Source organism: Cololabis saira, chromosome 18, assembly GCF_033807715.1.
Source record: "Cololabis saira isolate AMF1-May2022 chromosome 18, fColSai1.1, whole genome shotgun sequence".
Classification (NCBI taxonomy): domain Eukaryota; kingdom Metazoa; phylum Chordata; class Actinopteri; order Beloniformes; family Belonidae; genus Cololabis; species Cololabis saira.
The window spans coordinates 29,655,504-29,791,286 of record NC_084604.1 but is presented as its reverse complement, the minus strand read 5'-3'; the positions used below and the strand labels follow the sequence as shown (position 1 = coordinate 29,791,286).

At 40.9% G+C, this 135,783-nt stretch overlaps 1 protein-coding gene across 12 annotated transcripts; it reads right to left on the bottom strand.

Annotated features, from left to right (window-relative positions):
- Nucleotides 1-60,737: 60,737 nt before the first annotated feature.
- Nucleotides 60,738-120,692, bottom strand: epb41l2 (erythrocyte membrane protein band 4.1 like 2). 12 transcript variants are annotated; one of them, XM_061746377.1, is made up of 26 exons: nt 120,560-120,692; nt 100,424-100,653; nt 100,110-100,298; nt 97,402-97,650; nt 94,089-94,193; nt 91,943-91,985; nt 88,031-88,106; nt 85,623-85,719; nt 85,414-85,538; nt 85,120-85,207; nt 83,047-83,199; nt 82,828-82,925; nt 82,201-82,373; nt 80,809-80,894; nt 77,070-77,120; nt 76,884-76,922; nt 76,099-76,158; nt 73,482-73,661; nt 71,905-72,105; nt 70,256-70,324; nt 69,205-69,858; nt 67,919-68,047; nt 67,591-67,689; nt 66,409-66,489; nt 64,752-64,866; nt 60,738-64,478 (listed from the first exon to the last, which is right to left on the bottom strand). In XM_061746377.1, exons 2-25 carry the CDS (start codon nt 100,637-100,639, stop codon nt 64,762-64,764), a joined length of 3,366 nt encoding a protein of 1,121 aa, XP_061602361.1. In that variant the 5' UTR covers nt 100,640-100,653; nt 120,560-120,692; the 3' UTR covers nt 60,738-64,478; nt 64,752-64,761. The 12 variants fall into 12 exon arrangements, with proteins under 12 accessions (XP_061602361.1, XP_061602366.1, XP_061602363.1 ...); XM_061746382.1 differs by lacking the exon at nt 71,905-72,105; XM_061746379.1 differs by lacking the exon at nt 76,099-76,158.
- Between the last annotated feature and the right edge of the window lie 15,091 nt (nt 120,693-135,783).

Below are 135,783 nucleotides of genomic sequence, written 5' to 3'. Positions count from 1 at the left end.
AGCATCCTGGAGGGGGCGGACAGACGGACAGCAGAGGGCGTGACTCACCTGTCAAATCTGACAGGTGAGTCACGCCTCATTTTAACATCAGCTGATAAATGGCGGGTCACACACACCATCTTGTGACTCTGATGAAGGAGAAAGGAATCGCCGAAACATGTCAGGTATTTAAAAAACCTAAAAATTCTTGTCCGACAAAAATAATTAGCAAATTAAATTGTAAAACCATGGACAAAATGAACATTATTAAATCAATATATTAAACAGCAAATAAATACTGTAAAAGCACAAGTCCATGTGAATCAGTTAATGCTGGAACTATGTCTCACATTAAAGTAGGCTTAAGCAGTTAGCTCTCAAAGAGCACAAACTTTAGGAGGATTTGAAAACTTCTCAATTTACTTAAAACCAAATATTCTACAAAGTGTGAAAACTTGAAAAGTCAAGAGGAACTCACTGTACTTGAGTAAGAGTACAAATACTACTGGTGAAAATTTACTCCGTTACAAGTAAAAGTAGCTCAATCAAAATATTACTTGAGTAAGAGTAGAAAAGTACTTGCTTTTAAAGGTACTTAAGTCTCCAAAAGTAAATGCTTTTAAATTTACTTTAAGTAAAAGTAAGAGTAAGAGTAAGAGTACATTTCTTATTTTCCACATCAGTAAATTACTATATTTTTTAATTTTAATTTAATTTAATTTTTTAATTTTGTCTGTGGTTTGTCTGTGCCCACGTTTTTTACTCGGTCGAACTCAAACATTGAGTTAAGATACGGCCAAGGATTTTGTGAAAGTCCCTGCTCCGACTCCGGCTCATTATCAGACTCAGACGACTCAGCGTGTGGGAGCCAAAGTGTTATTTAGGTGCTTCTACTTGATTTTTGTTGGTTTATTAGTTAATGTTAAAGTAAATAAATAGCTAATTTCATTGAATAAATAGATCATTAAAATAGGTAAAATGTTATTAAAATGTTAATTTAAGAGAGGTTAAGAAAGCTTGTTTTTGTAACTGCTTTGAGAGTTACTTTCATGTTACTGTCACTTTAAGAGCAGAGCAGAAGGAGCAGAGGCAGTTGAGGTTTTGTTAGGATAGAGCCAAACAGTTTTCTTACCGTAGTGCTTTTTGTTTTGGAAAACTGTGGAATAGGATAACTCCTGTAACTAGATGCCGTGGAAATTAAGGAATAAATATACCTTTGATTTATCTTTTTACATCGGAGTCCTGTGGATGTTTTTTCCATGCTGTGAAAGCACACGAGTCAAGTCTACTCTGGTTCAAAGCTTCAACTCCCACATTGTAAGAAAACTGGCTCAACTTGGATGAATGGAAGGATAAAAAGGACTGGATGCCACAAGGAAAGAGGAATCACCTACAACACGATAAATGGTCGTGAGTAGAGCCAAAGGAAAGTCAAGAAAGGTGCTGAGTAACCTGCTAGTTAGCCAATTAGCTGCAACAACATTGCTAACGGAGCAGCATGCTACTTTGATAGCTTCAATCTTCAGACTGCAGATAATACACTAGCTGTTGTGTAGTTTGTGGACAAGCTATGGAGCACAAAGATAATGATTCAGACTCACTTGTGGATGTTAGAGCAAAGAAATTCTCTGTGAAGGCAATGGAGGAAAAGCTGCAACGTGCTGTTGGTACACGCAAGGCCAAGCTGGCTAAGCTAACAGGTAAAATGAACCAGATTCGTCATGCTATGGATGAAAAGGGTGACAGCAGCTTAGCAGTGGTTCAGACCAAAATGGTGGAGTTTAACAGACTGTTTGGAGAGTTTTGTGACTTGAATATCAGTGTTAAAGAGACATTACACCAACTTTCTGTGGAAGACATGAAAGAGGACCAAGCTAAATGGTTTGAACCTAAGGCTGACAGCTTTAGGGAATTTGCAGAGAAATCTGAGGCTTGGATAATGGAAGCTCAGCGACGTGTTGAAGAAGCTAAAAGATACAATGAAGCAGTTCAGCCATCTGACAGCATATCCAGTGCACCTTTATCAAGATTAAAGGCAAGTTCTGCGCATTCTTCACGCACATCATCATCAGCTTCATCTACTCGGCTAAAAGCAGAATTGGAGAGAGCTACATTGCTAGCACAGGCTTCCGCTTTGAAAAGGAAACAGAGTTTGGAGGAGCAGGAAGCCAAGCTAAAAATAGAAAAGGAGGAATTAAAGATTCAAACTGATTTAGCAGCATCTGATGCTAAAATCAAGATCTTGGATGAGTTTGAAGCTCTGCGTGTGACATCCAGAGCATCAAGTCGTGATGGAATGAACTCTTACCTTGGTTCAAAACACTCATCACACAAAGACAAACAAGGAGTGCAAGGTAACAAAATTCAACCTTATGTCCAACCACCAGTCGGTGCAGTCACTCAACCACAAGCACAGGTGCCAGAAACTTTGCATGGTTTTGCTGAAATGTTAACAAAGCAGCAGAGACTAGCTTCACTGCCCCCACAAAGTATTCCTGTGTTCAAAGGAGACCCCTTGGAATATCTGCTGTTTAAAAGAGCGTTTGAACATGGAGTCGAGAATAAGACAGAGAGCAGCAAAGACCGTCTCTATTACATGGAGCAGTATACCGCTGGACAACCGAGGGAGCTAGTAAGGAGCTGTTTCCATATGGAACCGGATCGTGGCTACTATGAAGCTAAGGGACTCTTGGAAGAACATTTTGGAAATGCTTACAAGATTTCAGTGGCATATATTAACAAGGCTCTGAACTGGCCACCCATAAAGTCTGATGATGGAGAAGCTCTTCAGTCATTCGGCCTCTATCTCACAGTATGTTGTAATGCGATGTCTGATGTGGAGTACATGGAAGAGCTCGATAATTCAGTAAACTTGCGTGCTATCATTGCCAAGCTCCCCTATAAATTGAGGGAGAGATGGAGAAGCATGGTCTGTAGAATTCAGGACTACGATTGTCGCAGAGCAAAGTTCAAAGACTTGGTGGAGTTCATTAACAAGCAAGCAAAAGAAGCATTGCATCCACTGTTTGGAGACATAAAAGACTCAAAGAGTTCAGCTAAAGGTCAAATGAGTGAGAGGTTGCATCGGCCAAGTGACAACAGGAGAGGTTTCGTCACAGCAGCAACTATCACAAGAAATGAAGCAAGGAGGCCCGTAGACCAGCCAAAGAGTAAAGCTAATGACAGCCAAGCGCACGCATTTGCCAAACCCTGTCTTTTCTGTAATGGCGCAGAACATTCAATGGAACAATGCAAGAAAATGAAAAAGTCTCTGCATAAGGACAAGATTGACTTTTTACGAGCCAAAGGTTTGTGCTTCAGCTGTCTTAAGAGGGGTCACATGAGTAGCTCATGTACTGGGAAAATGACTTGCCAAGTTTGCACGCAGTCACACCGTACAGTATTGCACATGAAGGCCAAAAATGGCATTTCAAACAAAGAAACAAGCACAGAACATGAGTCACGCAAAGACAAGGAAAGGCCGCTAGATTCAGTTGTAAGTGGGTTTGTGGGTACCAGCACTACAACTAACGGAGAAGCGAGTACTGGGAACGTGGAGAGTATACTAGCTATAGTTCCAGTTCAAGTAAAGACCAAAAAGGGCCAAAAGGTGACAACGACATATGCCTTTCTCGACCCTGGCAGTACTGCGTGTTTCTGCACTGAAAACCTATTAAAGGAGCTTAACCTCACAGGCAGAAAGACACACATCTTACTGAAGACCATGGGAGAAGAAAGGATTGTGAGCAGCAATGTAGTGTATGGCTTGGAAGTGAGCAGCTTGGACTGTAATGATTTTCTGGAGCTCCCTGAGGCATATTCTCAAAAAACCATTCCTGCAACAAAAGGTAATATCCCTTTACAAGAAGATGTCAACAAATGGCCACACCTACAGGAGGTGTCACTTCCAAAAATAGAAGCAGATATAGGGCTGCTTATTGGGACTAATGCACCAAAGGCTATTGAGCCCTGGCAAATTATTGCCAGTGTAGAGGACGGTCCATACGCTGTAAGAACACGCCTTGGTTGGACCATTAATGGACCACTGCGAGAGATCACTGGCCATAACACCACGTCCGGATTGATGCAGGTTCAAGCAAACCGAATAGCAGTTACCCGATTGGAGGAACTCTGGAATCAACAGTTTCAGTGTGACTTCCCTGAGTGCAACCAGAGTGAGAAGCTGGAGATGTCTAGGGAGGATCGTCAGTTTCTTAACATGGTCACACAGTCAGCCAAACTTGTGGATGGACATTATACAATTGCTCTGCCATTGAGAGACAAAGAACTAAAGATGCCAAACAACCGAAAGGTAGCTGAGCAACGTGCTCTGAACTTAAGGCGGAAGTTTGTGAAGAACCCAGCATTCCACTCAGAGTACTCAGCATTCATGGACAGCATTATCAAAAGGGGATATGCTGTGAAGGTACCCGACAAGGACATCAGCCGGGACGATGGTCGCGTATGGTACTTGCCACATCATGGGGTGTATCACCCGAGGAAAAAGACACTTAGAGTGGTTTTCGATTGCGGAGCGTCATACCAGGGCACTACTCTAAATGAACATCTGCTGCAGGGACCGAATCTCACCAGCACTCTCCTTGGTGTGATAACCAGATTTAGACAAGAGGAAGTCGCAGTCATGGCCGATGTGGAAGCGATGTTCCATCAAGTAAAGATGCCTGATGAGGACTCTGACCTTCTCCGGTTCCTCTGGTGGACATCAGGTGATATAACTCAGGAGCCAGTGGAGTACAAGATGGCGGTGCACTTGTTCGGTGCAGCTTCGTCTCCAAGTTGTGCCAACTTCGCCCTTCGAAAATGTGCTGAAGACAGCAGAACGCTATCAAATGCACAGGCAGTTGACACAGTGCTCCACAACTTCTACGTGGACGACTGTCTCAAATCAGTCCACTCTGAAGAGGAGGCAGTATCGTTGTATCACACCCTACGAGCTGTGTGTGAAAAAGGTGGATTCAGGCTCGTCAAGTGGATCAGCAATAGCAGGGCCGTGCTGTCTGCTATACCAGAAGAACATAGAGCAACTGAGGTTAAGGACCTTGACCTGGATCGGGATATGCTTCCTATTGAGAGAGCTCTAGGAGTTCATTGGTGTATCGAGTCTGACAGCTTCAGCTTCAAGATCATCTTGCCAGACAAAGCAGCCACCAGGAGAAATATTCTCTCCCTCATGAGCTCAGTTTATGATCCATTGGGTATCTTGGCGCCCGTTGTGCTCTCAGCAAAGATAATTCTACAAGAGCTCTGCAGATTAAAGATAGGCTGGGACGTCCTGATACCTGAAGAGCTAGCTCATGAGTGGTCCACTTGGAAGGCTGAAATACAACTGCTAGTGAACGTCACCATTCCTAGGTGTTTCAAGCCCGCAGGTTTTGGTGAAGCAGTGTTTAATCAGCTGCATCATTTTGCTGACGCCAGCGAAGAAGGTTACGGAACGGTGAGCTACTTGCTACAGAGGAATAGCAGCAACGAAGCACATTGTGCATTCGTCATCGGGAAAGCTAGAGTGGCTCCACTCAAGCCCATGACCATCCCTCGCATGGAGCTCACTGCAGCTACTATGGCTGCACGCATGGACCAAATGTTAAGATCGGAACTTCACCTCCAACTTGAAGAATCTATATTTTGGACAGATAGCACCACGGTACAGAAGTACATCAGGAACAGAACAAGCAGATTCCGCACATTCGTTGCTAATCGTGTGGAAACCATCTTGAGGATGTCTAGTCCTCATCAGTGGCGGTATGTCAACACCTCACTGAACCCTGCAGATTATGCATCGAGGGGTCAAAGGGCAGAGAAATTCATCCAAAGCCATGCTTGGTTACAGGGGCCGGAATTTCTCACCAAAGACACAGAAGATTGGCCCGAGAACCCAGACCTCCCTGTAAACTTAACTATGGAAGACCCTGAGGTGAGGAACACTGTGGTCTGTGCTACTGCAGCGGAGGAACAAAGAGATGCAATGCTGGAGTTAATGCAGTACTTCTCTTCATGGCATCATCTCAAGAAAGCAGTCGCTTGGATACTCAAGATTAAGGGCACTCTACTGAGCTTGAGTAGAAAAAGGAAGGAGTTGAACACAACTCTTACTCCAACTGAAGTTGACAAAGACATGAGTAACTTCAAGGCAAGTGTTTCCAGAGCAAGTGCTGCTAAGCTCACGGTGGAGAACCTTAATGAAGCAGAGCGTGAGATCATCCGCTACTGCCATGGAAAGACTTTCAAAGATGAAATCACGGCACTCTTAAAGGGTGAATGTGTAAAGAAAGGCAGTAGTCTTTTCAAGCTTGATCCAGTTCTGCAAGAAGGCCTTGTCAGAGTAGGAGGAAGACTCAGCAGAGCTGCTATGCCTGAGGAAGCAAGGCAACCAGTGATTTTGCATAAAGACCTTCACATCGCAAAGCTGATCCTCAGAGATATCCATGAGAACCTTGGACACAGCGGTCGCAATCATGTGCTCTCAAAGTTGAGATCTAAATATTGGATCCCTGGAGCAAACTCAGCTATAAGGAGAATCTTATCCAAGTGTCAGGTCTGTCGGCGCTCTCATGGAGCTACAGGTCAACAACAGATGGCTAACCTACCTCGAGACAGAGTCCTGCCAGATGAGCCACCGTTCACCAACACTGGAGTTGACTACTTTGGTCCATTCGAGGTAAAACGCGGAAGGAGTTTGGTGAAAAGATATGGTGTGATCTTTACATGCCTGACAACTCGTGCAATACACTTGGAGTTAGCATCTTCTCTGGATACAGATTCCTTCATAGCTGCTCTTCGTCGCTTCATCGCTAGAAGAGGCCAGGTGAAGATTCTCCGTTCAGACAACGAACAAATTTCGTTGGAGCCGAACGTGAGCTAAAGAGAGCCATCCAGGAGTGGAATAGCTCAAAGATTCAAAACACTCTACACCAGAGAGGCATCCAGTGGATATTCAATCCTCCCACTGGCTCCCATCACGGAGGGGTATGGGAGAGGATGATCAAGTCTGTAAGGAAGATCCTGAACGTCACCATGAGACTACAGAAACTTGATGAGGAGAGCCTGTATACCCTGCTATGTGAGGCAGAGGCCATCATCAATAGCCGGCCTATAACTAAGGCATCCGATGATCCTAACGATCTAGAGGAACTTACTCCTAATCATCTTTTGCTCCTCAAGACAAAGCCATCTCTCCCACCAGCCCTATGTGACAAGCAGGATCTCTATTCCCGAAGGAGATGGAAACAGGTCCAGTACATGGCAGACATGTTCTGGAAAAGGTGGACAAGAGAATATCTACCGCTGCTACAAGAACGTCACAAGTGGTCCCGCCCATCTCGCAACTTTGTCATAGGAGACATTGTGTTGGTCGTTGACGACACTGCACCACGCAACTCCTGGGTGATGGGGAAAGTGATCCAGGTCATCCCTGATAAGTATGGACTGATACGGCAGGTCCGTATAAGGACTAAGACCAGTACACTGGACAGGCCGATTACAAAGCTTTGTCTTCTCGAGGAGGCTGAGTGAAATCCTCCAGTTATGAAAGAAAGACTACTTAAGTTAAAAACACTTTAATTTATGGCTCCTCGTTTATATATTGTGGTAATTGTCTCCAGTTAAGAGTACAATTCGGGGCCGGTATGTGGGAGCCAAAGTGTTATTTAGGTGCTTCTACTTGATTTTTGTTGGTTTATTAGTTAATGTTAAAGTAAATAAATAGTTAATTTCATTGAATAAATAGATCATTAAAATAGGTAAAATGTTATTAAAATGTTAATTTAAGAGAGGTTAAGAAAGCTTGTTTTTGTAACTGCTTTGAGAGTTACTTTCATGTTACTGTCACTTTAAGAGCAGAGCAGAAGGAGCAGAGGCAGTTGAGGTTTTGTTAGGATAGAGCCAAACAGTTTTCTTACCGTAGTGCTTTTTGTTTTGGAAAACTGTGGAATAGGATAACTCCTGTAACTAGATGCCGTGGAAATTAAGGAATAAATATACCTTTGATTCATCTTTTTACATCGGAGTCCTGTGGATGTTTTTTCCATGCTGTGAAAGCACACGAGTCAAGTCTACTCTGGTTCAAAGCTTCAACTCCCACACAGCGGTCTTTCTTCTCCTGACGCAGGCGTAGCCATTGTTGCAGCTCTGTCTTGACTTGTTGCGGCTCTGTCTTGACAAACGCAGGCTACTTTGGCGGTATCGTTTTGAGGAGGCTTGACGTATTTCCGCTTTACGTACATCCCAGTGGAGAGCGTGCACTGTGATAGGTCTCCTCCTTTGACAAAAACAGCTTGTGTCCAATAGGATTTTAGGGAAGAAGAAAAAAGAGCAGACCTGAAAGTAACGAGTACTTTTCAGCCTTCCTAGAAATTTACTGGAGTAAAAGTAAAAATATTTGTCTTGGAAATGTATTCAAGTAAGAGTAATAAGTACCAAAGAAATCTAATACTCAAGTAAAGTACAAATCCTCTGGATATGTACTTAAGTACAGTACTCAAGTAAATTTACTCCGTTACTGTCCACCACTGGTGACAAACTACAAATCATGACTTTATCAGATACTTTATCACCATTCCTTTCTACTCTGTGATTGGCTTATCTGTTGTCACACGGTCTGAAGGCTCCTCAACAGATAGCCCACATTTCAAACTGGGTTCAAGGGCTGTTTGTCAGGAATGACAGGACCAAGGAAAGATGCCACCCACTTTCATTATGAGAAGTGAGGAATAATGATTACGGCTTCGGGCCTCTGTAGATGTCTTGGTCGTTGGTGCACGAGGCAGACTTTGGTTTAGCGTATTAGAAAAGTACAGTGGCAAACAGCTGGCGTACAATTAAATAAGTGCTGCTAAAGTTATTATTTATTGTGTAAGGTTTACTGAATCAATGCCGAATGGTAAATTAGGAATCATATTTAAGAAATAATATAGATGCTTGTGATAAATGAAAACTGGATAAAACAGAAGATTGTGTGCAGGATTCTAATGTGTCTTCTGAATTTATGCAGTTATTGAAATGAGCATCTGTGTAAAGCAGAGGAGCAGCTCCTACTTGGTATTTTGCTCAGTGTGTGTCGTCATAAATCTCCTGGACAGATTTATAAAAGGCTAGCAAGCTAAATCAAGTAAGCTGGTGTAAAAGGAGCCAAGCACATCCTGGACTGAAAAAAATCAAATCTCTACCAGCATGTGTGTCTTTTGCATTGAAATGATTCTACCATTAATGCTGCTGAAATGTCATACCGAGATTTGCATTTGTGAGATAAAACTGCGAATTGCAGTGTTTTAAAATGCTTTGATTATGTGTTGCATAAAACCCAATGGCTCTACGGTACCAGGACCTCCAGTGCCAGCAGCAGGTGAGTCACCACTAGTCCCTGCATCTGTTTTGCCTTACTTTCATAATTTAGTCTCCGTTTTTTTATCTCTCAACCCATCTGTTTCATTTCTGTCTTGAGATTTATTTCCTTCTTAATTACTTGCCACCTTCATCCCCTCTCTTCTTTTGGATTTCAATTGTTTCTTCTCTTCCTAATGATCCCTCTCTGGCACTGCTTCTCGCTTATCTGATCTAATCTTCTCCCAGTGGCATCCCTCTTTCTCTCTCTACTACGTCTTTCTCCTTTGTGGATGGCGGTGTTAATATTTCACAAGCTCTTCAGTCAGTGTTGCTAAGACATGGAGGAAAAAGCTGGCACTGAGAGAACCTCCTCAACTGAAAAGGTACAATCAAGAAAAACCGGACAAATCTACCAGAGAAGGACTGTCTCTTTATTTCTTGCTCTGTCTTTTGTATTTGTTGTCTTAAATTAGATTATCACAGCTATTTTAAGGGTTTAAAATATATTTTTTCAAGCAATTGTTTGCTTAGCTTTGACATATTCGAAGGGAGAGTCTACAAAATGTATGGGATAGGTATCGTTTTTATAATTATTATTATTTTAAATCAGATAATTTACTTTGAACCTCTGTCTTTAAGATGCGCTACAGACGACCAAAGCAGTGAATTAAAAAATCCAGTGTGAAATAAAACCAAACAAGATCAGGCAAAAAGAAATATCATGGGGGAAATGGAGAAAACAGTCTGGTGGAGCATAGACGGACTTACAAGGGGAGGGATTATACACAGGACTATAAACAGATGCACACATAGCGGTTGTGTGGATATTTCTGCTAACAAATGCACGGTGAGACATCCAGAATGCAATCACAACAACTGATTACTTTGTGCCCAAAGGAGAGAAACAAGGGTGAGAAACAGCTTTGTCTCTGCTACTCTGAAGCTTCACTATGGTTACACGAGCATGTGTGTGAGCAGAAACACAGGAACACCCTAGTCACAGAGGAACCTAAACCATCTGTAAGAAGTTGATAGACTAGTTCAGACTTAACTTATGAGAGGCATGTAGTAAATTTCCATTACAGTGTGGACAATCAAAACTAAACATACCAACAAAGCAAAGCCAGAACTTACAAACAAAGGAAATCTTAATGTAAAATAAAAACAACACAGCAAATACAGTAAAGAATAAAAAAACAACAACAACAGAGCACAACTAAACCTAGACCCAAGACTGATATTCCCAAGATAATGACATTATCAATGCTCAGTTGGGAGTCAGGCAGGGAACACAGGAAGAAACAGGAATATAACATGCAGCAAAGGTAATAATAATAATAATAATACATTTTATTTGAAGGCGCCTTTCTGAACACTCAAGGTCGCCGTACAATAGTTAAAAACAGTGTAACACAATAATAAAAGCTAGGGGGTAAACAAATACTCAGAATAAAAAAACCACAACAACGACACAACGACACAGTGCAAGTGGGGTCAGAGGGAGAAGGCAGTTCTGAACAGGTGGGTTTTCAGTTTGGATTTGAAGTGAGGGAGTGAGGTGGTGTTCCTGAGATCCGGTGGTAGGCTGTTCCAGAGACGGGGAGCAGAGCGGCTGAATGCTCTGCTCCCCATGGTGGCAAGACGGGCAGGTGGAACAGTCAGGTGTATGGAGGAGGAGGATCTGAGGGTGCGTGAGGGCGTGGCGACGTGGAGGAGGTCCGACAGGTAGGGAGGGGCAAGGTTGTGGATTGACTTGAACGTTAGGAGAAGGATTTTGAAGTCGATTCTGTGTTTTATTGGAAGCCAGTGGAGCTGTTGTAGGACAGGGGTGATGTGGTTGATGGATGGGGTCCTTGAGATGATGCGGGCAGCTGAATTCTGGACTAACTGGAGTTTGTGGAGGAATTTGTGAATGACACCGGAGAGGAGAGAGTTACAGTAATCAAGGCGAGAAGTGACGAGGCTATGCACAAAAATAGAAGTGGTGTGGGGGGTGAGGGAGGGGCGGAGGCGGTTGATGTTGCGCAGGTGGAAATAAGCGGACCGGGTAATGTTGTTGATATGAGAATGAAAAGATAGGGTACTGTCGAGGATGACACCCAGACTCTTGACCTGTGGGGAGGGGGAAACAGTGGAGTTGTCAATGAGTATAGGGAAACTGTCGGTTTTGGATAGTGTTGATTTAGAACCAATGAGGAGGACCTCGGTTTTGTCACTGTTTAGTTTGAGGAAGTTGGAAGAGAACCAGGATTTGATATCGGTTAGGCAGTCAGCGAGGGATGAAGGTGGGAGGGTGGAGGTGGGCTTACTGGAGAGGTAGAGCTGGGTGTCATCCGCGTAGCAGTGAAAGCTGATGTTGTACTTACGGAAGATGTTGCCGAGGGGGAGAAGATAGATGATGAAAAGGAGGGGCCCCAGGACAGAGCCCTGGGGCACACCTGAAGTGACAGGGGAAGGCTGGGATGTGAAAGATTTAAGTTGAATGAACTGAGTGCGGCCTGTGAGGTAGGAAGTGAACCAGTTTAGAGGAGTGTGGGTGATGCCGATGGCGCGAAGTCTATTGAGGAGGGTGGGGTGGCTGATGGTGTCGAAGGCCGCACTCAGGTCAAGGAGGATGAGGATAGTGAGTAAACCAGAATCAGCTGCCATGAGGAGGTCGTTGGTTATTTTTACAAGTGCAGTTTCGGTGCTATGGAGGGGGCGGAAGCCAGACTGGAATTGTTCATACAGGTTGTTAAGTGATAAATGGTGCTGGAGTTGTGCAGCGACTATTTTCTCGAGTATCTTGGAAATGAAGGGCAGGTTTGAGATAGGACGGAAATTATTGAAGTTGGTAGGGTCTGCACCAGGTTTTTTCAGGATTGGGGTTATTGCAGCAATTTTGAATGATGAAGGAACTGTTCCAGTGGTGAGAGAGGAGTGGATGATGGCAGAAATGAGGGGGACCAGAGAAGGGAGGCAGGATTTAACCAGGACTGTCGGGAGGGGGTCCAGTTGACATGTGGTGGGCTTGGACCTGTGTATGAGGTCAGAGATCTCTGAGAAGGTGGGGAGCTCAAAGGAGGAGAAGGGGTGGGTGGGCGGGTGGAGATCGGAAGTGACGCTGAGGGAGGTAGAACCAAGGTCCTGGTGGATTTGCAGGATTTTGGTGTTGAAGAAAGACAGTAGAGAGTTACAGAAGGCAGTTGAGTAGAGATGGGGTGGTATAGAGACTGGGGAACGGGTGATATTGTTGAATATTGAAAACAGTGACTTGGTGTTGCCTGCGTTTGAACAGATTATTAAGTTTGATTGAAAGAAACAGATCTGGTTTTTAGTGGAGCGAGAGAGTCGAGAATATCATGGAGTCCTGTATTGTAATATGAAACCAGCTGTTCAGGGGTGGTTAAATCTGCAAAGTCCAAGAAGTTGTCGACACTAGAGGAGAAAGAATCCAGATTTATGTCCTTAATATTTCGGAAGGAGATGAGACGTGGGGACTTAGTGGTGGACAGAGTGAGATCGATGTTGAATGAGAGGAGGAAGTGGTCGGTGATGGGGAGTTCAGCTGCAGCACAGTCAGAAGGGGTGACACCAGAGCAGCAAATTAAATCCAAAATGTGTCCTTTGGAGTGTGTGGAGAAGTGGGTGTGCTGCTGAAATCCAGAGCTCTCAAGACAGGATGTAAAGTCTCTTGTGAGAGGATGGTTTATATTGTCCATGTGTATGTTAAAATCTCCCAGCAATATTGTGTTTGGTGAGAGAGTGGAAAGGTGTGTGAGAAAAGCAGCAAAGTCATTTAAGAACTCGCCATTTGGTTTCGGGGGGCGGTAAACGGTTGCAATGGTTGTGGGAGTGGGTCCAGACAGTTGACATACTGTGGATTCGAAGGAGCTGAAGGCAGAGACAGACAGCGGCGAGACTTTCAAGGTCTCGCGGTAAATTATCGCGAGACCTCCTCCCCGGCCGGTACAGCGGGGTTGACAGATGTAAACAAACCCCGGAGGAGTTGCGTCATTGAGTTGGGAAAAGTCAATGGGCTGTTGCCATGTCTCAGTTAGACAAATTAAACCAAACTTACGGTCGCTGAGGAGATCCTGGATGAGATGCCCCTTGTTGGTGAGTGAGCGGATGTTTAGAAGACCGAAGTTGACAGCGGCGGTGCCGCGCTTGACAGCTGAATTAGCCGACCGGGCTAGGCTGGCTAGGACGCTGTGGTTGGCAGATCGGCCGGTGTAGAGTGGGGAGCGACGGGAGTTGGACCAAATGGACTTAATTGAGTTTGAGGAATCCTCTCGGAAGCACCGGCGGGACCCCCGGTGGATGTATCTCCGCTTGGGCAGGAAGGTGATGTCCGGGTGGAGGTGCAGTCCAGTCGGCGGAGGCTCGCGCAGATGGAAGCGCAGTCTCAGGAGCTCCACCGCTGAGTACTGGAGCAGTCCAGTCACGGGCTGGCGAGCGAGCAACAGGAGAATCCAGGCAAGCACGGACCAGATGTAGATCCCGTCAGACCACATTGTTGGTGGGGACTCGTCTCGGGCAACGCGAGGTGAGCAGGTCCTGATGGGGCTCGGTAGCCGCCGGAGCAGAGCAGGTGAGCAAGCGTTGCAAACAGCCACGTAGGAGTGACAATCGAGCCGTTTAGTCGTTACGAGTAAGTAGAGGACTTTTACCCGAGTGACCACAGATGCACAGTCAGATGTGGGTCGTGAGACAGCGAAAAGACAAATAAATTTAGAAGTGCAGGTGAGCAGCGGCAGCCAGTCGCGCCAGCGTTCACTCATCCGCCATGACACTTTCAAAATGTTTTCTTTCAGAAAGGTCTGAAAGGAAACTGACCTGTCACTGATCCATTTCAGGCCTATTTTTCAAAAGCATATAACATTAAAGAAATACTTGTACTTGCTTTTGATCCAAGATTGAGATGAAGATTGATACCAATGTATCACTGCAATTATAGTAAATATATAGACTCACCTGTCCTGCCTACCAGCATCTTTAATGTTCAACAACAAAAATGCTACATCTGGTAGCACAGATTATTTTTAGTTTGAGCTATGAAGACTGTTATCATTGATACTGCATGCATTTTTATTTTTGTTTTTACCTTTTATTTCTATTTGTATCTTTTAATTTTTTATCTTTATATGGGTGTTTGGCTTTTGGGGTGATTGATTTGTAAATGAGTGCTGTGTGTGTGTGTGTGTGTGTGTGTGTGTGTGTGTGTGTGTGTGTGTGTGTGTGTGTGTGTGTGTGTGTGTGTGTGTGTGTGTGTGTGTGTGAGATGGAGATGTCAATTTCCCCAAGGGAACCTCCCAAAGGGATTAATAAAGTCATCTGAATCTGAATCTGAATTTGAATCTGCATTTCCATTTTGTTCCACTATTTGTCATTTGTCCCAACTTTATATATCTGCAGGGATAATGTATTTGTTTGTTTGGTTGTTTTTTTTGTAGGTTTAAGCCACAGACACACAAGTAGAAATATCAAATGGATAAGGAGTTATAGAGCAATGTCTTTGACTGGATTAGATTTTTAATTGTGAGCAGTCGATGAAAGGTGGGGGACTACAGGAGCAGAAAGACGAAGAGAAAGTGTCTCATGGGAAATTAAGATCTTGTGGAGGTTTGTAGACGAGCCGTCCGTGGGTATGAAGTGAGTTCGCGTGGGCCGACTGACGGAGAGGTCACACAAGTGTTTGCTTTTGTGTGCGCGTATATGCATGTCCTTTTTACTTTAAGGGGGTGTTTGACGTATCCAAATGGGGCTCATTTGACAGTTAGGAGTCAGCAAACTAAAAGCTGACACACACAAATACTTTTGCGTCCGTATTGGTTTTCACTCACCATGTCAAGCACAGCACAGTCCAAGTAAGACACACTAAAAGACATTGTTAAAGGAGGATTTGGGGCTCTATTCTCATTAATAAACTACAGTACATGCATGAATAAGCTTATTTGTGATTGTGATTTGTGATTGTGAGCATTAAAAAGAACGTGTGAACTTGTGGCTATTTAAATGCATGTGTCTTGGGCTGTGTTTGTGTCCTCATGCATATTTGGACTAACTATATTGCTAAAAAAAAACATGCATGTCCACACATGTGGAAAGGGGTTTGTGTATGTGTGTGTCAGTCTGTGTATCAGGTTTCAACAGAACCAATATTCATTGCCTTTTCAGACATCATCTGTTTAACCAACCAATCAAGAGGAAGCAGCTTACAGCTCTCTTAATGAGACAATTAAATTAGCTTTACTGCGGAGAATCACTGCGGGGCATCATCATACTCCTTTCGGTTTTTCCTTCCAGCCTTTGTCCCTTTTTCAATGTCATTCATCCTCTCTCCAACATCTTCCCATCTTCAATCCATTGTGTGTGTTTCCTTACCCTTATCCCTTTGGCTTTCCATTTTCCTTTTTGTGTTTGCCACTCCTCCTTTTTCCTCTTCACTACTCCTAACTGTGCCCATGTGTGTCTTCTACAATGCATGTCCAGTGTATTTGTGCTCATCAGTCATGTATGTTGTTATAAAGCTGTAAGAACTTCAAACAGCCCTTTGTGGAGACCATACAGTCATGTTGTCATCAAAGGTACGGAGGACAGGGCATCCATATGGAAACTGCAGCACAGCTGAATGCAGAAAAACTATATCAAATTATCAAGATAAATAAAAAGATAAAACAGACACATGGGGTAAATTACATTAGTGACTATAATATTAAGCTAAGATAAGTAAGGGGGCTTTTATTCTCAGGAATGATTATTATTTACCCATTGGCTGGCCACAAAGATGAAGTGGCAGTAACTATCCATAATGGTCAATCAAAGTGACCATATGGTCGATATCTAATTTATGCTCTTGGAGTAGTCACTCGATCATGTTCCTGTTGGATTCTGGGATTCTGGGTCATCCACGCCCTTTACAAACAGAGAGAGAGTCTAGCCGCAGCCAAGAGGCGGAGAAGGTCAGGGGTCCGTTTCACAAAGCAGGTTTAGTGAAAACTCTGAGTCTGTTAACCCTGAAATGTTAGCAATAAGTTGAATTTACTACGAATGAAGTTTTCCAATATATTCAAATTTTCCGACCTCCACCTGTATATTATTACATAAATAAATAAGAGCATAATATGTGTCTGTATTGGTTCAATACGGAAGGCAACTTTTAATTTGCAATTACGGAACAATTCCGTATTTCAAGGGACGGGTGGCAAGCCTACATAAACCTGTCCAAGCCATCAAGGAGTTCCACAGGATTGCAGGTGAATGATGTAGAGATCTGTTCAATTAATTTTATATTATATTCTGTGCTGCGGTGTTACTCTTTTTTCGAAAAACATGTTCAAATTCGCCGTATGCGCGCATTAAAATCTCTAATTCCATTCGGGTGAAAAAGGACAAGGCGTGAAGTATGTGGATCTTCAGATGCAAACTAATGTTTCCTCAAAGGGATTTTGTAAATTGAAATATTAAATAAAGTTTAAAAAAAAAGAAAAAAGTATTTTGTTGTCGCCGGTTGCCATGGTGAATCGTTGTATCAGGGCTCTATAGATACTGGCTTTTGATAGTTGTGGTGCATGCGCTTAACACAGGTGAAACTACTTAGAGTTGAGTAAATTTTAGAGTTTATTGAACCTGCTTTGTGAAACGGACCCCTGGTTCGGTGGTGTCAGGATTTCATCTCTGCTTTTTGTTTGCATCATTGAGCAGGAATTTGTAGCTCTCACTGGAGTGGTTGACAGCCAAGTTTGGCTCAGTGGGAGGGAGAATCAGCACATCCAAATCTGAGACCAATGGTGGAATGGCCTCTCGGGGATGGGTGTGACATGCTGCCTCCAGCGGAGGAATTTTAATATCTCAGAGTCTTGTTCACAAGAGGGGAAGAATGGATCAGGAAAACTAACAGGTGGACTGGTGCAGCATGAGAATGCCAAGGTGTCCTTCTGGAGCAATGTTTTCCAATCCTGGTGCTCTGTGGTCACGCTGTGCTGCATGTTTTTAGATGTTGCCCATGCTCTAACACACTTGACTCAAATTAGTGGGCTTCAGTGGACACAGATTTGTGTAGACCTTGGTGACAAGCTGAGCTTATCACCATCACAGATGGAGCTAATGCAGATGTGTCTGGGTGTCAGGGCAGTGCACCCTGAGGAACAGGGTTGGTAAACATTGTTCTCGAGGAGCAGAAGGAGGTGGCTGGGGAAAGCGAGGTCTGGGCCCCTATCTCCACTGGTGTATTGGTACAGTGAATGGGGCGGGGTGAATGGTCCAGGCAGGTCAGCAGCTAAGGCTCGTTATTACTGTTAGCTACTCTGGTAGATGTACAGTAGTTGTTGTCTGTGTTGTGAATGTCACAAAAGACAATGACAAATTCTATTTGAGGCACCAGACTATTCACACTGAGATCGATTTGTGCAGATTTGATTAAAATCACATCCAAAACCACCTTTGCATGTGGTTTGATTCCGTTTTGCTGGGGTTTTTGTCTGTTCAGTCTTTCTATCTACAATCTGGATTTACTAAAAATTGGATTTGGGCTGGAAGTGTGACCATATCCTCACCTCAGGGTATATTATGTTTTTAAATTGCAAGCATATACACTCAGAACTGGTTTCTAAAGCATATTGCCTCCATCACCCTGCTGCTGAATATTTTCTTTTCAGTTTCAGCTGAGGTTGAAAAAAAAAAAGGAAATCATTCATTTAAGTGGATTTAAGTAAGAGTTGTGCAGCTTTTGGTTTACATCTGGATATCTTATATAATCCAAAAAATATTGAATAAAATAGGCAGAGGCGGTGTGACGCCTAAAGTTTTCCTATTTGGAGCTTGTGTCCAAGCCTTTGGAGAGCTCTTATCGGACACACAGACCAGTGTTTTGCAGACCAGCTCGCTCTCTCTCTCTGTTAGAGATTTAATCACCTTCCTCATCTGAACCAAGGTGGCAACATAAGCATCAGTGCATTTTCATGTTTAATCTTTGGCCTTACTGAGCTGTTATTCTTTTCTTTAAGGAGCTCTTCCAGCCTGACATTCTCCAATTAATCAGTGATGATTTTTACTCTCATGCTCTGATTTCTGGGTGAGAAAGGTCTGCTGAAGAGAGGGGACTTGCTCAGCTCCATTTTCTTCCAGGACAGGCGAACAGTGTTGGAGAGAGCTGACATTTTCCTCTCTGACTTTAATCTCCTTGTTTGCTCTAAGGTCAGCCTTTAACTCTCTGTTTTGCACCTCAGAGACAAACAGCTTTTCTTCAGGGCTGTGTTTTCCTCGAGAAACTGCAATATCTCCTTTGCAAACAATTCTTGACTTTATGAATGATCATTTTGGCATTGGTCCTCCTTTTTCCCTCCATCCTCATCTTTCACAACTCCACCAAAGCCTCTTTTATAATCATGTGCAAAATTATTTCACAGAAATACATTGATATGGTTGCAATATGTTAACCTTTAGCTGAAAGAAAAACTAATAACAAAAACAGTACTTACAGTATGAAGTATTCACATGTAAACAAAAACTTTAAAAATACTTATCATTGATTCCATTGCTCCCACTTAGGTGTTGGTTTTCTCTGGTAAGAACATATCTCTGTGGAGAAATATCCCACTACAAAGCAGTGAAAAAAGGAAGAGTCAAAAAGCAAACGGAAGTGGTGAAAGACTGGACTCCAGGGCCCTCATTTATCAACAGTGCGTAGAAAAGGTCCTAAATTCTGTCGTAGGAGTGAAATTTAGAATGTGTGTAAGTACAAAAAAATCCGGATTTATCAAACGTGCGGACGCTGGTCGTACGCACATCAGTGATGATAAATCCCACCTGTTCTAAACTGCCGTGCTCGTGCACGGTTACCGTCATTTGCATTCAGAAACGCCTCCAATTGGCCATATATGGAGCAACAACAGCTCCCGCTTGGAGGTTTTCAAACTTTATTGAACAAAATTCTGTAGAGTTTACAACAAAAGGCAAATGAAACAAAATAATCAATTATCTACAAATATTCAACATTTGGGGGGGTTGAGAGCAAAAAAAAAAAAAAAAAGATACATTTACTGACAAGCTATGGGAAGTGTATTAATAAAAATGAAGAAACAAAGACATCGTTTCAGATAAGCTTTTGGCAATATCGTTTTTTTTTTTTTTTTTTTTTTTTAAAGATTTTTTTGGGCTCTAGTGGCCCTTTATTGAGAATGCAGACTGGAAAGGGGTAGAGAGAGAGAACGGGGAAGACACGCAGCAAAGGTGCGCAGGCCGGGATTCGAACCTGCGACCGCTGCAGGACATATACTGTAGCCTCAGTATATGAGCCACCGCTTAACCCACTGCGCCACCGAGCGGCCCGGCAATATCGTTTTTTTCACAGTGTTTCTCAACCCTGGTCCTCGTGGGCCCCTGTCCTGCGTCATGTTTTAGATGTTTCCCTGCACCAACACACCTGATTCTAATTAAAGGTCCTAATTAGCTTGTCACCAAGGTCTGCACAGCTCTGTGGATGACACAGGTACTTTTATCACGGTGTGCTGAAGCAGGGTAGCATCTAAAACATGCAGGACAGGGTCCCACGAGGAGCAGGATTGAGAAACACTGGTTTAAGAGATGCTAAGTACAGTTTACATTCATTTTTCAGTTGTACAATGGAGGGTTTGCTGTTATTCCATTTGCATTTATGTATGTGATATTTGGCTTGTAAAATAATTATGTTGACCATGTTTGATATATTTCTTGGAAGATTATCCATATAAATTAAGATTTGGTTGGAGTCAAAAGCTCCTGCTTGGAGGTGCAAACACCAATAAAGCTGTTCTGCAGAATAAATGAGTGTTGCATTCCTGCAGGCCACCGGGCAACGACGGGCAACAGAGACATAGTTGCATCGCAGATTATTTGTGCATTGATTGAATTAAATCCATTCATGTCCACGTAACTAAATTCTTGTGGGATGGTGCTTTTATTGCGATTTGGGTGCAATATAGCTCCAATTATGTTTGGGAATCCGGCGATGGCGTGAAATCCTCGTTTAATTTGGGCTTGTTGGTGATGTGTGTATGGAAACTGGGTGTAAATTAGGGCCAGAGAAATTATTGCATACAACACTGCCGGCATGATTCTGCTGCGAAATGCCGCATGTCTCCAATCTCTCTCTGAAATGTTCCGGTGGACAAACATCCCAGGGTGGACAGGAGCTGGATGTGACTGGGATGGAGTTGTAAATCACAGCATAGATCCATCAGAATGTTTTTGGGGAAGCGGTACCTGCTGAGAAGCCGCTCCGTGCTCTCACTGAACAGAGCAGCGCGCTCTTTGAAAACGCGCTCTCTGCGGAGCGTGTTTTTGCGGAGCGCACGGTCTCTAAATCCTCCAACAGTGCAAGATAAGCCATGGTACTTGTATTTTCTTTTCAGGTCGTCCTGCCAAAGCTGTCTTTTATAGCTTGTCACACCAATTATTCAAAATGTCTGAATTACTTATGGAGAATTTTTATTAATTGGAGGAAACGGGGAACATGTGCACATGTTCCCCGTTCAGTCACAGTTCAGCGATCTCAAACTTCACATGTAAAGTTTGAGACTCTTTTAATGGGTTCTATTTGTAGTTTCACTGTTCTACCACTAGGTTTTGTGCGTACGCATGGTCGGAGTTGTGCGTATATTTACACGTGTTTCTGCGCACAAATACATGTTGATAAATACCATACTTTGCGTGGGAATGCTCGTACGCACGGTTTACGCACAGATCTGTGCGTACGCACGGTTGATAAATGAGGGCCCAGGTTCACTAGGACATTTATATGGAGAGACTTCACAGACATACAGTAATTTACAACTGAGGATGCAAGGGAATCCTTCTTTTCTGAAATCATCAGGAAAAAATCAATAATAGTCATGCCTTGTTTGCTACTGTGGACAGGTTAACAAACCCTGCTGTGTCAGTAGCATCTAAACTCCACTCCACAAGGGCCTTCAATCAATTTGCCAGCTTCTTGACTGGGAAAATCCAGAACATTAGAAAACAGTTGGTGCATCAATATCACATCCAGGAACAGTGCTGTGTCCAATCAAAACCAAATTTGGACGAAATGAAACAATTTTACCCAATCAACAACCACTGATAATGCCTGGCATCTGGGTATAGTCATGGACTCGGACCTGAACCTTCAGAGTCACATTAAAACAATTACAAAGTCTGCCTTCTATCACCGGTAGAACAGCTCCAGGATCAAAGGACTAAGGTCTCAGGAGGATCTTGAAAAACTCATGCCTGTGTTTATCTTCAGTTGACTTGATTACTGCAGCAGTGTCTTCACAGGTCTGTCTAAAAAGTCAATCAGACAGCTACAGCTAATCCAGAATGCTGCTGCCCAGGTTCTAACTAGAACAAAAAAAGTAGACCACATCACTCCGGTTCTGAGGTCCTTACATATGGCTCCCTGTATCTCAGAGAATAGACTTTGAGATACTTCTGTTAGTTTATAAATCACTGAATGGTTAAGGACCACAACACGTCAGAGACTTGTTGTTGCCTTATCAACCCTCTCTAGAGTCTAGACCTCTCAGGTCTTCTGTTGAAGTTCTACTTTGTATCAACAGAATCAGAAAGAGACATAGAGAAGCAACATTCAGCTTTTATGCTCCACAGATCTCGAACAAACTTCCAGAAAACTGCTGAAATGCTGAAACCCCTCAGTTCCCTGAAATCAAGGTTAAAAACTAATTTATTTTTACCAAATTATTTACACCATTCTGAATTTAAATTTAAACAATGTTAATTCCAATACTACACTGTAACTCTAGTTTAAGTCTAACTTTGAACTGTAACTCAATCTTTTTTCTTTACTTTTCATGTTTTCATTATGTAAAGTACCTTGAATTGCCTTGTTGCTGAAATGTGGTATACAAATAAACTTGCCTTTCCTTTTAACTGTAGCAAATTTAACTTAATCACAATCTCACATTTAAGAACCAACCTGATCTCACAAAAATCCGTGAAATGCCCACGACCTCTCACCACTATTTTCCGTGGCACCAGCACGGAAAGTGGTAAAATTCCGTGTGAGCACCACGGATATTGTACCTATGCGAAGTCAATTGGTATCCGTTGTCGTGATATACACAGATTATTACATTATTATTATGTATATATTAGTCTTAATTATAGTGGCTAAGTTATGAGTTTTTGATGCGCAAGTTACTGTTTGTTACTTTCAGTTTGTAAAAGCATGTTTTTAACGCTGTTTTAACAGTGTTTTAATGGCGTTTTGATGATGTTTTAAAAGTATTTTGACGGCAAGTATTTAACTGTGTTTTCTAGTATTTAACGTAAATTCGAGTATTTAACCATGTTGTTTGCTGTCGCCATGACAACGGAGGTGGCGTAACTGATGCAAAATTATTATTTTTAGCACAAACCACAAGCCTTTCCTACTTCTAACCAATCATAAGTGGTGCCTTAACCTAGCCAGACCTTAACCAGAGCGTCGTCAAAAACTCAAAATATCATTTTAACGGCTTTTGAACCAGGGAGTGGAGAAAGGCGATATTTAAATTCATTGTTTTAACCATTCTCCCATTTCGTCAACAACACAGGGAATTCCCTCTGGACGTCCCCTCTACGTCATAGAGTGACAAGCGGGGATCCTGATCACGTGACGAGTGCCCCGATCGGGTGCACCCGATTTGACTGCCCCATTGAATGAGGCGTTATCAGCACACTTAACTGTTAAATATGTTGTGCTTTTGAACGGTAAATATTAAAATAAACCGAATACAGGTACATTTACAACTTATATTGAATCACTGTGAATACATCAATGTCAGTTACATGACGTTAAATAAAGTATCCTAAATAAACAAACATATTTACAATTCCTTAACATACATCATCTCTATAAAATGTAGTTACTAATTCAGATGCACTACATCATATATATATTCAATTGATATATGTTTTTTTTAAACGTTTTTATACGTTAGGGTTAACCCAAACTAATGTGACTACAAATATGGCGCCGATTAGCATAAAGCTGTATAGCATGACTCTAGGGAAATGTAGTTCTTAGCAATTTTTTTTTTCTCACAGAAATGGAGGTTGTTAATACTAAAATAAGAGTGCACATATTAGTTTAAGGGCATGATACACACAGTGTATCATGTCGTAGAGTTGCAGAGTTGTGCAAAGGAATTTTATTCACATGAAAATATGTTTCAATTTTATTTAATGTACTAACTTTTACTAAATGCCTTCCTGCTATATTCATCTTCTGCTATTGGTAAAATCAGGACTGTTAGGACAACGGTCCATCAACATCAACATCAGTGAAACCAGCTCACAGTGATACATTAACTCGAGAGTAATTACAGAAGAAAGAAATGACAGAATAACAGAGCAGAAGACTAAACAAAAGTACATTTTAGACCATACTTTAAAAGCAACTTAAGCTTCACACCTACAGAGGGACACAAACAGCTGAAAACTACAAAGGTTCCCTTATGCAGCTTTAATTTTTCCTCAGAATATTTGTACACAATGCTGAATGCCTTCCAGTTCGAGTGTACACACCTGGTAGGATGATCTGTTGTTGCTGCTGTAGACAGTGTCTTGTTGTCTTTTGCAAACTTGATAATGGTTATGCTGTAACTGAAGAACAATGTCCCTATTATATAAAATCCGAAGAGGTGATTTTCTTTTTCTGAACTGAACATTTCAGAAGGATGCCAGCTCTGTAAGTGCACAGATTTGTTACTTTCTCAAAAGATTGGAAGAAAATTGTACAAAACTTGATTAGAGTGTGATGATAATAACTGTAGCTTGATTTTGAATGGCTCTCAAGTCAAAGCCAAGCTTGTTTATGCCCTGGCAGAATAAAGCAGGGAGAATTGGATGACGAGACTGCTTTGAATTTATCTCAATTAGCCAAACAGAGGGCAATGCAAACAATGTTTCCAACTGTCTGCCGTAATTAGCTCACTTTGGAAAATGAGTCTGTGACTCAATTGTCCACATTACTGTTGGCAGCGATGTCCCTCTGTTTAAAGTTTCCTGATCAGCCTCACCTACGCAGCCAGAGCACATATTGAATGTTTACAGCTGCTTGCTCATTAATCATTAGATAGCATGATTACAGCATTGTCAAAAGACAAAATATTACACACAGTCATTTCAATTTGTGGTGATTAAACTAACAACAATATCAGAGCTGCAAAAATCCAGAGGCACATGTGGAGACGCAAAACTCCAAAACATATTAGGGACCTGATTTAATCAAGTTCATTTTGTCCATGGCTTTACAATTTAATTTGCTAGTTATTTTTGTCGGACAAAAATGTTTAGGTTTTTTAAAAACCTGACATGTTTCAGAGATTCCTTTCACCTTCATCAGAGTCACAAGATAGTGTACGTGATCAGCCATTTATCAGCTGATGTTAAAAGGATGCGTGATGTCAGATTTGACAGCTGAGACCATCAACAGGGACGAGGGAGCCTACATGCTCCCTCCCACCTGGAGCAGCATCCTGGAGGGGGCGGACGGACGGACAGCAGAGGGCGTGACTCAGCTGTCAAATGTGACAGGTGAATCACACCTCCTTTTAACATGGGTTGATAAATGGCGGGTCACACACACCATCTTGTGACTGATCATAATCAGAATCAGGTTTATTGGCCAAGTCAGGTCAAACAAGACAGGGAATTTGACTGTGGTTATTTTCGCTCACTGTACAGTAAATAGACAAATGACAGCTCCTATTAACATACCGTATTTTCGCGACCATAAGGCGCACATAATTTATTTATTTATTTTTTTAAATGTGCCTGGCGCCTTATGAAACAGTGCGCCGTGTCTATTACCTGAATTACGGTAATGTAAGGCCGGCCACCATGAGAACGGTAAAAAGAGAAGGGGCCGGGTGAAGCCTTGAGTTGCGGACGTGAATGAGACCATCCACTGAGCTGATTAATGCGGAAACAGATGATGAAGACTTTTAAGGATTTGCTTGATGTGTAAAGTGAAATAAAATACAATCGAACTAAGTTTTGCTCCTGCTATATTTTTAAATAAGCACACTTGTTCTGCAGCGCGCGTGTGTTTTGCATGTCGGAACCGAAGATGCAGCTGCCGTGGGGTTGCGGGGTCCGATCGCCGCATCCCCGCGGCAGATCCGGCTGAAATGCCGGTGCTCTTTCCCCGGGAGCCCCTGCTACCAGTACAGGCGGGCTCCTCCGGTCCCGGCCGGTCGGAACCGGTCACTTTCCCCGGTTAAAGCCGCAGCGCTGCTCCAGCACGACTTCCTGGTTCCCCAAGCGAGGTCCGATCGACCTGGTTCCCGGCCGCTTTGCGAGCAGAGATTTCTGGGGTACGTCCCAGGTCAGATCAGCTTCACACTCCGAAATTTTCAGCCAAATCTGTCGGTTACAAACTCGGTACCGGATCTCCGACATCTGCGTGTGTGTGTTTGCGGCGCGAAACACACACATTCTCATTTATGTGGTGCTTGCCTGGCGCAGCTGAATTAGCGGAGCGGAGCTCCTGTCGGATACAACCCGGTACCAGCGGGGGGGGGACGCGGGACCCGGGACGCGGGACCAGCGCGGGGGGGGGCGGGACCCGGGACGCGGGACCCGGGACGCGGGACCCGGGACGCGGGACCCGGGACGCGGGACCAGCGCGGGGGGGCGGAGCAGGACCCGGGACCGCCGCGGTCGGGATCCGCAGCACAACGGGGTATGAAAAGTGTATTTACTCTTGTGCTTGCTGCCACGCTGATGGACAGAAACTGCTGGCTATGGTGATTTTTAAAAGAAAAGCGTTGCCTAAACAGACTTTTCCAGCCAGAGTGAAATGAAAAGGGCTGGATGGACGAGGAGATGATCGGGTGGCTGAGACAGGTTTATGTGCGGCGCCCCGGTGGTTTTTTTTTATTATTTAATGCGGAAACAGAATATGAACCTTTGAAGGGTTTGATTGATGTGAAAAGTGAAATAAAATATCAAACTAAGTTTTGCTTCCGCTCTATTTTTAGCGCGTGTGTGTTTTGCAGCGCCTGTGTGTGCAGCTCCGTCTCTGTAGACGGCGCCTTTTGGGTCGGTGCGCCGTATGTGTGTTTTAAAACCAAAAATGACACACAAAACTGAGGGTGCGCCTTTCCGCACAGTGCGCCGTATGGTCGTGAAAATACGGTATATACAATTTTTTTTAAAAGTGAAAGGTGCAGCAGTATGAGGTAGACATGGTTATTGAAAGGTGCATCGTTACAACATATGATTAAGGGTATTATTATTAGGGCCCGAGCACTGACAGTGCGAAGGCCCTATTGTATCTGTAGGAATTGTTCTCGTTCTCGTTTTTCTTCCGACGAAATGAGGGCCTTTTTGCCCCCCTAAACGTTCCCCAAAAGTCACCAAATTTTGCACGCAAGCCAGGCCTGGCGAAAAATTTGATATTTAATGGTTTGCATTAATGGCCATGGCCTAATGGCTCAACAGCGCCCCCTAGAAAACTTTGTGCCTCAAGCCCCACAATACGGTTTGATGTACATGCACGAAAATCGGTACACACTTGTATCATGTCGCAACTTAAAGAAAAGTCTCTTGGCAATGTGGGTGGTCCACTTCAGGTCCCGGGAGACTGTGGATCCCAGGAACCTGAAGGTGTCTGTGGTGGAGACAGTGCTGTTGAGGATGGTGAGGGCGGTGAGTGGCGGTGGGTTTTTCCTGAAGTCCACTGTCATCTCCATAGTCGATGAAGGCGAAAGGAATCGCCGAAACATGTCAGGTATTTAAAAAACCTCAAAATTCTTGTCTGACAAAAAGAATTGGCAAATTAAATATGGGGACCTGCAAAAACACGGGAAAAAAAGCGATCATGTCACAGTTGCATTGAGATATCCCCAAAGGACAACACCCAGCTTGTTAGTCAGTCGTGACCCCGGAAGTGGGGAAAACTGTGACTAAAAAGAGCTGGTTCCAAAAGTGAGTTAATCTCTAGTGACTCCCATGTTCAATGGTATTTCGGGTTTTTACCCTAGTTTTTGGTCTTAGTTGTTGTATTTATTGCACAGCCAAAACAGCCGTATATAACAAATGTATGTGTAATTAGAGGCATAGTTTTTACTGCATTGCTGGTAATGGCGGGCTGTCATTACTTTAGCTACCCAGCACTTTCAGTGAATTTGACTTCTGAGCTGTGAATAAAGACCTAACAGTATAATGGTTCATATTTTAAAGACAATATGGGTTGTTGTACTGTTAATTATACCAACAGACAACTGGAAGAAGCTTAGCTGACTAGCTGGTAGCAGCTACCTTCCCCTAGGGCTAAACGCTGCTACCTGAGCTACTGTAACCAGAGGACCGCTTCTTGCTTGTCGACAGCAATTTGAACAACAAGCTTCTCAAGCTGCTCCAGCTGCTCCACCCTCCATGTTGACCTGGACTCTTTACGATTGAATAACTGTTTCCAGACATCTGCTTGGACCAAGATCTGACAGAACCCCTTCCCAGGTTGCTCTCAGTTAGCTCAGTCAGATAGTTGATAAATTATTAATAATTCTGTGTAGAGGAATGCATTTGCCACACTTTGAAAATCCCTAGTACCTTAGCTTCTGGTGCATGGATCTCGATCAGAGCTGCGACTGGCCTCGATTTTAGCTTCGATAGCACTTGTTTTAACTGTGATCTCAGTGGCAACATCAAAAATGAGAAAAGATGGACAGATCGGGATGAATGTAGTATACCACTAGTTAGGATCATAGCTTAGCATGAGCAAAGCCAAGCCAAAATAGCTAGGTTGTGATGACTGTGCGAGGACTTGATCAAACCAGTTTCCAACCAGTGTTTAGATGATCTCAGGTTGGATTTCCCACCTATATTACATCATCCAGAGTTCCTTAAAAAAGGCTTAAACAAACTTTTCAGAAAAAATAGAGTGACATTATATGGAGCTTAGAGTCTGTGGAACAAACAACACATGTTTTGGTAATATTAACAGTTGTAGGCTTTTTAATGTTCAACATACAGTCTGTTCTTTTCTCTTGATTACCTCCTTCCTGTTTTGTGTAAAACAAATAGCTTCATTAAAGAAGCCATTTGTGTGCTCCATTATGTCAATTTGAAGCATTACTGAGTCTAATGCATACAAATGTCGTATGCGGTAGTTTATATCAAACATACCTGCACTTAAGTGATCTAACTTACTTCCAACTTCTGCTTCAGCTGCTGGAACAGCTGCTCCTACGTCTGCTTAAAACTGGTGTTGTCATGTTTTTAGTTGATAAATGATTAATAATTCTGTGTAGATATTTGCCACACTTTGACAATCCCTTTATACTAAGCTATTAAGGAATGCACCTTGACATGTGATCGAAGACAGATGAACACCCTAACACCCGTCTTGAGTCACATACCTAATAAAGCTCTTTCAAAACATAATACACTTATATAGAGGGAATATTTTCTCTCACAATGTTCATAAATTAATGAATCAATCCAGAGAAGCAGTCCATGAGTAACATCACCCTTTCCTTTCCAGTATGTAATGTCATTAAGCTCTTAAAAATTATTATTAAATGTTAACATTTGCACACATTAGCATGTTTACACTGCTTTTTCTGACCCCTTTTCCCACTCATATACTCTGTCTACATCACTTCCTTCATACCCACGAGCACATACACGACTCCATTTACAGTTATAAATTATACACACAGCTGCCTACACAGAATTTAAAAGCTACACAGTGCCCCGTTGGTGTGTGTGTGTACCGTATGTGTGTGTTTTGGGACGGGAGGACTTCAGACAAAAACTGACGTATTCGTACAGCCGGCTGAAGGCTTTGTTCCAGCAGCTGAAGGACGCGGTGTAATTTGCCATCAATATCCACAACATGAAAGCACAAAGTGCATGTGTTCACTTTCTAGTGTTGAAAGTGGTAGAAATTCAGAATTTATATTTAAAAAAAAGCATACTTTACCTGGCTTTTGGGCTAAATTTTCACTTCACAACAACAGATCTACACTAATGCAAAACAACAGCAGATCCTGCACTCGTCCATCAGTCAATCTCTTGCTCCTTTCTTTCAAATCTCAATTCTGATGCTCCTCTCTCAGCTGCAAACTGTTCTAGTTAGAGCTGTTGATCGCTGTTCAATGGCCGCGTTCAGACTGCCAGCCAATATCCGATTTTTAGCCCATCCAGATTGAAACTGGATGACTCTTTTGAAGTCTGAACAGTCCCAAACCGCATGAGATCCAATTTTTGCAAACCAGATCGAAACCCCCTCGGGGAGGTAGTTTCATATCGCATTTGGGCAGATGCGTCTCAGTCTGAACAGCTCCAAACACTCAGATCGGTTTTGACTGTCCGTGACGTCACTCTACACGACGCCAGACCAGACCCATGCGCCAAACCAACCGCCCATTTCGAGTTGTGGAGCTGTGTTAAAGGTATGGAGCAGTTGGAAGATGCCGAAAACAGCAGTCCTTGGACAGAGGAAGAAAGAAGAGTTTTTGTTGTCGCAATTAATTGACGTCACACAATACACGCGCTGGGTGACGCCTCCGCTCCGACGTCGTTGCTACGGCAACCCGTCAGATCAGTCAATGATGTGGCCCAGTCTGAACAGAGCCAGATGCGATTTGGACACTTGCTAAAAACAGTGTGGACAGTCAGCCCTGAAAATCGGATATGAGAAGGAATCAGATATGAATCAGATTTGCCTGCAGTCTGAACGCGGCCAATGACGCCAACTGGACCACATCACCCAGAAAAGGCAGAGGTCAGAAGCCATCTGAAATTCTGTTAATGAATCTGTTATGAACTTACAAACCAAACTCTCGCTCCAGTTGTACAGTAGAGGTAAGTATACCCCGAAGAACATGGCCGATTGCCTTGTCCATGTCCGCAAAGTACATGTGGATCAGTTGAATGAACTCCCAAGCTCCCTCCAGGACCCTAGTGAGGGTACAGATCTGGTCCAGGGTGACCAGCAAGCATCCCACATTGTTTCTTCTGAATCTGAGGTTCAGCTGTCACCTGGATTCTCTTCTCCAGCACTCCTGTACAGACTTACCAGGGAAGCTGAGGAGTTCAACAATAACTGAAACACATCCTCTCAGTCGCCCTTCTTCAAAAAGGGAAACCGCCATCCCAGTCTGCCAGACCAGAGGTACTACCATATTTGGAAAACCATAAAACATACTGGAAAATCAATAAAAACTGTTTTTAAAATCTTTGTCCTACAAGATGATAAATGTTGTGGTGCAGAGATAGTTTTCAAATAAGGCCACTTTGGCCATTATAAACCAATTTGTCCTTTAATTTAAAAAATAAATAAATAAAAAGAGAGACACAAATTCCTGTATAACCCTTCTATTAGCAGGCTGTAGTCTTTTTCTGTTTCTCCTTCTGCTGCCTCGTCAAAAAGGGCTATGAAGTGAAAATGAGCAGCCATGTAGGGGGGGTAATGATGGACAATTTGCATTTGACATTAAAGAGCCATTAGAAAAACTGCTTTTGGTAAGAACTGAGAGACTAGAGGAAGCACTTTGTCTCCAGTACACTGGTTTAATTAATCACTGTACTGATATGCAGAAACAGTAGCAAGATAAGACAAAGACTAAGGGCCAAGGCCACGGTTTAAAAAAATTACAGGAAAGGTATTTATATTTGGATTTCGCTTATCTGGTCTCCGGATCTTTGGGACTGCACAAAGACAAATCTTGTTATCTTTTCATTGCCAACAGCAGAGCATTTGGTGTTGTACTCATAGATGGTACGTTTCAGTGTTGAGAGTCAGCAGAAGGGGCTCTGGAGAGGTAATCACAATGGCAGACTGGGACGCAGCTGCTCATGCGAAATTTAAAAGGGCGAATGTGTGCTGCACAAGTAGATCTGTTTGACTGGAAGCCATTCAGAGACTCACATTCTGATCTATGGAAAAAGAAAGTTAACGGAATGGCCTTTTCTCACAAAGTGTGAGGGAAGTAGTGAATATGTTAAAAAAAATGAATTTATGACATTTCCATTGAGATAAAGAGTCTGAGGAAGTGCCTGAGGCTAAACATAAGCATGCATATCATTATACAGTTTTCACTGTCTTTGTTTATTGTAAAATCACATTTTTTAATTTACATTAAACTCTATTTATAGTTGAGTCTGATGGGAGTATTACATAACAAGCAACTATTGGAGATATTCTAATTTTGGCCACCGGTTCCATATATCAGAGAATTATGAAAGCAATTACAATCAACTTGGGAGGAAGGTAAATATGTTTACTAAAAATGGTTGTGGGTGAGAATTAAGAGGATCAAAAAAGTTGGTGGGATTCAATTTCTGGTAATCAGGTAGATTTTCTTCCAACACACCCAGACTGCCAGCCTCCAAGGGCATGCTGCAAACACACAACTACAAAATATTAAACAGTCACAACATTACTGATACAGTACAGACAAACAACCAGACACACTCACACTCACACCTACACCTACGGGCAATTTCGAAACATCAATTAACCTAGCATGCATGTTTTTGGACTGTGGGAGGAAGCCGGAGTACCCGGAGGGAACCCACGCAAGCACTGGGAGAACATGCAAACTCCACACAGAAAGACCCCTGCCGGGCCCGGGAGCCAAACTAGGAACTTAGTGTGAGTCAACACAGTGGTAACTACTAAGCCACCATACTACCCCTGTTCAAACACGTTATTCATTTTTTGGGTTTTTTTTTTTTTTTCAAACGTGCCAAATTGTTTTTCTCATACTATAATTTTCTGCTCTGACTATCTATATCCAACATATCTGTCTCAGTATATGTGTAGCAGACTTGAATTAGCTTTAGAATAGGATGAATAAATAAGAAATAAAAACACAAATTTGGACCAGTGTCTCAGAAGAAGGGGTTCTCTCGGGAGGAAAAGGAAATTAAGCAGAAATCTGGTTTACAAAACACAAACACGTTGTTTTGATTTAAAAAGGGTATTTACAGGATTTATTCTTCTTCTCAGTATGCTTCTTTCTTTTATCTTTTATCACAATATCAATACACAATAATAATAATCCCATAAAAAAATCTAATTAATAAATATAAAAAATAAATAAACCAACCTTTCAATTTAGAAGTCCACCTGTCAGGTGCTTGTCGCCGCGTACCCTACGCCGTAGGCTCTGCGTCGATTTAACGCAGAACCATAAATCAGCCTTAAACCACAAACACTCACACAGACCGGGTCGGATCAAAACACGGGTTTTATTCCCCACTTCGCCAGCTAAACGCAGTTGCTGGCCAGCTCTCTGCGGTGCAATTATCCCCAATCATCACATAAAACTAGTTTGTTGAGGAAAAAATATTAACTCTTATTTGTAGCTGCAGAGGAAAAAAGTAATCTCACGAGGAAAACAAAAATATTGCTCACGCCTCGGAGCCTCTTCAACATAATATAGCAGTCAAAAAAAAAGAAAAGAGAAGTAAGAGGGATACAAAACATGTACTGTATGTTGTACTATTATACAAATTTATTGAAACACATGGCGAGTCAAACATTTACCAAAGCAGCTGCCAAACACTCCTAAACAAGGTAGCCGGAGACGGTGGTTGTGCAGAACTGCGGCAGTAAATCCTTTCTAAAGAGTGCAGCTCCGACGAGGAGCTCCATTCTTCAGAAGGGATTTCATAATGATCCAGACCGTTAATAATCATTATTTTCTCCATATACCGCTCCCTGGCTTCCTTGTTTAAGGTATCCCGGTAAATTCCAGTTCCTTTCCAGCAGTTTAACATCTTTTTTTTTGCGTTCTGTCTGTTCACTTTGTGAAACAGAAAAGCGTCCCGTCTTCTCTCAAAACAAATGCACGCGACGGGGCAGGAGTTTTCCGGCAGTACGCGCTGGTGCTCATGGGAAACATAGTGTTCTTTCTGGTAAAGCACTACCGCTTTTGTCCAAAAGATGCCGCCAAACTCAGAAAAGCTGAAAGTTACGTTGTGCTGCTTTAAGCTTAAAAAAAATACACACATTACATACACACATGCACTGTCTCATATTAAAATATACACATCTGTTTTCATACTCAAAACGACGGCTAAAATGCCACAACAGCTGTAACTGTTGTTTTTTTTAACCGTTATTTAGCTGTTTACAGTCATAGCGGCTGCCAACAGTAGTGCATGCTAACTACTAACAATCTTTTTTTTTCTTCTCTTATCAAATTAAAACAAAGTTATCTATTATCACTCACCAAGGTTTCTTTGGTTTTGAAAACAGACAGGAGGGTGATCTGTTCCAGGTTTTCGTTTGTTTTTATTTTCTTGTTCAATATCTCCGGTGTATCAAAATCAATCAGCTGTTTGTCAACTGCTGCTCAGCTGGAGCTGCTGACGTCACACTCACAGAACTTCTTTTTTTGTGCTGCATGAACTGTCATGACATTTTCTGATTAATAAGTATATAAGTTTTTTTTTTAAAGCAATAATTTATTATTTCAATCATCTTCACATAACTGCCAATCACTCGAAGTGAAATAAATAAATGCGATTAAAAAGATTATTAAACTCTTTGGTAACCCTGGGTTACATATGCACTGAATTTTAAATGTTGTTTTCCATCCACTTTCCCCTACAAATTCACTGATCTTTCATTGCTCCTCTATATATCCCCTCTCAAATTAGAGGATTAGAGCTCAAGCTCTTCCGATTAATCTTAAATCTATTCTTCAGAGGTTATGTTCATTAAGGATATGCCTTCATATGTTTGTCTACATGTGCATTTGTTTGACGTGGCAGAATTCCCAGGAGCTCCTTTCACTGACAGCCTTCATCACAGGCCAGACACCATTGTCCTCTGCAAAGCTGCAAAAACCACATTCTGTACCAAAGGAATGATAATACTGAAAGAAAAAGGAATGCACATACGACTCGTGAGGTGATGGGTTGTCATAATCTTTTTCTCCAACCACAAATGCAGCCTAAGCAGGGCACAAGCTAGTAGCCTGGATAAATGCAGAAGGTTGTGTCAGGACAGGCATCCGATGTAAAACATACTGTACGCCACATAAACAAGATGCAAGTCAATCTGATTTCTGTTTCTGTATCAGTTGAGGCCCTGGTTAACAACGACCGCCACAAGTGCTGTTAACCTGCAGGGTGCTGATGGAAATTGGGCTAATGTGAGTTGAAGGAGGAGGAGAAGAGGAAGGCGTGTTCATAGGCAGAGAGAGAAGAAGAAGAGGTAAGTTGGACTGAGAGTAGGGACTATGACATGATTCAGAGGAGGAAAGTGGATATACTGTGTGTCCAGGAGACCAAATAAAGGTAGCAAGGCCAGGAGCCTAAGTGCAGGATTTAAGCTGTTCTATCGTGGTGTTGATGGGAAGAAGAATGGAGTAGGAGCTATCTTGAAAGAGGAGTTTGTTAGGAATGTTATGGAGGTGAAAAGAGTGTCGGATACAGTGATGAGTGGAAAGCTGGAAATGTAAGGTGTGGTGTTTAATGTTGTTAGTGGTTATGCCCCACAGGTAGGATGTGAGTTAGAAGGGTTCACTTCAGTTGGCATCCTGGGGGGCCCACCTCTGTAGCCACTAGGCTACCACTCCCCCACAAGTCATACATATGATGACTTGTATACAGGGTTGGACAGTAAGGAGGGAGAGCCTGACCTGTTGGTGAAGCAGGGGGAGAGAGATGGGAAGGATGGGAATGATGAGCAGCAGGGGGGGCAAGGCTCTTGAGTGGGGGGACAGCTGCCACCCCTTCCCCCCCTGTAGATCCGCCCCTGGATACAACTAAAAGGGCACTACAAACGCACAAAATGTAAACTTTTGTAAAAGAATGCTAGTTGTTACTCTAACCTTTTTATGTGAAATCTGTCTTAGTATTAGATAGAGATAGATAGGTACTTATATAGTTACTTTTTTATCCCACAAGGGAAATCATATGTTTTTGCAGCACATCAGCACAAAAACAAGGGGAAATTTAGAATAAAATGAAATTAAATGAAATTAAAATTAGAATAGTTTACATATATACACGTTAATACACAACTGAAAAAAGAAAAATATGGGAATAATTTAACAAAAGAATATAAACTGGCAATGCAAGAGGGGACACATTTACATGAACAGGTATGATAATAATAATAATAATAATAATAATAATAATAATAATAAGTAAGACATACTTATAAATCCAGTCTCTCTACTATTTCAGCTTATTCCCACTGCTAAGAGCCAACGGAACCACATCCACCGTATGTCAATCAAAGTTACCTTTGCTCCCAGCTCCTTCAACCGAAGCCCGCCTCTATCGGTCAGTCGATGAACTGCAACGAATCTCAGATGCGCATGAGCCTCAATGTGGCACAAAGATGGTTGGTGTCTGGGATCACTGCAAGTTCACACATCGATTTGGTGCAGGTTTGACCCTGGATGGCCTTCCTGATGCAAGCATGAGGAGACACACACACAACCATTCACCTATGGATAATGTAGAATGAGCAATCAACTTGCATACAGTTTTGGATTGTGGGAGGGAGCCAGACTACCCAGAGAAAACCCGCTTAAGCACAAGGAGAACATTAAAACCTCACACAGAAATAACCAGGCTGTCAAACCAGCAGTGCTAATTACTAAGCATTTGTGCTGCCCTAATGCTACAAAACCATTAAGGCATGTTAACTCTGAGGAGGTACTGTGGTAAAGCATTAGATTAGATTACATTTTCATTAATGCAATAGAATGGGAATCAATATTTAACTGTAAAAGAAAAAAGTGTGGTTTGACAGTAATGTTTTAAGTGTATTTTTCTTACAGTGGTTATGTAGGTATATTAATGACTGGTTGCCATGGTATTACGCCACATGTTAACTTAGCTGCACCTGAAGTCAGTACAATCAGATGAATTTTCTTCTTCTTCTTGTGTATGTATGCGTGCGTGCGTGCGTGCGTGCGTGCGTGCGTGCGTGCGTGCGTGCGTGCGTGCGTGCGTGCGTGCGTGCGTGCGTGCGTGCGTGCGTGCGTGCGTGCGTGCGTGCGTGCGTGCGTGCGTGCGTGCGTGCGAGTGCTTATAAACCTCCAGGGCACTTTACCATGGGAGAAAATTCAGCAAAACTATGCAGCTTTTTCAAAAAGCATTATGTGGAAACTATGTGTTTGTCATTTACAGTTATGGCATTATGCTTTCTATGTAGCTGTGCTAAATAACCTGAGGGAGTCCCGACTCCTGACTGACAACTTTCTTCTGTAATTTGATTTGAAGATTTTATTAAGGTGATAGTGGTTACTGCTTTACAAGTGTAGGGATTCTAGTAAATACATATAATGAATGAAAAATGAGTCCTACAAATGTTGATGTGACTTTGCATCTTTTGGCAGCATCAAAACAAAATTATCGATTGGCACAAAATCCTCTGCAGACATCCATGGTTCCAAGTACCTCCAAAGCCCATGTACTGACTGACACGCTGAGCTGAAAGTCTGTAAAGCAGATATTCAGTGTGCATATTCGGTGACCAGTCTGGGTATCATTGGCAGCTTTACATCTCTCAGCTGGTGCTAGTCCATTAGTGGTGCCATCATTTAAACATGCAAAAGCTAAACATTTATACATAATCACCACTCTGTATGCAAAAAGCATCTCAGATTTATACCCTGGCTGTAAATCTGATTTTTTGTTCTTAGTTTTAACCTGAAATTATAATTCCTCTATGGACTCATGAGGTGAAATGTCTGTCAGTGTCCCACAGCGAAGGAACAAAAGGGAGACAAAAAAAAAGGAAAGAAATAAAACATTCAAAGGCAGGTGGGAACTACTTTCCATTTTCAATCTTTTTTTGTCCACTCTCTTTATCTTTGCACAGCCAGCAAATGCCCCTCCCTTCTTCCATTTCCCAACTCCCACAGATCCTTGCTTTTGTTTGAGGTTAAATGACCCCACTCAGTACAAGAGCATCATCAGGGGATGAGATAACCTTTTAGTCGATCCGTTTAATCTCTTTCATATATACACACACCCCCTCTTCGTCTGTGTACTTATGTTTGTGTCTAGAAGTCTGTCTGCGGTTCACACCTCCTGGAGCGTCTGTATGCATAAATGTCCACCTGAAGAAGGTTCAATTAAAAACAGCTTTTTTTTTTAAGACCTCTTTGTTCATCTTCTTCTTTTTCTGCTCAAATTAGCTGTAATGAATGTTCAGATAATAGGAAGCTGCCACATGGTGAAATTCTGCACAACGTGCATTCTTGTGGCAGTGATCAAGGCTGCACCACAATATTATGTGTTAAAACAGTAATTTTTAAGTGAAAATATGTATTTTCTCCTTAATGCCCATACTTTTGATACAAAACTCTACAAGCTTAAATAACTTAACAAACAGGTCACCCTTCGTCACACACCAGAACGTTTAATTTCCCAGAGGACTGATACGAACTGGCAGCTTCACTCATCTTTGAGCCTCACCATGTAGTCCCCGAGCAGAAATGTACAAATCTAGCCCCAGGTTTGTGTTAATAAATCCATGTTTACCCCGGGCCTGTCAGGCTGAGATCTACGTTGTCAGATTTGGCTCAACGTTCATCCGTCAAAACTAGTTTTATAATTCGTAGCTGTATTTATACAGCTGTGCTTCGGGGCTAACGCCGGTTACGAATAACAAAGAGTACTTTCTTTGTGTTTTCATTTTATTTTATTTTTTAAATGCATAAACATCTGCTAAATATGAACACATTTGGCCTATAGGGTGCTAAAAGGTAACAAATGCTTCAAATTCTGTGATTTTTAGTTTACCTGAAAAATACCTGATGAAAGCTTCATCTTCTCTCGTTGTGTTAACTATAACTAAAAAACATTTCACTCCCAAAAAGTCAGATGATAGTGTGTTCCAACACCACCTATAACAGGCATCAACAGTAATTGAACTAGCTCACACACAGTAATGGTGGATTCACATTTAAAGCGTCAAAAATCGCCTGTGGTGGCTCCCCCCTATAAGCCTATAGGGGGGAGTTTCACAGCTTAAAAACAATTACAAAATGTTTCTTTGGGCTGCTTTAATTCAGAAACAGCCAAAATCCCCCCAAATAGTCTGTTTTAAAACTATAAAAACAGTTTTACAGGGTGAATTTTCACATAAAATCTTGAGCTGTTCTTTACGAGAGAGTCTGCGATGATCTATCGTGGCTGCCGGTTCCGTCAATCATATTTGCAGTGGACCTCCCGTTTCAAATATGATTTTAAAGCTCCATCCTCAGACCCTTGCAGGCCAGCCCACAGCCAATCACAGCGGTCTTTGAGTACAATCAACAGTAAAACATAAATGAATGACAATGCTCAGTTTGGTTTTTATTCAAAGCTCAGAAGTCAGGACAGTGTGAAGAGTGGAGTAGCTAAAGAGATGACAGCTAGCCATTGGCTAAACTGACCATCAATCAAAAAACATTGCCCATAATTATACATATATGTGTTGCATTATATAGTTTTAACATGATTTGGTCCAAAACAACTCATCCTATGTACAGATGTCATAGATGTGAAATCTATCCATGGAGACCAAAACTGTCTTTTGAACCAGGCTGTAAATACGATTCCAAGTGGGAACCTACAGGAATCTGCACTGAATCAGCTTGTGATGCAAGATGGCTTGTCTAACTGCAACAGGTATAACCGTACGATGGTGGTTCCTGAAACAACACTGGGTCCCAGCTAGGGTTGCCACCCGTCCCGTAAAATACGGAATTGTCCTTTATTTGAGAAAAAAATGTTGCGTCCCGTATTGAACTAATACGGGACGCGATTTGTCCCGTATTTTCATTAACGCCCCATACACACGTCTGTCACACACACGCATCAACACTAAATTGATCAATAATAACAAAATAAAACACAGGGAACATTAAGGCCAGCAAAATCTTTGTGGCGGGACAACAGGACCTGCTGCGTCTGTGCCCAGATCTTTCTATGTGCCAGACAGCGCTGCGGGGAGGACTCGGGCTTCACTTCCAGGTAGGAGTTGGGAATTGGGAATTAAGAGTTCCGTATTGAACCAATACGGACATATATTATGCCAGGCCCGGTTCTACGATGGTGCATAACCAAGCATTGCACCCTCAGTTTGTGTTTGCATGCTCAGTTGAAAAGACGAAAAGAAAAACTGACAATGCGCCTGCGTTAAGCCTGATTTATGGTTCCGCGTTAAATCGACGGCGTAGGTTACGCGTGCGACGCGCACCGTACGTTCGCGTCCCCACGTATCCTACCTCGTAAACTCTGCGTTGGTGGAACGCCGAACCATAAATCAGCCAGTGTCCGTCACTCATCTCCGTGCAGCAGTTTCCTGCACCAGCAAGACGCTGCTCTCTGATTATGGCTCGCAGTTTATGAAAACCCCAAATAAAAAATAAATTAGAGAATATTTTATGATATCAATAAACAATTCCATCATCAAAATTATAACAAATTAAGGTTCAACATATCATGCTTTGCATGTAATAAGACTAGGTAATATATTAGTTTCACCTTTTAAGTTGAATTATTGAAATAGATTAACTTTTACACCAAATTCTAGTTGAATTATTGAAATAAATTAACTTTTACACCATATTCTAGTTGAATTATTGAAATAAGTTAACTTTTACACCATATTCTTCACCTGTAGCAATATTCTACACCTTGGCTGATGTGGATATACATAGCATAGGAGGCTATTTCAGCTGCTATATGGTTGGCTGTCTGTACAGTCATGCAAGTTCAATGCTATTAAAGAACACGTTTTTTCATATACTGTAAAATAAACACATTTTTATGCAGTTTAGAAGTTTTGGGGCTTTTTTTTGGCTCGTGCGCTGCTGAAATTGGGGCGTCCTTTATTTCTATTTCTGAAAGGTGGCAACCCTACCTGGGTCCCAGCGCAGCTCTGACAGTCCTCGCTTCAGGTCTGACCGTACTGGTTTCAGATGTCATAGCGACATTTGACATGATGATGTTTGGACATGTTTGATGAAAGCGACTGAAAAGGAATATTAATTATCATAATAGGTTAGCATAACATAAGCCAGCTAACCTTTGCCCATTTGCAACACAGTGCCATGCAGTACAAGAAAAATAAAGGCTTAAAAAGAAAACACGCTTCAGAAAACCTATGGGTGACATGATGGGGGTTTTGTCCATTTCTTCTTAAACAGTCTATGGATTTGCCTCATCTGAAATGAGTATTACAGTTTTGCACCATCCACTAGTGAGGGACAGCAAATGCAGCTTGATAAGCGGTGAAGATGAGGAGGCTAGATGATTCTACTCTGGGTTTTATTTTTGGAACATGTCCCCGTTAAGACTCATATTTCATTTACATCTCTGCTGAGAACATTTTTAATATTTCATCTTTTTTAACTGACCTATTGTTATGATTTGTCTCCAGCATAGCTGTAATGAATCAAAGGCAACAGTAGCAGAGCTCTGTTTTGGTAATGGATCCGAACATGAAACAAGTGGAAGGACATGTCTTTTCTCTCCTCTGCGAGGTGTGCTGTGCGTTCAAATACCTCCACAGGCACCGGTCATGCACACAGAGAGCCGTGACAAGCTAATCCGGACTGTTCGGGCGGTCGTGTTTATGTGTGTAAATGTAATCACGGATGCTGCTGGCCACTCTTGTGTGAGCATCCTGATGCTAAACCGTCACTATAGCAACGAGAGTAAGTGGGTAAAATCTCTTTTATTTTCCATCTGGATTCGTCTGCGTTTCCGTTCTGCATTTTCACCGCATCTTTTTTGTTTTCAAAATGATGTTCACTGAAATTAAACACAAAAGTACACCTTTTCCTCTCTCTTCTTTCTTGACTTCCAAATGCCCTTTTCTCTCCTCCTCACCCATCCTCGCCCCAACCCTCATTCCCTGGGGTCTTTTTCATCCCATTTTCTCCCTCACACACCCACCCACATCTCGTTTACTCATCTTCTTTGTTCTCCCTCACTTTTTTTTCTCTTTTTTATTACCCCTCACCCTGTCCTCCTGCTCTTAATCATCTGTTCTTGGAGCACCGGGTGATCAACAAATCGACTGTTTCTAACACTTCAGTTCCCACCCGTCTCTCTGACATAGTAAGTAGTCGAATTAAAAGGAGATACAAGGATGATATTTTTTTTTCACCTTTTAGATATCTGCCTTCATTACATTTTCTTATTCCTTTGTTTCATACTTCCACCCACCATCCCATTTTTTTTTTGTCTTGCCTTTCGTCTCAGCAGCAGCTCTTATCTCTGAACACACCACTTCCTCGTTACCACCAGATCAGTTTTTTTTCTCTCCAAATGTAAGAAATGTCTCATTTTTCTTTCACCCTCCCAGACCTCACTTAGACCTCTCACCAGCTCTGGGGCTTATCACTATAAATGTAATGTCTTATTATTTTATAAACCTTATCTCAACGAATAAAAATGGGGATGGCTGAGAAAGAAAATACCAGGAAACCAGTCGTGAGCAGTCTGCATCTATTGCACTAGTTTGTTTTTATTTTTTTATTTTTTAAATCATTGTTGCTCATATTTTACCGACTGCTGACGCACCTCGCTATTTTTCTCCCTTTTTCACGTTCAAGGCCTTAAATTTGCTTCGCTCGCCTCTGCTTTTTTTTCCTGTGCTTATCAGAAAAGAGGCATCAGAAATAACCAGAGGCAAAAGCAAACTGTGCGTGCAGTATAGCGCAAGATTTCAGGGCAGACAGCCAAATGCACGTTCCCTGGTGACTTCATTGAGTACATGCATTCAGTCTAGCATCATACAGTTCGGCAGCTGTTTCACATCTTCTACTTTTACACAAATTCTAATGTTCAGCTTTTTGTTAGAACCCTCTGAGAAGTGTTATTCAATGCGTATCACTAAGAGTGATTTGCTACTTGCGATGCTGCACTCCTCCATTATATTGAACCTTTTGGTGTACTAAAGTCCATTAGATTTCACATTTTTAATTACTACCTCTCCGCCTGAATGGTTTATTTTTGAGTAAATCAAGTAGAAAATCAATTACATCAACTGAAGACTTAAAGATATACAGAAGTGGTACTGATATCTGCTCACATATTCCATGGTAATTTGTTTAAAAAGACACCTGCTTGTATCTCTGTTAGAAAATTAACAAGATGGGGTTGGAAGAATCTTTTGATCAATGCAGGAATATTTAAAAAAAAGAAGATCAAAGCTATATTAGACAACTTCAACTGAAATCCCTCAGTGTGCTTCCTAATTATGGTCTTTCAGAAGACATGTCTTGAATGGGAAATTTCACCTCGTTTAACTCATGCTATAACTATTGTTATGTATGATCACTATGTTGAAGTGGAAAATATGTGTCATACAAACTGCAGTTAAGTGCTTTATTTAAAGGTTTCCTTTCACCATTAATTTTAGATTAGTACCATTAAAACTTTTTGTGTTTAGGATGTACATTTCCATTTATCTCAAAAAGTCAGTGTCCTCAGTGATGGTGCAGTAAAATGGTTTGCAATTAAGTGGATCCAGCTAATGTCAGAAATAACTCATCAAAGTGCATTGATGTGACTATCGGAAAAAATTATCTTAAAAAACAAATGTATTTTCAATGTTTGAGAACATGTATTCAGCTGTTTAAAATGTGTAACAATCAATAATTGCGACTTCATATTGCTTGAACGAAAGAAAGTAGACAAATTCCTCTTAGCTGGGGTCCAGGGCTTAATGTGGGATGCTGGAATTGTAACAACGCTAACATCCTCTTCTGTCCTTTCAGCCATTGTGTCTCCAGTTAGGACTCCATGTCACTTGGTATAATTGCCCCCCCCCCCACCCAAAAAAAAACAAACAACAAAAACAACACACATATGCAACACTTACGTTACTGTAGTTAATGTAGTATGCTTTATATTACCATACACTTTGCACATATTAGTGACTCAGACACTTTAAGTATACCAGTTGTACCTAAGTGGCTGGTTAATTAGTACATTCAAATGAGAAGAAAAATACAGAGAAAAGACTTTTTCAACAAGACTTTTCTATGTGTAGTCGCCTCCGTTCATGATACAACCTTTATGATGCAGAAGCAATTTAAACCTCTTTTCACTGCCTCAAAACTTCAATCACAGATGTGGGGATTTACTGAGATAAGAGGAACATTACGAGAATATCTGATCTCGGATGGCAGAAGCCCCTTTGATAGTTTGGTTTAGAAAAATTGAAAGTCAAATGGAGAATGTTATAAATAAAAGAGTGTATTACACTTCAAAAACCTTCACTCCATCCCATGCCAAAATGAGCCTCTAACATACAAATCATGACAGTGGCTGACTGGAAAATGTATTTTGTTGAGTTTATTGAACGATGGAGAGAGTGTCAGTAATATTTACCCATTTCCTGGTAGATCAAAGGAGACTGTGAATAGATTACAACTATACAGCTCATTTACAGTCACACTAAACACTTTTCAAGCTTCATTCATTCATTGATAATCATAATAATACACGCTGCTCAGACTCATTTGTTGTTAACATCCAGACAGGAAGGACCAGGTGAACTGTCTTAGAGGTACCCAGCTGAAGAATCCAGTGATCCACAGCTGCCCAGAAATAAACCATAAATATGATTTCAATCCTTGAGGCAAATACTGACAGCAGCTAAACTGTTAATGTTTGGAGTTAGAGACGTTAGAGTTGTTCAAAACACCTTGAATATAGCATATATGGTGAAGGCATCATCGAGCAGCATGTCTGAGATTGTTGGTAAATGTCACACGTCTTGGCCAGAAGCTCTGAATCTCATTAAGAAAGCTCCAGTAACTATGGTAATAAGCATCATCAGCGACCCTCTTTGCAACTTATGCTAAAAAGGCCAAGAGGTTGCTATGACAACTGAAAGGCAAACGAGATGGAGAAAGTTGGAGATTTCTTGAAGCCTGCCTGCAGACGCACGCACGCATGCACGCACACGCACGCACACACACACGTTTAACATAACACCTCTAGGGAGAAAAACAAAATAGGAAGAACCTTGTTGTTGCCTGGGGCCAGTCTTTTCCTGAGCATGTGTGTGCAAAACAGAAGATAAAATAGGGAAAATACTAAGACCAGAAGATTTTGAGAATCATCTGATGGAGTTGGGGAAGTATCGGGTGGTAGAAAAAGCCGGATCGATGACACATCATTTCATGGCCCGATGAAACCGACTTCACCAGACGCTGCTGAATTTTAGCTGGTCAAAAACTAAGCAGCTCAAAGAAGAAGAAAAAAGAAGAAAAAGATGTAACGTATTCTCAGCAAGCATAAAAAGAAAATGCAGCCGAGGAGCCCATAAAACAACCACAGGCCAAAAACAAAAGGAGCGGCTTCAAAACAGATAATATTGATAAGCTGAAAGAAGCAAATGACTCATTGTAGATCAGTACATCTAGAAAAGGAAAGGTTGAGTCTTAATTAAATGATGTGCATCTGTAAAAAGAGTCTCTTGTCCCAAGTCACCCAACGACTCAAAGGACTGCTGACTTAAGTCGAGCATCTTTTCATCTATTACTGATTATGACGTCAAAGAAGATTTTGCTTCAAATTTGTCCTCATTTATTTTAATTTTTTGGAATAATTTAGCTTTCTACAAAGCTGGTTAGATAAACTAATGAGAACATACAAAAGTAAAGATTTGTGAAAATGTTTTAGTCTCTCATAGAAGCAGATTTCTTGTCCTGGTCTTGTTTATTTCACAGACAGCTCTTTGTACTCTTCTCCGTTCCCTTTTCAAGCCTCTTCTCAGTCAAAAGGCAGCACAAAGAAGCATTCAAAGCTGAAATACAGACGCTGTGCCAAATAATGAATTAAAGATGACATTTTAAGGGGAGTACCTGATGCGTTTCAAGACCCCTGGGATGGTAAACAACATTAGGCATCTCAGAAACAAAGATGCAGCTACTTATTAAATGCAAGATGATTTGGATGAGCACAATGATTTACTTTTCAAAAAGCTTTGAAAGTAATTGTAAACAGACAAAAGTCTGCCTAGTGTGCTTGTTTGCGCCAGTCTACACCCGCAGCAAACACATAGCTGTTTCTGTACTTGTCAGGCATGAGATGACTTCATTTCTGTCTCACTAATTCTGTAGCCCGCACTATGAGACAGACAAAGTTCACATGGTTTCATCTCGCTCTGCAGTCGATTAAACGCCATTCCCACAATGATTATGACATACACACACCCCCACACATCCCTCTTCACAGACTCACACACACAGACAGTAACACGGGAGTGGAGTGTGCGCTGTTATCATCCTTGAGACGAACTCCTCCAGCACAGCACCGTCTCAAAAGGCAGATTTCTCACTGTCGAGACGCTCCCCATGTTCCAGACTGCTGCTAATCTGCTCTCTAAATCTTTCAACCATAATGAGAGCTTTGTCCGCAACGGGCAACACAAGTAAAATGGGAGTGAATGAGGTAAGACAGACAGAGTGAGAGGTCTTTAAGTTTGATGGAAATGATCTAGATTTTTAGAAAGGTTTGGAAGATGAGCCGATATTATTTGGGGGCATCAGGGGAACAGTTTAGAGGAAACATTTAAGCAGAACAACAGCTGCTCAGAGGAGTGTTTTCCAGAGATTTGACACTACATCTACACTCCTCCTTCCACATGAACCTCCTAAACATCCCAGCACTCGTCTTGTAATAAATGATTCAAGTGTTTTTGTGTGCAGTTTCTTTGATTTGATTAAACATGACGTTTCTCAGCTATTAAATCCAGCTAAATAGAAGCTAAGAAACACATAACATCATGTTATTAAGCGTTTAACAAAAACTACATCAAAATGCAGATCAAGTGTGCCACAAATCAAGTACGCCTTTGCTGCTTCCATAGGAATTAAGACAGCAAGCAGGAGCAAGGTCCTGCTAATCAAGTACGGTTGATTAGAGCATCTCTGCGAAAGCAAGGAAGGAAAAAACTAATCAGCAATGGGTTGTTTAGAAAGGTTGTTAGGAGAAGAATATGGCAGTATCCTTTAGGTTTACAAAGCTGCCTCTGAAGAAACCACACATCCTTCCAAGCATGATCATTGTGAAGACTGACAAGATGTTTGACCATATCGTGGTCATAGCACCAAAATATGAAAATAAATGCAGTGCATCAGTTCAGACACTTCATGCCATCTGCCAAGCACTGAAATGTAATAATGAAATGGGACAATGATCCAGAGGACCCCAGCAAACCTGCAAGACAACATCCGGCGGAGAAAACATCAATGTATTGCTGCCAGACAAGGTTCGTCTTAATTTCTTTACTCACTATTTTAGCTTAGTTTTAATAAAATAAAATAGTTACATGATGTAATATATTATTTGTTGTTCTAAGGTATTGTTTGCCTTGTCTTATTTTAAAACCTATAAAAAGGTAAAGATGATTTTTTCATGTTTTTGGTCTCCAATAAAAAAACCTTACAATTAAAATAAGTTGTGCTTTCTGTTTCACATTACTCTGCTGGGATTCTATCAAAGAGCAAATGTGAAATATCAGACACCCTAACCCTAAATAATTAGTTCCTTCACAGTTGAAAAAAAACATCACAGAGGAAAAGGAAATTAGAAAAATATGTTTCATTTATTTCTCCTAGACAACAGTGATGAGATTATTTACTTATTTAAAACATAAGTGAACACATAAATGGGTGCATCAGTACATTGTCTTTATTTTAATTAATTTTATATAACTGATAAATTATAATGATAATAAATAAAATGCTGCATTTCTTATGTCTGCTCTGCACAAGACCGATTATTACTATTATTACTACTATTAATTACTAACCAAAAACAGTCAAATATTTTTCATGTGTGTATGAATATTAGTATATCTTGGGGTTAAGCTGCACTTAAATAATGACAATGGCATTTGCATGTTCTCCTCATCCTTGATTATTTTCATCTCCAAAGGAAAATTAAAGCTTTGATGAGCTTTTCAAGATATGTCACTTTGGTCTCAAGTGTGACTCCCTGCTTATTACTTCTGTCTCATCAATTACTCCTCATGAATTTTCAGGAGAAAGAGATAAGAAACCTTTCAGAAAAATTAAAAAGAACATTGAGGCTAAAATGAGGATTAAGATTTTATCCCCCGAGCTGTATAAAAGCAAATTATTGAGCAGTAAAAACTTCCTCTGGGATGTGCTGAGCAGCCTGAGTCCCTTTCCAAGAAATGTCTCCACAGTGGCCCAGCCAATCACCAAAAACAAAAAGGCAATCAGGCACTTAGATATCCATATACACTTCTCCAAAAATAGGGTTTTCTTTAATCCCCCCAAGCAAACAAATAAAAATCAAAGCTGATCAATTGTATCGATCCCTTTGATGGCTTCACTCAATTAGCCAGCAGGGCTCTCTGGGCAGAGCCGAACAACCCATGTGATCATAACACCCAAGCAGCATTTCTCTTCCAAGAGAAACGAGCACTGGTGCTGTCAAACGATCGGCCCGGCACCATGCTGGTGCTGAGGTGTGAAAATACTCAACGATTGTCCGACTGTCAGGACAAGAATACATCCTGCAAGGCCAAATAATAGCAAATACGCACGACTTCGGTAATAAAGACGTCACTAGTGGAGATGCTGAACAGTGAACTGGCAGAGCTAACGTGAAGTGCTTTTAGGCTGGTGTCAGCTTGTTAGGTTGTTAAAAAGCACTTGTTTTAAAAAAAAACTACAAAAAAACGACTGAGAAACGTGTGCCACTGTCTGACACTGAACTACATTTTGATAGTAAATTATGAAAAAAAAAATGGACACATTTCCAGGGGTTATAAAAGAAACATATGTGACAAAAGTATAAACTCTCTCTCCATTTTGACTATTTCTTCCCATTTTTTTTCCACGGCAGCTGTCTAAAAGGAGTCAGGCAGTTGTCAAAATCATGTCACCATTCCTCCATTTGACGTACACATTATCTCCAGACAGAAGTAAAGACTTTCAGCCTTAATTTCTGAGGTTGGAAAAAAGCATGAACCATTTAGTAATTATAACTAAGCAAAGGACTGACATCTTCAGAGGCTCAAAAGTATTTGGACAATTGACTAAAAAGAGGTTATTTGGTGCGATCCATCCCCTTGTAGTTTCAAGACAAAGGGAGGAGAAAAAAGGTTTGGAGTTGATGTTAGGGACCGAGCTCACATCTGGAGGCTGTTTGACCAACATGGAGGAGGGCATCATCAGGGTTGAAAAAACAAACAAGAGACACATCCGAAACCTAAGCTGTGGCCAAATTTACAGTTTGGTAAATTCTTTTTTAAAGGTTTTTGTGGCACTAGCGGCCTTTATTGAGAAAGTATGTAATGACGGGTAGAGGGTAGGGTGATTATGGAACCATTTTTCAAAATATGCCTATTTGTGGAAAAAATATGTAGTATTTGAGTTACATAAAAGCTTGTTATCTGTTTTCTTCCTAATTGTCCTTGTGGTCAAGAACCCCCAACACAAAAATGGTTTGGCCGCTGATCAAAATTTGAAGTTATCATTTAATCCAACCATTAGAATGGTCAAAATGTCCAGTCAGCACAAGTCCGGTGCTCAGAAAAGAAGAGAAAAGAGAAGAAGAGAAGAAGAAAATAGAGGCCTCAGAGATTCTCTACACAAATATTTTAAAAAGGGTGGTGACGGGGAAGCTGGAATTAATAAAGTCAGCGTAGAGCAAGGTAAGAAACAACGTAGCCAAAGTTTACCAACCTTGTAACTTAACCTAACTGGCTAGCTCTAATGTTAACGTCCATTAGCTTGTATAAAAACCTGAAGAGCAGAGGGAGAGGAGAGGAAGAGGGAGAAGGAGAGATCCGGGCGCAGGGGGGCCCATCCTAGATTATTTTGTCCGGGGCCCCGGCAAGACTGTCAGCTGGCCTGCATTGCAGTACAGAGCGACAAGCCGGGACTGGAATCTACGCTGCCCGCACGAGGACTATAGCCTCCACAAATGGGCCCGCTCAACCCACTGAGCTATCCAGGGCTCCAGTTTGGTAAATTATTAAAGCGAAAGAAAGGTGAGTGTAACTGCACACATGTCAGTTTAATGTTCTGATTTATTTATATATTTTTTTGTTCCTCCCTGCCCATTATTGTGCGGACGTATTGTTTGTATTTTTGTTTCTGGACGGTGCCACTTTTGGCGACACCAACTGGCAAAGCATGGTAACGGAGAAAACGGATGGTTGTTTCCACAAGTGACAAATTTAATGTTAGTAACAAATTAAATATTCACACAGAAGACAAAGAAAGAAGAAAGGACAAGATTCAGCCCCTTTTGGTAGTGTGCAGCCTACGAGGTGTGTTAATTGTGTGTCTGTGTAATTATGTTAAGCTACAAGTTTTTGCACGTGTATTTACAAGATTGCATTTTTATTTTCTTTAGTTCTCACGGGTCGGTCGGTGACTGGGAATAAACCCTGTTTTTTAAACGAGCTTGGGTCTCATACTTTCTACCGGGAGGAGCTACAGTGAGCATAACAACATAATCTCAAAAAAAACAAGAGGATGGTAAAACCCTTTCCTTGGTGAAGAAAACCCCTTCACAACATCAACAGAAGTCAAGAACGCTCTGGAGAAAGTAAGTGCATCATTGTCAAAATCTATAATAAAGAGAAGCCAACAAGATCAAACCACTGGTAACACGAAAGAACAGGAATTAGATTAAATGATTAGATCAAACGTTCTGGAGTCAGATTCTTCAGAGAGATGAAACCAAGATAAACTCGTGAGAAAGGAACTGGTCATCATCCCAAACAAACCACATCATGTCTCAAACATGGTGCAGGCCACGGCGTGGGCATGTGACGGCGGCTGCCAGTGGAAGAAACTGCTGTTAATTGATGATGTCACAGATGATGGAAGTAGTAAGATGAATTATGAGGTGCACAGGTCTGTGCTCTCTGCTCACGGACAAACGACTGCCACAGAGCAGATGGATTAGGACTCTAAACATACTGCAAAAGCAAGCCAATACTATTTGGAAATTTACTGAACTGAATAACCTTGACTTTGCACATTTTTAAACTCAGTTTTATTTACAGTAGCTCTTTTATTTCTTTTTATTTTCTTCCTCCCTGCTTTTTTATACTTCTTTTACCCTGCTTCGCTTCTTATTGTAAAGGACTTTCCGATTTTTATCTGTGATAAGTGCTATAGAAATAAAGTTGATTGATTGAAAGTTGAAAAGAAATGAAATATTTTTCGGCGGCCATGTCAATCAGTTGATCTCTACGACGGAGTATTAGGGCCAAACTAAGACCAAAAAAATGGAAATTACGAGAATAAAGTCATAATATAATGAGAATAAAGTCGTAAAATTACGAGAATAAAGTCGTAATGTTGCGAGAATAAAGTCATAATAGAATAAAGTCGTAATATTACGAGAATAAAGTCGTAAAATTACGAGAATAAAGTCGTAAAATTACGAGAATAAAGTCGTAATATTACGAGAATAAAGTCGTAATGTTGCGAGAATAAAGTCGTAATATTATGAGAATATAATTTATGAGAACTCTAACAGGAAGAGCTTCTTCTCCCTGTGTTAAAATGAGGAATATTGAGCATCTTGTGAAGTTATATTTATATATTTATAATATATTACGACTTTATTCTCGTAATATTATGACTTTATTCTCGTAATTTTACGAGTTTATTCTCGTAATATTATGACTTTATTCTCGTAATTTTACGACTTTATTCTCATAATATTATTACTTTATTCTCGTAATTTTACGATTTTATTCTCATTACATTATGACTTTATTCTCGTAATTTCCTTTTTTTGTTTTTTTGTTTGGCCCTAATACTCCGTCGTAGATCTCCACCCAACAGAGCAGGAGTTTCAGTCACTTATGACAAAAATAAGGAAATATTTCAAATTATAAATGATACATATAGCAACTTTAAAGTTAAAGTAGTCATTTTAGAAACCTAAATCTATTCAAACATAAAAGTCTTTTGTCCATAATGCATCTCCTTTAAAGTTAAGATTACTTATTATTTGGGTAACTGTTTATAGTAAAAGAAACAGAAGCTAAACTTTCAAATACATTAATATTCCCACATCTCTGCTGTTCATTCACAATTTGCAGTATTTTCACTTAAATCTGAGAAACTGGCTAGTAATCTGACAGCCAGACACGTTTCTTCATTGCTGATTGAACCATGGAGAAGCAGAACATCTGGGCTGCTGCAGAAAAACCAGAACCAGACAGATAAATGTTAATCCTAACAACGGTGTGTGTCTGCATCGCTGCGGGGACTGATGCTGATTGCCTCCACGCAGGTCAGTCACCTGTGTCTGCTGCTGGTTAATTGATAAATTCACCTTGAACATTGGCTTTCAGCCGGCAACACAAACCACTGCAGCCCTCGTGAGAAATAAAAAAAAATGTGACCTCTGACTGAGGAAGCAACTGGCTCTTCTGATTTCTGAGACTTGTGGCTAAATCTGTGAAAATGAAGACATTATATTGTTTGGTTGAGAGACATATTTTGCTATAGAAGAAAGTTATTTAGAAAGAAACCTGCATAAATTAGGTGATTTAATTCCATGTGTGTGCAGTAACGATGTCTTTGCCCAAATTACTCTCTTCATTTCTTAATGCCAGTGGTTATAGCGTAATTATCCAGGTGTGAGAGGCTGCTAAGTGACCGAATCTGCAGCAACTGAGGAGAGATTAGGAACTAAACCTGCAAACAGATTTTTTTTTTTGTTAAAAAAGAAATAAATTAAAATTTTATTTCATGCTTCAAAAAACTGCAGTCGCTGCTGGGGTGTAAATAGAACCATTTGCTGTGATAATATCCTCTTTAAAAGCAATATTACAGCAGTTTAGAGCTCATTTCCACAACCCTCAGGTCATCCAAGCATTTCTGCTCCAAGTTTATGTGGGAAGCTCACGATATCTGCATGCAGAAAAAAAAAGAAGAAGAGAGAAAATACTGTTGAACTACAAGCAGAACAGAATCACAATGACTTTATTAATCCCAGAGAGGAGATTCATTTTGTCATTGGTGCAGCAGCCAGAAAACAGCACACTTAAGATAACCGTCTTCCTGTGTCAGTCTGTGCCGCAATTAAGTTGCTACCCCTTAGCCGACCCCTTTTTTTCTCTACTCTACTCTTACAAGTACAATATATATCCCTAGGAAACGAACACCCCTCTGACTTTGTTTTATACCATTATATGTCACTGTGAGCAGAGTTGTCAAAAGTATTCACATTCATTACTCAGGTAGAAGTATAGATACTAGAGTTTAAAAATACTCCTGTATTAGTAGTAGTACTGGTTTCAAAACTACTCAAAGTATAAAAGTAAAAGTAATGTAAGGGGGGAAAAAGCCATTAAGGACAAAAGCCATTGAAAATGAATGCATCTTAGTATAATGCAAATATATTAAAGAACCATATATGTGTACTATTGAGCATTAACATGTGTTTCAGAGAGCAGGAGATATGATGACTAGTTGCCTATAAGTATTGTAATGGTGCAAAAAGTCAAACTTCAGAGGCATGTTATCATTTATCCTAACCTTTATTGGAATGTACATCCAAGTTTAGTTGCAGGAATCTGAGGGAACGGATGTAAGAACAAAACTGGACAAGAACATCTGAAACAACCACAACCAAATTCACTCTATCCGGATGGAGCAATTTAACTGGATAGTTTATTTTAAAGGCCGAAATGTTTTAAATGTAAGGAGTAAAAAGTACAGATAATTGCGTGAAAATGTAAGGAGTAAAAGTAAAAAGTCGTCTGAAAAATAATTACTCCAGTGAAGTATAGATAACCAAAATTTCTACTTAAGTAAGGTAACGGAGTATTTGTACTTTGTTACTTGACACCTCTGACTGTGAGCTACGGTGTGATGCCCAATGCAAGCGGCAGCAAATTTTTGTAAAATGACAAGATGCAGAAACTGATGTTTTCCATGTACCCCAAATCTCTTTTTGGAGGATTATGGAGCCTTTTCCAGCCCTCTTTGTGGGTAGGATTAAGGGAGAGTCCCTCTATGTGCTCCTGCACCTGAGCCTCACGTTCTCAGCTGATTTAATTTCTATGAAGACATATAGGTTCTCCACAATGTTCACACTGACCCCTTGAATGGAGATGGCTGCTGCATTAGGCCTTAAATCCACAGTGGTTGTGTTTGCACCATACGACAAAGTTACCCACCACTGTCCCGTACTCGTTTTCCTCAGCCGTGCTATCAGAGCCAACCCTGACAGTCGTTTGAGAACATCTGGAGGAGTCAGGGGGCAGATTGGATTAACTGACTGCTGCTTCTCGTCAATTTGTTGGTTAGATCAAAGTTGAATCCATCAGATTTGCTTTAAAGCAATCAATCCTATTTTTAGCGTTTGTTTGTGGAGATGAAGTTAGAGAGAGAGAGAGAGAGAGGGAGAGAGGGAGAGAGAGAGAGAGAGAGAGCAAATACAACAGAAAAGAGGCAGATAAAATAAATACGGCTCAGTGAGTACAAAGGTCCGAGGTTCAATGATCAAAACATTACCCGAGGCCACATGGAAACACATGCAACTAAGACAATGTTCGAACCTGGAAACCAATAAAGATGATTCTGATTCTGATGCACACAGCATAATATCAAATGTACAACTCTTTTTCCTCTCATTTTCATGTTTCTAAGGACTCCTTATTGTGCTGTAACTCCCCACACCGTCAGCCTATTAAACACTGAAATATTCACACTCTCACCTCTCTCTCACACACACACACACACACACACAGAGTAATCTTCTTACCAATCACAAGGTTGGACTGTTGAAACAGGACAAAGTTCATCGTCAACAGTCGGTGAAACATCAGAAACAGCAAAAGACACAAACTAGAGACAAAGAGAAGGCCGGTGAGGCAAAACTTGACTTCCTGTGGATTTTAAAACTAACCGGTTGCTTTATCCCACTGACGTCCGATGTGACGTACAGACGAGTTTGAATCTGTTTTGAAACCTCAATTAGCAAATTAGCATCTGTCTTCAAAGTTACTGCAGGACACAAACTGAGATCAGGAGGGACAAGATTCACACCTCCATGTAAGTAGATATTTTTATCATAGACATGCGATGACTGCTTTGCTGATTGTTAACCAAAGTTTGGTAGTTGCAGTCGGAAGAGAAATCAAAGTGTGAAAAACAACTTAATTTTCTGGCAGGTTGCTGCCTGTAACTTAAATTCGAGGCATAAGAGCACTTACAGGTCCACGGTGCAATTTTACAAGCAGAAAAGCAAAGCAGCCACGAAAAAAAAAAAAAAAAACCCCACCAGCACTCTGTGTCACTTGACTTTGCTTTAAGTGGACCTGTAGGTGGTTCATTGAAAGTCATTTCCCAAGACCTCTATATCAAGATTGGTGTCAGAGGACTTTATACATTCATGTAAGAAAAAAAATCGCCCCAAGTCTAGAGTGTTACATTAGGGTGGATTTTTTTGATCAAATATGCACATCTTCCGCTCATTTTTCACCACAGTTCTTATCCTGACTCAGATCAGGCAAAATAAGACTGCACCCATTTGTTAAAAGCGTGACGTCACAAATATTATTTTACTTATTTAGCGCTTCCTGTTATCACTCGAGGGGGGCGTATTTATTGGCTCTTTTTGTGTGTGATTGTGTGCAGTGCGTAGGCAGTGTGCCTTGGTGTGAAAATGAGTTATCTGAGAACTTTTAAGCTGTTTTATTGTAGAAAATCAGCACGGCCAATAATCAAAAGGTTTGGCTCCAGTTTTCAGTCACTTGGAGGCCTCATTGTAAATGATGAAATAAGCACATTTATAGGTTTTTCGTGAAACCAAAGTAACTTTTTTCTTCAGTTAGAAGTTGCTTTCATGCATGTAACAGCTGAAGAGGAGAAGGGAACGTGCATCATGTTTTCTTAATCCTAACTAAGTAGTTTCAACAGCCTAAACCTATCTATTAGGCATATAAACCTTAAAATCTTCTTCAATTAGGATGTGGGCCAAAGCTGTAACGCATGGATTGTGTGTGTAGTTACTGTTTCATACTGCTTCTGTTATGTGTCAGCCCCGTTATGACCCGGTGACAAAACTTTCCTGTGCGAGCACATGCAAATGGACTTGACGGTGAATGATGGATGTAGTCTAGAAGGAGATTATCAGGAAGAATTGAAATTGTGGGACGCATCATCAGTAGTGTTTCTCTGGGTCATGGAGTTTTTCGGCCCTTTACACCATACACCCTCCCCAGAGGCGGCCAGCTGTAGGATGATCAGACCTCAGCTTGCGTCCCGAGCCCAATTAGCTGTGAGAGTCACCTATTGTCTAGTGGTGGACATCTCAGGGGACTATGCGTGGCATGGGTGTCCTATTCCCTGAATCAAGCCTAGGCTGACCGCATACCTCCTGGCACATTACTTTGGGGACCAGCTGGGGTCCTTTCTCTTCAGCCAGAGCCACTGGCTGCTTCTTTCTGCCGCCTCTGATGCAGCTTTGACGGCTCTGCGCTGGTTCTGGCCCTTCACCCCCAAGTCCCTCAGCAGTTTTGTGGTGGATGTTCCCACAAACCCCCGGCGCCCAACCTCCACTGGCCGGACTTCCGCGTTCCAGCCACGGTGTTTTGCCTCTGCGGCTAAGTCGGCATACCGCAGATGCCTCCGCTCATATGCCTCCTCCATGGAATCTTCCCAGGGTACGGTGAGTTCAATGATGTATACCTTCTTTAGGGAGGGGGACCAGAGCACCAGGTCAGGGCTCAAGGTGATGGTGGCGATCTCTGAGGGGAAAACCAGCTGTTTGCCAATGTCTGCCAGCATCTTCCAATCAAGTGCTAGGCACAGCTGGCTTCTCTCCGATGCCGTGGAGTTGCTCCTGGTAGCTGTAGTCCCTTGACGGACAAAGGCCGTTGCCCATGGTGTTGTTGAGGTGGTAGTTGTTGGCAGAGATAGGGTGTTGATGCTGGATCGTTTTTTCCTCCAGTGTGGCAGCAAGGCTCTTCAAGACTTGGTTGTGGCGCCAAGTATATCGTCCTTGGGTGAGGCTGGTTTTACCCCCGGTGAGTATGTGATGGAGGGATGCTGGCCTGGAGCACAGGACGCACACTGGGTCTTCGCCAAACCACTGGTGGAGGTTGGTTGGTGTTGGGAGCACGTCGTAGGTGGCTCTGATGGCGAAGCTCAAACTCCTTGCCTCCATAGCCCATACATCCCTCCAGCTCAACTTCCTCTTTTCGACACCTGCCCAACGTGTCCACAGGCCCTGTTTGCTGAGGGAGACTGCTTTGGCGGATCTTGCCATCTCCTCCTGGCGCCGCACTTCCTCCACCACCATCCTCCTCCGTGCTGGAGCAGTGGCGTTTCTCCAGGCCGGTCGGCTGGTTGTTAGTCCAAGGCCTCCTCTTCCTTGCTGAACATTCCCCACGATGTCAGCATGTTTCAGAGCTGCTGTTGACTCCTCCACTGCTCTTGCTGGTCTCCACTTGCGCCCAGTAGCCAAGGTCGGTGCATTTTCTCTGACCACCGGATCTTTGGATTCGTTCAAGGTCATCTGCAGTCGTGTTTTGGCACACTTAAACTCCTCCGTAAGGCTGGTGAGGGGCAGCCTGAGGACACTGTCTCCGTACAGGCCTATGGTGTAATCCACGACAAAGCTTGGGGGTCGTGCAAAATTGCTTGAAAGGAAAAATCTAAACAAAAACCAAGCTGCAGGTCGATGGGAGCTGACCTCCACACCCTGGGAATTAAAGGAGTGTTTACAGAAATCACGTTGATTTATTTGTCTGTTATACTGCAGTTAACACTGGTTGTATCCAACTTTCACCTCCTAAAGAAACTGTCTGCTGTCATCATGTCACATCAGCCCTGACGCCGTCTCCTCTCTTGCAGAACGAGCATGGAGGTGCTGAGCAGCCCCTGGGCTGATCTGGCTCTGCTCCTGCGACAGACCGCCGCGCTGGCATACAGAGACACAGACGGCTTTCTTCCTCTCTGGCTGTTCGTCCTGCCGCTGTTCCTGTCCGTGTGTCTTCTGCTGCTGCAGCTGATCGTCTACCTCAGCTGGAAACTCAGACAGGGTGGGCCCACAATTCACTTTTTCATTCATGTTGCTTCTGCAGGACCACACGTGGTTTTATTCTATTATAAACTGCAGCTATTAATGCTTACATGTTTTAAGACTAATAACTGCCGGAAAAAAGTATTAGGGTTTAAAATGCATTAATGTAATGTATGTGTGGGAGTTTTCTCAATGCATTAAGTTTTTCGACCAAAACACTTATGTAGTCCATGTGCACCGAGAAATGTCTGTGGGTCCTGACTAAGCTATACCATTAAAAACACACACACACACACACACACACAGAGAAAACTTGAAGCTTGGCCAAGTGACATTTTTGGGATAAATTTAGATTTAACCGTGAAGATACTGATAACTAAGACAATTGGTCACACTGGCAGGGTTTGTGTGAGCGTGTGTGTGTTTACGCCTATGTAAACGTGTGAGGAGAGAGACGAGGACAGCTGCGAGCCGTGAGCAGGAAAAACCTGGAACCATTCGTTTTTCTTTTGTCTGCATGTGTCTGCTCTGGTCACAAGTGTTGCTGAACCTGAGCTCTCTGTTCTTCGTGACTGAAAATAGAAACACACGCACATTCGGCCATACGTGCACACCCTGACAAGGACCCCGAGTCCACTTTTACCATCTGCTCCTGCTTTTAGAGGATTTAAATGGAACATTACAACATCCTGTTGCTGAAAATAACAGTAAAAGTGCGCCAATATTAACCAAATCTAAAAAAAACAACACAGTGCTTGATTTTATTTATCTATTTTACTTGACTTGTTCTTTAAGTTATATAACCAGGGTATGAATAAACATGTGGTTCTCCAGCAGAGACTCATTCTAGTTAACTGAGATAATGGAGTCTGGATGATTAGATTAGTTTGATATAAGGTCTGGAAAGTGTCAAACGATTGTGAATGAAAGAGATGTGATGTTTTGGAACATTGGAGCAAATTCAGATGAAACCGTTCAAGCCTGAACGTTACCGGACCGGTGGAAAACAAGGATCTGGCATGGAGCAGCATGACAACTGCACAAATGATGAGATGATGGATAGCAGCTGTGTCAGATAGTCGCAAAGGAGACCACGCACGCACGCACGCACGCACGCACGCACGCACGCACGCACGCACGCACGCACGCACGCACGCACGCACGCACGCACGCACGCACGCACGCACGCACGCACGCACCAGAGGGAAAACACAGCACACCCTCACTCACTGATGTGGTGGTCCTTGCAGCATTTCCCCCCCACTGATTTCTGCAAAACATCCAACCTTTACAGCAGAAACCATATGATCTGGCGCTGCGCCAACCTCGCTCATACCTGCTTAATAATACATCTATAAAACGAGCTACTCAGCTCCGTTTTGTGAGGGAGATTTCAAGGGGAAACTGTTTCATTTTAATCCCCAACAAATAAAAGTGACTGTTAAAACTGTAAATTGCTCATTTTCAGTTAATGTTGCACCCAAAAGAGCAGAAGTGTATCAGTCATTTTACATGCTGAAACAAAACATTTTTGCTTGTTAAAGCAATTAGTTTCAACTAAAACGGCTGCGGCTCGGAAGGTGAAGCAGCCCTCAGCCAGCAGGCCTACTCGAGGCCCAGGTGCCCTTGTGCAACACATTTATCAGTGTGCACTGCTTGTTTTTATCTAAAAGACCTCAGAAACACCATATATGGCTGCTAGACATCAAAAATACTTCAACTACTAGATGAAAGTCTAACTATGAACGCATGGAGTGCTGCTGGGTGTATGAAAAGTATACTTCATATCAGATGCTCTTCGGCATGGGGATCCAAAAGATTGAAAAACAATTTAGAAAACCCGAGGCACTGAAGAAGTTAGAAAAATATAAAAAGCCTTTATTGAATCATGGCTTAGTAAAAGTTAAAAAAATGCCAACATGTTTCGGCCATGTAGGCGTTCTTCAAGGCAGATAACAAAGACCAGTACTAGATGAAAGTACAATGAAAGGTTTCAGTCTGAGCTGTAAAAGTAAACAATCCCAAATCAGAACAACCCGTCTTATATGGAACTGAAAAAGTGAAATGCAGTTTTAAATGAGAAAGGAATGGACTTCATGACCTCTGCTTCTATTTGTGTCATACACATCTATGTAGAGGTCTTTTTCTATAACACTTCCAGAGGTGGACAGAGTACTCGACCCCAGTACTTGAGTAAGAGTACAAATACTACTGGTCAAAATTTACTCCGTTACAAGTAAAAGTAGCTCAGTCAAAATATTACTCGAGTAAGAGTAGAAAAGTAAATGCTTTTAAAAGGTACTTAAGTATCCAAAAGTAAATGCTTTTAAAATGTACTTTAAGTAAAAGTAAGAGTAAGAGTAAATTTCTTATTTTCCACATCAGTAAATTACTATATTTTTTCTAAATTAATTGTTGCGGCTCTGTCTTGACAAACGCAGGCTACTTTGGCGGTATCGTTTTGAGGAGGCTTGACGTATTTCCGCTTTACGTACATCCCAGTGGAGAGCGTGCACTGTGATAGGTCTCCTCCTTTGACAAAAACAGCTTGTGTCCAATAGGATTTTAGGGAAGAAGAAAAAAGAGCAGACCTGAAAGTAACGAGTACTTTTCAGCCTTCCTAGAAATTTACTTGAGAAAAAGTAAAAATATTTGTCTTGGAAATGTATTCAAGTAAGAGTAATAAGTACCAAAGAAATCTAATACTCAAGTAAAGTACAAATCCTCTGGATATGTACTTAAGTACAGTACTCAAGTAAATTTACTCCGTTACTGTCCACCACTGCTTATATGGAACTGAAAAAGTGTAATGCAGTTTTAAATGAGAAAGGAATGGACTTCATGACCTCTGCTTCTATTTGTGTCATACATATCTATGTAGAGGTCTTTTTCTATAACACTTCCTTACTCTTTAGCTCTGTTCCAACTCCAAAATGTTCATTTTTAATTTTATATTCCCTCCTTCCCTCCTTCACAGCTGAGGCTGACCTGTCGGCGGCTCCGCGGGACAGAAGTGCCATCCACGGGCAGCTGCTCAGCAACGCTCACCAGAGGAGGAGAAGCGTTGGCTCTCGTTCATACACCTGACGGGGCTCGAAGACATTTCATCAAAGCCGGGTCAGAGTTCTGACTGCAGAACAGAACGTGCTGTTCTCTGAATGTTGGAGCCGGCGTGAGAAGAGAGCGCCAGAGTCTGGTCCCGGGCAACGGGCGTCACAGAAAGCAGACAGTTGATCTGCGACCGCTGCTGTGCGTTTGCATCTCGGGAAGTCCCCGGGGTTATCTGAAAACTGCAGAGCAGCTGGTTCAGACATTTACTGACAACTGATTGAACCATTTTCATCTCCCTCCCTTGAATTAAAAACCCTTTTTTGTACTTGTACTAATGAAATGAGAGCTAAATTAAATTAAATTAAATGAAAGAAGAGACATGAGAGTATAAGAATCCTTTATTTAAACAGTGTTACACAGGGGAGGGGGGGAGTGGCTGTGTGTGTGAAAGACAAGACAGGTAAGCTGCTAAACAAAGAAAACAAAAGAAAAAAAAAAAACTGCCAGAGATCAGAGAGGGAGAGAAGCGGCGGCTGGGCGGTTTTCCCAAAATGAGCTTCTTTATAAAGTGTTTTACTTGTACCGTACAAAATACAAAATTGTGCTGGTTTTCTCTGTAAAGTATGAAATAAGGCGTTAGATCGGAGATCTCTGCGTACAGGAAAAGAAAAAGGTTTTACTCAAATAACAATTGGCATTTTATAACATGGCCTCATCAGTGCTGTATTTTAAGCCATTTCACTGAGTGAATTTAATGCTGTAACGTTCGAGATCCCTGACATATTTAAAATCAGCTGGCATTGAATCATTGGTTGCCACGGTAACCCCGAAACCCCCACAGCTCAACTCTGTATGTGCTGCCTTCTTTTTTTTTTCTTAAATAAAAATTACAATCAGTATTGTTTTGTTTTTTTTGACTGCTATTGGATTAATCTCAGGTGATTAAAACGAGAAAGTGCAACATTGTCGGAAAACTCAACCCAAGCCGCTGCAGAGCTCCTGTGATTGGATGAGAGCGCAGGGAATCCCCAAACAAAAATGGAGAAACCTGCAGCTAAAGCAGAAAAGGTTGCAGCAGTGTTGATGTGTAGTGGTGTTTTATTAGCAAAAAAAAAAAAAAACACACTGGCAATAGTACAAAGATGAAAGAGGAAGTTACAGGAATTCACCACCTTTTAACAACCACGTCATTTTCAGAGGAAATGCCAGAAACTGTGAATATCTAGAGACATTGTCCCTGTGAGATAACAGACTCTTTTAAAAGGCAGGGTAAGGGATTTCTGGATGATGTCACATCTATTGATAAACATCAACCAAGCATGGAGATCTTGCCTCCTCCTCCTTCCAGCGCTCCCGAGAAAACATGCCCCAATATTAACTCTCCAAACCCCCCCCCGCCCAATCCAACTTCATACCGTAAGCAGAAACCCTCCCCCTGTCAGCAATTGGCCGGAGCCGTGTTTGTTGTGCCCCAGGGCTGTGTATGATGACCTTTTAGTTTCTTCTTTCTTAATTTTCTTTAAACAGCATACTCACAAAATGGGCATCTATTGGATTGTAGCTGGTTTAGAATCTCTTACCCTACCTTTAATGGATTTTTTTTTTTGTCTTTTTTAAAGTGAAAGTGTTCAAAGCTGCCTATAGTGTTGATTTAAATGTTTCTTCATTTTGCTTCTTTTCAAGAGGATGAGAAGTTAGAGCTTCCACCTCGTGGAATGTCATCTGTGTGGTAGAGGTCAGATTATGTCGCCGTCTTTGAATCTCAATCCACGCCACATCGTTTTTAGAGATGCATACAAACAAATCCCAGGTAACAAAAACAATGAGGTCAAATTCATTATCATTAAACTCTTAGAAAAGTACATTTTCCTGAAATAAAATTCATCATCTTTTTGAATATCATTTCAAATAACCATGCATATGAGGGTGTGGATGAATATGCCTTTAGCTTTCCCTTCTCACACTGAAATGCATTAGACCAAACCTCGTTTACTGCCTCCGCTAATTACACTAAGTCACATTCGTCGTGAAATTTTGCTGAACATTTGAGTAAAGGGATACAAAATAAATAAACCACCATGAGCATCCATGTGGGGGGGGTTCAAGGGCGCTTCAAACCCTCTGCCATGCTTCCCTTTAAGCTGCTTTTTACCGTTGTGTTGTAACTATTGTCTGTTTTTGCCTGTTTGTAGTGTTGTTCATCTCTGTAGTCAAATGACGAGGAATACGACTCAACGTGATGTCACGGGAACCGTTAAAAAGCACACATGAATAAGCGCAGCAGAATATTTGGTCACGGTAGAACAGTTACAACACAGCCAGTGTAGAGTCAGATCACATTAAGACGTACTGTACAGGCTCAAATTATTTGTTATCTACACACTTTGAAGCCAGTAGCTTACTATCTAAACCCGCTCAGGATGCTCTCGCAAGATAAAACCGTTTGCAACATGCTGAATTTCAATCCCATATATCATTATGTCAGACTGCGTTGGTATTATATCTAGTCAGGTATGAAAAAGGAGCTGGACATAAACAGTGCTCAACTATGACAACAAACACTTGGTGGACATGTACAAATTGCGTGAAGTCTGGAAAAGAACTGGTTTCAAGTTGATGTCATTTTGGTACCTCTGCTAAGTCGTAGCACAAAACTCATTTTAAATAATTTAAATGAAGTTGCAGTATCAAATTTGTATGAAGCATTAAAACGTCGCTCCACAAGATGCAACAAAACCTACCGCCTAAGGCCAACCTGCATCAATATTCAAAGTCTTTTTCACTCCCAAAGCTGCTAGCTGGCACTCTCCCAATTGTATTCCAGTTAACTGGTCCGCTCTCCCAATAAGAAGGTCAGTTTACGTCTCCCTCACGCCCCGAGGACCAACAGGAATGTCTAGTGTCGTACAACGGGAGGGACCAACGCAGGATGTCGAGCCAATGAAATGCTGCTGCCATTTAATAACCTTAATTTTTTGTCTGTACAGAGTTGTACACACCAGCTCTAGAGTCTGTTCATGTTCAAATTCATTTCAGTGCAGTAAAATAAAAATTTAAAAAAATTCTCAATCTTGATTAAAGTCAGAACTACGGTGCCAATCGTCATCGCCTCCACTTCGTCCTACCGTAAATGTGAGATGAGTAAAAAAAGTGAGCTGAACTGAAGATGAACCTACTCAACCGCTGGTCACGCCAGGAATGTTGATGAATAACAACTATACTTACAAGAAAAAAAAGAAAAAAAAAGGAGATAGAAACGTACAAAAAAAAAAATATTAAAAACCTGGATGATTTTTCTACTGCGATACTTAAGTTACAGCTCCCTGTTCTGTTTAATCGTTTCAAAGTTATGATGTGACACATTTTGTTTCAACTATTTACCACAACGTGATTGTCTTAAAATGTAAAAGTGTTGGAAAGAATACAATAAAACAAAACAAAACAGAACTGCATTGTCAGCTTTCCTGAAGTTAAAATTTAAGAGATAGTTGAGTTATATTACACTTTCATCCACAGAAGGGAGCTGCAATTTAAGATTTGTTTTCTTTAAAAAAGGACTGCACCAAGAACCATTTTTCCATCTCTGATCTAAGTACTGAATTCTAATTTAGACAACAATATTGTTGCTAAAAGGTTTTCAATGCACAAAAAAAGCACTTTTTTTTTTTTAAACTAAGAATGAAGATGGAATAATCATTCGTAACTGATTGGCTATTGGTGCATCCATAGTTTTGTTTTTCTAAAACGTGAAATGCTACTTTCTCTCTTTCAGTAAAACTGAAATGAAAAATCTCTATTAAAAAAAATTGATGATGATAATTTAAAAAAAGCTACAAATGTTAAGCTATCAAAGTGGTTCTTTTTTTTTTCCCAGAAAGAGAAATAATGTTTCCTTTTTCTTGCAGTAAGGGACTGAAATGCACCGCAGAGATGTGAGAAAGACCATCTGGGATGAGAGCGACAACTTCAGTCCAACTGTCTAACCCTCCTCCTCCTTGAGTTCTTCAGCTCCTCTTCTTTCTCTCCCCTTCTGTCAGTCGAATTCGGTCGTTGTAGCGTGACGAAGATTGTTTGTTGTTAAAAAAAAAAAAGAAAAAACAGTCACGATGGGCCCTTCAACTCTGGGAAAAGAAAAAAAACTGAAGTCAGCCTGCGGCGCTGTGACGATCAGCACAACACTGGTTTCCTTTGCATAATATTCCCCTTATACTCCTCACAAAGACCCCTGCAGTCATTCTTTGCCTCTTTCCTCAACCGTTCAGCTACATGTAAGGACAGCTGACGGTTGTATGTTCTTCACAAGTTATTAGCAGTCGGTTTTTTTTAATCGTCCAAGGGTCTATGTACTCTATCTACTGTACATCTAAAACTCTTCGCACTGTCACTCTCATTACCTGAGTTCAGTCAATCCTCCTCCTCAGCCAGCTCAGTTTCTTTATGAACCACCACTCGGGTAACAGACATGTCAGGATGTTGCTCTTTGGCCTCCTTAATGGCCTGTGCCAGTGCCTGCAGTACCGAGGGGCAACCACGTGGGGGCAGCACCGAGCAAAGCAGGCAGTGGGGGAGGGGGAGGAGGGGGGGGAAACGGTGGAGTTAAATGAAAAATGAAATAAGAAGCATAAAGAAAAAAAAAACAAAAAAAAACAGACATGAATGCTGGATTTACGATCACTGAGACATTTCACTTCCTTCAAATAAAGACATTCTTAAAAGTGAATGTAATTTTCAACAGTTGATCTCGTGTAAATCCAGTATATCAGAACTGACGGGCAACTTAAAAAAAAAAAGGAAAAAGAAAAAAAGGGCAATACTCATGCAGACCTGCGCCTGAGGAAAAACACCACCTACGATCAAATTATTGGATAAATAAGTGTGTTTTTATTTCAATATCATTTGACTTTACTCGTCATAAAGTTTATGGAAGAAATGACAACTAAACAACTCTCTTAGGCGTGTTTTGTGGCCCCCATCCCCCTAACATCGGAAGAATATTTATGAAAGACTGAGATTCATGAACTGTCTTATCTGCAAGATTTGTATTAAACCTGAAAGTCGTGCAATTTGAGAATAAAAAAAAGACTGAGAAATTGAACAAAAATTGATTTAAACATTAATTACAATCAATCACATGTTAATAGCAATTAAATCACAAATATTTTATTTTATGATTCGTCCAATTTCTAACCAAATACATTATTTTTTAATGAATAAATTAATCTTTGCTGGGATCGCCAGCTGCACGAGCTCTGGGGGAATCTTTCCCAACTTCTTTTCTTCTTCCTGATTTGTATCTTGGATGAGAAACATCCAAAGCATCTGCGTCCTGAATTATGGATAATTAATGTTATTATACTGATTCTGACAATAAAAAAAATGGCGAAGGGGGTCGTGTCCTCAGATTATGGACCATTTTTTGTATCAGCGCTGCAATGACTCATGGGACTTGACATCTGGACGCTACTAAAAGTTTATCACGATTTATGATATTTTAAGATGCCAGAGTGGCCGGCGTTCAAGTCAATCAACATTGAAGTACCAACGCAGCGTTTTTACATTTTTTTTTTTAAAATTAAACCGGTCAATACAGCAAAGACGCACATCTTCTAAAAAATACACTGTATGTGTTTTTTAACAGCGACAAAGATCTGCTACAGTACGTCTACTGCTGAAATCAGTTTTTTGGTACCGTTTACATCTGACAGTAAAAGACAAGTGCATCAAATTAACCACAAGTAACAAATTCAAACAAGGCATGCAAACGAAAACAAAACCTTAAAAAGGCTGAGACACATTTTCCTTGATGCAAGGAGGAACAAGTGGAGAGGCAGCATAGCGAGCATTTAGACTGTGAGCAACATGGCGGACATGTCTCCAGACATCCAAGCCATTTACCTACGACTGATCTCCGTCCTAGGAACCAAAGCCCGCGTAAAATGGGCTTAATTTTCACTTCAAACTACACTTTCAAACGTGTTAAGAGAACAAAACTACCCATAAATCAACATAGTAGGTGAAACGGCGGGTGAAGCTGCATGGATGAAAACTGACCTGGTCGTGGTCGATGTCGCAGTCGCCCGTGATGACGATGCGTTTTTCGATCCTCGTCTCCGACAGCCCGCCCTTTAACGTCTGGAACGAAACGCTTGACATGAGTTGGACGAAGGCAACTACACTCATGAAAATATAAAAAAGCATCCACCATGTTAAAGATACAGTAGTATAAGGCCCTGTTCCAATACTCCCCCTACCCCTCGTTTTCATCACTACCCCTAAATTTTGCGCGTTCCCGTGAGGGTAGTGGTGTCCCAATTCCTCTTTTCACCAAGGGGGAGGGGAGAAAACGAGGGGTAGTGGCTACGGAGCGAGGGTTTTGCGATCCTCACTCGCTGACCTAGGGACCAAAAAATTTCTCAGAATGCTTTTCGTCGTCATTTGCAGACTGAATCCAAAAAAAAACATGGCGGACATTTCTTATTTTTTAGTGAATAAAATCAATATTTTGAGTTAGTTTCTGCATAAAAATGAGTTTTGATTACATTTCTAGCGAGAAATATATATTTTACTTTCATAATATTCACTCAGTGAATGTACATAATCACTTTTTTGCCCGTTTTTTTGCAACCTTGCCAGAATAAAGGCTGATTTATGGTTCCGCGTTACACCAACGCAGGCCTACGGCATAGGTTACGCGGCGACGCGCGCCGTACGCCGTATCGTATGCCGTAGGCTCTGCGTCGATTTAACGCGGAACCATAAATCAGCTCCTGAAGCCGGCAGGCAGACAGAAATCCCAAAATTTTCGGAGCAAATTTCTTAACAGGCAGGTTATTTGGATAAACTGAGCCCAGGTTGGGGATCTTAACGGTTACTTTTACGCCTGAAAACATATTAAAACTTAATAAAGTGGCATATTAACAGCGCTACAGCTGAAATTAAAACAGCTTTTGGCTCTCAGCTTCCTGATTAGGAGTAGGGATGAAAACAAGGGGGAGTAGGAGTATTGGGACAGGCCCCTGGGAAGATTTCATGTGCCCTAAAATCTGTCCCTTCTTTTTTAGGGGTAGTGAAGAAAAGAAGGGCGAGTGAAAGAAAGTAGGGCTAGTGAAGAAAAGTAGGGGGTGTATTGCGATTGGGCCTAAATATAAGTCAAAATTGTCTGTACAATAAGATATTTAAATCTTCTGGTATTTGTTTACCCGACTGAGACGGGTGTCTAACGGGTAACGGTACCTTGGTAATGTGTGTGGTTGTAGTCGTACACAAAGACTCGGAGGTGATGGTTTGAGCAGTCATCAACACTCCAGGTTCACCGTCCGCACTACCATCCAACTGACGACAGACGGACAAAACGAGATAATTAGCTTAATTTAACAACATCACCACCTTTTATCAACAGAACGTCTCCTTGTAGGCGAAGGAACGACTGGTGGTTGCTAGGAAGGAAACACTTTGGAGCACCAATCTAGAACTTTCACAAATAACTTGGGGGGGGAAGAAAAGTACACTTAAAACACATAGAAGAACAGAAAAAAGCTCCCTGTGCTTCTGGAGTGTGCACCTGTGCAGCCTCGTATGTGATGGTCTTGGTTTCCGTATGTACGATGGGAACTTCTTTTGTAGCTATCTCAGTTTTCTGGGCTGCAAACGTGTCTGATATAGTCACCATTTCTGTCTTTACCACGGGTGGCTGGGAGAGGGAGGAGAGACAGGAGTGAGGAGGAAGGAAAGAGGGTTAATATATTAAATATGAGACAGTTACGGAAACACAGAAATGTATTTATAAGCCTCCTTTGGTATCAAATTCACCTCCAAGACACTTGTAATTGGTAACTGCTTTATAGTTTACATGAGCAAAATTCTTATCAATGTAGTACATTTGTTCTCACAATATGCAAAAATATATTGTATATGTACATTTTATGCAACAAAACATGCAGCAAGAATCATGCACAAAAGCCAGAGCCCCAACCTCATGCAGCATCATGCACAGGAATGACATCTACTTAATGCAACCTAACAGGAATGTCTACAGCAGCATCACAACCACGGGAATGTCTTTGGTGTCAAGAAGCAAACTGAAAAATACGGCACAGCAACCACATGCATAAAACATGAGCCAATAAAAAACCAGCAGGACTGAAAATGACTGGCAAACAAAACAGCTATTGAAATGTAAACAGGATGACATTCAGATGAGTGGGTGGCATTTCACAAAGTGGTTGGCAGTGATGATTTCCACAAAAATGGAGAGAAGCATCACTGCCAAACACAATGAAAAAAAAAAACAACAGGCACACAGAGACACGGCGGAGGTGACAACCGGCATGCAGAGTAAAAAGGCACACCTAAAAAGCATCATGCATCTCTCCCAATTAGGCCCCATTTACTTCACAACACAAAAATGCCATGTAGAGGGAAACAATAGCGACGCACTACACTGTGGGACTAGCCATGAAGTGTGATGAGAGCAATGATATAAAAAATAAAAAATAAATTTAAAAAGAATATGTGTGAATAAAAATGTGAAATTAAAGGCCGAAATGATGTAAAGGATGGAGATTTGACATAACACTGACACACTAAAACACAAGCGGTGATTGGACTTTTTTTAAGGACTCTGTTGTTCTTGAAACTTTTAACGTTTTTTTTTCAAATTCATGAAGATTTCACAGGACAGAGATGAGTGTGAGAATGTACATGGGGCTTAAATATTCACACAAGCAGGAAGGAAACCGGCACTGTGATAAGCAGCAGGGTGGGGGGAAAGATAGGAGGTTTTTCTACAGCTCGCAGGAGGGATCAAACCCCAGGGAAGCTCTGCAGTCGGCCCAGTGAAGACTTTACCTCGGAGCAACAAATAACCTGTGGCCGTGCTTCCACTTCGATCACCGGCGCTTCTCCGTTCATTTTAGGTTCCTCCTCTTCCGCCGGGGTGACAACCACAGAAGTCCCCCCAGGCACGATGAGACTATCGGGAGACTCGTTGGGTGTCACCATTGGATCGTCGGTGCTTTCCTCCGTCTCAAGTCCACCGTCCTTGTCCTCTTCCGCTTTGGTCGCCTGCTCGGCCTCCGCGTCCTCCCTGGACTCCTCTTGTTCTCTGGTTTCTTCCGCCGGCTGGCTGACCTCAGCCGGAAGGGAAGGCGCGTCTGGAGCCGACACGTGCGTCTCCGCCCTCTTATCCTCCTCCGTCTTCTCTACCGCTTCCTCCTCTTCCCTCTCCTCCGGTATTTGCGTGTGAGAGATGGAGACGGAAACGTTTGGATGGTACTCGGCCTCGTCCTCGCTCTCGCTCTCAGATGAAACGCTCTCCTGCTTCCTCTGCTTTGCTTCCTCCACTACCACTACTTCCTCTTCAACTCTCACTTTCTGTTCCCTCGTTTCCTGCTCCGCAGGCGGGCCAGCGGGGGGACTGATCGTGACCGTGACAACGCCAGGTTTGGTTGCTCTGGAAACCTCTTGGATGACAACAGTTTCCTCGATTTCAACCTCAGTTGTCTAAACACACACACACACACGCACGCACACACACACACCCATGATGTGGTGCACACACATACACAGCAAACGCATGGGGATGAAAAAAAAGGGAAAAAAAGAAGTAGAACATGATCATTGAACATAAATTAAACAATACAAAACTAGGTTAACTGAAATTAAATAAAGACAAAAAAAACATCAGGAAAAAAAAGGAGATGAGGTTTAACTGTTGAAAAAAAGGACAAAGTTATAAGATCAAATGGGAGGGAAGACAAATGAGCGTGCAGATGGTGAGAACGAGATCACAAGGTTTCAAGCCGCCAGCGGGAAATGAAGGAATGAAAGACTGGAGGAAGTGATGGATATAAAGCGTCAGGAGTGGAAGGCTGGATCATAGAAAGAAGGTTAGGACCACCTTGGCAGGTTCTTTGGTATCAGAGACGGTGTTATCAGCTGAAGCTGCTTCCGTTTGAGGCACGCTGTCCTGCGTGACAGAGAGGTTACCATGATATTAGCCATCACACACCAACACTGACACAATCATTATTAGCAGTTAGTGGCACAGAGATGCTTGTGGTCACAACGTGGGGATCATGGCGCTCCCTTATCATTTTCTCGTCCTTCACTTGTCATTCTGTCCCTGCCTGCTGGACTGTCCGCTGTGCACTGCAGAGCAGAGGTCATTGCAGCAGGCAAGGACAAGATTAAAGGTTTTGAGTGAACAACAGAAAGTGAAAACACGGACTGAGGACATCTTTCACGTTAAAGACGAAAAGAACCACGGTATTGAAGTCAGCAGAGCCTTTCAAATGACCACGACACACACACACACACACACACACACACACACACGTCACTCCACAATTAAGTCCATGCTCTGGATCGATGAACTTGTTTGAACTCTTTGAAGCTGCGACTTCAGTACCCGCCACCTTTAACATGCTGCATTTAATTTTATCTGATGAAGCTGGAGAAGAAAATATCGCCAAATGTAGCAGATTGCTACATTTCCATTAAAAGAAAAGCTCCTTTATAAAGAGAGATGACACAATGAAATCAACTCCATGCACAGCTGTTAGATTAGTTAGATTACTCAGAGGAACAACACATGTAGATTAAAGTTTACTACCATGCATGCAGCATCTGCAGCAGGCATTAAAGGTTTGGGAACACGTGTGGCAAGCATCTTTAATGAGCGCCTTGCAAAGTGTCAGTTTACGTTCAAGGTCAAAATGAGCAGTTTTGCTTAATAAAAACCCAAAACAAGACAAAAATCTGATCTTGACAGAGGTGTCATGTAACAAAGTACAAATACTTCATTACCTTACTTAAGTAGAAATTTTGGTTATCTGTACTTCACTGGAGTAATTATTTTTCAGACGACTTTTTACTTTTACTCCTTACATTTTCACGCAATTATCTGTACTTTTTACTCCTTACATTTTAAAAACAGCCTCGTTACTCTATTTCATTTCGGCCTTTAAATAAAAACTATCCAGTTAAATTGCGCCATCCGGATAGAGTGAATTTGGTTGTGGTTGTTTCAGATGTTCTTGTCCAGTTTTGTTCTTACATCCGTTCCCTCAGATTCCTGCAACTAAACTTGGATGTACATTCCAATAAAGGTTAGGATAAATGATAACATGCCTCTGAAGTTTGACTTTTTGCACCATTACAATACTTATAGGCAACTAGTCATCATATCTGCTGCTCTCTGAAACACATGTTAATGCTCAATAGTACACATATATGGTTCTTTAATATGCATTATACTAAGACGCATTCATTTTCAATGGCTTTTGTCCTTAATGGCTTTTTTCCCCCTTACATTACTTTTACTTTTATACTTTAAGTAGTTTTGAAACCAGTACTTTTATACTTCTACTTGGGTAAAAAACTTGAGTTGATACTTCAACTTGTACAGGAGTATTTTTAAACTCTAGTATCTATACTTCTACCTGAGTAATGAATGGGAATACTTTTGACACCTCTGGATCTTGAAGCATATTTTTTTTAACAATGAACGTAAACTGACTCCTTGATCTTCATTAGTAGCAGGAGCACCTCAGAGAAAGAGGGAGTTGAGGAAACGAGATGCAACAGCGGAGGACTGCTGACAGCGGTGTGGGTAGTAGACGCAGCAGCCGAGCACGTGGTTATGACGGCATCTAGTGTCGGGTCGGGAGCGGTGCAGACACCCTCTGAATAAAACCCAGCGCCGGTGTGTCTGCTGAAGAGAACAGAAGCGATCTCCTCTTCCAGACTCTGCAGCAACACGCACACCAGCACACAGACAGCAGAAACGACACAGAAGCATGGAAAAGGTGTAAGGTGATCTGAGAGGCATAACAGCTCAGGAAGCCTGCTGTGACTTATCAGTAGGGATGGGCGGTATGGACTAAAAAATGTATCACGATAATTTCTGGCATTTATCCCGATAATGATAAAAAAAATACCAATTCAACTCCACCTTTGTAACTATAAATCTATCTCGCTCTCAGATCCGCCATGTTTGTCATCAACAGGAATTTATCTTTCTTTCTTTCTTTCTTTCTTTCTTTCTTTCTTTCTTTCCTTCCTTCCTTCTTTTTTCCTTTCCTTCCTCCTGCTCTTTCCTTCCTTCTTCCCTTCCTCTTTTTTCCTTTCCTTCCTCCTTTCCTCCTGCTCTTTCCTTCCTTCTTTTTTCCTTTCCTTCCTCCTTTCCTCCTGCTCTTTCCTTCCTTCTTTTTTCCTTTCCTTCCTCCTTTCCTCCTGCTCTTTCCTTGCTTCTTCCCTTCCTCTTTTTTCCTTTCCTTCCTCCTTTCCTCCTGCTCTTTCCTTCCTTCCTCCTTTCCTCCTGCTCTTTCCTTCCTTCTTCCCTTCCTCTTTTTTCCTTCCTTCCTCCTTTCCTCCTGCTCTTTCCTTCCTTCCTTCCTCCTTTCCTCCTGCTCTTTCCTTCCTTCTTCCCTTCCTCTTTTTTCCCTTCCTTCCTCCTGCTCTTTCCTTCCTTCTTCCCTTCCTCTTTTTTCCCTTCCTTCCTCCTTTCCTCGTTTTCTCCCTTCCTTCCTCCCTTCCTCGTTTTCTCCCTTCCTTCCTCCCTTCCTCCCTTCCTCCCTTCCTCGTTTTCTCCCTTCCTTCCTCCCTTCCTCCCTTCCTTCCTTCCTTCCTTCCTTCCTTCCGCTTTACACAAAAACGTCATCAACGGGAATTTATCGTTTTTACCGCATCATGACAAATTCTTATCGTGAGGAATTGTTTTGACGGTATATCGTGAACGGTAAACTATCGCCCATTCCTACTTATCAGCAGATGGAAAGATTACATAAGTTAGAACGAAGCGTTCAGCAGCGCAAGGAGGAGGCGAGCAGGACCCAGACACTGTGCAAAATAAAGTCCATACGCTGTAAGGACTGAAATATGTGGAAAAAGAAGTATTTTTTCAATGGTGAACAAGACTTTGAAAACCTTAAAAGGGCAAGAACAAAAGAAAAAAAAACAAACATACTCAACATCAAGACAAATAAAACTCGGACGGAGCTTTTTTGCGTTTCAGTGTACAAATGTACAGAAAACACTGCAATCCTCTGCACAACCCCGTGTCAAGCGTCTGTTGACGCCTGCAATCTGCGTCTCCCGTTGAGACAACACCCAGACGGACGTACCACTTGCTGCTGCTGCTGCGGATGCTGGATGCGTATCGTTGGGGCGGGAGAGGAGGTGAGGCGTTTCTCCCACAGGTTGGGCTGAGGAGGAGAGGGAGGCGGCGCCTCCATAAAGGAGCGTTTGAGCTGGCTAATGCTAGCTTGGTGTTTCAGAACTTCATCTTGGGTCTTATCATGGTCCTAATGGGGGGAGGAGGGGAGAGGGACGGGGTGAGGAGTAGATGAAACAAGCAGTGGTTTGGGATGTGAAGCAGGGATGAGGAAGGAATGACATGATGATAGATAAGAGAGAGAGAGGTGGATGGAGAGAGAGAAACAAGTGGGAAAAAGGAATGGGAGGAGAAAAAGTAATGAGTTTTGAAGTTGTGATGGAAGGATGGAGGATAAGTGAAGTGGATTCAATGGAGGTGTGGTGGTATCAGAGAAATGAGATGAGGAGATGAGGAAAAGAGTGACATGGAGGGAGGGACAGGGGCAGGACAAAGGGAGAGGATGAGAAGGGAAAACATTGTTCACAGGAACATTAGTCTGTCAATCTGGAGGGAAACAGGATTGGATGTTCTGCCTCACTGAAGCCCGTCTCAATGCTCAAGGGAAAGACAATTTGGTTTGTTTGATGCTCAGATGTGTGTGTAAATAAGCAGGCTTCAGTGAAACAGCATCCCCATCCTGCTGAGGAAGAGAAGGGCAAACAGGACAACATGGAGCTTCTAGTATAGTTTCTCATTTAACCTGTTATTTCTATTTCTCAGGCTACCCTTTGGGCGGGGGGGGTTTGTATCTAAAGTGCATTTCTCTTCTGCCTCGCTGCGTTCACCCTGTTCACACTTAAGGATCAGTCCTGAACCAGACCAGTCGAAATAACGGAGCTAGAGGAGTAATCAGATTTTACAAATATGCTTCAAATACTACATATTTGCATTTGATGAAATAATATATAAATCAGATTTAGTCTTCTAACTCTTTTAAGAAACACTGAATACTTTTATACAAACTGGCAGTAGATCACCATCAGCTCCACATTGCTCAGACGAGTGCTGTTGTTGTTTTAGTAGGTTATGAAACCAAACCACGCATCTGTCGACACTGGCAGCCAATCACCGTAAAACAGGAAGGAAGCTCCTCGTGTGGGTTAGGGAGGCGGGGTTATTCTAGTTAGATGCAGCTGCCTGGCAATAATCAAACGTTTTGTCCAATCAAAGACTGAAAACACAATAAGATTATTAAAAAAAAAAAAAAAAAAAGACAGCCAAAAACAGCATCCAACATGCACCAAGCATGCACCAACGTCACAATGACACGGAATCAGTTGTTTTCACAAAGCAGCTATCGTGAACTGTCAGCCTGAGAAACTGATCGGGAGAGCAAATATTTACGTTTACCAAATAAATACTTAACATTTTATAAATTTAACACTGAAAACCTTCTAGTACTCCCTATAACTGACACACTTTGGCTCGTGTCCTAGCAAAAACAGCCTCATTTATTTTTTCTCTCTCATGAACGCTAGTTTTTTTTTTGTTTTTGTTTTTTTTTAATTGAAAATTCTTGCCATGTAGCAAGCACATTAGAAAAGGCCTTTACTGAGTGGACAAATTAATGAAATGGGAAATAGAAAATAAGGAACAAAAAAAAACTTAAATTAAATAAATACATTTTCTAAACATCATAAATATTATGACAAAATAATGACAAATAAAATAAATAAATGTAGCTTAAATTAAAAAGAAAACGAGAATAAAATAAATTTTGAAGTTATAATTTTCTTCTGGTAGAAGAAAATTCTACATCATTTCAATCAGAATCTATTAATTCATAACACTGAATGTAATTAAGCAGTTTGTTCGCAGATTTGAAGTTCATATACTTGAGGGATTTACAGTAAAACTTAAATTCGTTATAAAAGGCATTGAAGATAGGTGGGGTTTTCATGAATTTCGATTCGTGAATGTAGAATTTGGCCTCATGAAACAGTAGTTACTGCAGCATTTTCACCACTCAGCCTTCCTAATTCAATCAATTTAAGCACTTAATGAGATTGCCTGTCCAAGAACTGCAGCAGAAATGACCATCAGCATGTTTAGAACTGCATTCATCTTAGTGCAGCCCGCTACTAGGTGCAAATAAACTGTTAGTACCTTGTAAACTGATGTTTAAAGTGTTGAAATAACTAGTTCTATCCACGACAGATTAATTAAATGCTACAAAGCTGAAAAAGGCAGAGCTGAACATGTAAAGGCCGTGAAGCTAAAACACTAAACCAAAGATAGCCACAGAATAATTCTCCCTCCCATTTGATCAGTTTTTCATGACAGAATATTCACCGCATTTCCAGGCACCGCCGTTCAAAATAGCTGCAATGTGAATTTGGCAAATTTCATTTCCATAAAAAGCAAGAATTGTTGTGAATCTAGAAAAAAATGCTGAAACAGAGTAGATTTTGTCAACAGACATCCACACGAAAGAAGACACAGGCATGCGCAGAGCCTGAGAGTGCGACAGGGCAGCAGTTTTGTACAGTTGAGTACAGAGGAAGTTTTATGTCTGATGGCATCAAAGTGCACAAACAGATTTCTTTTTTTTTTCATTTCAGCCATCGGGTGACACCAGTACCAACCTCCAACATTAAATTACTGTGCCTCACATAAATATTATCCCCATGCACTCTCAACGAGCTCTGAAAGGCAGACATACAGCACAAAATGAAGAAAATTAAAAGATTCATTCAACAAATATATTGTAAAAATGTCACAAAATAAATGCATGTAAAAAATAGATAAAATTAAACAAACATTTTGAATGGAAAATAAATTAGATTAAAAAAAACTACATTACTTTACATTTTAAGACAAAAAAAAAAAAAAAAAATAATAATGATGCTGGATAAATATGAAAAAAATTTGAAAAGGCTGGAAGATGGATACAAACCCAACATTAACATCACAGCTGTGTATTTGTACCCATGTTAACTCGTGCAGACGCCAACACATCCAAAACACCAAAACACATGCGCAATACCAAACCAATAACCCCAGAGTGATTCCAGCAAAACCCAAAAATGATGCCACAAATCACAAATGTGAACCAGATGAACTGAAACTGAGAAAGTTAAAGCCACATTAGAGCATCTGAAAGTGGAAAATACTGGATGAAAGTGCCCTTCAGGATCAGTTTGTGCAGCCGAGTCTGATCTGCAGTTACAGTGCTACAGAGTACCAGGGTTATTAACACGTGTGTCAGCTTGAATAGCTTTTTCAGATTGGTCCATTTTGTCAAATCGGGTCTTTTAGAACTTTCAAAGCGTCATGTGATCACATCAGGGCAACTTCAACCATCAAATCAACCCACACAGGCACAGAGGATGATAGACAGACCAGTGAACAATCTAAAAACAGTATGAACCTGAGGGGGGGCAGGCTCACTGCATCCAGGTGACTGTTTCTGGGGTAAAGTCAGGTAGAGAGTGAAGACAGCTTAGATCGTGTGCAGAATAAATATCCCATACTAAAGCTCCTCTAAATCTTTGCTGGTGTATTTCAAAATTATTTTGCTTTAGAATTTTCTGGGCAAAAAAGCGGTCTTACAGACCTGGGAGGGCTCGGCTTCCACATCACCAGGGCTCAAGTCCATCTCCTTAACCTTCAATGAGGTAGTCATGGTGATGGTAGTCAAAATGAGGGGGATAGAGGCACGAAGAAAACAAAACAAAAAACAAAACAGTGAAATGGATGATGGGAAAAGCTTCCTGCTCAGTAACCTCAGTGTGAGGGGGCACTGCAGGACATGTGGCATTTAATCCTCTGCAACTGAATCAATTAAGAACTCTGAGACGCTTGATAAATGGAGACAGAAGGCTCTAAAACCAGCTTTTATTCTCTTAAAAAGATTTGCAGCTCTTGGAAATGTGCTTCAATCAAAGTCATATTCTCAGGATGTAACCAACTGTATTAAAAACTACCAAGACAATTAGTAAGACTTCTGAACGACTACAACTAGCTCCTGAAAGGCTTTTTGAGAATGTTTTAGTGAAGGGAAATATTCAAAAGATGCTCCAATACTAAATGCTTTTCTCACAAGTGCCTCCTCTAGTAGTTATAAAACAGTTATTCCTGGGAATGAGTCACTTATGCCAGAATTTTTCCAACCTACTTAAAAAAACTTAAATAAAATCTGTTTGTTTACTTACATGTTGATATAAAAAAAAAAAAGTAAACTGGCGGCCAACCAAAAGCTATACATATTTATTAATTTATTACCTTTTTGAGAAGCTGAAGCACTGAACATGATTGGCGCGGGTAAGTGTAACACTGTTTACTCTTGGCTATTAAAAGGAGAAATAATATGCATATGAAATATGGTTTAAGTGCTAATGTAGTTGCTGCTTGCATCTATTCACAAATCCTCATCTTTCAATGTTACATTTCTCTGCACTATAAAAGCTAAACGAATGAGGTGAAAATCTAAAACAAAAAGGGGTTCACTGCTATGTATATATTTATATACATATTTCTTACAGGTATTATTTATTACTAATATCACAGTACTTAATTTGAAAATTATACATTGCAATCATAAATGCCTTCTTTAAGCAATGTGATTGGCATTTATTCGTCTAAACGCCATCTAAAACTCTAAACTATGTCTATATTAATAATATATCACTCTGGTTCACTATTATTTATTATCTTAAATCAGTTTCTATATTTTGTGCAGTTTCATTTATTCTATTATACTCTTCATAAACTTTGTGATTGAAGGGAAGATCAGAAAAGAAGAACTATATCAGGTTAAAGAAGTGCTGGTGGAGCGGCAAAACATAAATAGGCGGCAAACGTATATAATATATATATTCTCACAAAAAAAAACTAAGAAATAATGAAATGCGCTGCGTGGTGCACGATTGAAATATATGAATGAATGCAGGTTTATGCAGCAGGATCGCACATCTCCTGCGTCCAGGTCCCATCTGATTGGTGCCTGCTGCGAGGGGGCGTGGACGCCGGTGTGAGATGTGAAACCTCCTCGTTAAAAGCCGAGCTTAACCGATTCTCCAGCTGAGCGCATGGGCTGCCTGGGACAAACACCGGTAGCAGAGTTTTCCTCTGACTGTACACGGCGCTCTCGAAGTAACATAGGGTCAGGCCCAGGGGCGTGGCTAAAATCAGGGCTAAGACCAGAGACTGGCTTGCTGTCAGCATCACAGCGAGCAGGAAAAGCACCAACAGGCAGGGCAGGAAGAGAGGGGAGGGGTTTTGGAGGTAGCGATGTACCGATGTGGTGAGCTTAGAGTGAGAGAAGCTGACGAGAGGGAAAGTAGAGCCACTAGATGTGACAAAGAAGGGCAGAGAAAAGAGAAAAGAGAAAGATAAAAGGGATGAGATGGAGGGATGGCTGGTATAAGACGAACCTACGGGTAATCGTAATTGTTTTGGGTATGAAAGAACAGCAGCAGCTACATTTATGACTTTTGGTGGAAGGTATCGAGTGAAAAATGGCAAAATGCGAGTCAATTTAACTGCTAATCTGTTTAAAATTGGATATAATTTAGACGTAACCATGTTTGAAACAATACAGTTAGGTCCTGAGGTGGGAAAAATATTTCCTTTGTCTAATGGCCCCATTTGATTCGACAAATTAGGAGTGACAATCTCCAGTTTCTTTGGTAGACCTGAAAATAACTTTGTGGGCAGATATCTGCCTCCATTCTTCCCCAAGACGGAGAACCAACACAAGATGAAAGAAACACATTTAACGACTCTGCTGGGAGAGAACGCGCTTCGCCACTTTGCAAGCCCAGCTGCTGTTCTAGTTTGAGCCTCGCAGGCCTCCTCAGCTTTCTGAAGCTCTGAGCTGGCTGTTTTAGTGGCGGTGACTGGATGGGAGGATGGAGGGTTTGGAGCGGCCAGCTGCTGATCTGAGAAACGGGAGAGGGGGCCTGAGGGACACGGCCAGAGTGTGTGTGCGGTCTCCGTGTCGTTGATACGGTCGTCGTCTTCAGAGATGTCTGAAAGGCCGCGGTCGAGCTCGGAGATGGAGTCGAGGGAAGGGGGGGTGGATGAGAGCGAGGATGAGGAGGAGAAGGACAGAGGAAACATGAAGATTGACTATTGAAAATTGAAGCAGAGCAGGAAAAAAAAAAACCCATGGGAATGGTAATAGGAAGAAAAAAATTAATTAAAATAAACGCAAAGCCGAAAGTGGAAATGGTAAGGAAAGCCCACGAGAGCGCAAACGAAGTGAAAAGAACGAGCCATAAAAAATAAAATTAAGTTAAACAGCAATCATAACATAACCAACGGCATACGCATTCAAAAAAGTAAAAAAAATAAATAAATCATTCATTTCATGAAGTGAAAGCAAAAACGTGAGATCATGCAGGAAAGATGTGGGAGAAGTAGATAAAAGGGAGTGTGAAGGAAAAAAGAGAGAGGGAAAGAGACATAATATTAGTCAGTGAACAACACAGCAGAACAGCTTCAAAAGTGAACACAGCAGGGTCTAGCAAAGTGCAGAGAACAGTAACGGTGTCAACGGGGGTCACCACCGACAGCGGTCAAGACAAACCAAAAGTGCCGGGATGTGATAGAGGATTAGGAGAAGAGTGAAGGAAGAGTGAAAGAAAGACAGGAGAGGAAGCATGCGCAGCATGCAGCAATATTCCGAGTTCACTCCGGCAGCAGGGACGCGGCGAACTGGTTTAGTGGAGACTAACATCCCCCTGCCTGGACAGCAGGGCCTCAGTGGATCCACTGGCCCGGCCAGAGGGGGTTGTGTAAAGAAAGCTACGTATTATAAGAGTTAGTCTGGTGAAGACGGTTTAAAGAAAGTCTAGGAGATCTACAAGTATGATTCCTGAACCCCGCGCTCACACAGACACTCAATGGTACAACAGAGTAGATGCCTCCTGGCTGCAATGAGATGCTGACCATGTGAAAAGAGAAACGGCCAGCGGTATTCAAAGTCTGTACAAAGTTGAAAAAAGGCCTCTAATAATCCCAGGTACGACACAAAAACCCACAGACTTTCTGTGGTGTTGGGATGGTGTACAAATACTGCAAAACTCAATGTAAATCACATGTTAAAGGCATTATGGCACATCAAACCTGTAAGAATGTACAATTTGTTTACTTCAGTGTTCCTTAAAAAGTCCATGCGTCAGCTGATTTCTATGTTTTCACACATGATGTCAAAGAGTGTGATACATTATTAATAACAGAGTTTTTATCAAAAATACAAAAAAAAGACTTGCTTTCTAAAAGAAATGTCATTTTCAACACTTATATTTAGCTTAGTTGGGATCCTGGTTTCTATTCATGCACATACAGACCTTCGAGTCAGAGTGGAGCTCCAGGTGAGGCTCGCGTCCGTTCTCGGCCAAGTCTCTGCCGGCCTCGGTGATGCTGATAACCGGTGCTGAGGATGTGAAAACAGAAAAGTTACACAGCGACAAATGGCCAGATTCCTACTTTGTTCAAGAAATGACAATTGTTAACCTTCTGATTGGTCCCTGACTGACCAATCAGATCACATCAATGGAAAAAGTGTTGTTTTTTCTTTTTTTTTTAAACTTCGTATTAGTAAAAGGAACACTTGGGAACACACTGCACAGTGTCGTGAGGATGCAGCGTATTTTTATCCCCAAACTGGCAGAAATCTGATCCGTACTTCCAAAACAATGACGTTGCGGCAGCAGGCTACAACCAGGAAAGCGTTTATCTTAAAATGGTTAAGCGTTGTGTTTGGGGCACTTGTAAAAGTGACACCCGCTACCCAGAGAGAATCACAGGAATACATTTCATCCCAAAACCAACCGTAATTTACGAAAAATGTCAGCTTTGGATAAAGCTATGTGGACGGCCAGACTCGCAGTTCAACCCTTCCACCGTGCTATCAGCTAAACTAATCAAAAGATCTTGTTTTCCTGAAAATCTCTGTTTTTTTAAACTCACTACACAGTACCCGAAGTGTTCCTTTTTATTTATATCTAGTTGATGTTGATTTTCTTTGGTCCAATAATTAGAAATAAAGGGATGTAAAGCCCTGCTTTTACAATGGAAGTGGACGGGAGAGATGACAGTTTTATCCGACCTAGCAACGGGGGCGGGGCTTGACAAAGGGTCAATTGCTGTATTTGTTGCTGTAAGATTCACACGGGTCAGGACATGACTTAAATGCTGAAGCTGTTATAGCCACTTGCACTGAAGCGAGCAAAAAGAGGAATGACAACATTTGCATGCAGTGAAATAATCTGTCCAGCAGAGGTCAATGACAGATTATGGAATAAACTGACAATCAGGAAACTGATGTTTGCAGCTGTGTGCAGTGTCAAAATCAGAAAAAAAATGCAACATGCAATACAATGTTTTGTGTTTTCCATTTGCAGCTGTAACTTTTAGGCCAGTGTGATTTTTGTCTCTTATTTGATGTGCAAATGATGCAAAAGTGACCTCACACAGTCTTGCATCTTCATCTAAGCGTATATTTATCTGTTTTGTTTTTTACCGTCTCCATCAGTTACTGTGTGAGGAAACACATGCTGCAGCTATTTCCTGTATCTGGTCTGACGCCCAGCATTTCACATCCATTCAAAACCAGAAGAACTTCATTCCTTTCATTCTTCCTTTCCTCAATCGAGCCGTTCATGGGATCTTGTTCAAAAATGAAGTTTAAATGTCAACTCTTTCGACTCTGCGAGTTCTGTGTCGAGTGTGTGCACTACCTCCATCCAGACTGCGGCTGATGCGTTTGGAAGATGTGCGATCGAAGTTGGGCGCGGGCCGGTCTATGAGGGAGCTGGCCACGCGGGTCTGGGCCTGAGTTCGCCCGCTGTAGCGGAACTTGGAGCCCAGAGTCAAGAAGCGGGCCTTGGTAGGAGCCTCTGGTGCGTTTAACCTAGCGGCAACAATGGGAGGCCTGCATGAGAACACTTACACAGAGTGATTGCTTTTCAAAAAAAAATAATAGCTTTTATATATGTGCATGTGAACGACAACCAAAAGCTTCCGGGCGAGCCGCTCCTAGATTATTAAAGCTTATTCCTCTTACACAAACATATGCAAACACATGTGGACACACAGCACTTGCAGCAAACAGAAACGCACCAATCATGAGCATCTGGCTTATCTCAGAGTATCAGTATGTGTGCGTGCGTGTGCGTGTGTGTGTGTGTGTGTGTGTGTGTGTGTATATCTGTTGCCACAGGCATCAGACTATGAGACAGTCACATGAAGAGTTTTGTTTAGTCCACTAAATCCGCCTCCCCCCCCAAAAAAACCCTGCATCCCGAACTCGAGACTGTAAATCCATGTTCATGCAAGTGCTCGTGCTTCACGGTGCTTTTTTCTACCTGAAGAAACTGTGATTCTCCACACAGACTTTCCACAGCTTTTTAGCAGAGCGATGATTCTGGAGCTTGAATCCCACCGTGCTCTCAAACTGCTCCGTCTATCGGAGAAACCAAGACGGCAGCAATCACATTCAAATTCTTTGAAACGTATTCTTTCCAGTCATGTGCTGCATGCATTTTTACGTAAATCTCAGCGTGCGTGAGCACTTGCGCACAAACCTCGCCTGGTCTGATCTTAATATAGAAGTTGTTCCTCTTGTATGAAATCTTCAGTATTTTGGGCCACGCGAATCGATTTATCCGAAGTCGGTCTTTGTAGACCAGGAGTCCGTTAGCGCAGACTCCCAGCATGATGTCCACACCTTCTGAATCCTGCAACGGTTAGATTAATGAAAAGAAAATGCAAAAAAGGAAAAAAAATAATGATTAAAACAAAAAAACAACATCAAACAAAACTTCCAAACCGATACGGGTGAAACATCTGCATTTGGCAGCAGTTTGTCTAAATCACATGATGCTGTGCATCAATTGATTTTTAAAGTAGTCTGCTTAAAATCAACAGAAACTCAATTAGCACACACAAACGCTCTGTACAACTGTAACACAGTTAGCTGGCAGCCTAACTCACTTTTAAAGCTTTTAAATCCAAGGCCATCTGGTAATGGTGAGGCAGTATTGATTACAGTAGTGAAGTAGAAATGCGCTGGACTAATGGAGAATGCAATATGTTGATCATGGACAATTTTAGTTGGGCAAATACATGTCACATGGCGTTGGCCCCCGCTGAGAGCTGGCGATCGATCTATGACCTTGTGATGCGACTGCGGATGCATTTTAGTGTTTGTTTGGAATACGGCGGTTGGCTCTGTGTGTGTGTGTGTGTGTGTGTGTGTGTGTGTGTTAGTGAGAGAGATGATGGCAAAATATCGCTATGGAGACACCAACTGTTGCATTAACTCACCCAAACGTGGGACATCAGTTCTCTGGGAAGTGTTTACATATTTAGTAACATACATTGTACAATACAGCATATTAATGACATTGACCAAGTGCTCATGAGTTGCAAAAACAAAATGTCGGTAGTTTAACATATGACGTAATGCTTCCACACAACAGTCTTTAGACCAGTTGCATTTGGTTTGTGAAATCAACATCTTAGGGGCGTGAAACGAGAAGCATGTGGTGGGTGATGCTGCAATCATTCACCATCCGCCGCTCACCTCTTAAGACTTTCGTTTTTAGTAATGTTTACACTTGATCTTTCCTGTATCGAGCAATTCCTGATCAAAGGTTGATACAATCTGAGATATCTTTGCATTGAACTGCTCCGACTACCTTGATCTTAATTAACAGTGAATGGACTTTATGTTTCTATTGCTCTGATGTGTGAAATAGTAAATCATGAGCCTTCCATCGTCTAACATGTGAGGTTGAATACATAAAAGAGTAAGTAAGAGTAAGTAATAAAAATGTAAGTAAGATGATGTACATGACGTTACTTGTAAATGTTTCATGCTGACCTTATTTTTGAAATTGATAATCTTGATCATTTCTTCCTCACTATGGTTAATACATTTCAAATGTATTTCTATTTAATTTACAAAAAGACATTTTGGTTTTTCTTTTCTTTTTTTATGTGTGTGTTTATGCCAGACAGTGGACTGTTTTTGAAAATGTCTCTTAAATTATTTGAGAACAGCTACTTTGTGGGCTTCGGGATGAGAAAACTTGAACACATTAACAGAACAGGACAGAAATAGATGGAGTTCTTGCATTCCCACAACTTTGGTATGCAACAAAAAAAGACTTGAGCATCTGAAGAGCTCTCTGTGCTGCGCTCATCCCGTCCCCCCTGATTCTCTCTGCCACTCACATGTGGAGCATGCCCCCCCCCCCCTCCCTCTCTGTCTCACATCTCCCTCTAACCTTATCTGTTCTTCCTTATTTCTTTCTCCCTCTCAATCTCACATCCTCACTTTCTATTTCTGGACTCCCTTTTCCCTGATGCATTCCCCCCCTTTACATTTTTTTGGGGGGGTCTAGCACACAAGAACGAGCTGAGACACACGCGGAAACCCAAGCGCTTTCTGCCGATGACCTGCTCTCCTTGTGTGAGAGAGAGTGGCTGTTCCCATGGCTGTGGCCTCTGCGAGTGTTTGTACAGCTGACGCACAGTTACAGCAACACGAACCTGCAGACACACTGGCACGCTTTCCCCACATCAAAGGATCTGTGCTAAATCCCCAGACGTCAACAAGAATGGAGAGGATCCGTTCATCCGTTGGTTCATACCTTAGCGTGGTGGAGGTCCACCCCATACATCGACAACTTCTTAGCATTTTCTAGAAACTGAACATCGGCTTGTGCTGGTGTCATTCCCCTGTAAATGGAAGGAAAAAAAGGGAAAAATCAACCAACACGTCATGTTTTGTAAGGAAGACAGCATATGAAAACAATCCAAGTACGCTGGTTTTCGAGCACGACTGAACAGATATACATCTTTTAAGGATTAGTCATATTCACACAAGCTACTGAGAAAAACTTCCAGTGGTTTTTTATTTGATAAATGGCCGTGTCTGATCTGACCTGTGGGACTTGTGGAGTTCAAGAATCTTCTCCTCCATCTCTTTGTTCTGATTGGGCGCAAAAGTCAGCTGATTGATGAAGTCCACAGGCCGAGGTTGGTCAGGTTCATAGTCACCAAATTCGGCCTGTAAACCATACATTCAAATCAATAAATCAACCTTGCATACCATACACTCACAAGCACAGGATACTGTATCCAGGTGGTGTACCTGCAACGTGTACGACCCCAGCAGAGCGTGAGTGACAAATGAGCAAGGCAGACGTCCAGAAGCCACATCGTCACGGAGCTGCAGACACAAAAGGTACCTGCAAAAGATAACAGGAACTGAGTTTTTTGGCAGTAAGTAGTCTCATTGTTCAGAATATTGAAGCTTTCACTGGTCTGTGTGTCCCAGAAGCCTCTGCTCCCGTGTCTGGTGTGCAGTTTTCTTAAGTCTGTCCACTCACTGGGGAATACCTGTTTGTCTGATAATCACTATGAAATACCCAAAGTCACTTACCCTGCGTCTCTGCAGTGGCACCTTTTGTGTGCATGAAGCGTCCGTGTGAGACACTGAAACATCTCAGAGTACTGGTGTTCAAATTTTGGCAACAGATAGGGCTGGGCGATATATCGAGATTTTAATATATATCGATATATTTTCAAATGCGATATGGTACGAGACAATATCGTTTATATCGATTTAAAAACAAAAAAAAAAAAAAAATATGATTTTGATATAGCTTATTTTGTGACAAATTGACTTGAATGTTTTATTTGAGATTTGCACAAATGTTTTGTTATTTGCACAACTGTCAACCAAAAGTCTGCCTGTTACTGTCTACATTGTATTAATTGCACAGTGTATTTTAATTTAATTCTTATGCAGGAAAGGGATATTTGTTTTATTTTATTCAAGAAGCATTTTTATTCTATATATGCAGGCAGTTTATTTTTATTTCATTAGTTTTATACATTTTGATATTGTGCGGACCTCTGCTAATAAAAAGGTACCTGTGTGACATTTGGCACGACATTGTACTAAAACTGACTGTTTTTTTAAGAGTTTGCCTCAGAAAAAAATGAAGCTAACAGAGATGCTATGCTATAATGCTTTGGGGGAAACCCCAATTATGGCACAGAAAAAATATCGATATATATCGAGTATCGCCATTCAGCTAGAAAATATCGAGATATGACTTTTGGTCCATATCGCCCAGCTCTAGCAACAGACAAACATCTGTAAAAGCTACAGACCCTCTAGTCCTTCAGGTACAGAGCTACTTCTCAGTAGTTCAGATATCACTCTGGGACAATAGTGCAAACCCTCATTTTGGTAAAGGATTTTTTTCCAGATCCATACTGACAGAAAAATGATTTAGTCTGCAGCGAAACAAACAGGAAACTGCACGACTCGCGACAGCCACTTAGCTCAAAGTAAAAGTTTACATATATAAATGAGTGCTACAGAGGAGACTGACTATGTAACAGACACCTGAGGTTCTGTTCATGTTTAGGGATGTTGAATACTGAATCATTAAATTCTGCACCTGTTGCACCAACCTTCTCCCTCACAATAAAATACCAATAGTTTTGGCAAATTCTTGTGTTAAGAGGGGAAATAAAACCAGCTAGAGTTATCACCCAACGGTGCAGGTTCCCACAGCTCTAAGGAGCCTTAAGCTACACAGCCTATTGTTTTGGTAATGGGACTCCCACTTCTTTAATAGCTTGGTTTTCCCGTAACTGCCTTTTTTTATGTGGCTCACATTTCTAACCAGTATGTCGAGTTGTTTTCAACAACTCTGATAATACACAGAACCATCGACTAACAGCAGCCGAATGAGGGCAGCTAAATGTAAAAGGATGAAGAAGAAGTGAGCGATTTTACAAGAAGGATGCTGAAGACATATTTTTTGGAATTGTGAAAAATTTAAATTTTTCTGGAAAGAAGTACATTCAGTTTTGACAAAAGTACTTGGATATGAGATTCCATTAACATGTACTGTCGTATACTCGTGTCATATTGCAACGGTAGTGCAGGCAGAGGATCACTGGTTGGTTAAGACACTCCTTACAGCTGCTAGGAAAACCATCACTAGAGCTTGGTATAAACCTGAATCGCCTACTTTTAAACAGTGGCTGGATATTATTAAAGAAATTTGGACGATGGAAAGACTGACCCATACCCTGAGTTTGAGGGAAGGGCTATTTGAGAAGAGATGGCAAAAGTGGACATTTTATCTACAGAAAGCATACGGATGCGGGCCTCTTTTTTTTTTCTTCCTCTTTTCTTTTTTTTGATAGATTATTAATGTGCTAACCCACAAGTTTATGTTTGTTTTTCTACTTTTTATTTGTATTTGTTTGTTTGTTGCACGGTGAATATACAGATAATTTTTGTGATCTGGTAAAAATGTGCAGTTGTAAAAAAAACTGAAAATCTAATAAACACAAAGTGACAAAAAAAAAAAAAAAAAGAATAACGCAGAAAGAAAAAAATGACTGACTATAATTGATTGTGTTGCAATAATAAATGTTTATGCGTGTAGTGGGTCCGATGTCAAGCTGGAAAGTTATAAAGATCGAGTAAACGCCAGTATACCGTAATGTATTTGTGTATATGAGTGTGCGTACCTTGTAATGTCCTCAGTGAGCAGTGAGGGGTCAGGAGGGTAGAACTTCACATTGAATGAAAACTGCCAGTTGTTACCTGAAGAAAGAGAAATGACTACTCAGAATATAGTTGGCACCCAGAAATGTAACTGAGAAAACAAAGACAACAGCTTATTATGGCCTGAACGGGTTCATCAAACCATCTTTCTAAAGGTTTGAGCATGCAGTTGAGAGTGAAATAAAACAAAAAAATTGACATCACTTTAATATATAGTTATGTGAAAAACAATGTCCATCCCCTGCAAACCAACCCAAGACATCTGCTTTATAGAGGCGATTCCACCTGCTGATGATTAATTTATCTAATTAATTCGATTGGCTGCTACCCGCCCATTCATTCCCTTAAAAGCAGCAAATGCACATTTAGGTTTTCCTTCACATCATTTCTGCGTTTTGGCTTCTTCTTTTGTCTGCTAAATAAATAATGAGATGGGACAATATGCCATATGTTGTTCATCTGAGATTGTATTTATCTCACTTTTAGACAAAGTAAGGATCAGATGATGCTTTGTTTCTTTTTGAAATGAATAGGTAGGTAGGTAAGAATTGAAATGGTGTACTTTCCCTTTTACATAGCTGTAAGCATATACATGAGGAAATAAGCAGATCTGGTATTGCGTAACATCGTTTTAACCTTGCCAAATACCAAAGTGTAATCTGTATCTTTGAAATGATCAGAAACAAAAAACGAGGCGGTCACCAGCAGGACCGCAGCTGATATCTTCATCTCTCTGCCTGGTTTTTGATTCTTCTCTCTCCAACACAAGGCCACATTGTCATTTGTCTTTACTCCACTTGTGTCCCCGTTTGGCCCCACCCAACAAAAACCCACATAGACACATGAACACACACACACACACACACACACACACACACACACACACACACACAATAAAAGATGGAGATCATGCCATCTGGAAAATTCAGTCTGAGAAAACCTGACATCACAGCACAACCATTTCCTCCTATCAGGTCATGCACGCATGCACGTACGCATGCACGCACACACACACACACACACAACTGCTGCAATAACAACCAGAGCCTCACAAATCAGATTTCTGTCTAATTTCTTAAATCTTTCTAAATTTGCAAAAAACAAATTTCAAAGAGCAGCTGCATGTTCTCCTATTTTGCCGTCATGGCAACCGAATGGCTCAGAGTCAAAGTGGCCAGCGAGGTACCAAAACTACAACAGATGGGTTTGATGGTGGAGGAAACCTGCGTGGTGATGTTAAACATTAACAGCAATCACATGCACACCGACTGGCCGAAATCCAGACTGGTGGCTTCAGATATCGAGTCTGGATAAAAGAGACACAAAATCTTGGCATCTTTACCCATCAAAGTGCATTATAGGAAACAAAGTACACTTGTACTTGTTCACTACTAATCTTTACTTTCAGCAGTGCTTCATTTTTCAAATATTTCAACATGATCAATGTAATAAACAATAGTAATAAAAAAAACATCACATAAAACCATGTTAAAAGGCACAGATGAATGGGTATATCGCTATTGCTCATAGGAGAATGGTCTTTTGTTACTGTAATGTGCTAAAGGAAGTGCAAGGGGGAGTATATCCGCCATAAAGCTTACTAAAGAAGAAGACAATGAGGGAAACAGGGAGGAAAGGAAGAAGTAGTCGAGCAGTGTCGCTTGCTGCTTTGCAGCAGCCGAAGTGATGCTGGTGTTTCTGTCTTGGCCTTGCGGCACTCTGCTACGTCAGCCACCGTCCGTCCTTCGTGGTCTGCGAGCCAGTCATGAGCTGCATGTGTGAGTTGTGACAAACAGCTGTCATTTCACAGCAGCATCGTGGCGAGACACGAGGAGGAAACGACTGATGAACTGCCGACCAGTCAATGAATTGTACAAGTAGTCGACTAGATTAGTACAGAGTAGCCGTTTGTTACAGCACTATGGAACATATGCTTCATTTATTTGGGATGCTCTTTTGTTAATTCTGGCTGTCAGTTTAATGCCGATATATGATTCTGTCATGATCTCGTGGTCCAACCAGAACCTTCAGGTGGTCGGGGTCGTGCCAGCTCTCTGTACCCAGAGTAAGAAACAAACACCATGAGATAGCGTTCAGATTTTATGCTCCTCACCTGTGGAAATAAATCCCAGAATGCATTAGGACTGCTGAAACTCTCAGCTGCTTTAAATCAAGGTTGAAACCTTTTAAGGTAGTGCTGCATTTCAGTAATCCTCCCACGATGCACTGCGACTTCCATTTTATCTGTTTTATTCATTTTTTAAAACACGTCTTTTTTCTTTAATCGTTTAATTATTCAGCTTTTAAGCTCTTTTACTTTTTAATATTTCAATTATGTCTCAAACATGAAGTGTACTATGAAAGTAAACTTGCCTTGCCATAACTTGGAGGAACATTTAGTGTATTTTTACTTATGTCTTACGTGCCATTGTCAGCAGTTCCCCTTTTTGCGTTTTTTCATAATTTTCTATATATTTATGGTACCAGGTTAGGCCTTACTCTATTATCCCTATGAAATACTTTGCTTGAGAGCTGTATTGCAACCATTAAATTAAAAAAATGTTTCTTACATTTTTGCTACAGGTGATATGAAATTTAGCCATTAAACTATTGGCTGTTATAACAAACTTTAATCCCGACTAAACACAAGCCTAATAAAACCTTTGAAGCAAACTTGAGTCTAAAGGTCCTTCTTCCTAAGACTGGGTGTAGAAATATTCCACATCGGCAAATACATTTACTCTTCAAAATTCAAATGTCTTTCCACAGACTGAACTGCTCTGCATGTGTTGATGCCATATTTTTTTTTACAGGTGGCGATTTCAAAAGATTTATTTAACATCTACTTTAAAAGGAAAGCCCTTTAGGGAGGGGCAAATAACAGCTCTGATGTATTCAAAAGATCAAAACACTGAAAAAAAAAAGTTTCAATTGGGAGTGTTTAGCAGCAGTGAGACTTTAGAGCAGAATACTGAATACAACCCTGTCATTTCGTGGCTTACGTGTACACACTTATACACAGGCAGTGTGTGTATACTCAAATGAGCATCCCACACTATTTCTCTCACTTTGTAAACATTTGCACAGAGGACATCAATGCATAAATGAACGCACACAGCTAAATGTGTAGCTCTCTTCCGTGACCCCCGGGCACACACTCCGACACGGCCTCAGAAACATGGCCGTGCATGCACAGGCGCTCAAACATGCACATGAAACCACACATTCCTAACAAACACTCGCCAATTAAAAAGAAAAATCATTATTTTCTCTCTTCTGTTTTGACTCGTATCTCACTCAGAAGCGAGATATGAAACTGAGAAAGAGTTACACCTTTTCTAACTTTCATCGTTGTTTTGAGGTATAAATATTTTCTTCCAATATCTATAAAAGAAACATGATGATGTGAAAAAATATCAGTTTAAATCACTGTAGTCAGTTCATTTTTATGGTAATGATAGCTTTTCACAAAACAGATATGTGCATATAAAGGATAACTAAAGCCTGCAGCGCTCATGCCACACCCTTGCTGGTGCTCAGCCAACCAAACATGATATGTCACACCTCAACTCCCATTTATAAATTAACATTTAATACAAAAAGTTGACAAACAATGAACCAGTGTCATCGTATCCTGGTAATCGCTCCTACACTGCCAGACTGCTGTAGTTTGGTTTCAAATATCTCTAGCTCTCTTTGTTGGTGATGCAGCTTGCTTTTCCGCTTGTACGAGTGCACCTGCCTTACCTCATCAGTTCAATGGTTTCTACTTTATTCATGGCCTTTTGAATGATGGATTGTAGTTTGGATGAATGAGGGGTTGGGTGACTGGATTTGTAAAGCACAAATGTAACTTCAAAAGTAGAAAAACTTACTGCGAATCTGCCTCTTAATATCCTTTGTGGGATCCAGCCAGCACTGCCGTGTGATAGGAGAGACACAAAGCAAAAGGACAGTTAATCTCCGTCAGATACTGTGTGGCACGAGTGCAGCGTTTCACAAACTTCATGGTTCAGGTCATATCATCGGTTAAGTAGCCGCTGGTTATTTCTTCTATTATTTTGACACTCCAGAGATAACCAACCTTGGCTGGTCATTCACAGCCGTTTCCACCGATACCGAATGTACCGAACCAATAGTAACAGGTTGGAGGTGGACTTTATACGACGACTCGCACAGGAGCGCCAAAGAGTTACTATTCAAGACAACCAAGATGGCGGCACAATTGCTGATAACGCCGTGGATCAATAACACAAGTTTATCGTTGGCAGAAGAAAAGAGCAAAGGAAGCTGGCCAAGCTAGAAATAACAGACATCAGACGTAAACCCTAATAATCCACCTTATTTCCATAGTTCCATTGTATCCTTATTTCCATAGTTGAAATAAGTTTCATTCTCATAATCATGTTTTGTAATCACACCAAGACTAACACAACAAGGCGGGTTTACATCAAATACATCACTGACTACGTTTACATGCAGTCAAAATTCGGGTTATTACTAATATTCCGGTTACTGAAACATTCAGAATATTCCGTTTCCATGCGTGAGCAAACAGGGTTATCCCTGTATACATGGTAATTAATCATTCGGGATATCTGGATCAAACCAGCGACGCGTGGAGAACGTGATGATGCAATTAGCGTCATTTCCGCTTCCTCTTCCTGTATCCAAATTCAAAACAAATGGTGCTTCACGCAACTTTTCGCTCATCTTCTTGTAAATCTCGCTATCCCGGTACTTTCTACCGTCTACAAATGCAGAAATATTCATATCCTCCATTACATTTATGAAGTGATTAGTCTCCTCCTCACTCCAAAAGTGTGGCGTGGTCGTGCGTTTCGCCGTGTTTAGAAGAACTTCCTGGACTCAAAAGACCAGGATTCCTTGCGAACAGAGCATGCGCAGAAAACAAATTAATGTTCCGTTTGATCGGGATATTCCGTTTGGTGTTTACATGACAGAATATTCGGGTTTTAAAAGGAGTAACCCAGGGTTTTTAAAAACCCGAATATGAGCAAATTCGGGTTATTCAAAGGGGTTATTGGTGTTTACATGGCCGTGCAAATTCGTGTTATTGCCAATATTCGGGTTTTAAAAGGGTTATTGACTGCATGTAAACGCAGTCACTGACAGTTTTGGGTTTAAGTTAGATTTTGGTAATAAGACCATGAACATGGCTAGTATCCACGGGAGAGGATATTATAGTTGAGAACTTAAATCATGTGCAGAAATCTTACTTGCTTCACCACCACATAACCGTGCATTCACACCGAAAGCGTCAAGGGTGTCATAGGCATCCGGCTGCCATTCATTTTCTATGAAAGCTCACTGCAAGAGGCGTCAGAGGCTTCGGGAGCGGCAGGGTGTTCCCCTGGGTAGCTAATGTGAGCTACCCTCACAAAAACATGCACACAGTCCTGGGCTACACATGCCCCCTCTGGCCAACCGGGGCACCAGATGGGGTGGGGAGGATCTGGCCGGAATAACGTGATCCTTCCACGCGCTACGTCCGGCCGGGGAAACCCCACCCAGTCTGGTGAAAAGAAGCGGCCTGCTCACTCCTCAGGTTAAGAAGGAGACCTGAGCTCAGTGCAGGGCCTCCCGGGGTTGGTAGAGGGAGCAATGCCCAGGACTGTCACTTAGGTAGGAGCACTGGGTGATAAAATGGGGGGGAGAAAAAAAAAAAAAAAAAATCGGGATAAAAATATATTTTTTTTAAACTTAAAAAGAAAAACATGTTTATTAATCACAAAACACAGTTTAGACATTATGACCAAATTCGCTACTACCCGGTGTGTCAGTGGTGTTCACCGCAGACATTTGTTCACCGGGAGGAATGGCTCGGGCTTTGGCCATAGCATTTACTGAAAAAGCTTTTTAATGCACATCATTTCCCTGTATTGTCACACAGAAGTGCTGAAACCAGACACGCCTACCCAACGCGACGCTCTGCATCCCAACCGTGCCCGCATGTCATCTCTGTGGTTTAGATCTGTAAATTACTGACGTATAACGTACCTTTTCTTCATGGCTGTTCTTGTATGTCAAACCAAAGTAGTCCTTCTCCAGCAGATTGAGATGCTCACACACCTTGAAGAACAAGTACTGACCTTTGGCACGTTTCTGAAAAGACATAATAATAAAATGAAAAAAAGACTGGATCACAAACATTTGCACGGGTATATTATTCATTAGCCTAAATTTTGCAGGGAACATCTAAAGATATGCCAATTGTTATTCTATAACTTAAAAAGTACCACGATGAGAGAAGTTGTCATCAAATAGCTTTAAAGAGTTGCTTTATAGCTTCATAGACATACTTCAAAATGGGTTTATGTCAGTGCATCTTTGTCCGTTTCATTATTTTTCTCTGGGCAACACATTCCTTCCTCGGCCTGACGGGGCCCTCGGCTGTAAAATCCTCCAGATTCAACTATGACAATGACATTTAGCACCCATCCATTCCGTGCAGCCTTGCACAACCGTGTCCACACACACAAAACGCACAACGACACCCTTTAGGCGGTCAGAAGGTCGAGAGAAAGAGGGTGGAAAGAAGGGGAACGCCATGAGAAAGAATGAGGTAATTATATAATGCTCATTTTGTTTTTAGTTAGTCAAAACACACACTCAATCCAACACTGGTGTCCAGACAGAGCGGCACTACGAAGACTGGCTCACAGACGGGACTGGGAGCGTGGTGGAAGTGGAAGGAAGAGGATGAAAAGACGCATTTTTCTTTTTGTCCTGAGACAGCTGAAGCATCTGCGGTATTTTCCTATACTTCAATCTCAGGCGCCACGGACACGCACGCAGTGGCCAGTGAATGTGAGAACACGACCTTTCCCAGTTTCTGGGCCTGGGTGCCTATGAGCGAGGCTCTAAACAGATCTGAAGCACCTTACTGAATAAAACAACTAAGTTTCAGACATTTCATAGTATCACTGTGACACTGCAGGCTGTGGAGAAGCTGGGAACATGAAAGAAAAGCTGCATTGGGACATTTGTACCAATGTAGTTACATAAAAGATAAAAAAACATAACTGTATGAAATTAGTAAACATCCTTTTCCTGGAAAAAAAAAAGTCAACCGAGTAGTGTCAAATGCAAATAACTATGACACCTAAGCAAAAACTGTGACTCTAAAATCCAGCTGAAACCAGTTCTAATGAGACACGCGACATTAACTCCCCTGTCCCAACTGTCTCCCCAACGGTCTCAAAGAGCTCCACCACTAATAACATCTGTATTCAGTTATGTTATGTAATAAAATGGTCGGTGAGGGGGATGAACATATAAAATGATTGGAACATGGTAAGTGATCTGGAGTCAAAGTATCTTTGCAAATGTGTGTCTGTGTGTGTGTGTGTTTGTGTGCGGTTTTGTTTGTGTTGGAGGTTTGCTGGGCAAAACAGAAAATTTAATCTCTGGAATGCATTGTGCATCTCTCCCTCTCACAATGCTAACTATGCCAACGTGGAGGGCGGGATTGATGGATAAGTAAGTGTGTGTGTGTGTGTGTGTGCGTGTGTCCTATAGGACAATAGAAGTTGGTTGCAGTATCAGCATTATCTGTTGTGATACAAGGCTGCTACTGTTCAAGCGCTACACTGCAGTGCACTTCTGCATATCAGGGATGCAGGTTTACCACTGCCAAGTTGCCGGTGCAAAAATTAAAAAAAAATAAATAAAGAAAGAAAATTAATGATAAAATCTTGGACTGGGAATTAGCAATGAGTTCTGGGGTCCTTGGACAATAACTAATTTGTTTGGCTTTCCACTTGATGAGAATAAGTGTGGAAAATGTGACGGGGTAAAAAGAGGTTGTAGGGGTAAATACCGTAGTAGGGCTGGGCGATATGGACCAAAAGTCATATCTCAATATTTTCTAGCTGAATGGCGATACATATCGATATTTTTTCTGTGCCATATTTGGGGTTTCCCCCAAAGCATTATAGCATAGCATCTCTGTTAGCTTCATTTTTTTCTGAGGCAAACCCTTTAAAAAAACAGTCAGTTTTAATACAAAGCCTCGTGCCAAATGTCATACAGGTGCATTTATTAAAAGAGGTCTGCACAATATCAAAATGTATAAAACAAATTAAATAAAAAATAAACTGCCTGCATATATAGAATAAAAATGCTTCTTGAATAAAATAAAACAAATATCCCTTTCCTGCATAACAATTAAATTAAAATACACTGTGCAATTAATACAATGTAGACAGTAACAGGCAGACTTTTCCACTGAGGTTGACAGTTGTGCAAATAACAAAACATTTGTGCAAATCTCAAATAAAACATTAAAGTCAATTTGTCACAAAATAAGCTATATCAAAATCTTAAAAAAAAAAAAAAAAAAAAAAAATTAAAATCGATATAAACGATATTGTCTCGTACCATATCGCGTTTGAAAATATATCGATATATATTAAAATCTCGATATATCGCCCAGCCCTAGTAAATAGTACTTGTAAAACATGCATGTAAAAGGATGGTTGGCTAAAACACTGGTAATAAGACAAACTGACACTAGCATGAAGGACAAAGGATGCTGTTCCCATCAGTGTGCGTGTGTGTGTGTGTGTGTGTATGTGTAGGGGGTCTTGGGCACGTGCCTTTTAGGGAACAACAGATGCATAAATCTAATCTCAAGAGACCCCCCCCCCCTTCTAATCTGCTTGGTGTGTGTGTTCTAGTCACCAGACAAGCCCCTGCAGCGTGCTCTGCCCTGCTCTGCATTTATCCCCTAAACTACGCCCCAAACAATGTGAGCAGGTGCTTCCACCATAACTGCACTCTGAGTCAGAAAGTTAAATACCCTGGAGCTTACACACACACACACACACACACACACACACACACACACACACACACACACACACACACACACACACACACACACACACACACACACACACACACACACACACACACACACACACACACACACACACACACACACACACACACACACACACACACACACACACACACACACACACACACACACACACACGATCTGATCCTATTAGCAATTACATCACTGACACAATGGCGCCCATTTGTTGCCTCATCAACCAACCAAAACATATAAGAGACGAATTGTCACTTCGTTCTATAAGCAGTTAAGAAAACAAAGAAAGAAATTGGAGAGATTTATGAAGTGAGTTAAAGACTCCCTCATCTCGCACCAGCCTATTCATCATGTTGTATATTATTATTTTGGAGACATTGGCCATAACACAACAGCTGATCTCATGTGATCACAACAGACAATCCAAGAAAGAAAAATGTAAAGTGTAAATGCTCCGTTTATGAACAGGCTTACCTCCACCTCACAGGTGAAGTCGGTCCCATCCAGAAGGGTGACATGGCACACCACCACCTTCATCTTGGCTTTCCTCACCAGCCGAAGAGGAGACTGGAAAATGGAGGTCTGGCCTTCGTCCTCCCCTTCAGCCTCCACCTGCCCTTGCTCTTTCTTCTCCTCCTTTTCTGTCCCTTCTTCCTTTGCTGTCTCCTTGGTGTCTTCTGGGCTTTTCTCTGCGCTCTCTTCTACCTTCTCTTCCTTGGCGGGCTGCGAGGGGGGAGAGCAAAAAAGGAGTCACTGACTTCCAATCTCACTAAATCATGTGAAAATTCTTCCCCATCATGTGGAAACCACAACCGTGCCTGAGAGGAACACGACTTTCTCCCCACAAGTGTTTGTGTAATTCCCCTTTGGTGCAGGCGTTTCTTTTGGCCCGACCGCTCAAATGTTGATGTCACCGGGTTGGGCCCCGCGTGGCTCTATGTGATCACTGGACAGAAAAGCTCATCTGTGTGATTGTGTGTCTTTGATTCTTTCTGGACTGAAAAGCAGTTTAAAAGGGAAAATAATGTGTAACAATATCTCACCCCTGAGCTCATCCTTGACGCAGGAGATAAGTAACGAACATCTGTGGTTACTGCGGTATCTGTCTGACTAACAAAGCAAGGTACTGGTATTGGAGGGGTTTGGTGGCAGTTTCACCATTTAAACATAAATTTAATCAGTGAAAAATGACATCTACATTAAATTAAGTTAAGTCAGCAATATTAACGCTTCTTCGTCATTTTTGTTTCCCGTCGTTACTTTCTTAAAGATCTTAGTCGTCTTTAGCTTTGCTATTTCATTTCATCACTATTGTGTCAGATTGCGCAGAGTTTAGATTTATGTCACCTTGAGTATTGTTCTGTGGTCTGGGGATCTGCCGCTAAAGGTGAGCTCAGAAAGCTGCAGATTGCCCAAAATAAGGCTGCACGCCTGGTATTGGGTTGCTCTATTCGATCAAATATTAACCGCATGCATGATTCTCTCTCATGGTTGACAGTAGTAAACAGGTTAGCTTTAAACACAGCTGTGATGTTTAAGTCAGTCTTGATTAGTAAAACTCCTGACTTTTTATTTAAACATATTGTTTTTAGACGTACTGTGCATGATCATGACACTAGAGCAGGGATCAGCAACCCGCGGCTCTAGAGCCGCATGTGGCTCTGTAGCACCGCCCTAGTGGCTCCTGGAGCTTTTTCTTCTTTCTTCCTTTGTCCCTTCGACTTTTTTCTCAACATTCCGACTTTTCTCTCAAAATTGTGACTTTTCTCAACATTTCTACCTTTTTCTCAATATTTCCACTTTTTTCCCGACATTTTTTCTTTTTTCTCGACATTTCCACTTTTTTCTTAACATTTCGACTTTTTTCTCAACATTTCGACCTTTTTCTCAACATTTCAACCTTTTTCTCAACATTTCAACCTTTTTCTCAACATTTCGACTTTTTCTCGACATTTTTACTTTTTTCTCAACATTTTTACTTTTTTCTCAACATTTCCACTTTTTTCTCGACATTTCGACTTTTTTCTCAACATTTCCACTTTTTTCTCGAGATTGTACTTCAACATTAATCTCGACATTTCGACTTTTTCTCGACATTCCGACTTATTTCTCGACATTCTGACTTTTTTCTCGACATTTCACCTTTCGCCATTTGCCTTCATTCTAATACAAGACTTTTCATTTTTTGCGGCTCCAGACATATTTGTTTTTTGTGTTTTTGGTCCAATATGGCTCTTTCAACATTTTGGGTTGCCGACCCCTGCACTAGAGGGTCCAGCAAAGGTCAGCTGGAGGTGCCTCACCCAAGAACAAATGCCTTATCACGATCTTTTACCTATAGAGCAATAACCCTATGGAATAATCTGCCTCACTATCTCTGTCTTATAGAAAGTAAACAAGTATTTAAAAAGAAACTTAAATCTTATTTTAGATTATAATGTTGACTTGGCTGTATGTCGAATGGTTCCGTTGTGTGTTTTAGTGCAAATGAATTTTAGGTTCATATAATTATTAAATGTTTGTCTTAAGTGTTTTAACATCTGATATTTCATAATTGTATTTGTAAATGTTTGATATATTGTGGATGATGTGATTGACTGTTTTATATTTTTGTTGTTGTTCTTTGTGGACCCCAGGAAGACTAGTTGGTTACTACGGTACCAGCTAATGGGGATTCTTAATAAACTAAACTTAACTATTGATGCATAGTAGTGCTGTAAAGTGAAACAGTTCTCAGAAAAGAGACCTTTGGCTTCTTCTTTTTTGGCTTCTTTTTAAAAAAAATATTCCTTCAAATGCAACAGAAAATAATATGTGGAGATGGGGGGGGGGGGACAAAAGGTTGTGCTGATTAGATGTACCGTGTTGTCCATGATGTAATCAAAATGACTCCATCTCAGAGGGTTTAGACAATCCCACATTTGCAAACACATTTTTGGTGATTAATACTATAGTACACTTTGGGTTTTGCTTAAATTAAAGTAAAAGTCAAACAATATACATATTAGGTTCATTGTGGAAATAAGTTTCAGCATTGACACATTTTTTTGTGATATAACCTTATTAATGGGTTTTATAGTGATGCATTCACAGTCATCAGTAGCTCTTGTCATGAGCTCTTGTCGGCTCATCCTCCAGTACGGCGTGTCGTGAAGAACAGCTGTGTAACAAATAAACAATACCTCAGTGTCTGCACTGGCATGGGAATCGGATTCTTCTTTTTCTTTTTCCTTCACTTGCTCCAACTTTACTTCCTCCTTCTCTTCCACTTCCTCTGCGTGACCGTTCACTTGTGGGGCAGGCCCCTCCTCTTCCTCCGTCCCCTTACTAACAGGTTCTTCTGTGGATGGGACCTCCTTTGTTGGGGAGGTCTTTGTGGATCAGGGGGGGGAAAAATACAAAATAAAACCCAAGATCGGCGTGCATTCATTAAGTGCAGTTAATCTACTGTTGCGGGATCACAAAACAATAATGCATCAGCAGGAATTCCCTTTACCTGGCTTAGAGACTTCTGCTTCTTAAGCCATGTTGGCAGGTATCGAGATATTCCTTTGCCCTCTTTTTCCTTCTCCTTCCCTTTTTCCTTCTCTTCTCCCTCAGCGTTGGATACTTCCTGGGTATTTTGCGTGGCGGCCTCCGATTGGTCTGGCTGAGCAGCTGACTCCTCCGCTTTCTCCTTCACCTCCGTCTCAGAGCCCGCTTCTGTTGTCATGGCGACAGGTTATCCTGCAGGGAGAGAGATGAGAGTGATGGAGGAGTCTTAGTAAGTAACGCAGATGATTCGAAGACGGACAGACAGACAGGACAGACTCAAATGGCATGTAATTTGTTAGTGTTGTGTATGTTTTATTAATGAGCCACTTGTTTTTTGTTTACATTTTTCATATGCCATGGGTAAGAAGTAGGGCTGGGCGATATATCGAGATTTTAATATATATCAATATATTTTCAAACGCGATATGGTACGAGACAATATCATTTATATCGATTTAAAAAAATAAATAAATAATTTTTTTTTAATGATTTTGATATAGCTTATTTTGTGACAAATTGACTTGAATGTTTTATTTGAGATTTGCACAAATGTTTTGTTATTTGCACAACTGTCAACCTCAGTGGAAAAGTCTGCCTGTTACTGTCTACATTGTATTAATTGCACAGTGTATTTTAATTTAATTGTTATGCAGGAAAGGGATATTTATTTTATTCAAGAAGCATTTTTATTCTATATGCAAGGCAGTTTATTTTTATTTCATTTGTTTTATACATTTTGATATTTTGCAGACCTCTGTTAATAAAGGAACCTGTGTGACATTTGGCACGAGGCATCGTATTAAAACTTACAGTTTTTTTAAGGGTTTGCCTCAGAAAAAAATGATGCTAACAGAGATGCTATGCTATAATGCTTTGGGGGAAACCCCAATTATGGCACAGAAAAAATATCGATATATATCGAGTATCGCCATTCAGCTAGAAAATATGACTTTTGGTCCATATCGCCCAGCCCTAGTAAGAAGGAATAAAAGACAAACAAAAAGAAAGAAAAAAATACACATCTCATATGGAGAACAGAACATAACATAACAAAACATCTACGGTATATTCAATATGTCAGGGTTATATAAGTTCATTAATTTGCTCCTCTGGCCCGCAGCTGCAATCAAATGAGCTCATAGATGTTTGGACCATTAGCTCTTGGACACGGTTCCCTTTTACCCAAGCGCTTGAAACACAACAGTTTAGGATGTTCATCCGTTTCAAAATGAGTTTCATCTGGGTCAACAGCTCAACGACTGTCACAGGCACTTGGATACATGTACATGTAGACATGCACATGGGAGAAAAAGAACAAATTACTCAATTCTTAAATATCTGAGTCACTGGTTTTAGCCTGCAGCTGTGGTCAGCGCGTGCACACACACACACACACACACACACACTCTCTCTCTCTTCAACCCAAATATCTTTGGCAGCACTGTCCGCATACACCCTGTCAGCAACACTTTGATCCAGCGTGACATTAATTTGCTGAAAACACTACATGACTGTGGCGTCGGCCGTGAAGGGAGGCTGGGCTCACATTTATCTACCCGCTAAGACCATCTACCTACAGGCACAGCCTGCTTTGGCTATGGTGTTTTCTACACGAAAGCAGCTGCAGGGTGAGGGGTAAACATGAATCAGACTCAGCTATATCATTTTCCATCACTTTCCTTTCAACTGCTCTGATTTCTCCCCTGTCTTGTTTTTCCCTCCATCCCTCGGTCCCTGCTCATTTGATTCTATTATTAATGACATCGTCTGATTTTTTAGCAGCTCTTTGACCATCCCTTTTCTGCCCTGCCACCTTCAATAAGAACGGACGCACACACAAACATCCAGTGTGCACTAGTGGTGCAATGAGAGGGGGGGGCGGAGTAAAAATAGAACAGGTTTCCTTACGCATGATTGGCTAAGGAGGTAGGGCAGAGAGAAGGAGGGATGGATAGAGAGGTGTGTATGAAGGTGAGTACAAATGACAGAGAGGCAGCAACCATATGTAATCTGGGTGAATGAAAGACGAGAGAATCAAGCCTAGTTATGTATCAAACATAAGAGACACGGCTCACGAGCATCATCAGAAAAGTACACAGAGGTGTGTCCCAGTCAGACTGTTTAAATGTCGGTGCTCGTTTGTATGCAACAGTTATAGTGCATAAATCAAACATTGTCACACCCTATAGGAATGTAAATTTCAGTGCTGGTCCTCACTTAAAATACCAGGCATGGTTAGCGTCACCGGATTGAGCTGCGGTAGCTGAGAAAGCGAGGAATTCCCCACCTGCTGCAAACCGCTAGGGGTGGGCAAAAATATTGATACGGCAATATATCGCGATACATAGTCTCCCGATACGATATCGATATTCAATGTATGTATCGCGATATATTGCCGTATCAATATTTTTGCCACCCCTAGCTGAACTTTATTTTGTGATTTCAGTGTGGGTCAGACACTGCATTTTATTTTTGTCATTTTAAGTCGGGGGCAAGTAGCTGTACTGTATTTTTATGCTTTCAATTTCAGTGTGGGTGAGACACTGCATTTTATTTTGAGTATTTTGTATCTAAGAATAATGCACACACTGCACTTTTTATTGTGTTTCAGTGTGTTTTTTCATGCAAATATGTTGCATAATGGAAAGTTTGAATTACATTGTTTTGACTCAGTCGGTCCAATGCATTATCACTATCATCTGATGTACATATATACAACTTGGATTTTAAGATGTGTAATGCATTTTTAAATTTTTCGGTGAACTATGTAGAATATCGGGATATATCGCATAATCGGGATATCGCAATTTGTATCGTATCGTGGCTCAAGTATCGTGATGCGTATCGTATCGTGAGGTCCTTCCCAATACCCACCCCTACAAACCGCATGGACAAAACATTATTGAGAATTTCTCTGGAATTGTGAATGAGCCGGTCGGTGTCCACCGTGTCCGTTTGTTCACCCTGATGTGGAGCGGAGTCAGCAAAACCGGTCTGGTACTACCTACCAAGCTGCAGCTCCTGCTCGCCAGAGACCCCCGTGTGTCTCAGTGGACAAGATCCCAGTGTGTTTGTGCAAGCTGGCATTGGAGTGCAGCTCCGTCACGGAGACTTAGGCCTGTTTAACTGACCCTCCAGCTCTGCAATTGTTTAACACCGGGAACCTTTTTCTATCGCACTCACAACCTCAACTTACCCTCCTCATCCCTTTTTTTTTTCCTACTTTCCTTCCATCTCTCCCTTCTGCTCTCCAGCCCAGGGTGCCTCTTTTCTCTTTGTCAGTAAATCTTTATACTCATCTCTCTCTCTCTCTCTCCTCTCTTCCCAGGCCTCATTTCATCCCCCCTCCCTTCCATCACCCACTTTCCACTTGCATTATCTCCATCTGAACCCCTCCTCTTTTGTCTCTTCTTCCCACAGTCCATAAACCATACCATGTCTCTCCATGTGTACGCGCATAAACATCATTGTCGTATCTGATGCGAGTCCACGTCTCCTGAACTCAACTATAGCGGGAGTTTCATGCAAACGAGATCAAACGTGGGTTAAGAATGCTGAATCATAATCTCAGAATGAGCCGTCGTGTCGTGTTTTGTTTCCCCATAAAGACAAATACATCTTCACTCAAGAGCTTGTCTGCGGGCGTGTACTGTACTTGTCTTGTGGTGCATTTCACTCAACTATTTCACAGTCAATTAGTGAAGATTAGGAAGCCAAACTGTTTAAAAAAGAAAAGCTCCTTCGCATCCACAATAAACAAACTCTGAGACACTCAGTGCGGTTACATGCACATCTAAATCAAGCTATTGGCAACAATCTAGCTAAGGATTAAACTGGAGTTTCAGAGAAATCCAAGTAAACATGCGCGGGAAAACAATCGATTATCAAGTGAGGTGCGTTCGACTCCATGACGCTAGGTGGCGCCACACACACTTCTGCGTTGGCATTCTTCCGGTTCCTTCTTTGTTGTTCGTCTTCTTCTCGTTCTGTGTTGATATTCTGGCTTTCACGGTGTCGTCACTTCCAGAAGGAGGAGTCCCGGGGCAGTCACTAGCTCCGCTAAGCGTGGGTTAAGTATACATGCCGGAATAACTCTAATTAGGACGCATTATCTGGCACTAAAAGCTCGATCTCAAGAGCTTCAGTTCGGTTCAACTACAGCCTGGCTAAGGTGCAAACATAGCTTTTAAAAATCAGATATAGGTCGGATTGAAGCAACAATTCGACTTTCTGTTCGTGCATGTAAACGTACTGACTGGTAGTGTTGAAAGTTGACTTACATGTGGCAAACTCCCTAAATGATAAGAGTAGTATTGATAAGGGTATAGATAAGAATAACACCATCAACAAAAGCCTAACAGCTTATCTGAAGATGTTGCATCCTTATCAATAGCCTTTCACTATTCCTGGCTGTTTTCCATTTCAATAAACCTCATCTTTTTAAAAAACAATGTGCATTATATGGGAGGATGCTGTAGAAAACTGACAGATGAAACAAATGAAAATGTAACTTCTTATATGGCTGAGATCTGTAAAGTTTTACTGCAGTCACCTTTAAAGACAGTTTCCACTAAACAGTAACTCTACATTCTCCTGTCCTGCTGGTTTTTATGTTTTAAAATGAATGACAGAATGAATGAGTGGTTAAATTAACTCATGAACTTCTGCCCTTACCCACTGGTGTTGCTCTGTTTCCCTTGTAACGCCTTGCCTTCTCCTCTTCCCTTCTTCTAACCTTTATGTTTCTCCTCTTCACCTCCTCCCCCCCACTCCCAGTTCTTTCCACTTTTAACCTCATATCTTCCTTTCTTTCATTCACGTTCACCTTCCATCTCATAGCAAAAGCTTGCCCTCCAAGCTGTCATTGCCATTTTCTTTCCTCCATCCTCTCCTCTCTCCCTCGGAGCTCTTCCTCTCCGGGGACTATCGCTCACAGAAATAAGGGCAAGGAAAAAAAGTGAGAGAAGAGCCGTGGTGAGAGAGCGAGAATGAGAGAGGCAAGGATGTATAAATAAAAGAAAAATGACTGCACATGCCTACTTTGCTACATCATTACTTTTTAAACGTAATTCACTTACAGTGCATTCCTTCTTCACATGTAGGCAGAGCTGGTAATTTCATAAAATTTAAAACATTTCACTTTATGATTCTGGAAATGCATATCAGTTAAATTAAGAACTTAAGAAATTAAATTAAGAAATGAAGCATTATTTTGGCTGTTCCATTCGTTATCCAGCAATAAACCCCACAATACTAAATATTTACTTTAAATTCCTGGACTGCATGATTTCGCAACTGCATTTTACAAACACACAATGCTCTTATCAGTAACGGAGGAGTAAAAAAGGGTCCACTCACCAGAATAACCTTTCAGACTCTCGACTTAAAGCCACATTAAATATATTGCGATGGCAAACATACAACAGCCCTTCAACTGACTACATTACTGTTTGCCTGGGTTTTAGGGCTGTCATCACTGTTTCCTGACTTGGCCAGCGACCAAACGATACAAATTAATGATCGACAGGCACAGGAGCTGGAAAGCTTTACAAAAGCTTTCAATTTTTTGGAAACGCTTGCACTATTTTTCGAGGACAACGCTCAAGTCTTATACAAAACCATAGAGACTCACTGGCTCCACTGTATGGTGCAGAGAGGAGGGGTGAAGAGGGGAGTAACTGGTTTCCATGGTGAAGGCATTTGTGGACGACGGCAATAAATCCCCATGGAGACAAGCGATTACCACGGCAAAAATACACATTATTGAACGAGTACATTGGTGACAATAGAGATTATTAACCGTGTCTAAACCCATTTCAAACCATTAAGATTTACAGGTGGATTTTCATGCTGGACCTATCAGAACTGAAACAGCTACTTCCCACTGCCTCTTCTCTTCTCTTCTTCACTGATGCGCCACACCCAAAAGCAAACAGCTTGGTTTACACCGGATCTTTATCCATGCGTCTCTCATTACTGATTCTGTTGCTTTAATGATACCAACGACTTTCATATCCACATATACTTCTATGTGTGCATTCATTGTGATGCTCGGTGGACTGTGCAAGCTGCAGCAAGTATCATACCAACTAACATGCCACTTAAGTCATGCTGGTTTGGGCGTTCAGGGTGCACGCTATTTGATGTTTCAATTGTGGGAGGGGAAGACCTGTAAGCATTTCATCCCTTCCAGCTCACTTAAAAATGAACCACAGGAAATAACTGATAAACTTTTGTTAAATCGCCAAAGACGTGCACACATAAGATTATAGATATTTTAACTAAAGCAGCGTTTAATAGATTACAGATGATAGCTCCTGATTAAGTTGTACATTCCGTTACTGTGCCATCATTTGACACAGCTTTTAAAAATGTATTTTGGGCTACGTCATTATCCTAACTGTGTTGAATCCAATCACATGACAGAATTTTTTGTTTTTCTTTTGATTTGTGTCATATCCACTACAGGTGGGATTTCATTGGTCAGGACCGCTAGAGACCGCAAGATTTAACCACTGAGGTCCTGTTAAAACCTTGCATTCAAATATATCCTGGGAAGTCTGATGAACACTGGTAAGGCTGCAGCTATCGAAAATTTTAGTAATCGAGTATTCTACTGAAAATCCCATCGATTAATCGAGTAATCGGATAAAACATATTTTTGTTTAGTTAAAGAGAAATTATAAATATACATAAGATGTTAGATGTTAATTGACATTACTAAGACTAAATTAAATAATACAGTAGGTTCATGGCTGTGTATTTAAAAACCCTGAACTTACACCAGTTGACCAAATTCACTGCCTTCACTCAAAAAACTAAGGATCTTACCAAGAAATGTTCTTATTTCTAACCTAAAAATGCTATTACACCTGATAACACACATCACTTAAAAGGTTAGGTGTTTTTCCCACGTGTTTCAATTGAACTTTCATTTGTGTCAAGCACATTTTAAGTTCTAGTTAAGTTTTAAGTTAGAGTTCTGACAGTGTTCAAAATAAAATTATGAGACCTGCTGTATTGGAGCACATTTTCTTAAGTCTAGTTAAAACTGTAGCGGGAACAGAGGTTTAGAGGAACCAGTACCGGGTGAAGGCTGATTTATGGTTCCGCATTACAACAACGCAGAGCCTACGTAGCCTACGCCGTAGCCTACGCCGTAGCCTACGACGTAGCCTACGACGTAGCCTACGGCGTAGCCTACAGCGTAGGCTCTGCGTCGATTTAACGTGGAACAATAATTTTGGCGGGGAACATATAGAATAACGGACGAATATAGAATATAGAGTGGATTAAAAATAAAAGTTAAGCACTAAGCTACATGTGTCTCCCATCTGGGCCATTGCAGACTGAGCATGGCATGTTACTAAAACAAACATATCCGCCGCCTCTTTCTTCTACCTTTTACGTGCGCGGCGGCAGCGCGTTGTGTCGCATTAAATGTAGTCCCGGCGTAATACCCTGCTTTGAGCTGGTGAAATTAAATGAAAAAAAATAAAAATTAAAAATTAAAAATTCCTCGAGGCAGAGAAAATTCGTCGACCATTTTTTGTAATCGAATTACTCGAATTATTCGAGGAATCGTTTCAGCCCTAAACACTGGACAGTGTCCCTGAATACATCTTGAGGGATTGGATCTGATCTTTGTGGTCTTTATGAAAACACACATGACGTCTGTAGTCTCTTGGTCAGGGTGAGGTATGCTCATTAATTCCAAAATGGTATCATACTGGTTTCAGCCCAGGAATCAACCAACTTGCAAACTGGTTATCTGGTATCAAGATTCAAAATTCACATCAGTGAATTTATCCCCCAAAATCTATTCAACAACAAATGTATCCTCTACACATCAAGGTGTATACAAGGAACGATCTGCTAGAAGGACGAATCTGATGACTACGTTTTAGTAAGATAATATATACTCAAAACCACATAAAGTATCACTGTGTTAGTTTATGTTAGACGTTAGTTTATTGGGTGGTCCCTGAATCCATCCCAGGATGCCTTTGTTTTCAGACTATGAAGAAGATTTTGACACAGTTTTCTTAGAACAATCCTCAAATGCATCCTGAATGATTGGATCAGAAAAAGCATTTCAATGTAAGGTCTGAATGGAGTCTGAGAGAATGTGGATGTGTATAAAACTTAAACAAAATACAACCGATCCTGCAAAAATTACATAATTTAGGTTAAAAAAAAAAATAATATAAAATATCATCACCTTCACTGCAACACCCAACTATTCATATTCACGGTGTGCATCATAGATTTTTGAATAAAAATTTAATCCATGCAGTACAAATGATTCACTGATTTACAATTCTAGTCCACTGATGGTGTTGAATTAATCAAAAAACTGCAAGTTTCATTCAAAGTACTTTAGAGATGTCAGTTACTTTTGTTTACACTGATGTACAACAATCCTACCACAAAAGCTTAAATAAACCTTTAAATAAATAAAAAAAATGCACTGGTACAATGGGATCCAATGAATGAAGACCTGGGAAAAAGCTGGCCTTCTTACAGCTAAATCTAATGAATTCAAAATCAAATCCTGCAGATCGCTCGAGGACAACTGCCAACGTGCTGGACACTGAGGAAACGGTGGTCCAGCTTTCCAAAATATTGCACGATAGGCCGGTAGCTGACAATTCCAGAGCTCCAGCTTTTAAATATCTACAAACATGCAGAGAGCAGAATCCTAATCTGTACTGTTCGCTTGTAAGATCTGTCCATCTGTCATGTGCAAAACATATATATACACACCAAACACAGATATGCATACACGGAGGCCAGATCCTAAAATGCATACACTCAGAACTTGTAAAAGAAAAACATCAGCTATCAGTTTGCCATCTGAACCACAAAGACACACATCCACACACATGGATACACACAAATGCTGCTGGTGTGAAAATTTGGAACATGCCTGTCCCTTCACACAGCACTCTGACCCCTCAAACTGAGGATTACACAAAGGATAATCCCCATGTATGTTGGTGTGTGTCAGCCTGCCTCCCTGCCTATCTATCCATTCATCCCTTCGTCTGTCAGTCTGTACTTCCAGCTACATCGGACTCCAACCTTTGGCTAGCATGAAACAACACAGGCAGTGACACCATTGCTCCCCAGTGCCCCTCTCTGCTTCCAGTTCAAGCTTTCTAAATGAACGTTCACCTTCAAAGCGATTCTTAAGTGACCAATGGTAGGTCATTACTTTTGTTACCATGTCATTACTGTCAACTCATAATTACTATTGTCTCCTGAAAGTCCTACTTTTGAACAACAGCAGCTCAGTTCCTTGCTCCTCAGCAAATTAAAACATTCACAACACTATATGGCACTTAAAAGAAAAAGGTGATTCAATCAAACTAAAAAACAAAACAATTTTACCAAAACATTAAAAAAAGACAGAAGCATCAAATAATATAATTTATTCTCGTTAAAACTATGAATGGCTAACTTTAAGTTTGGACTTTTTGCATAAAAGAGGACATCTGAAGGGGAGAAGATGTAAGAGAACATATCAGAGCGTCTGATATCATAAGCAAATGAAAAACGTCCTACATAATACAATCTAGTCAATCAGGTGGGAGCTGTCCAAGTCTGACATTATGTTCTTTACTGAAAAGTTAAGATTTGCAGGGTTCTGTGACATCACAAATCTGGATTAATGCAGAATTATCCAGCTTCTCCATCATTAATCTTGGCCCACATTACGAATTTCACATTATGCTGCATTTACTGTACCCTAGAAGTAAACTGCACAAAGCTACCTTAAAGAAGAGGGACACTTCAGAAAAGTTATGTTGAGTCTCTGACTCAGCCTCCTAAAAACAGCTGCTATTTCAATACGATGTTGAGAAATTGTAATAACTCATTGGGGAAAAAATACGAAATAAAAAATATTAATTTTTCTGGTTTTCATTTCCTTTTGTTTGTTCCTTTAATATCTCGATACAGTTAATTATCCACCTCTACAAATCTTTATCCTTTGCATCTTTCACTTATTGTCGTGTTTGAATTTTTAGATATCTTAAACAGTCTAGGAGTTATGGTTATGAGAAGAACTACCAAATACTGTTGGCAATGATGGGATGGCCATGTAGAGGTTTTAACTTGACCTAATTTTGTTTTTTTTTTTAGTTAGAGTTAAATAAATCCCATATTTTTGACTGCATAAATCGTTTTCTGTATTTCCCTTTAGTTGGTACATCAATTAAAAACTCTATGCCAATTATACGTAAAACTGTTTAAGATTTTGCAGAATGTATTATCTGATAAATTGATTCATTATTTAAATAACCGATACATTAATTGACTTTAAAAATAGTCCTATTTATTTGTGTCATAATATTATTGACATTACCCGTCATAATGAGAACTGGTAATGAATTAAAACAGATTTCAAGCATGTAGTCTCAAAGCTTAAAGTGTGCCCGCTGCCCCTCAGTGTGTGTTGGGGTGTGGGTTTGTGCAAGAGAGAATCATGGGTCAGCTCATATTTACTATTGTTAACTGCTAAACTCCCCTATTCAGCGATTAAAGCAGTGAGGCGCAAGCGGCCTGTCTGTGTAAATGTGAGAGTGAACGAGTGAGTGTGTGCCTGCATGGGAGACAAAGAATGGGAGGGTCACACGAGTGCATGTTAGACGAGTTACATTTGGGAGACCCAGAAAAAAGAAAAGAGAGGTAGAAAACAGGCATGATTGAAAGGCAAGGAAAAATAAAGAAAGAAACAAACAAAGATGTACAAAGAGGAACAGGGAAACTGGTGACACTGCTAAGCTCACCCTGTAGCAGTGGGTGTGGCGTTACTACGGCAGACAATATCCTATTGAGAGGGGTAATAGCAGATGCTGTGGCAAAACAAATGACTTCACAAGCATCAACATGTATTATTAAATGTCCCTCGTGTGACAAGCTGATGCAGCTGTCAAGTATCAAAAATATGTCTCAACTGCTAATTTAAATGTTAACAATTCACTGAAAATGTACAAATAAAACAGTAAACAGTAAATAAGGAAATAATCTGTAGACTAACCAATAAACTAAGAGACAGAAGCCCTAATCAGAGTTGTTTTGGTAGCATGGTCTTCCTTCACGTCACGCCTGCACACATCACTTCCCGTTCATTAACCTTCTATCCTCATCCCTGGACTCTAAAATTAGACATCTTGCAGCGTCCACCAGGGGAACGTCCTCGTTTTTACAACATTGTACCGCTTCCTCGATCCCTCCAAAGACACACAGCGGTCAAAGTCCGGTCACATTAGCAGTTCTTCTCACATGCGGTAGATGACGAGACCAAATGGATAATTTGGGGCGTCTGGTATCAACCAAATCCAGACCAGCGACCTCTGACTTCCAACCAGGAAACAGGAAGTGACCCCTCCTCCTGTTTTTCATTTTTTCCCCCCTAATTCACCTCCTATCCCTCCATCCTTCCATTTTCATCTCCAGTTTTGGCCACACGTCTCCATGGCTGCGTCTCTGTTTTGTGAGGAGATGCAACCACAACATTTAAAAAAAAAAAAAAAAAAAAAAAAAAAAAACAGGAAATGGTGGATTGCAAAACATCCCTAAATCTCTGGGTTACGCCTGTAATCATTAGAAAACCTCACGCAAAATCTAGTTTTCACAATCAATGTATATATTCAAATCTAGTCATTTTTTACTGCAATATTTCTGTTACCATTGTACACATCTTTTCCATGCTTTAACACCATACTGTCTGATTGACGCAAACGACTTCCTGTCATAAAAACGTTTGACCCACGGGAGCCACTGATGACCCTACTGTCTGTCCAACTATCCTCCCTTCTGACACACAGAGTCCACAATATTTATTGGCTCCCTCCAAAATATTTTGAACCTCAAAGCATCCCAATAGCGACTAATAAAACCTGGCTAGCCGGTCTGCCCTCCCACTCAACCTTCTTGCCCCAGACACTCCTCCTCAGACTTCCTGAGCCTCCCACCGTACCCTTCCACATTATCCAAATACGCTCCCTATCCGCTTTTCTTCTCAAAACCCCTCCAAGTTAATTCGCACGTCTACCATTTGTCTTTATTAAGAAGCACTGCAAACTTCGATATCGCCTTGAGGAGCCTGATATTAACTTCCTCCGGGAGGCTGAGACGAGCCTCTGTTCCAAGATTTCCTCCTGTTGCTCCCTCACTTGTGGCATTTAAGAGATGAAGGCTCTGCCCAGTCGTGCCCTGGTCTGTTCAGCCTCTCTCTGTGAGAATGTGACCCTATGCTGATTAATCTCCTTTTAACTATGCTTGGCCCGACGCCAAAGCCACGGGCCCACGCTCTGTCTCCGTCTTTTTTTTTTACTCTATCATTTCTTTCAGAGCTGGGCGCATGCTGGGGGAAGGCCGTCTGGCCTCTCCGTCTCACCCTCGGACGTTAGATGTTACAATTAAACTTCTAAAACGGACCCTCTTATCAAAGCAAAAATGTCACTTAACTACGGTCTAAATTTTCCTTCTTTTAGCTTGTTTGCTCCAAAGAAAAACATAAACAAAAACATTGAAACCCTCTTACTCAGAGAGACAGCACCAACAGCCCTGTTACATTTGGTTTTCTTCATCAAAAATGTCCCCTGCATCTCAATCCCTCCTTCATCCTCCCCACCTCACCCACTGTGCACCGCTCACTGTCCGCGTAATAAGCTGAACATTGCATTACAGTTTCAATTCATCCATGCCTCTCTGATCTTCTCTGTGTGAACCCGGGTCCTCTGCTGCCCGCTGGCCCTGGAAGCCTGAAAGCTAGAGGCTAATACTTGCCCCTCACGGCTGACTGCTACACTGTAGAATATGTCCACCTTAATAACTGTTGTGATTGCCCCCAATGTCACCACCATCATGGAGGAGATGAAAGCCTTGAACTCTGCTTTGTGATTATGTGAGCGGCCACTTTCAGAGGCGGCCGCCGGGCAAAAACTAAATAAATAAATAAATAAAGTTTCAGCCCCGTGGATTTTTGACGCTGCGGAGGAAGAATTTTTGGTTCTATGCGCAACTTTTCTAAAAAGAAACTCGTCTCCAATCAAGCCCATGCAGGGACAGTGGGTCTTTTTGTGCGAGTCTGAGCTGATGTGACGTGACTGCTCCTGTTGAACCCACAGGGTCAGGACGAAAACACACATATGCACACAATGACACACACAGAGAGATGTTCCCATAGCCTTTCCGAATGGTTAAGCAATATTTTGTCTTTCTGTCGCTCTCTCTGCCTCTCTTTTCTTGTGCCTGACTTTTTCCTCACTCCATATCTGCATATTCTTCCTGTCCCATCCTGTCACTATATTTTGACTAGTCTGTCACCAACTAAACATCTTGTACGTTATTACCACAGTAAGTCAGATAAATTGTTGCAGCTTATGTATCCCTTTGGGGTTTTTTGCTGGTGTCACACGTTTTGTGGGACTTTATTGAAGAAAAATGCACAGAAAAGCATTCAAAAATATAATTCAATAATATCTAAAAAGGCACAAAATGACTGTAAAGGCACAAAATGACTGTAAAGGCAACGTTTCTAAATAAAAACAATAATATTGAAAAGAAAACTCAATCATGTACTCATTTTTGCAAGCGCAGTGAGTTCCAGCCACGTTTAATGAGCAGATTCTCCACACCAGAACAACCAATTAAGGCTTCTCATTAGTGGCTTTAACAGAGCGGCCACTGTTCGGCACATCCTGAGAGTCTGACAGTGAACATGGCACTGATGATTATAGATATACGCACAGTGAGAGGCCTGAGAGGAAAAAGAAACGCACCGCAGAGGCAGCCGTGCTCGCTCTTGGCTGTCCTTTATAGTTTACTAAAGTAAGGATTAATTCTTCTTGCACAAATCTTGAGTATTGAATAGGTTATGTACACAAAAACATGAATTATAAAGAAAAGTGATGCTTCTTGTAAATGCAGCCATGTGTGCAGGTGAATGAGAGAAAGGAAACTGACCGCTTTGTATTTTAGTAGATTGTACAGGTCTTGCAGTTATTTAGTGCTAGGAAAAGTGCAATTTTCTGAATGAAACTAGTTAAGTGGGACACATTTGTAACACCAAGAAATAGACAATTAAAGTTGTGTTTAAAAACATCATTTAAAAAGTCATTACAGCTGTTGCAGTCGGGGCGATGCAGTCTGCCGTCTAATTTATCATCCCACAGGGTTGCACTCGCCTCTTGGGGTTTAGTTGTTGCTAGGTTTATGCAGGAAGATTATACTCCTATCCTCCTTATTCAAACAAAGAAACCTGCACATGAAGTGGTAAACAAAGTTAATTATGGAGAGATGACATGGCATGCTAGAAGAAAGAAAAAGAAACACCTTCCACCCACTTTCTGCACATCAAATGAGCATAAACTTTGTAAATTCAGACACACTGCATCTTCAGCAAACATAATTGTACATTATATGGACAAAAGTATTTGGCCACGCCTCAATTCAGGTGTTTTAATCCAACCCACAGGTCTATAAAATCCAGTATCCAGGCAGTCTTCATTTGCAAACATTTGTCACACAAAATTGAGCTTTTTAGTGACTTTAGTCGTGGTTAGGGGTGTAACGATACACTAATCTCACGATACGGTACGATACACGATATTGAGGTCACGATAACGATACGATATTATAGCAGTATTTTTTAACAACCTTGATAGAGGAACATATGACTGGAAAAAATGGTCTTTTATTTGAAAGACACATAATACAAAACAATGCTGTGCGTTTGCCCTATTGTTTCAGTTTGTAATGCTTTATAACTGTTTAAGTTTTAAAGAGAAAGCCAACCATTTTCCACAAACTGAACTAAAAGTAAATGTCAGGTTTGCATTATGCATCTTCAGTTTCATTCAAGTACAAATATTTAGCCACAAACTGAATAGTTTCTCTCATGTATGATTTGACTTTTTTCTTTTCCAGAAATTTAACAACTAAAATTGAATAAATAAATAAAAGTAAATAAATACATACAATTTTACATCATAAAAAAGATTGATTCATGCTCACCTTATAAGTGTAAGAGCAGGTTTATTTTTGTTAAGAAGGTTATTTTGGTAATTCAGGGTTCATTATTTTATAAATATATTCTTTATATTCTGTAAATCAGGGACTATAATGACACTAGTCAGTATATCAGTTGTTAGTATGTTTTAGATTGGGCGGAGTGATACAGCACTAGGTGCTGTGTTGATGTTCTGAAATCCTACGCTGTTGAGCAGACATTGAAGTACACGCAAACTCACGCAGAAGTTGTCCCGTGTTTATCCTACTCACGACCCCAAAAAGGTTTAATTTAATAAGGTAAGACTTAACTCTACACCAGACTTAAATAAGTAAAGGTTCAGAGCTCAAAACAGGACCGCAAAACGGGACTACTTTTTTCTGAGCGGAATAAGATTTTGGTCCGCGCGGCTGCGGCCGCGGCTGCGGCCGCGGTCGGATGCGCGTTTCTAGTCAACACAATAGATTAATATTAATAACCCAATATCGCGATACAGTTTGTCACCTCCACGACACGTATTGTGACGTTTTTGTATCGCGAAATTTCGTGGCACGATATATTGTTACACCCCTAGTCGTGGTACCATGATAGGCCACCCTTGAAATGAAACGGTTTGTGAAATTGCCTCCCTGCTGGATGTTGCACTGTCAGCTGTGAGTGATATTAGAAAGTGGAAGCGTTTAGGCACAACAGCAACTCAGCCATGAAGCAGAGGACTACATAAAATCACAGAGCAGGATCAACGAGTGAAAAGGTCCATGGTGCGTAAAAGTCACCAACACTCTACTGAATCACTGCTGAAAAGGTCTGAGATTTCAGTGGTGTTAATGTACGTCCAAAAACTGCAGCCAGAGATTCATGGAACAGGTTTCAATGACCAAGCATCTGCATGCAAACCTCACATGACTGAGTCCAAGTCCAAGCTTTGCATGGAGTTGTGGGAATTGTGGATTGTGGAGCCTGATTGCATTGTACCAGTTCTGAAGTTTGGTGGACGAATAATAACAGCATGGACTTGTTTTTCATGGTTTTGGCTTGTCCCCTTAACACTTCAGCACACCACAATGTTTATACGATGCAATGCTGTATGGCAACAGTTGGGGAATGGCCCTTTTCTGTTCCAACATGACTGCGCTCCAGTGCACGAAGCAATTGTCAAGCACCTTTGGGATGTGCTGGAATGGAAATTGGGGCCAGGGCTTCTTGTCCAACATCAGCGCCTGACCTTTAAAATGCTGTACAGGAATAACGCTAACAAGTTCCCACAGAAAAACCTCCAACTCTTGTGGAAAGCTTTCCAAGAAGAGTGGGAGCCGTTTCGCTACAAAAGGGAGAATCGCTTCCATATCTACAGTACATGTATTTGAATACAATATCATTACAGTCACCTTCCAAGAAGATCAATATTTACACACCACTACCTCCCTCAGGACTCTGTTTCTGCATCAAGAACAAACCACCGTCACACTCCAGATGGTTTATTACGCAGAAATAATCCAGGAAGTCATGAGTGTACAGAAAAGGGAGGCGAGATGCGCCTATTTCTGTCTGTCTTGACCTTGTTTTCGACCGATCTGCTCAACAAACCAATATTAGCAGAGCCAATTACTATATTTAAGTGAGGTCATTTGGGAGTTGAGCAAAAACATCTTTTGAGTCAGGGAAAGTCTTTGCTGCTGGCAATCTTTGCTTCTCTTTCAGCTAGAAAATACTCTCCTGGGAGCTACGAGTATCCATGTCAAGGAGCTGTTGCTACTTGCCGTCCTCGCACCTTAAACCCATACATAAATGGCTGTTAAGGACACTCAGAGCTTGGCTTTGGGAGTTCTTTGGTTCTCAAAAGCAAATCTTAAACCCAGGGAAGTTGAAATCACTCGTGTTTGATCTTGTGATTCTCCCAAGAGCCATCTGCCTCTTATCAGCTACCTGGATAAAGAGCAACTGTCCCCTCTGGGAACTTAATTTACAACCCATGTTAAAGCCATCCAACGTGAATGACACCATCCCTGCCCCTCTGTTTATATTCAACCTTCCTTTCTTTCAGACACAACACACAAAGGGAGTAGGTAGCAAAGCTGCATTGTGCAAAATAAAGGGAGGAGAATACAACCACTCACTCAAACACAATTAGAAAAGGATTAAATTGTGAATGATGTCCAAGGTACAAGGCCAGGGGCCTGTACTACGAAGCAAGTTCAACATATCCAGGATATCTTTTCCTTATCCAGATTCACTAAGCGGGACAATTGCAATCACGCTAAGCGGTCACACGACGGTGGTTATCAACTCGGTAGATCGACCCAGCTTTCTCCACTCTGGATATGAGCGCGTGCACATAAAAGGGGCGGTGTTTTCAGCGCAGGACCAATCGCAAGCATGGAGAAGTCCGCTGTCAGAGCCGCTTACTTCAGCAGTGAAGAGCAAACTATAATTCTACAGAAATACGATGAGTATAGGAATATTATACAGGCAAAAAGCAACACAGTTGCAGCTGCAAAATCCAGGAAAGACAGCTGGCAAAAGATCGCTGACTGTATAAATGCATAAGTTCATAGGGATATAAACATATATTTGAATATTCTGGGAATCTTAATCTTAAACTGTAAACCATGATCAGCAATATTAAAATAATAAAAGGCTTGCAATATTTCAGTTGATTTGTAATGAATCCAGAATGTATGACATTTTTTTTGTTTTTGTGTTTGCATTACAGAAAATCACAATATTCTAATTTTCTGAGACAGTCCTGTAGCCTATATATTGGTTCTATAAGTATTGTTGTTGACCGATAACTTGTGCTGATGCTGTACCAAAGAATTGGGTTTATTTATTTATTTTATTTAATTTTTTATTTTTTCAGGAGGGGGGTATTTAGTATTTTAAAGTGACTTCTCAGAATGTTCGAGGGACGAAATTGAAAATCCCTTTTTTGCTATCCCCTTACAAATGCATCTTCTTTTTGATTTCTTCTTGATTTATTTATTTAATTGGTATTAGTTTTGGATTGACTGTACATCGGATTTGGGTGATGATTTGTTTTATTTATTCATTGATTGATTTATTTTTTATTTTCTCCTCCACCTCTTTTTCATTTTTTTTCTGGATCGTTCATACAGGTACTCATCAGGGAAAGCAAAGGGGTTTTGGTGGTCCCTGAATACGCGTTCTCTTCGGAGGGATCCTCTCACGATCCGCGCACCAAGCTCCACTGGATTCTCTTCGAAAGGGCATGCCATTTTCCAAGAGAGCTGATTGGTCAGTGGGCGGTGCTTTTATACCCGGCGATCTGTATCTCGAACATAACCTGCTCCGGAGCAGGTTAGCTGTTCAGCATAAGTTACCATGGCGATGTGCCCCGGTAAGAAGTGAACCACCGTCGTAGTCCTGAAAACCCAGGGTTAAACCTGAAGTTACCTCGCTAACCCCAAATCCCGCTTCGTAGTACAGGCCCCAGGTGTTCTAGCATCAATTTCAAAAGATATTGTTGAAATATAGTTTATGTTTAATCAAAATAGCATTATTTACCTTGAATCCAATTCACTTCTTACAGTTTAGTTTATTTTCGGTCATGACACAAATAAATAAATAAAAAACCAAGAATAAAACTGACAACAAGAAAACGTTCAACTGTTCAAAGAAAACATAACAAAAAAGTTTCCAGTATACAAATAAACAAATAACATCTATTCTAGACCGAAAAAGGGGTAGGCTGAAGCAAAGCCTATTATTTGCCTACCCTCAAAAAGATTAATTAAATTAATAAAATAAAAGCAAAAAGTAAGAGAAAGACTGCCGGTAAACAAATTGCCTCTGTGGGGATAACAAACATTCCTCAAAAAATAAAAAAGATTTTTAAAATAAAAAAGGTGCAGTGTTACATGTTACCTTCATCCTTAAAAAAATCAAAGCAAATCACCAATTAAATAAATACCCAAATCAACTTCAAGCCACTCATTAATTTAATATAAGGAAATCATCCTTCTTTTCAATGTTTTTTTAAATAAAGTTAAAGTTCTACATAATTTCAAATCTATATCTAATTTATTCCATACATACATCCACCCTAAACAGACATCTCAAGTCAACAAAAACCATCCCACCTGTCAAAAAAATAGTATAATTTCTACAGCTCTGTATTGCACAATGATTATTCCCCATAACATTTCATATTCTTACTCTTTTATCTCTTGGTAGATAATATTACTATTAATAGTCCTGCCCCTTAAATCTGGAGAGTCCTTGAAAATCTTGAGCTTATCTTTAGTCACATTTTTACTACACCATGACATCATGGGAGGAAACTCGTCTTTTAAATGTAGCAAACAATCATCTGAGACTGCATTTCCCAGATATCCTTGTGGACAACATCCCCCTTTCAAAAAAGCATGTATAATAAATACTACAGCTACAAAACCAGTCCGAATGAAATGTTTTCCAGCGCAACAGCCTGATGTTTATAAATAACCGTCTACTACTTGTTATTTTAGTAGCAGGAAGTAGCTTCATGTGTTGTCCCACAAAAACGCAGCCGGATGTTTGAATGATCTAAACACTATGATTTCTATGCCATAACTTAAGAAAAAAAAAAAAAAAAAAAAAAAAGGGGAGGAGGAGGCATTTGCTTTACCATAACTCACTGACCACACCAGTAAAGAAACTGAGTTTATTTATAAAAAAGAAAGAAAGAACATTTTTAAGCATGTCTGAATCGACATAAATTAACCAAATAATGATGTTTCCACAAAATATTGTGTGTTTTATACGTAAATTCCAGCCTGGCGAGACACCTTAAAGGTAGTTAAGGTGATGATAACAGGGAAAAAGAGGCGCCATGAAGCGCCGTAAACACAAGGTATGACTACAATTCTGTATTTATAAACAGGTTTTAGCGGGAAACTTGACTATTTCAGTTAAATATTCATAATGCACTGTGGTTCAGTACAGGTTGAGTACGCTAGCTCTGTAGTTACAGCAACAAAAACCGAGCATTTTTTCATGCAGACCATCCAAAAAGCAATGAACCAGCCGCTGATTTCTCAATCACGTGACTCCACGGAGGTGGAAACTGAACGATACCTGTTGTAATCCTTCCAGCGGATGCGTCTGCGAGACTTTTGCCAAAGGTGGACGCTGTTCTCCTCCCAAAAAATAAAAATAGTAACGTACGTCCCAGTGCCTGAGCCTGCTCAAATCTCCACTACAGCCCACAGCAGATATCTGGCTGCAGCTCCGAGGAGACGTGTCTATCATCTTCAAGCCCCGCCCCCAAACCGCGTTTGACCGCTTGTGATTGGTCCAAAGGAGTTACTGTATCACACCTCGCGTCCTGATTGGTTGTTCTGGTTGTCCATTGAAATTGGGAGGACGTGCATGTATGGCTAGTGCAGCAAACCACCTCCCTCTAGAGGAAAGGATGGGTAACTACAACATCTTGATGACGTAGCTTGTATCTTTTTCTTTTTTAACTAAGAAAATCATAACCACAGTGCAATAACTTTGTGCATTATTAAACAACACTTTTTCTATCCTTTTAATTCTTTTTATGGCACCGTACTTTCTATTTTTATTTTTGTTTTCAACTTTTACTTTTATTTTTATCTTTATTTTTTATTTTCTTACCTTTTTATCTTTATATGAGTGTTTGGCTTTTGGGGTGTTTGATTTGTAAATAAGTCTATATTACCCATTCATAAACTCAATGTTTTTCACTCATATTTATTTGTGCACAAGTTTATCAACAATAAGCAATCTTCCGGACACCTCTCATAATTTCTTTAGTTTTTCATCTGACTCTCATTCATACTCAACTAGACACAGTGTCAATCTACATTTAACCTTCTGTCGAACATCTTTTCATCAGTTTAATATTTCATTTAGAGGTCCTAAACTCTGGAACAATTTAGATATGTCTCTGAGGTCCACATTGTCATTTATATCTTTCAAAAAATTGCTGAAAAAATATCTCATGTCCTAATTTTTCTATATATTCTCTATTATGTATCCTTGTTTTCTTTTCATGTTTATAATTAGAGTTTTCCTATGTTTGTACATTTAATTTTCTGTTTACAGTAGATGACGGGAGTGGAACTCTGTACAAGCCCTCTGGGCTTTGTTCCGTCCTTGCACTATTTTTTAAATCGTGCTAAATAAATAAATACAAATACAAAATACAGTGTGTGTGTGAGATGGAGATGTTGAATTTCCCCGAAGGAACCTCCCAAAGGGATTAATAAAGTCGTCTGAATCTGAATCTGAATCAACTAACCCTTCTTAGCTTTTTCTGCAATAAAAATGATTTTAAAATGTATTTGCCAAAAGTGCTTTAAGAAACAATATGAAGCAGTAATGATGACAACAATTATGAAGTTGCAGTTGAAAATAATTTTAATTTTGGAGCACCGAGTGAGCATTTGACCATTTGAATGTGAACTTGTCGTCTTTTTTTTAGTCTTTTAGTATCACAACTTAAAAAGTAAAAGATGTTACTGATAATGTCAACAACCCCATAAGTCATGCAAGGGAGACAAAGAGGGCCTTTTGCTACGTAGCGCCCCGCCTATGGAACAGTCTCCCTGACCATCTAAGGGCGGCACAGACACTGGACTCTTTTAAGACTGGCCTAAAAACCTTTTTATTCAGGAAGGTGTTTTTGAGTTGAGTTTTATGACTTATTATTGTTAGTTTTAACTATGTACTGGCTCTGTGGCACTCTGAGGTTTTTGGATGAAGAGTGCTTTACAAATAGAATGTATTATTATTATTATTATTATTATTATTATTATTATTATTATTATTATTATTATTATTATTATTATTATTATTATTATTATTATCATTATTATTATTATTATTATTATTATTATTATTATTATTATTATTATTATTATTATTATTATTAAGGGACACAAAGATAATAAAGTTTAATAAAGTTTAATAAATTGACTGATACAGGACATGTGTCCTTTACATCGGTATCAAGTATAACTTACAATAAATACAAAGGACTAAAATTTACATTCAAAACATTTCATAAAATCACACACAGATTAATTGATTCCATTTTGCATCACCTATCAGCTCTAAAATCATACAAAAAGTCTTTGTTTGACCAGAACCTATCCAGTCTGTTCTTGAAAGAGTTCACAGACTGGGCCTGCACGACTTCCTCTGGAAGTTCATTCCATTCCTTGACCGCGCGCAGTGTGAATAATGTGAACATTTGTAATTAATAATGTCATTAGTCATACCGCATACATTTTTCAAATTCAGCTTTAAAATCATATGTTGATTAACTCTTAGGCCATTTTGACTCACATTAAAGACAGAGTGGTCATTGCGTAACACAAGACACTGCTACTGCCACTGGACGCTCTCTCACACATTATGCCCTTACCTACACTACCTCCCGCATCCAGATTAAAGAAGCTCAGGTAATTGGCTTAGAGAGTAAGGCAGCATGCAGATTTGATATCTCCGAAAGCGGAGGAGTAAACAGCCATGCAAGGACAACAGTCATTTAATAGCGGAGTAACTGAAAGCTTGAATGAGCAAAGAACTTGCAGCTAATAAAAAACATTGTATCAAAAACAGAGAAGGACAGTTTAGTGGTGTACAGAAAAGATGTCCAGAAAAGAGTGTGTGTTTAAATGGACTCACCATCAGTGAAGCAGCGTGGATCCAAGCCCGGCCAGAGAAGCATGTGCACACAAATACACAGGAAATGAAAGCATATTTGGTGAAGACATTGCTTTGAAAGCCAGGTCTTATTTCTTATTTATATTTCATGAGCAGCATCTGCTGAAGCAGTACATCTCAGCTGGACATTAAGAAAACAAAGTCAAGTAATGAGGGATTGAAATATAATGTCATGCAGTCACATCACATAGGTTTGTTGGTTTTTCTCCCTATCCCCTTTTGTCATGAAATTGTCAGTGGGGCCAAAACAATCCAGTTTCATCCAGTTTTACGTGTCAGCTGATTCCCTGTCCTCACAACTCCTGAACAACCAAACCAGCTGTGAAAGAAAACCAACAGCAGCAAATAGACATCACACTCGTTACCCTGGCAAATGTTAAGAGTCAAAAGAACTCTCAGTAACAAAATAATTAAGGGGTAAATCATTTAAAGCCTTGAGCCTTTAGCATTGAAACATACTAGGTAAGAGGCTTTTTAAAAACGTATTCACCAAATGGGAAAATAACTCTACAGGATAACATTGTGGAAAACAGTTAAACAAAAATAGAGAATGCTATTTTATATCTCTAAAGTCCCACAAAAAGTCAGAAATGTGTACCTGATTGTGAAGGGTCCCATATTACAGAGTCCAAGACTGAAAATCAGACAGTTGTAAATCCGCAGCAAATTAAGCTGTTGTGATGTCCGAAATGCTCTTGCTGGCTTTCTCTTCACTTCTGTGGTTTGTCCTACTGAACCCAACGAAGAAGCTAGTGAAGAACTAGGCTCTTCACGTTCTGCTGACCTGCTATGCTCCAATTATGGAGCTGATCAGATCGGGAGCTACATTAAACTAGCGGCTCAGTTTCCCGTGCAGCCATGAGATCAAGTCAGTTCAGATTCTCTGGAGGATTAGCGGCGAGTCCTTCTGAAGAGAATTACCCTGACGTAACCATCTGGACACCAAAACTCTGCCCACTAGGACAGCTATTGTCAGGCCAAGACTGAGACTTGATCTGAAGACCATCACGTGGTCATCACCCTGACCAGAGGGTGAAATATAACCATTTAAAACTGTACTGTAGTTATATAAATATCAACTCGTCGCTGAGCCAGTTCTGTACATTTCCACTTGCTTTGAATCCAACATTTTCATGGACAAAATTGATTGCCTTAACTTAATAGGGTTTCAAGTGACTTGAAGTACCGTTTCATCCCCTCCTGACTGCCAGTGGAGGTAAACAAAGAGGATATGTCTTCTTACACTCCGTGCAGCTCAAGTTTTTATGTAAAGAAAGCAATGAATACCGCGGGGTAGACGGCGTCCAATCTCACAAGATCTCTTCGCTCTAAGGAGGGAGCGAGTGACCTGTGTGACTCGCAGTCATCCAACAACTCACAGAAACATAGTTACCTACAAAACTTCAGTTTTCAGTATGAATATCCATCCATCCATTTTCCGCCGCTTATCCGGAACTGGGTCGCGGGGGAAGCAGCCTCAACAGGGATGCCAAGACTTCCTTCACCCCAGACACTTCCTCCAGCTCTTCCTAGGGGAGTCCGGGATGTTCCCAGGCCAGCCGAGAGACATAGTCTCTCCAGAGTGTCCTGGGTCTTCCCCGGGGTCTCCGGGAGGGACATGCCTGGAACACCTCCCTAGGGAGGCGTCCAGGAGGATCCGGTACAGATGCCCAAGCCACCTCAGCTGACTCCTCTCAATGTGAAGGAGCAGCGGCTCGACTCCGAGCTCCTCCCGGGTGACCAAACTCCTCACCCTATCTCTAAGGGAGCGTCCAGCCACCCTGCGGAGGAAACTCATCTCTAAGGGAGCGTCCAGCCACCCTGCGGAGGAAACTCATCTCTAAGGGAGCGTCCAGCCACCCTGCGGAGGAAACTCATCTTGGCCACTTGTATCTGCAATCTTGTCCTTTCGGTCACTACCCAAAGTTCATGACCATAGGTGAGGGCAGGTGCGTAGATTGACCAGTAAATCGAGAGCTTCGCCTTTCGACTCAGCTCCCTCTTCACCACGACGGTCCAGTACACCGACCGCATAACTGCGGACGCTGCACCGATCCGTCGGTCAATCTCCTGCTCCATCGTTCCCTCACTCGTGAACAAGACCCCGAGATATTTGAACTCCTCCACCTGAGGCAGGACTTCTCCCCCCACCCGGAGAAGGCACGCCACCCTTTCCTGGTGGAGAACCATGGCCTCGGTTTTGGAGGTGCTGATTCTCATCCCTGCCGCATCGCACTCAGCCTCAAACCGCCCCAGCCCATGCCAAAGGTCCCGGTCCGATGAAGCCAACAGGACAACATCATCCGCAAAAAGCAGAGATGAAATCCTGTGGTTCCCAAACCGGATCCCCTGGGCCCCTGGCTACGCCTAGAAATCCTGTCCATAAAAATTATGAACAGGACCGGTGACAAAGGGCAGCCCTGCCGGAGTCCAACATGCACCGGGAACAAGGCCAGGCCAACACACAGTTAAAGTTGTCCTTGGGGCAGACCGGCCAGACGGGTCGGGGGGCTGTCCTCGGGACTGAGTAGACGGAACCCGAGGGGCCGGCTTCGGGGGACTAAGAATCCAAGTGGCTGGCTGAGGGGGACACCGGGTCCTCGTCACTGGCTGAGGTGCGTCCAGTACCCCCCCTTCAATGAACGCCACTCAGCGTTCTACCCGGCCTGTCGGGGAAACGGCGTAGGCGGGGTGACCAACGATGAGTCGGGTGGGAGGAGGAGCTGAAACCAGGAAGCTGCGGATGAAGCCCAACGGGCTGAGTCCTGACAACTGTACCACTTTCTTCGCTGTCAGAGTCACTTTCCATGCCGTGCGGCCCTTCGGAAATGATGCCGGCTTTTGCAGCCAAGCACAACAGTAAACGACGGAGCCCGCCGCCGGGCAGGTCAACCTCCCCGCCCGCGGGGACGCGTCGGCTGCCGCTCGGGTGGCGGTTCCTCCGGAACGCTTGGTGTCTCTCAAAGAGCCGGTGGTGAGAGCCCCCGACAACACACATTCGGCACACTGGGCCATTGGGCGCGCCGCACATTTTGGAAAAAAAATAAGACGTCTATATGCGCCTAATGGTCGCGAAAATACGGTAATAAAAACAATCTGGTTGTTGTGCATCTTTGTAGTAGGCAAGTATGGTTTGTCTAGAAAGGATAGGAACAGATATCTTCTGTCTAAAAAGTATATGGAAGCATAACTTAGGTTTGACTTTAATACTCAGTGCAAGGTAGAATGAAAACTAAACACTGCATTTCATCAGAAACACCTATTACACACAGTCAAGCACGGTGGTGGAGAAATCATGATTTGGAGTTGTTTTGTAACCAAAGGACCTGGAATTTGTTGCAGTCACTGAGTGAACTGTGAAGATGTCCGTATACCAAAATAATATTTAGAATCACTTGTGCCACAGCTAAAGAAAACCATCTAAATGGCAGAAAAATAAAATAATGAAGGATTTGGAAGGACCTGATCAAAGTTCAGACCTGCCCCGGTTAGTGGAAACACTAACAAAGCCATGCATACGCAAATACCCAGAAACCTCAATGAACTGAAGCAATGTTTTAAAAAAGAATGGACCAAAACTCCTCCTCAATGATGCAGAAGACTCAGAAAGTCACACAGGAAACAACTACTCCAACGTATTATTGATAAACATTTTTCTTCACGCCTCCTACCCAGATCCAGTAGGATCTGATGATGTTTATTACATATTTTACTCATTACTGACCTTTCGTTATTAGGCACATGCAGAATGGGTTCCCAAAAGCGGTTGCAAAGGTGACTAATCACATACACATACATGTGAAGAAACACATCCCCCACATCAATCTCCCCGTTACCTGGCAGCGACGGGACTGCGCCAAATATTTCCTGATTTTACTCCACTCCTCTGGCTCTCTTTATCTTCTTCTGTGTTGCACAAACGCCGAGATGGTGAGCAGATATTTCTGACTGCATTCAAACTTGTTTGCTTGATGTAATGTCTACCACTCATGCCCTCTATCTGTGTCTTACACCTCTTTATGTGTTGTAACCTGAAACTCCAGGATCAGGTGACAGATCAGGACAAGAGGAAGAAAGAGAAAGAGAAACAACCGGATGGGCAGAGAGATAAAAACAAAACACACACACACACACACACACACACACACACACACACACACACACACACACACACACACACACACACACACACACACACACACACACACACACACACACACACACACACACACACACACACACACACACACAAAGTTTAAAAAGGAAAAATGTTCGTTTTGTGTGTGCACATGATGGACATGCATGAGCATGGCAAACATCTAGAGCTTCATAACCATAAACTATTAAAACCACATAGCAAATGTATTCAGACCAAGAAATAAGTTGGACTTGTCTGTACTTGTCTGTCCAAGGAATTCCTTACCCTACCTTTAATTTGCAAAATTACAATTAACCCATTACTGGGGAAATCAGCATAAACAATGAAAATAAATATGTTCGATGATATTTTGATGACCTTCTTGAGTTGACATTTGTAAAGTCCAGGTATTTCCTTTAGTGCCCTATAAACGGTTACACATACTGTATACCAGTAACAATTGCTTTCCACTACGGTGAGCAAATGTAATATATTTGTTCTTACTGTCATAAAACACATGTAATTAAAACTTGATTACAAGTGTATCAGTTTACAGGATTCAGATTCAGATTCAGATTGCTTTTATTTGCCATTTGTGTAAAACACATAGGAAATTGTCACATTGGTAACAGTGTGCGCACTCAGAATATTATTTTCACGTATAAATAAATAAATCACAGACACAACACCACAGTGAAGGGATAAACAAAAATAAAGTGCAGGCATATACAATAAATTGTAGTCCAGTTTATTTATTTATTTTTTTTTAATATCTTTTTATTTCACAATAAATTTCACAATTCACATTTTCACATTCACGATTTCTATTCTACCCACATGCCTACCCTCCCCATAATTACCCTGGGGAAAAAAAAAAAACAAAACAACAGAAAAAAAACAAAAAACAACATACATTAAGGGAGAACAAAATTAAATAAATAAGTAGTCCAGTTTTTGATTATTTTTTGTCACTAAGGAGCGGGAGGGGGGAGGGAACCTGAGTCATTGATGAGCCTGGCGGCTGAGGGGAAGAAGTTTCACTTGGTTTGGTTTTGGCCATCATTCACTACCACCAAGAGGTCATGTGGTTTTGCTTTGGTTTGCCAGTTAGCATTGCTAAGTGAGCCAACCTAAATGAGATGTACTTTTGGATATGAATCTCGGATTGTTGAGGCATGCGGTTGGAGACTCCTAATTGGCTCCTAATTTTAATAGTGATCAGTTGATCCTTTCACCAGCTGATGCTGTCGCTTATCCTTACACCTGTGTTATTCCTGCTATCACAAGTTAAAATATCTGCTGTAAAAAAAAAATTAAAATCTTAACAAACACATGAAAGACCCTGCAAACCAAACAGGTAATCTCAGTTACCCTGGATAATAAAAACCTAATCAGGTATCAAACTGTGCCCTACAAATCAACTCCACATTTCTTCATTTACGTAAAAATAATTGATATAATACAGGTATATTCATGCAAATATAAATGTAGACTTCTGTTCAGGCAGAAGGTATAAAATTCCACTGGCCCGGAAAAACTTTTACAAAAAATCATTCATTCCATCTGCCACAATCATTCTGAACACTATTAAATAGATCATTGCACTTTTAACTGGCACTAGTCATGTCTGTTCTAACATATTTACTGTTTTTTTCCTTTTTAATGTATTTTTAATGTATTTATTCGTTTTCTATTGTAATATGTCTTGATGGGAATGTGTGAATGTGCTTGTGAGCCCTGTCAAAGAGGAATTTCTGTCACCATTGGGACAGACAATAAAGTATTCTAATCTAATCTAATCTTAAAGAATACAGTGTGGTCAAATTGTATTCCTGACAGTGTTGTGCATGAATGAGTTCAAATGAACGCGTTCATTGAACACGTTCATTTCTGTGAGAACATTGAACTGAACGCAACATATTTGCAATTAAAGAACTTGAACGTGTGCTGCTCGGTGGCGCAGTGGGTTAAGCAGCGGCTCATATACTGAGGCTACAGTCCTCCTGCAGTGGTCGCAGGTTCGAATCCCGGCCTGCGCACCTTTGCTGCATGTCAACCCTGATCTCTCTCTCTACCCCTTTCATATCTGCAGCTTGAATAAAGGGCCACTAGAGCCCAAAAAAATCTTTAAAAAAGAACTTGAACGTGAACTTCATTCTGCAGATCACGAACTGGAATTTGAACTTTTCAGATTATGTGAGTTTCAGCTTCACTGTTTAGGTCCAATTATTACTGTACGTAATAATCTTCCTCATTTCACCAGTGGACGGCGCACACTTTTAAAATACTCGACGAATATCTGCAAGTCCTTGACAATCAAACAAAGTCACCAGGAAAGATCGTCGTGTTGACTGGTCCCGTCCGACTTCTTGACCTCTTCTGTCTGACCAGAACAGATCCCAGATGTTGATCCCAAGACTGCATGTTGTTCTCTCTCTCTCACCTGGGATGGAGGGAGATGCCACTCTATCACCTTCAATGTCACTAAAATGAACGGATATTTTAAGGAATTGTTGTAACATTTTACAAGATTTACAATCTGACCCAGATCTGGAACCAGACTCGATTCTGTATGTAACCTCTTCAATAACTAAGGTTGTCCAAGTGTCTGAACTGTCTGAGTGGAAATCTTCAGAAATCTCAAAATCCTCCATAAAAATCTTGGGAAAAATACTGTGTACAGTGGGCTCAAACTCCACCATAATGTTTCCCAAATTTCTAGTTTTCGTAAATTCTGAGATTAGCTGTACAGTTTTAGACAGACCATCTTTCGGAATATTTATCGTCTCCTCCTGGGGTTGACCACGTGTCAACTCTTCGTAATGGTCAGACTGTAAAAATGAACCCTCACCTAATACCTCATATACCTCTCTTTACAACTACAATCACTACAAGCACACTGAATTTCAAACAATTTAACTGTATAAAAAATTAAATATTAAGATCTAAACTTCAAACATTTTACTTTTCTACAAAGGTCAGTCGCCTTTTTTGCTTCAGGTTCTGTGTTGCAGAAACTGTAAATATGTATTCTTCCATAATTTCACCTAATACCTCATATACCTCTCTTCAGGTATACAATCACTACAAGTACAGTGAATTTCAAGCAATTTAACTGTAGAAAAATAAAAATGAATTCTTCCATAATTTCATCACCCATAATTTCAGAAAAGATCCAGGGCCTGTTTGGTTAATCTCAAAGGCTTTATTGGTGGATCAACTTCATTTTTATTCTAAATAACATATTGTAATGCAACCTCAGAAAATAACAGTTTGGCATTTTTTTATGTTCTTCAGATCTGTCATTTAACATGATCAGGAAAGCTGATGTTCTGGAGTATCAGCAGAAGCTTGAAGTACAGGAATTATAACAGAATCTCTCACTGAGAACATGGATTCACTCCACAACCTCATTTTGATTGATTGAAATTCTTTATTCAGTCACATCACTCTACAAACATTGAACACAAACATTATCGAAAAATAGTGACTGAAAAGGCACGGGCAGAAGCATAGTTCTTATATTAATGCCTGTCCTACAAACAAACAAACAATAGCAAAACTAAACCAGAAAAACCAGAAAAGGAGGACCAATATATATATATATATATATATATATATATATATATATATATATATATATATATATATATATATATATATATATATATATATATATATAAATAAATACATATCATTCATTTCTCAATTGCAAACAGCCTCGTCAGTACGTTGGAAATGCAATAATACTTTATGGCAGAAATGTAAAATAACATATTTGTATTGCAAGCACCCTTTTATACTCTAGTCTACAACAATCTGCAGAGGACGTTGTGTTTGGGCAAAGCATTTACATAGAGTTTGTTAAAGCTGATGTTTGTTGATGCAATTCATGAAGCATACTCATATTACATCTCGCTTAATTACTTTTCTTTTGCAGGATGCCTTTGTAGAGTCTCTTAATGAATCATGTCATATCACACTGTCAGCAAAATTGATTAATAAAAAAAGATCAAAGTAAGCGTGAGAATCATACATTTTTTTCAAATTGGGATTTTCCACATTCTTCTAGATTCTGAAACTAGAGTTCATCCTTTTTACTTGATTATGTTATTCAGTTTCCCCTTTTCTGTAAATATAAATAAATTAATACTGGGTTATACTGATACTAATAGAATATTCAAAATGTTATTTATTGTTGTTTATTATTCACTTCGAGATTTTAATCATGCTTTTATCACAACACTGGATTATTGGCACAAGAAAATAAGGGCATATTACTCCAATTTTAGCTTTACTTCATTGGCTCCCAGTGCATTTATGCATCGATTTTAAGATGATTTTAATTGTTTTTAAATGTCTCCATGGTCTCCCTCCAAAGTATCTGTCTGACCTGTTTCATGCTCCCTCAGGTCAACAGATCAGTTATTAGTCATCTCTAAGACTAAGAGGAAGCTTAGAGGTTGCCGAGCTTTTTCTGGCTCAAAATTGTAATCATTTTAAATCCTAATAATAAAATTGTTTGTGTTCAGCACTTTGGTCAACTGTGTTTTTTTAAGCGCTTTATAAGTAAATTTGAGTTAAGTATTTGCAAAAACAAACTTCAGTTTTCAAATAATGTTTTACTCCTAATTTAAATTGAATATGACTCCTTGGAAATCCCAGATCTGTGTAAGTACTTATTTGACACATTTGATCAATGTTGAGATCTGAGAGCATCTTTATCATAACAAAGTACAAGAAACTGCTTTGCAACTCTGGAGTAAGTGGCCCAGGAAAATCTGGAGGAGGATATGCCAGATGAGGTAATAATGGTCTCTTTTAGCCCCTTCAGAACAAACATTTCCAGTATTTTTACTGCTGTTCGTGCTGCTTGTTGTAGTGCTTAAGTGCAAAAAAGAAAAAGGAATACGCTCAATCCTTGTTTTTTTTCATAATGTGCAGCTGTTTAAAGACAAAAATACAGTGATGGGTGCATTGGCCTGCAGCCATGATAATCACCTACTAAAGATCAGTCCCAGGAGAATCAGTTGCCACATGTGCCAGTTGCTGGGTGTATTTTAAGTATATATATAATCATTTCCTTATGCTCTTTAGCCTTTGATTCAGATTTCGCCTTTCTTTATGGTTTATTACAGATTGAAGAAAAAAAAGTTATGTGCAACCGCAACCGCCTCTAAGACTATTTAAGAATAAATCTCTTCAAAGCTGGTATCAGTCTGCGCAAGTAAATGTATGGCATTTCTTATTTCTGTATTTACATAATGTAAATATGCAGTAAAAGAGATTTAATGAGAGATTTGCACCCTTTTTCTTCCCTCATTTCAGTTCAAAACAAAATGCATACTTAGACTCAAAATATCAATATTCGACCCAAAATTTTCAACACAATAGCTACAAATTTTAATCTAGCTTTATTCAGTGTTAATATATTCATTGTGAAAGTGAATGCAAATCTCAAAAACTAGGAGGAGCAAACGCAACTCCTACTTTTACGACGTTGAAGTGGTTTTAGTAAATGTGAATTTCACATCAAGGTTAAAGTTAACTTTTCAGCAGCAGCTTGCAATACACCGAGAGACCACGAGAGGGCGGCATATTCTTCTTTTATCATCGCAGTTGTTGTTTTTTTTTTTTTTTTTTTTTTACTTTTTGGAGTACTTAACTTCACTTAGACCATATTACGAAAAAACATATTACGACACTTCCTCAATACAGTTGTGTATAACCACTTGGCACATTATTATTATAATTTTTTTAGTATTTAAATATTAGGTTTTACTTTGCTGAGTGCCTGTAAAGTGGGAGGTCTGGAGTAAAGGTAATGAAGTTATTGAAGACTTTCCAGGGATATGTGAAGAATTTAGGCTTTTTCATATCAGGAGGGAAAAGAGTAGACACATCTCAGCCAAGCTAAGAAGGTCTACTATAAATGTTTATGTAAATGTGATAACCCAATGTTAAATCACTGTCCCTGCAAAAGAATAATGTAGAAAATGTTAAGTGGTTCCTTTGATTTAGAGTTTCCCAAATCATAACAGAAGCCACAGCATCCAAGGCCTCTCCAGTAGCTATCGCTAAGCTGGACTCTAGTTTCGCATACCTCAAAAGAAAACTTGAGTTTCCTGTCACAAGTGGAAACCCTCCAATGAGTCTCATCATAGAGTATCCATGGAAACAATTCGATCCACTGTAGCAACTTCCATAACCAGGAAGGCTGATTTGAGTCCTTTACAGAGGCTGACGCTGCCTAAATATCACCTGAAGTGGAGATTATAGTTGAGGTTCACAGTACGGCCAGGTGAGACAAAACTTGAGTAATGAACATCAGATTTTTTGTCACTACCACAGCAGAAACTTGAGATCTGCTGGCTTTCGTTCTTCCCTTTTTGACCAGGGCTCGTGCTACATTTTAGTTTGATACACGAGCAATACAGAGTTGCTGTCTCGATTACTCTCTTCAGTGAAATGTTTCTGTGGACGCTTCGCTGCTCTCTGTTTGGAGAATTCCTTTTAGCCACATTCAAATCAACATTTTCCAGCCCTGCTCACTTTACAGGCACGCAGACACTGAGTAAACAGATATCCACAAGCAAATTCATCCAATCTTATCTTGTGTTTTCATTTTTTTGTCCAAATGATTTGTTAAACTCATTGTTGCAACTTTTAAAAGCAATTATACTATTATAGCTCTTTAGTGAAAATCAATGAACATGAAAAAAAAAGGCGATGATTACGAGCAAGACATTATTGCGCAACAAACAAGGAAGGTAATTGTGGAAGTTTCTTGTAATGCAGCATGCCAACTACATGTCAGCTGTGGTATTATGGTCGGAAAATCTGACATGAAGGGGAAACAGGGGCTTAAGGTAAGGCTTATTAGCACATCTCTTTCTGTCATAAGACTCATAAGGCTTAAGTTGTCTGTTTGGACAAAAAGAAAACCTCAAAAAACAGGGAGTGTTCAGACTATTTGACGAATGACTCCAATATAAACATGTGTTTACATTTACTTACGAAGCCAATATTTTCTCTGCTAAACTGTGAGAAAGATTTTAAGAGGTCCCTCGTGTGAGATTTGTGGCTTAAGAAATACAGTTGCTTGTAAACCAAGCCAGATGCAATATTCAGCATTAAAAGTAAGTAAACTTAAAAGTTTGAATGGAACAACCTGAGAACGGGTAAAATAAAGCATTTATTACAATATTTCACTTTGTGAAAGCGTTCATTTGGATGTCTAAAGTCACCACTAACACTAATATAATACAATCCGGTCACCATGTTTGGGATGGTCCTGGTCTGAAAATTAGTGATGCACCGAAATGAAAATTTGTGGCCGAAACCGAAACCGAAAATAATAATAAACACTTGGCCGAATACCGAACAATACCGAACATGGTTCTTCAGCAGTTTTTCATTTATTTTGCCAATTTTTTTTACCATTGCATAAATCAAATACATTTGATTTAGGCATGCTTTTAAAAGAAAAAAATCTTTTACAAAATTACAAGGTAGAAAATATTTATTGAACATAAAAAAATGAAAATTTTTTAATTTACCAGCATTATATTGTTTTGGTTCCACCTCCTGGTGAATGTTAGGTAAAATTCTTATGGGGTTAGTTTTTGGTTGGCCAACGATTTATGTAGTGCGCAACGTTACGGGACGGAGCGGCCAGTATATTTCCTTATTTTACAACGCCGTTATTAATTGTTCGTTTTTTTTCCCCACTTATTCCACCGAACACCAAAAATGTTTTTTTGCCAATTTCGGCCGAACAATTTCGCTTACCGAACAATCGGTGCATCACTACTGAAAATGTCTCATTTGGTTCAGACCTGCAGGATACTGTGACATCGCATGCCCAGATCAGAGTTGAATTATTCATGGTCCCTATCTTTATCTCAACCCAACTTCCTATAATCCCGGATTTTCACTTCATCCAATGAGCGACACAGACATCTTGTTATTCCACTTTGTCCCGTTAGATGTCCACTTTGTTGTCTCTCACATCAGCGGCAGCATTGCAAATCGAGCACTTTTAGAACTCAAAGGGCACATTTACAACACGGTGCAGTGCAAAACGAGGGAAAAGAGGCAAAACACTTGTGGATATTACGAGTGTGTTCAGTAATTTTACAGCCCAGTGTATGTAAAAGTTTGCGTTTGAGTGTAGTCCCCAGTCACAACAGTAGGGCATTTGGACTACAGCTACGAACTTTCTCAAAAGGTGCTGCCCCCTTGTGGCCAGAAAGGATATGCATACATATAGTGACTTTAAGACTTCTGGACATTGCGTCAGCTTTTGGTAAAAAGGTCATTATATATTGAGTTTAGCTCAATGTACTATACAGTCTAATTATCCAGTTTAATTCAATCTTAGAGAGGATATTGCAGAACTTAATCTTATTTTAAACCTTTTTCCACCACGGCAGTCCTGAATGCTGCTACCTCTGTAAATGTCAAG

Bases quoted from the DNA above. Each gene is read 5' to 3' on its own strand.
- epb41l2 (XM_061746377.1), bottom strand. From the start codon at position 100,639: ATGACAACAGAAGCGGGCTCTGAGACGGAGGTGAAGGAGAAAGCGGAG. The intron at 97,651-100,109 runs GTATTGTTTATT...CCCCCCTCGCAG, and splicing joins ATGCCAGTGCAGACACTGAG to CCCGCCAAGGAAGAGAAGGT. The intron at 76,159-76,883 runs GTTCATACTGTT...TCTGCCTTTCAG, and splicing joins GTGAGCCTGCCCCCCCTCAG to AGCTCGTTGAGAGTGCATGG.